Source organism: Cricetulus griseus, chromosome 6, assembly GCF_003668045.3.
Source record: "Cricetulus griseus strain 17A/GY chromosome 6, alternate assembly CriGri-PICRH-1.0, whole genome shotgun sequence".
NCBI lineage: Eukaryota > Metazoa > Chordata > Mammalia > Rodentia > Cricetidae > Cricetulus > Cricetulus griseus.
Window position 1 is genome coordinate 75,970,742 of NC_048599.1, and position 144,179 is coordinate 76,114,920.

General features: G+C 41.1%; 3 protein-coding genes across 3 annotated transcripts; 2 read left to right on the top strand and 1 right to left on the bottom strand.

The window, feature by feature from the left end:
- The first annotated feature begins 29,931 nt into the window (after positions 1 to 29,931).
- On the top strand, positions 29,932 to 33,054 carry Rag1 (recombination activating 1). The gene has a single exon (XM_027421033.2). It carries the CDS (start codon positions 29,932 to 29,934, stop codon positions 33,052 to 33,054), a length of 3,123 nt encoding a protein of 1,040 aa, XP_027276834.1.
- A 9,708-nt stretch (positions 33,055 to 42,762) lies between these two features.
- Positions 42,763 to 44,599, bottom strand: Rag2 (recombination activating 2). The gene has a single exon (XM_027421034.2). The coding sequence runs from the start codon at positions 44,413 to 44,415 to the stop codon at positions 42,763 to 42,765; it is 1,653 nt and encodes a 550-aa protein (XP_027276835.2). The 5' UTR covers positions 44,416 to 44,599.
- Positions 44,600 to 44,844: 245 nt separating this feature from the next.
- On the top strand, positions 44,845 to 116,428 carry Iftap (intraflagellar transport associated protein). The gene is made up of 7 exons (XM_027422403.2): positions 44,845 to 44,975; positions 60,076 to 60,227; positions 88,167 to 88,324; positions 89,275 to 89,346; positions 90,930 to 90,996; positions 104,771 to 104,910; positions 116,159 to 116,428. The coding sequence occupies exons 2-7, from the start codon at positions 60,095 to 60,097 to the stop codon at positions 116,321 to 116,323; spliced, it is 735 nt and encodes a 244-aa protein (XP_027278204.1). The 5' UTR covers positions 44,845 to 44,975; positions 60,076 to 60,094; the 3' UTR covers positions 116,324 to 116,428.
- The last annotated feature ends 27,751 nt before the right edge of the window (positions 116,429 to 144,179 follow it).

Consider the following 144,179-nt stretch of genomic DNA (forward strand, 5'->3'; position numbering starts at 1 on the left):
CCCCATCCACTCCTCAGGGAGGGTGAGGTCTCCCATTGGGAGTCATCAAGTCTGTCATATCATTTGGGGCAGAACCTAGGCTCTCCCCCTATATATAGGCTGACAGAGTATCCCTCTATAGGGAATGGGCTCCCAAAGCCCATTTGTACACTTGGGGTAAATACTGTTTCCACTTCCAGAGGCTGCATAGACTGCCCAAGCCCCCCAACTGACACCCACGTTCAGTGGGCCTGGTTTGGTCCTATGTTGGTTCTCCCATTGTCAGAATGGGGTCCATGAGCTCCCACTTGCTCAGGTCAGCTGTTTCTGTGTGTTTCCCCAGCATGGTCTTGACCCCTTTGTTCATCACTCCTCTCTCTATACAACTGGATTCCAGTTCAGTTCAGCTCAGTGCTTAGCTGTGGATCTCTGCTTCTGCTTCCATCAGCTACTAGATGAAGGCTCTATAATGGCATTTAAGGTAGTCATCAATCTTATTATGGGGGAAGGGCATTTAATGTAGTCTCTCCACTATTGCTTAGATTCTTACTTGGGGCCATTCTTGTGGATCCCTGGAGATTTCTCTAGTGCTAGCTTTCTCGTTAAGCCCATAATGGCTCCCTCTATTAAGGTATCTCTTTCCTTGCTGTCTTTTTCTGTTCTTACCCCAACTTGATCTTCCCGATTCCTCATGTTCTCCTCTCCCCTCCCCTTCTCCCCTATTCTTTCTCCTACCTTCCTCCTCCCCCTGCTGTGCTCCCAATTTACTCAGGAGATCTTGTCCTTTTCCCCTTCTCTGGGGGGAGGAGGGGTCCATGTGTGTCTCTCTTAGGTTCCTTCTTGTTTCCTAGCTTCTCTGGGGTTATAGATTGTAGGCTGTTTATCCTTTGCTCTATGTCTAATATCCACTTATGAGTGAGTACATACCATATTTTTCTTTTTATGTGTGTCTGGGTTACCTCATTCAGGATGGTTTCTTCTAGTTCTATCCATTTACTTGTGGATTTCAAGATTTCATTGCTTTTTTTCTGCTGAGTAGTACTTCTTTGTGTAGATGTACCACATTCTCTTTATCCATGAAGAATAGTTATTGCTAGCATTTCCAGCATCACTCAGTCAGTCCCAGATTCCTACAACAGCGTTTGCATTGTCAGCATTCAGGCAAATACCTAGCCAGTCCCAGGGTCCTGCAGCTGTGCATGTGTTGTTAGTATTCAGGCAAATACTTACTCAGCCCTGGGCCCAGGGCCCATGACTGTACATCACTATGCAATCTGTTGTAGCCCTGTTGCTTGAGCTTCTGTCCTGGTTAAGATAGCTAGTCTGGTCTATACCTGAGAGGGGAAGTGTGGATCGAGGAAAGGAATAAGCAGAAGACAGATAGAGTTGGGAGGGCATCCAGTGAATACTGAATCATCCATGCTTATTGTACACAGTCTTTTTATACCCCCATGAAAAGAGGGGGAGAAGGCAAAAGACTTCCATAACGAGATACAAAGAACAAGCAAGTGTAATTACCTTATCAATACCCAAAACATCAAGTAACTATCTCCTGAGTTAAGTATTCTGTTGTTTAGGCAGGGCATGTAGTGACCACACCAAGTTAAATCCCCTTTAAAAGCTTGCTTCACCAATTCCCAGCTCTCTTCTCCCCACCTCCCTTTCCAAGCCAGGCATCCACGACCCCCTCTGCATACCCTGTCAATAAAACTCCCAAAGTAGGTTTTCTTATCCATTTTGGTCCATTCTCACCCGCTAAACTGCAACAGTTATATACTTACAGTTTTCCTTATTATTAAATTCATAAAAGAAACTTGCATAAGAGATGTTAAGTTTATAAGTTTGAGAAAGATAAAAGCTTAAGTTGTTTTTCTAAGAAAATGTTTTAAGGTCTAAAAAGATAATTTGAGTTGGTAATACAAGTAATGATAGAAAGTGGTTTAGGTATAAAATTTTGGTCTCACCAAGATAGGATAGATAACAGAGCAGTTTCTCCGAATTTGCCAAATACAAATGGACTGGACATTACGATTGTAATCCTTACTCGATAATTGTTCTTATTGTGTGTAGTTTTACTGTGTCAGAGTTAAAACCTTTCCTTTTTATTTAGACAAAAAAAGGAGGAAATATGGGATGTTCGTTCACACTCTGAACCATGAGTTTTCATTTGCACTGATTAAATAAAATCAACCTTGGGTCAGGAGGCCTAGTTAGCAACTAGTTGACAAAAAGTAATCATGGAGAGTCAGTGGGTGTTTAGGATTGGTTTGGCCATCTAGGATTTTTCTGCTTCTATTGAGTTTAGGATTTTTTTTTCATGTTTTCTAGATAGGGTTTCTCTGTGTAGCCCTAGCTGTCCTAGAAGTCGCTCTGTAGATCAGGCTAGCTTCAAACTCAGAGATCCATTTGCCTCTGCATCTGGACTATTGGAATTAAAGGCATACACCACACTCCCCACACCCTGGCTGATTTTTTTCAAGACAGGGTTTCTCTGTGTAGCTTTGGAGCCTGTCCTGGAACTAGCTCTTGTAGACCAGGCTGATCTCGAACTCCTAGAGCTCTGCCTGCCTCTGCCTCCCTAGTGCTGGAGTTAAAGGCATGTGCCACCATTACCCAGCTTTTTGTTTTTGTTTTTTTTCCCCCAAGAAAGCTTTGGAAGCTGTCTTGGAACTTGCTCAGTAGACTGAAGGGACCAGCTTCCCATTTCGGCAGCCATGACAGTGACACGTGCTTGCCATGACCTTGTCCTAGGCACTAGAAAGTCAGATGCCTGCCTCATGGCAAGGAACCAATCAGAAGTTAGCTGGTGGTGCTATGCTTTACGGCTCTGGGTGTGCTTTATGGACAAGTGCACAGCAATGACATGCAGAGCATAGCAACCACCCTGGGAGGGCCTGTGGGCCATAGCAACCAGTTGACCAATCAACACAGGGCAAGCCCTCCAAGCCTGGAGGCACACCAATCCTGAGCCTGTGGGTACCCTAGACACTCCCCTTATACTGCCCTACAAGATCTCTATGCAGCCCCTTTGAGCTAACATGGGGCTGTTAAACAACAATAAAGCCTCATGCTGTTTGCATTAAGCTTTCGAATCCGCCTGGTGATTGGGGTGACCAAGGTCCTAGGCTGAGACCCCGGAGGCCTGAGTTTTCCGAGGGTCTAACATAGCCCAGGCTGGCCTTGAACTCAGAAATCCACCTGTCTCTGCATCCCCCCTCGAGTGCTGGCATAAAATTCATGCCCCACCACCTGCTTGACTGAGTTATTTTTTAATGATTCAAAATTTTTATTTATTCATCTCTTATATTTGAAGTACTCTTTAATGACATATTTGGCCTAAGATCCTGTAACATAGAGTCTTAAGCCACTACACAACTGGAACGAATCACTTTTGTAGCTCCCCCTCTCGACTGATTTTAGAGATCTACCCATTCCCTTAGTTTGTTATTGCCATTAACTTTAATTATGTTGATTTGCTGCTCAGCATAATGTGCCTCCACCAACGTGACATACACAGGATCATCACAATTGGATCCAAGCACACAAAGATAAATTTGGCACTTGTTTAAGGCTTTGGCAGCTTTGCATATGCCACATGCTAGGCATGGTGGATGAGGGAGGTCTTCAGCACCTCTCGCAGAGCAGTGTTGACCTCCATTACATCTTCAGTGGCAATTCCTTCCTCCTCCATTGTGGTGGATGATGGATGAGGCAGAATCTTCAGTGTACCTGAGCCTTCGTCTCTGTGCAACTTGGCAGAGGCAGGGGAAAAGCCAAATTTAAGATTTTGTTTCCTCTTCTTTGTAGGTCATTTTGACTTTGATGTGATTGTATTGAACCTGTGGATTACTTTCAGTGGTACAGCCATTTTCACAATATTAATTCTTTCAATCCATGAGTATGGGAAATCTTTATATCTTTTAAGGTGCTTTTTGACTATTTCTTTAATGTTTTAATGTTCTCATTGAGATTTTTTTCACTTACTTAGTTATATTTATTCCAAGGTATGTTTTTAGAATACGGTGGATGGTGCAAGCTTGTTACATGATTAAAGGGAGAATACTGATTTTTGTATGTTGATTTTGCATCTTGACATCTTCCTGAAGGTGTTTATCAGATCTGATCTCTATTGGAGTCTTAAGGATATTTCATTATATAGGATCATATCACTTGCAAATAAAAATGTTTACTTCTTTTTTTCCTATATGTCTCTTTTAGTTTCTTCTCTTGTCTTTTGCTCTAGTGATGATTGCAAACACTATATTGAATATGAATGAAGACGAACACCCTTGTCTTGGAATTTCTATTTCGGTGACAAAATTTCCTAACCAAAAGCAAGTTGGGGAAGAAAAGGTTCATTTGACTTTCACTTACACATTGCTATTCATCACTGAAGGAATCAGGACAGGAATTCAGCTCAGGCAGGGCAGGAACCTGGAGGCAGGAACTGATGCAGAGGCCTTGGAGGGGTGCTGCTTACTGGCTTGTTTCCCCTGGCTTGCTCAGACTGCTTTTTTTTTTTTATAGAACCTAGGACCACCAGCCTAGGGATGGTACCACCTACAATGGTCTGGGCCTTCTTCCATTGGTCACTAATTGAGAAAATGCCTTATAGTTAGGTCTCATGGAGGCATTTTTTAAAATCAATGTACCTTCCTCTCTGATGACTCTAGATTGTGTCAAGTTGACACACAAAACCAGTCAGTACAACTCTTGTCTTGTTATTGATTTTATAATAGTAGGAATGCTTTGGGAACACTTTGTATAGGTTGGTTATAGGTCTGTCATATGTAGCCTGTCTTGTTACTGGTCTCTTAAGGACTTTTTGTTGCAAAGGAATGTAAGATTTCGTCAAAAGCGTTTCCCACATTGATTGAGGTGATGGTGTGATTTCTGTCCTTGAGTCCACTTAATCAGCTTCATTCCTCAAGTTGCTTTTACTTTGAGTGACTCTGTTCATCAGGGTCACCTCTCTTTCTGTTTGTAAGTTGGATGTTGTGCTTGGGACTGGACTGGACTGTAGTTCATAGATGGCTTCAGTTCTGTCATCAGGACACTTTGTTTTTTCATTCTTTCTTTCCCTTCCCTGTTTTTCTTCTAAGCTGTTTCTCTGGAAAAATTGAAGAGTGGATTTGAGCTGCATTGTGGACTAAGCTGTGTGCTCTGGCGTGGCTGTCTTGGAGATAGGGCCTTTGGGAAGTAATTAAGGAGGTAAAGGCGAAGCCCTTATGTGCCTGCATCTTTAAGAGAAACAAGATGGAAAGATGCCAGAGATGAATAATGATACAGCACTAATACAAGATGCATAACAATACCTACATGCCAAGAGAAGGGAACTCATAAGACCAACCTACTAACTCCTTCCACTGGAACTTTGGCCTTCTTTCGTGTCAGGAGGAGATGTTTGCTGTTTAATCTACAATCTATGCTTAGCCGTGGCAGTCCTAGGTGGTCAAAAGCATACTGTATCTGCCTGTCACTCTGCTAACATAGAGCAGCTTCTTCTGGAGTTTCTAGCATAGGACTAGTTTTTATTCTTAACTTTGAGTACAATAAAAATCTCTTGACTGTTGGATGTCTTCATAGATGGGATTGTTAGACCCCCGGAAAACCAGGCCTCCAGGGTCTCAGCCCAGGACCTCGGTCACCCCAATCACCAGGTGGAGTCGAAAGCTTGATGCAAACTGCATGAGGCTTTATTGTTGTTTAACGAGCTAATCCCATGTTAGCTCGGGTCTTTCACCCACCCGCCATGGCGGATGGCTACCAAAGACAGCTCGAAGGGGCTGCATAGAGATCTTATAGGGCAGTGTAAGGGGAGTGTCTAGGGGTACAAAGAAAGACAAAGAAACACAACTGTAACATATATGCAGAGGGCCTAGTTCAGTCCCTTGCATTTCTTAAGGCTCCTCTCATGTCCTTTAGCATTCATCTCTTCATTGTTAGCAGCAGTTTTCATGCCATTTGTTTAGCTAAGTTCTAGGGTATAAGTAGCACATTGTTGTATTCTGTGATCTCTGTCTAACATAGTGCTGATGCTTTAAAATTCCAGGTGGTTGATTAGTTTAAATCCTCAAGTTGAATCCTAGGCAGGGGCCTTGATTCTTTAAGTTGCCTGGTTTTAGAAGTTCACAATTCATGAGGAGTGAGAGAAGAGCAGGCCAGTGTCTTTCCTCAACAAACAAAGACTTAGGACTCCTTAGTTCTCACATGACATGATCTACTGATCTCTTGTTCTCCTTGGAGACATAGAGGCAGATGTAGACAAATAGCAGGTGAGGAGGAAGAGCCATCGAGCGTGCTGCAGAGTTATAAACAGCAGCTGCAGAGCTGTAAACAACTAGGCTATTAATATACCAGGAAAAGCCTTGTATCTGCTATGACTGCTTCAATCCTGCCACCCACTGGTCATTCTCCTGAATGGGCAGCTAGACAGCTATAGAAACAAAGTGACTGGTGACATGAGTCAGACTGGAAGGATCCTCAGACATCATATTCTTTTGTTTTTCACAACATTGTATTGTAGTACACAGAATGGCTTTCCATTGCTTGCAAGGGGACAGCAAGTGAACACACATTACTATCAGGCAGATGTTAAGAGCTACTTGCGTTGCCAGTGTTCATTCAGTTCTTTTGTTTGGGATGGAGAAGGTATGTGTGGTGCTGGCAGGACTTGGGACACCTTCCCTTTCTAACAGACAGCCTATTCTATTCTATTCTATTCTATTCTATTCTATTCTATTCTATTCTATTCTATCCTATTCATTTCTGTTACTACCATTTGATATTATTAAAATAATTCTAATAATTAAGCAAGTGAATTCAAGTTAAAAACACAAGTCGCTTTAAGTAGAGATGTTACATAATCCTGCAGGTGTTATATGAGTACGAAAAGCTGGGGAGGTGAATAGATTGATATGGATAAACTGGGTCACACCTCTCTATTGCTTCTATGCTGTAAAGCGACTGTTCAAAGAATTGGGATATCTGCTATGGCCAGGATGTCCAGGATGAAGGAAGAGACTGCCCCAGAAAAGGCTGACTTTTCTTTATCTGGAGAGACTGCACATCTCCATGGAGCTTGATGATGGCTGGTACATTGAGAACATCTTTGATGTATCCACTCTTTGATGGTCCCCAGGAGTTCATGGGGAGAAGAACGTGAAGGGAATTGGGAGTATGACTTCTGTGACTTTGAAAGGGGCATGTGAACCAGCAAGGCTGTGTGAAGAAAATGATGCTTGATGTCATCATTGTTGAACTTGGGTTTTGTGTGTCATATTTTAATGAGTTATTGTTACATGTATTTACATCTCCTGTGTAGAAAAATAGGAAAACATCCCATACCATGATTCTTCATGTCTGTGTAAATTAGTTTTATGGCCCTCATCAATACCAAAGTTGGGACACTTAAATCTTTTACATAAGATAATGTAGTACTTGCAGACAACCTATGCACATCCTCTCTATATGTTAAATAATCTCTATTTATGTATAAGATGTACTGCAATGTGTTGTGTGAATAGTTGTTATATAGTAGTGTTTAGGGAATAATGGTGAAAAACAAATGTCTGTATGTGTTTTCCAGACATACTTTTTGTTCCATGATTGTTTGAATACTCAGATGGAGAATTCATGGGACTGGAGGCTGTGTATGAGATTCCCAGGCAAAGCAGATACAGCTTAGTTTTGCAGACAAGTGAGCTGCTACAGTTTTATAAGCCAATAGACTATGTATTAGAAATTCCCTTTGAGGCTGGCTAGATGATTCAGTGGCTTAAGGCATTTGCTGCACAAGCCTGGTGACTTTAGTTTGGTACCCTGAACCTTCATGAAGGTGAATGAGATCATTAACTCCATAAAGGTTTCCTCTGAACATGTGCATCATGTCATGTACCTATTCACCCAACACACACACACACACACACACACACACACACACACACACACACACACACACACACATTTTCTTTGAACATGAAGGCAAAAAAATTACTCCAACCAATGCTTAGTTTTATTTGTCATTTCAGATGAACCAGTCCTCGATTCTCCATCCCGTCCTTCTTCCTTGGTAGCTCCTGCACGTCTACATCATGGCTCAGGGATAGCAGGTAGAGATCTGGTTAATATCCTTTAAGAGGGGGTGAGGAGGATATGAGGGAGCAGGAAGGTTGAGTTGGGGGAAGAATAAAGGAGAGCAAGATAAGAGATACCATAAATAGAGGGAGCCATTATAGGTTCAAAGAGAAACGAGTCACTAGGGAAATGTCTGGAGATCTACAAGGTTGACACCAGCTAACAATCTAAGCAACAGTGGAGAGGCTACCTTAAATGCCCTCCCCTGATAATGAGATTGATGACTACCTTATATGCCATCTTAGAGCCTTCATCCAGCAGCTGATGGAAGTAAAAGCAGACACCCACAGCTAAACACTGAACTGAACTGGAATCCAGCTGCAGAGAAGGAGGAGTGATGAACAAAGGGGTCCAGACCAGGCTGGTGAAACCCACAGAAACAGCTGACCTGAACAAGGGAGAGCTCTTGGTCTCCAGACTGATAGCTGGGAAACCAGCATGGGACTGATCCAGACTCTCTGAATGTGGGTGAGACCTTGGAAATCTATGGGGTCTCTTGTAGTGGATCAGTACTTATTGCTACTGTAGGAATGGACTTTAGGAGCCAATCCCACATGGAGGGATACTCCCTGAGCCTAGACACCCAAAGGATATGACAGACTCTGAAGACCTCCCGCATGGAAGGCCTCACACTCCCTGAGGAGCCAAAAGGGTATGGGATAGGTAGGGTGTTAGTTGCGGGGGCAGGGGAGGAGGGGAGAGAGAGGGAACTGGGATTGACATGTAAAACAATCTTGTTTCTAATTTAAATAAAAAATGGAGAAAAAAAGAGTCTTGGGTATTATCCCAGTTGATTCCAAAACTCTGTGGACATCGCTCTTCATCACTGGTCACCAGTATGACTCCTCCTTCCTCCTTCTCGTAGGTATGAGATCCTTTCTTACCCATGCCATTGCCATTTTTACATTCTAGCTCCAAAAAGCCCATGGTGGGGATGTCTGAGCCCTTTGGTGCCCTTATTCACCAAGAGTGTGGCATTGCTAACTCTTCTATCACCAGGCCTCATGAAGCTTTGCTATAGAGGACTGGGAGAAATTTTCTTTCCAGGGATTCTGGAAGAAGTCAGATCCTTTCTGATCTTGGATCCCAAAATTCAATAGGAAGTGGTTCTATGGTGACTTCCTGATTTGGATTGTTATAGATTTCTTTGTCTAATTTATGCTGTGATTGCAGAATACCATATATTGCCTAACTTATAAAAGAAAACCATCTGTTACAGTTGTGGATCCTGAGAAATCCAAGATTAAGGTCCTGTAACATAAAACATTATGGATGGTATTGCATGAAGGGTATGTAACAGAGGGCTGCACGTGCTTTTATAGCAAACTCACACTTGCAACAATGAAGCCACTTCTAAGATAACATAAAATGATTTATTTGCAAGGTCGAGTCCTCATGACCTCACCAATTCTTAAAGGACCCACCTCCCAACAATGTATTGGGCATTTAGTTTCCAGCATACTAACTTGGAGATGCACACACAAACTCAGCACTGGGGCTTGGGCAAACTGTCCTTTCTTCCCAGCATCTCTGTCTTGCTTAGCCTTAGCCTCTTCATTTCCTCCAACCTGATTTCATCTACATTGATTGTTTATGGTATATATGAAATTCTGAAATGCCAGACTAAGACAAAACCAAAGCATTTCTTTTGGGTTTGTTTTCTGTGTAACAAATTTCAACAGATGACTCAGAAAGTTGCTGTAAATATTAGCAGACAAGTTTTTACAGGAGCATAATTTTATAGTTCTAGGACCAATGCTCAGGTGACACATGGTAGCTGCACATTTAGCATTATATAATTTGATAAACTTTAAAAATTAAGAGTTCAGATTTACAGAGAAATTGAGACATTTGTAGGGAATTCTCATGTATCTTACTATTATTTTCCTCTATTAATAATATCTTACATTTGTGTAAGACAATCACTGCAGTTCATAAACAGTAAACGTCTTTTAGCTATTCTCTTAGGATAGCTATGTAGGCTGAGCAATGACTCCCAGAGATATCCAGTCATAATCTCTGGGACATGACAATGCCATCAACACAACAGAGGGTTTGCAGATAGTGAATAAGCTAAGGATTTTGTGATGGGGGAATTATCTTGGATCAAACCAGAAGGCACTGAATTATAATCCTGGATTACCTCGTAAGAAAGGAGAAGAAATAACATGGCTGGAAAAAGACAATGTGGCCATTGAGATCCAGATTGAAATTTGTGCTCTCTCTGATGGAACATGAAGACTGGAACATGGATCTAATTCTGATCTAAGACTCTCCAAATTTAAAAGATGCTTGGTACAGCCTGGAGCCTCTCTCCTTCCAGTTCTTCCAGAAGGCAGCAAGTGTGTATAAGTTCCCATCAATCTTTCATGGGATGTTCTCTGCATGTACAAACAATGCACACTCATCTATTTCCCTCCTTTCACCTACATAATTTGTACATTTTAATACATTTTATTAATTTTTCTTTGACAACTTCATACATGCATATAATGCATTCTGATTACTCTCACCCCTACTCTTCTCCCTATTAGTCCTTTATTCATACTCTGATGCCTTTCTGTTTTATTTTGTGACACATGGGTTTAGACAAGTCTATCTATGTGATTAGAGTCTGGTTGACTCACCAGTAAAGACAGTGACCTCTAGATTCCTAAAATCTACCAGAAGCCATCAGCAGGGAGGGGTAGAGCTACACAAGACCCTCCCTGATTCATGGTTGACTTGGAGAGGCTCAGTCTTGTGCATGTCTAGTTCAAGCAACATTAGATGCTGTGGAATCTTGATTGCAATGGCTGTGTCATTTCCAGAAGATAGTATTCTGCAACCCCTTTACGAAAGGAAAAGTATTGGATCAGGACCTCCAAGGCCAAGTTCTCGGCACAAAGGAGATGCATTTGCCCTGGAGGTACAGAGGGCAGGGAATAAGAGATGAAGACAGAAGATAGAGGATGAGGGAGAAGAAGAAGAGAAGAAGGGAGAGAGGGAAGAGGTATTTGTACTGGGGGAGGGGGACACAAAGAACTGTCTCTGGATAGAGAGGAGACAGATGTGGCCCATAGGCAAATGTCAGTTCATAAATGTACATGGGGAAACCTCCCGTCAGGATGAGGTATTTCATTTTAATTGGGCATATTAATTAGGTGAGCTGAATGGGGCCTTTGATTGTTGGACTTCAATACTTTGATATCTGGACCTCCTCAAGAGGAGGAAGTGGACAAATAATAGATCTTGGTGGCTAGCTTTAGGAATGTAATGTAATGGTTTTTAGCAAGGCAGAGGGAACGGGAGAGACAGGCAAGTTCTGACAGAGCTATGCTTGCTGCACTCAAGCTGGCCAGAGTCTGGTCACTTCTACCTTCCTGCTCAAACAGAATTCTACCCCTTCTTCCTCACTGTTCACTAAGACTTTGAGGGAGTAGTAGAAATGCCCTGTATGTCTTCTACAGAGCTGAACAGTCAACCATCACGTACCTGCAGCACCATTGATGGTAATGAATCTTTACATTAACTGGGTTTCTGCAAAGAGAAACTTCTGTGATTAAGGCTGATGGCAGCATTTGCCTATGGTTTTAAACACAGACCTGTAAAAGGCAGTGTGGCTCCATGTCCATTTAGCTCCCAATAGTAGTTACATTCCTCACTATGGCCCAAGACCCTCTCAGCTGTGGATTTTTGATTGGGCTTATAGTCCCAGATATGAATTTCTCCCTGTAGCATAGGCCTCAAATCCAATCAGAGTGGTTGATTACCTCTGTACCACAGCACTATTTCACCAGTGTGGACATCTTGCAGGTAGTTCATAGGATTCCCAGCTGGGCAAGACGACTGATACATCTTTTTTCCTAGAACTCTGCACAGCACCTTGCAGCACCACAAAAGTTGGCCAGTTGGAAGGAAGCTTCTAGCCCAGTTCTAGTTTGATTTCTCTAAATCTTGTAATTAAAGTGTATGCCATCTTCAGCAACAGAATCTTATTATCTAGTTCTGGTGGGTAAAACATAAGAATGGCAAGAGCCATGCTGGGAAGTGCTGTCACACACTCCTTTAATCCCCACACTCGGGAGGCAGAGACAGACCGATCTCTGTGAGTTCAAGGCCAGCCTGGTCTACAGATAGAGTTACAGAACAAGCTCCAAAGCTACAGAGAAACCCTGTCTTGGAAAACAAAACAAACAAACAAAAAAGAATGGCAAGAGCCTGTATTTTTTTTTTTTAGGAGGGCATGGGAGTATCCTTGACCAATAATAGTTCATAAGCAAGTATTCAATTCTTGGTACTAGAATTTTTTTTAAAATAACCTACTATTTTACAAGCCAATTAAAAATAAACATTCCAAAAAGAGTTAGAGATTCTTGCATGGCTGGATAGTTGTGCTGTTAAAAGTCATAGATTTGCACATAACTTCTGCACTATGCTTTTTTCCTCCATTAACAATTAAGCCTTGGGGATTGTTCTGTAGAGATAGCCTCTCTCTGCTGCTTTGTAGTTGGAGTACAGACCATTTAAGATGTTGAGTAGAACTGATTTAACAACTAACAACCTAGGTTGTTCTCATTATTTTGTTGTTGCCATGGTGATTCAGTGAATTATCTTGTACATATATAATCTTGCTTACATTTTTGATGAATATGCTTTTTTGAAACAGGATCTTGCTTTGTACCCCAGGCAGATGTTGAACTACCTATGGAGCCAGGTTTGCCTTAAACTCGGTGTCCTCTTGTCTCAGCCCAGGTGCTGGGGGTGTGGGTTCCTGTACCTGGCTTCATCTGAATAGACTTGATAGAAATGAGCAGGTAAGGGACTTTTAGAAGTTCCATGTTGAAGCTAATCTTCAGTGTATCTGTACTTAGAGTCTCTACAAGTACCAAGGCTTGCTTCTTCCTTCCTTCCTTCCTTCCTTCCTTCCTTCCTTCCTTCCTTCCTTCCTTCCTTCCTTCCTTCCTTCTCTCTCTCTCTCTCTCTCTCTCTCTCTCTCTCTTTTTTTTTTGGTTTTTCGAGACAGGGTTTCTCTGTGTACCTTTGGAGCCTATCCTGGCACTCTCTCTGGAGACCAGGCTGGCCTCGAACTCACAGAGATACGCCTGCCTCTGCCTCCTGAGTGCTGGGATTAAAGGTGTGTGCCACCAACGCCCGACCCCAAGGCTTCTTTCATATATGGAAGGTATGAATAAAATAAAGATATAGAGAGGCCATGAAAGGAAAGAGAAGGACTGTGAGAGAAGAAGAGTGGAAGGAAGGGGAAGAGGAACAATAGAAGATGATAGGAAGGAACAAAATATCACAAACTTCCTTTCCTACAAAGAATCCAGATTTAAATACTTGCGTATGTGCATATATGTAGGTACAACATGAAAGTAGAATGGATACTATTTATAGGGAAGAGCAATGAGGTTGGGTGAGGACTGGAATAGGGCAGTGGAGAGGTTGATGCAAGGACATACAATGATGTACAGATATGAAAACATTATAATGAAACCCAGTATTAGAAGACATTTTGAAGGTGGGCTGCTTTTTTCTTTTTGCTATCACCTGCCTGTCCCTGTGATTCTCTCTGTGTGTGTATGTTTCTTTTCACTCTGTGCCTGTTGAATAGTTTTTGCAGTTGTCTAACAGTCATTTTTCACTTTGTGTTTATGGGCATTCTTAGATGGCATGTATAGAACAGGAGGGGGAGGGCTTGAGTGCCCTTCATGTTATGAGCCTGTTCTCAAGGTTTGTACGTGAATAAAACATTAACAATTGAAGAGCTTATGAAAACGAAGCAGGCCATACAATCATGAATGATGACTTTATTAGTCACTTCCTTCATTATAGTGGCAAAAATCCGATGGGGGGGGAAACTTGAAGAAAGAGCAGTTTATTTTGGCTCACAGTTTTAAGGGATACAGTTAATCATGGCAGGAGTGCCAGGGCAGCAGAAGTGGTGGGGGGGGGAGGCTGCTGGTCACAATGAGTTCACAGTCAGGAAGGTGGAGAGATGAATACTGGTTCATAGATAATAAACTCCATGATGGATTTTTATTCAACCACAAAGGAAGACAAAATTATGTCATTTGTTGTAAAATAGATGTCACTGGAGGTTATCGTATCAAGTGAAATAAGCCAGATTCAGAAACAAAACTGCTGCATGCTTTCTCTTATCTGTGAATTCTAGATTCAGATAGGAAAGAAGAAAGAATAGTTGGAGGGGTAAACAGGGAGATGGGAGGAAGGAAAGATATGAGGATGGTAAATGTGGTTAAAGTACATGACGTACTTGAGCAAATTATCTTTAGGAAACACATCACTATGTAAAATGAACTCATATTCATTTTAAAAAATGGGGAAACAAGAAACCCAAATTGATCTTCTTTAAGGGAAAAAACTACCAAAACAGGGACTTCCTTAATAGCAAGGAAAATGTTAAAGTTCCAAACACACGGTGGTTGCAGGGAAGTTTTCCTTGTGATGTTGCTGTAATTTTCCAGGAACTCAAAACTTCTAAGGAAACTCACCAGGACAGAAGAAAAGATCTTTGTTTCTTTGGACTTAGGATGGTTTTGAGGGGCAGAAACATAAATTCAGCCAAGTATAAATGGCATGTATATTCTGCAGTTCCAGTATTGGGAAGCCTGAGGCAAGAGGGTTGTGAAATAGGCCAACTAAGCCTATTTATCAGAATCTTATCAACAAAACAAGTCAAAATTCTAAAATCAACCTTGCTTAAGTAGTGCATGGAATTTCATGACTTTCATCACTTAGAAGCCTATGAGATTGGAGTTTATTTAATCCATAAATGTAAATATTCTCATGTCAGGTCCCCCACACCCCTAGTTGCTTCCCCCTTTCTCTTGTTTGGCTGGACTTCCTCTCACATAGTTCATCATAAGGTCACATGATGGCCTTTTACAGTTTCAGCCTTCTGAGACAGTGAGATATTTTGGGAACACAAAATCTAGAGAGCAGTCTCTCTCTTCCTCGTGTGTATGTGTATGTGTGCATGCATGTAAGTATATATGTATAGCCCCTCACCCTCTGTGGAGCTCCCTGACTAGCACAGTGGTGTCTAAAGTGGTATTTCAGTACGTGAACTGTAAGTGACAGTGTATCTGGGCTTTTTGGGGAGCATAGGGAGTACGGAGCAGCTGCAGTGCAGTGGGAAGAGTAGAAGAGGGAGGAGGTGATCTGCTCTTGGCTGTTGTGAGACATTTGGTGTTAGATTTAATCAAGATGGAGAAGCAGCACAGATGATTTTGACTAGAGAAGTGAAATATCCCTCACAATTACAAGAAGATTAAAAGTTACTGACTGATTGGCTGTGAGGGTTCAGAGAGGAACAGTAAATTCGATTGGGTCATGATCAAGAGCTTTCACTGAGGAGACTGTGCAAGGAGATGTTTTGAGGAAGATTGGGGCGTCTATTTAATGGTGTGCTAAGAATCTCACCCCTATTAACTTGTTTAATTCTTCCAAGGGCATTGCCAGGCACACATTGTTATCCCAATTTTATAAGCTTTGAAAAAAGATTTTGTTTTATTATTCTGATGTGCATGTGTGTTTGTGTGCATTTCTGGGTACCACATGTATCCACATGCCCACAGAAGCTGGAAGGGGACTCTGGACCCCCTGGAACTGGAGTTACACTATGTGGGTGCTGAGGATTGATCTTAGGTCCTCTGTAAGATCAGTAAGTGCTTTTAGCTGCTGAGCCATTTCTCCAGCCCCATTGCTCTAATTTTAAAATTAAAAAAGTGGTATCAGGGAGACTAAGGAATATTCCCAAATTCACACAGGCTAAAAGAGGTAGGGCTAGAATATAATGGGGGACATTATATTGCTTCAAAGCCATTGTAATTTTAAAATTAATTTTTAATTTTTTTGGATTATAGTGTAATTATATCATTTCTCCCTTCCCTTTTCTCCCTCCAAATTCTCCTGCATCTCCATTCTTTCTCTCTCACACATTCATAGCCTCTGCTTTTCATTCAATAGACGTTATTGCATGCACATATGTATATGTATACACATACATATTCCTAAATGCATAAATACAACTTGCTTAGTCTGTATGATGTTACTTGTATTTATGTTTTTAGGGTTTACCATTTAGTACTGAGTAACCAATTGCTCTGCTTTTCCCTGGGGAAGACTATTTATCCTGCTCTCAGTGTTCCTTAGTTGCCTGTAGTTCTTTGTGTATGGTTGGGCCTCATTGGCTCCCCCACACCCAGCTTCTTCAGATGACTATTGCTGTTGTCCTTGTTTAGCTCATGTTTATTCGATCATGCTGGTGAGACTTTATGGATGTAGCTTCTAATATTACTAAGGGACATAATCTTACAGCAAACTGCCTGATCCCCTGGCTCTTGCAATCTTTCTGCCCCATTTTCCACAATGTTCCCTTTCCCTTTTCTTGTTTTTTCCTAAACAATTATTTTTCTTCACATGCATGTGGGTATATCATGTGTGGACAGGTATCATGAAGGCAAGAATAGAGTATCAGATTTCATGCAGATGGAGTTAAGGCAGTTGTAAGCTACCCTATGTGAGTTCTGGGAACTGAACTCCAGTTTCTGAAAGAACAAGTCCTCTTAACTTCTGAGCCATGTCTCCAACCCCAGATTTCCTTTACATATGGCAACAGTGAGACTGATATACTAGAAACCAATCTAATAGTTTCATTTTAGCTGATTGACCACTACAGAGAGTTGTGATAGGTAATTTTATGTGTTAATGTAACTGGGATAGGGATGTTTAGGTAGCTGGTTAAACATGGACTGATTTGTCAGAATTTAGTATTTAAATGAACTGAGTAAAGAAGACACCCTCATCAGCGACATTGGATATCTCCTAATACATTTAGGTTTGCAATGGAAGAAAAAGGCAGAGGGAGGGGAAACTTAGTTGCCTTGAGCTAAGACTTTCACGTTGTTGTTTGTGGATCTCTCCCTCTGCTCCCATTAGTTACTGGATAGAGTATCTCTGATGGCAATTAGGAAGTCAACAATTTGCAGATGGCTAGTTCAGGAACCCTCTCCACCATTGCCAGGAGTCTTGGTCATCCTGTGGGTTCTTGGAGGTTTACCTGGCACCAGGTTTCTCCCTAACCCTGAAATGCCCACCCCAACAAGATATCTTCTTTGTTATTCTCCCCTTCTATTGTGCCTCCATCCCACCTCCCACAACCAGCCCACCCAACCCTCTTCCGCTAGTTCCCAACCCTCCATCCTCCCAAACCTCTGCCCCCAGTTACCCAGGAGATCTTTTCTACTACCCTTTCCAAAGGAAATCCATGCATCCTTCTTTGGGTCTTCCTTGTTATCTAGCTTCTCTGGGGCTGTAGATTAGAGGTTGATTTTCCTATACTTTACTCCTGATAACCACCTATGAGTGAGTACATACCCTGTTTGTCTTTCTGGGTCTGGGTTACCTCACTCAGAATGATTTTTTTTTCTAGTTCCATCCATTTGCCTGAAAATTTCATGAGGATATATATCTATATATCTATATATCTATATATCTATATATCTATATCTATATCTATATCTATATATCTGAGTAGTAGTACCCCCATCGTGTAAATGTACCACCCACATTTTCATTATCCATTCTTAGGTTGAGGGGCATTTAGGTTGTTTCCATGTTCTGGCTATTATGGATAATGCTACTATAAACATAGTTGAGCAAGTGTACTTGTGGTATGATTGTGCATCCTTTGGGTATATGCCTAAAATTGGCATAGCTAGATCATCAGGTAGATTGATTCCCAATTTTTAAATAAACTTCCATGCCAATTTCCATAGACAAGCACTGCCCTGAGCTCTGAGAGTTTTGTGGAATAAAGGGAGAAGGGATTGTACCAGCCAGGGGTTCATGACAGGGGAACCCACAGAGACAGCTGACCTGAGCTCACAAGAGCTCATGGATGCTGGACCAACAGTCAGGGAGCCTGCATGGGACCACCCTAGGCCCTCTGTATGTGTGTGATAATCATGTAGCTTGTTCTTTTAGTAAGGCTTCCAACAGTGAAAGCAGGACCTCTCCCTGGTGTTTAGCTGGCTTTTGTTAACCTGTTCCCAATGGTGGATTACTTGCCCCTGCCATGTAATGGGAGGACCTCTGTCCTGCCTCAACTTAGTGTGCCATGATTTGTGCAAGCCCATGGGAGGCCTGTCCTTTTCTGAATGGAGATAGAGGAGGAGGAGTGGATGGGTGGAGGGTAGATGGGAAGGGGGAGGGGAAAAGAGAAGGGGAAGGAGGAGAAACTAGTTGGTATGTAAAATAAATGAAAAAATATTTAAAATAAAATACTTCCATGTTCTGCTCTTGAAAAATGGAGCTCTTGGTTCTTGAACCTTTTCAGACTCAGACTGATTCACACCATTGGACTTTATGGTTCACAATCTTGTTAGATAGTTGTTTGTGAGACTTTTCCATAGTCATCTTTGGCAAACTTGAATTCTTCTCCTCCCTTGTCCCATCCCCCTCTTTCTGGAGAATACTGACTTACATAAATACCTGCTTTCAGACACAGTCACAACCTGAGAGGTATTGGACATCAAGGCAGCAACACAAAGGCCCTTAAATCAATAATCACAGCCATATTTTATTTATGTGTATGTGTATATGTCTGTGTGACTGTGTATGTCACATGTGTGTGGATACTCATGAAAGCCAGAAGAAGTCATCAGATCTCCTGGTTGTGAACCATCTGCCATGGGTTCTGAGAATTGCTCTCTGGTCTTGTAGCACCCCACTCCTTTTACAATTATTTTCACTGCATTTTATTTATTTCATTCTCTTCCCTCATCTCTCTCTCTCTCTCTCTCTCTCTCTCTCTCTCTCTCTCTCTCTCTCTGTATAAGTACTCAACTGCATCTGTTATGTCAGATGTATAGAGATCAGAAGACAGCTACAGCTTGAGGGAATCTGTGACAACTTTTACCAAGTATGTCCCAGGGATTGAACTCAGGTAGTCAGGCTTGGCACCAGAAGCCTTTATCTACTGAGATATTTCATCAACTTGTGAAACATCTTTATTAGAGAAAGGAGATTATAAATCCAAGTGACCACTTAATCTTGAGTTCATCATCTGTATCTTACATGTAGTCTCTATAACAAAGATAGCCAATGAAATAATTATGAGGCCATGAAGATATTTAGGAGGCCTGGATGCTGCTTATATATGGTTTTGTCATATTGTTATAAGTATTTTTCTGGTATAATTCATGTAATGCTTCTGTATTAATGTTTCACCACTATACTAAATATCAGAGGCAGGCTATTCAATAATAGAAATAAGTTTATTGTGTCTCACAATGCTAGAGGTACAAAAAAGCTTCTTGCTGAAAAAGTTCTGAAGGTACAGAACATCATAATGCAGGGGACCAAGAGCATGTGGGTCAATGTGTGTTTCAATCATGATCTCTGCTATAGTGACCTTACCTGAGTTCACAAAGTCCTTAACTCTTAACGTTCCATAGTGAGTGTTAAATTGAGACCCATGAAACCACAGGGAATATTCAAACAATATCCCAGACCATTGCCACATGTTAACTAGTAACATCCATTGTTAGTCCTGGTTCCTGATTGACTCTGGAGTGAGGATGCACTGTAGTGCTGGAAAAGACTCAGAGATGTCTGAAGAAATGGAAAGTTACCTATTGATAGCAGAATAAAGAGCTGTGAATGACAACTACAGCTATCCTTGTATCCTTCATTCATGACAGGTAGTTTTAATCTAAAATTGGCATAAATAAAAATCACTAGAATTCAGATGGTTCTTTAAACTATCTTGTTATAATGAAATAAAATATTAAGATTGTGTGTATCCACAGATGCGGGCCTAGGCCCTGCTCTAAATGATATGACAGACTTTGTAGATCTCCCATGGAAGGCCTCACTCTCCCTGGGGAGCAGAAAATGGATGGGATAGGGGGTTGGTGGGGGTCAGGGGAGGAGGGGAGGGAGAGGGAACTGGGATTGATATGTAGAACAATCTTGTTTTTAATTTAAAGAAAAAAAGAAAAAAAGATTGTGTGTATCCTCACTTGACACATTTCCAGATTTTGGAAATATCAATATATGCATCATGAGATGCCTGGGAAGCCATTTTAGTCATACCTCATACCTGAAGATGGCTTTGGGTACGACTTAAAATTTTGTGCATGAAACAAAAGAATTCTCCACTGTGGTGTCCTGTCAACACTGCTTCTGTTTTCTGAATTTTAGGATAGGCCTGCTTGGTTCTCAAACATGAATACTAGCTCTGAGAATTTTAGACCAATTCCATCCTACTCTGACCTTTGAACTCATTGTTAAATACTTAATGCTTGGAAGCATTTAACACCTTTACCTGTTTGAGGAAATAGAAAAAGGTGTCCATGGTGTGTGTGTGTGTGTGTATGTGTGTGTGTGTGTGTGTGTGTGTGTGTGTGTGTGTGTGTGTGTGTTGGGGGGAGGGCAACGCGGAGACAGTTGGCAGTAGTGAGACAGTGGTACTTGATTTTCATGTGGGACCCTTGACGTCGATGGAACACTGATGCTAACTAGGTGTGAACTTTTGGGCAAATACTTTGACCTTATAAGCTTTTAGCATTATTTCCTGGTTTGAAGGAACCATGGGGATGGGGTGGGAGGATTCCTAGAGTGGCAAGGCATGGTGAAAAGGATGAATAGTGGGAACAGAGGTTGAGACAAAGGGAGAGAAGAGAATAAAACACACAATTTCTTCTCACCCAGTCCAGAAATTCGATAATTGTTTTGATTTTTCTGATGGCTTGCTCTGGTTCCTCAAGAATCTGCCCATTTTTGCCCACATGGTGGCACTAGTTGTTTAGAAAACAGGCTGGCCGCTCTCAGGAAACCTGCTGCGGCATTCCTGAATGTGCTGAAAATGAGCTGCAGTTGACGTTTAGAGTAATTAATAACGCATTAGAAAATTTACTAACAGGGATAATCCACACTGAGTTAATTAGAAAGCAATTTTAAGGCTGGGGAAGTGGGGGAGAAATGAATGAGGGGGATACTGCCTCTCCATGGCCCATGCATGGTGTAAATTTGCACAATCACCCACTGCTCCAATTTAGCAATAACCTATTAAGGTTCTGATCTATCATCAGCTCAAGTTCCTTGCTGGCCCAAACTAGTCAAAATGGTGTCAGGGTGGGAGGGATAGGGGTCTCACTGTAGTGAAAAGAATCTTGTCCCGGGACCCTGGAGACCACATTTGAAGTGTTCTCTCTGCAGTTCATCCTCTCCTGTGACATTACATGGAGGCACTGTGTCCTTCAAGATGCATCCTCAGGCCCTGATAACCGCGAAGTCCCCCTTTAGTTCTGGCTTTCGATGATATTAGAAGACAAGACTTTTGCTAGTTGGAGATGTATAGATACATGCTGGTGTATGTAATCAATGTTGGCAAACAGCATCTGCTGGATTATGATAAGAGTGGAAAATGTGATGTTCACCTACTCAGACCCTGACTGCAGGAGGAGATTCTGATTGGTATCAGCAACTAGCGTTCATTGCTGTCTGGGAAGAAATTGAATTTGAAAAGGTCTTTTAAAAGGGCCTTTGGGAAGTCATGAGGAATAAGTGCAAGCAGCTTGTTAAGGAGAGTTTGGGACTTGGATGGACAGGCAGGCTGAAAAGAAGGACAGCAGGAAGGCATGCTTGGAGAAGCCCAGAGAGCAAAGGAACTGTGGCCACATCCAAGGTTCTCCATAGATAATCACTCAGCTAGAGGCCCATGCTGCAGGCTGCAATCTGGCATCACCTTGTCCAGACGCTAGTTCCCATTTTCATTTTTGCCTCCTGCAAAATTTGGCCAACACCTGCCAGCATGTTCCATTAATTTGCTTGGAACAACACAGAATCTTATGTAGCTCTGACTTTGCAATTTTATGAAGAAAGTCAAGGATTGCTTGAGGTGGGACTTATTTCATTGAAAATACTTGAAAGAATAGTGAATAGAAGTTTAGTCACTAGGCAAAAGGACCTATGTTTAGCTTGATTTTTCTGTGTGTCATGGAAGTGGTCTTAACTCACAGTAGGAGACAAACATCAATATGATTGCAATGTAGGTGGTAAGGAAGAGGCTGTTGGATAAAGACATTTAAACTTTTTGTAAGACTAAACAATTCTAGGGCTACTTTTGTATTACATAATATTTTTATTAATTCATTAGGGTTAATTTTTATAGTATATCTGAATTTTTCTGTTTATAAAGTGATACAAGACTGATAAAAATAAGCATATATATATCTGAGAAAGAGAGAGAGAGAGAGAGAGAGAGAGAGAGAGAGAGAGAGAGAGATAACACTGCTAATTATTGGGTCTGACCCTCATGTCCTTACTCTAAACACTTTGGTAGATACTTTTTTGTTCAGTCTAAGTTTTCTGAGAAAAGTTGAAAAGGATTGTGCTTATGTACACTTCAGTCCAGAGCATTATTCCATCTCTGGTTTGGAGCCAGATGGTGACACAGATTTTATTTGCCTTAGACTTTTGATACAAAGCCCAGGGGAATCCAGGGCAAGCAAGGATGGCTCAGTCTTCTTGGTATCATTTAATTTCTAATGTGCATAGAGAACTGGTCTAATTTGGGGATGGTTGAGCTTCGCTGGTTTGCTCTAGTTCTGTGACATAATATTGTTTTCTTTTTCCTTCAAGATGAAGTGTGAATACTTGACTTACTCTTTTCCTTTCTGTGATCCCAGTGAGGTTGCAGAATTTTTTTATTTAAATTTTTTTATTATTAGTTCAAGTTAGGGAACAAGCTTGTTTCACATGTAAGTCCCTTCTCCCTCTCCCTCCCCTCACCCCCATCCCTCCTCCCCCGGCCTACCCCCCACCCCATCCACCCTCCACTTCCCAGGCAGGGTAGGGCCCTCAACAGGGGCTCTGCAAAGTCCACCAAATCTTACGGTGCTGGGCCTGGGCCCTTCCCCATGTGTCTAAGGCCAGAGTGTATCCCTTCAAGAGGGATGGGCTCTCAGAGTCCCTTCTTACACCAGGGAAAATTACTAATCCACTACCAGAGGCTCCCTGGAGTGCAGAGGCCTCCTTATTGACATCCATGTTCAGGGGTCTGGATCAGTCTTGTACTGGCCTTCTAGACAGCATCTGGGGTCGATGTGCTCCCCCTTGTTCAGGCCAACTGTTTCTGTGGATTTCTCCACAGAAGGTACAGACCCCTTCAATCTTCATTCCTCCCTCTCTTCAACTAAATTCCAGATTTCAGCTCAATGTATATCTGTGGATGTCTGTCTCTGCTTCCATCAGCTACTGGATGAGGGCTCTTGTTATGTATGGATCAGGTCGGCCGAGGTTGCAGCATTTTGAAGAGTGTGGCATGCATGGAAGGTGCCTGCTTCCATGTAAGTCATCCTATGGCTCTTCTCTCTTGTTCCAAATGCATGAATTGAGGCCCCGAGTTTAATTCTCAGAACTCATGTATAAAAACTCGGTACAGGGATGCATTGTCAATAATCCTAGTACTGGGGAGATAGAGACAGGAGGATCCCTGGGATTTGCTGGGCAGCCCATGCACTGGGATTATTGAGCCTCAGGTTCAACAGAAAATGTTGCTTCAAAAAAACAAAGTAGCGCAGTGAGCAATGAAGCAAGACACCCAATGATGTTGGCATCTGGCCTCCACCTGTACACTGCATACAGGTGCACAGGCACTCGTACATATGGTCATATATGAACATGTATACAACACACACACACACACACACAGACACACACACACACACACACACACACACACACACACACACAGAGAGAGAGAGAGAGAGAGAGAGAGAGAGAGAGAGAGAGAGAGGCAACATAAGAGAGGGTTTCATAATTCTAACCCACCTTCAACATCTAGTGACAGAGTGACCATGTACCAGTTTTTCTATTGCTTAGAACTTTTCTCTTGAGATAATACTATCAAATGCATAGGACTGTTGTGAGAACTAAGTGTGTAGAAAGCACTCAGAGACCTTGCCCATTAATCTAATAACACCAACCCTATGTTGTAAGTGACCAGATTTAAACCTATGCTGCTTAAGTAAGGAATCTAAAGCCTGAGTTTTTTATGTCCAGGTCTCTTGTCCTCAAGTCTACGGTCATGTTTAAACTTAGTTTTCTTTCAAGGGATATCAAGTTTCCTGACAAAGACTTGACCAGATGGAAGTGTTCTGAGGCTGTTTATAATAGATGATAAATAAAAATTCAAAGCTTTGTTAATACTTGGTAGGCGTTTACTAAAAACCGGGTACCATTCCAAACATTTTCCTATAGGAACTCTTACCAGTAGCTCCCATTGAGTTTTGGATGCAGAAATGGAGACATGGAGCTTTAGAAGCCAGGTAGAAACCAGAGCTTAGAGAGGGGAGATCATTTCTACCCCAGGCATTCTCAGGCAGTGAACTGGCAGCCAGCTCTCCAGAACATACCCTGCATGTTTCTACATTTGGGTCCTCCAGCTAAGCTTCCTGAAGAGCCAGGTGCCAGCTGGAGCTGGTGGGGGGTGGCCTGTGATTGGCTACCCTCATTGTGGTTAGCCTTCTGTGTTGGGGGAGGGTGGGAGGGACAGTGGGGACTGATAAATAATGCAGCATTATGTACTAAGGGACAAGAGAGCAAGGAGGGAGTAGACAACACATGTTGCTATCTCTGTAGTATCAAATAATAACAACTAAACTGCAGCCATCCCAACATTCTGTCCAGGAGGCCTGTGGAGCAAGGTAATTCTTGTATTTCTCATGCCTTGAGCCAACATATTTATTATATTTTTTGTGTTTCTAATCAGAACTGTGAGAGATGTTTTCCTTGCAGGCAGTGAAGGGATGGAACGAGGAAAGCTGGCATGATTTTGTTTTTTGTTTGGAATGAATGAAAAACAGAAAAGGCATAAGAGGCCAAGTTGAGAGACATGGCAGGCTTATAGAGCAGATGGAACACATCTAAGTTGAATGCTATTGGCAGAGGAGGGCTTAAAGAGAGCTGCTTGAATGACTGCAAAGGAGAGATGAACTAACGCACTGTTAGCTCAGGCAAGAAAAAATAATCAGTAGCAAAGACTTCCAGGATGGGAAGAAATGTGCCATTTCCCAGTCATTGCCAATGTGGCCTGACATTTTCTGAACTGAGAAATCTAGTGTTTCTGAAAATATGACCTGTATGCTACTCCATCAGGACCATTGCAGTGTCTATTTAAAAATGCAGTCTCTGGACTCCATCTAGACAAATAGTCAGACTCTCTGCAAGCTAGCGACCTGCATGCTCAGGAAAACAATCTCTGTAGGGATTCTGACTCTATTAATTTTAAAATTACAGTGTAAGAGACCTTACTCTGAGGTTATGCTCTCCGGATGTATAACTAAGGGTCATAACTGTAAATTTCATTCTAAAGTAGTTCAATGAGGGGGTCCCCTGGAAGAAGGGCAAGAATTTTCTGGTTATTTTGTAGATGCTAGAAATGTTTTGGTGCTTGTTATGTGGCAGATAGTTGGGAGGAGTACCTGCGTCGAGAACAAAGTAGAACAGGTATGGCAAAGAGGGAATCACATTTGGGCACACAGAAATTGTGTGATTGGGGCTGGGGAGATAGCTCAATTGATAATGTGCTTGCAAGCATGAAGATGCAAGTTGGATCCCCCAAGCTTTTGTAAAACATCTGGGTATGATGTCCCATTCTTATAATCTCAGCACCAGGGAGAAAGAGACAAGTAGGTCTCAGGGGCTCACTGGCCAGTCAGTGTGTTGTAACAGTGATGGTGTTGTAACTGTTACCAAGAGATGGTGAGCCAAGCAGGAGTATGCATGTTTTACTGTCAGGGCTGAGATAGAAATGAGCTACTGCTGTGCTTTCCAGACACCCCAGGTTACTGATGGTTACTCACTACAAGTCACAGCTTTGCCTCATCCACACCACACCAGGCTGTTTTCATAGAGTCAATGACCTGTGGAGGGAGGGACTGTTACAGCTGTGGTGGCAGATGATGGCAATACTGAGGTGAAAGTGCTAACTGGAAGAGAGCTGAGCCAGCATCAGACCCTCAGCCTTTGAGACTCTGAGGTGGCTTCTCTCAGACCTCTTGCTACAGGAGAAGGCAAGGAGCATTGGAAGGATTTCAAATCAAGAGTGCAAAACTACCCTTCCACAGTCCTAACTTGATTTTTGTGCAGGTTGGAGTTTAGTCCCCTTGAGTCATGCTTAACAGAAAACAAACAAACAAGCAAACAAACAAGAATAAAGATGCTGGTCAGATTTAAGACTTAGTCAGGTCTTAAACCTGTTTTGGAGAAAAAATTAAAAAGAAAGAATATAAAGGAGACCATGAATATATCCAAATCTAGTCTTCGAAAAAGTTTATTTGAGCTGAATTGGTCATAAAACTAAAAAAAAAAAAAAAAAAAAAAAAAAAAGTACGTGTGCTATGTGGAAACTTCAAACAAAAAAAATAATGAAATCAAGAGACACTTTTCCTAGCTCTGATTCTACTTGCTAGTGCTTAAGCACTGTTAAGATTTTAGTGTCTAAGGTTCCAGAGTTCCTTTATTTTTAATGTGTATAAAACATGAATCTGTGTGCATAAACAAGATCCTGTTGTACTGTTTTTATTGTTTCTGTCTTCTTGTTTTACACATGGACATTTTTGTTTACTTATGTATTTAGAAATTACACAGTCTGTAATGTATACAAAATGTAGTTTCTATTCTATGTTTAGACCATAATTTATTTAATAATGCACCTTTGGAAATTATCTGTATTATTTTCTGTTTTTCAAAGTAGCTAACAACTTTTCAAATAATCTCCCCCAGGTTTTATATAAATGCCATCATATACTGGTGGAGGTATTTTTATAGAAAAATTATAGAATATCTTCCCCAAAGGAAATTTATTGCACAAAAGACAACACATGGTAACTTTTAAAAGGCATTACGAAAGTATCACTAGACATTTTATGCTAATTTACACTTATACTCCTCTCAAGGGTGTATGAAAGTATCTTAATTTCTCCATGCTTCCATTAAAACTAAGTGATACCAATAGTTTTAGTCTTTGATGGCTGGAGCGATTACAAGGACTCACTAAATCAGATCTTTTAAAAATTCTATCATCTCCCAAACTCATAAGACATGTAGCCTCCACAGAAACTCCCCTTTAGCATCTTTGTGTATATTCTTAAAGCATCATCATTTGAAACATCACCTCTGTTTTGTTTCAGAAGTTTGGATAAACTTTTAAGATTTGTGTTGTAAACAATGTAATAAATACATTTGACTCGACTGGCAGAAGCTAATAACTATATTATTCCATGGGAACACTTCAACAAACGTGTTGGTGGATTTGGTTAGAGTGTTTCAGGCTAGTGGGAGTCAGGGGAAGTTGACTTACTGAACACAAAAGGTCAATATTTAGTGTGGTGAAATGGCATTTGGTTCAAGCCAAAGGCAAGGAACACAGAGATTGCCTTGCATTTGTTACAAGAAAGCATGAGGAAACATAATTGATCAGAAAGCAACACTGAGGCCCTTGTTTGGTTGCCCTTGAAATACCTTTGGGTTTCTTGAGACCTTTGAAATGTTTTTAGAGTTCCACATGAGGGATAGCCAAACTGTGTTTCCCCTTCAACAAGTCTTAGAAATTTGTCTTTAATTTTAATGGAAAAAAGAAAACTCTGATGTGTAATATACATATACATGGAATAAAGTATGTTAGTTTAAAGGGAAGAATTCAAAAGCAATGTTGCTAGCAGGACCCAGGACTAGTCTTTATCTCTATCTCTTCACTTGCCCAAGTCCCACTCCTGGTCAAAATGTATTATTGTCTTCCTTGACTGTGTGGTTATGAAACTCATTGAGATGATTAATCTCTTGAGGGGAAAATGGGTTTCTAGACGTAGGTGGTAGGTCAAAAGATAACTCCCCAGACATATTTGGGGAGCATGCATGGGATGGTATATTACGAACTAAGGAATTGTAGGAAGTTTGGTCTACTTTAGGTCTAGGGAGTACTCAGATGGCATTGTTCATTTTTTTCTACTTTGTGACTGACATTTATGCTATAATTGGCATATAATTTTATTTATTATTGTTTTTACTATTATTATTACTTGAGACAGGGTGGAATTATGTAGCTCAGAGTGTCCCAGAACTCTCTAGGGTCGACAAGGCTGGCTTCAAAACTTGCATTGACTCTTCTGCTTCTACCTCTTTAGTGGTGGTATCACAAACATACACCATCATGCTGGTCTTCCCTTCCTCCCCTCACAGGCCTTTCCCTCAATCTCCCCTCCTACTCTACCCCCATCTACTCCTCCTCATTTCTCTTCAGAAAAGGGTAGGCCTTCTGTGTATATCAGCCATCCATGGCATATCAAGTTGCAGCAAGTCTGGATACCTAGGAAAGTCCCCAAAGCAGGCAATAGAGTCAGAGATAGCCCCTGTTCCCACCTCGAGGAGTCCCACAAGAAGACCAAGCCACACAATTTTAATGTGTGCAGAGGGCCTAGGTTAGTCCCATGCAAGCTCTCTAGTTGGCTGTTCAGTGTCTGAGAGCCCCTGTTGGCCAAAGTTAGTTCATTATGTGGGTTTTCTTGTGGTGTCTTTGACCCCTCTGGCCTACACAATCCCTATTCCCCTTCTTCCACAGGATTCCCTGAGCTCTGCCTAATGTTTGGCTGTAGGTCTCTGCATCTGTTTCCATTAGTTTCTGGGTGAAACCTCTCTGTTGGCAATTGGGCTAGGTACCAATCTGTGACTATAGCAGAATATCACTAGGAATCATTTCATTTTGTCTGTAATTAAAAAAAATATTTTACCTTTTGATATTATAATGCAACCACATCATTTCCCTCATCTGTAATATTTTTAACCAGAAGAATATTCTTCCTCATATCTCTTCTTATTTTTGGTGTGAGCCTAGCCTTCAACGGCTGAGCCATCTCTCCAGCCCCCTCATATTTCTTCTTATTACACACTGTAGTGCTAATGACCTTTGGTCTGCAGTGACTTTCAGGATGACCCGTGTGAGTTTTGTCTGAAACTACTTGAAGTTTTCATCTTCAAAGTTCTTCAGCCTCTTAGTATGCTCATGCTATGGTTTGTTGCAGGTTTAAAGAGCTTGGTGATTTTCTTTCTAATGTAGACTCAGCCTTCTAATTTACAACAGCATTCACTAATTAAAATTGTAAGCATAATTACTATCCATGATACTTATTATTAGTTTGCATCCATAAAGCTCAAAATTCACTTCATCCTTTCAAGTAGTGAATAATTAGTTTCTTTGGGTTTGTAGCTTTATCATTTCCTTATGACCTGTTTGGAAGAAATAAACAACCAATCTCCCAGAAGAACGTTTTAAAAACCTGGAAATATATTGTCCAGTTAGTGTAATGAGGCTAATACAATGTAGAAAATATTACTTTTCTCTGGTTTAGTATTCAGTTTATCATTGCATTTACTTACAAACAACTATTGGTATCCTAATAGGTACTAGGGGCATTGGGAAATGAAATCAATCATTCAATGATGCTATCTTCAAGATAAGGTTTTTGTGGCAAGGGAATTAAAATTTACCCATATACAATATTTAAAATCACGCATGTATATAGTCTAAGCGGCCCCAAATACTGTTAGAAAAAGGATTGACTATTCTTGGCTATACTATCAGTACCCAGCACAGTAGGAGATTTGATAAATATCTTTTGGAAAGAATTAATGAATGAAAATTTGAGTGCATCAATCTCAATTATTGCCAAGATACAGCAACCAGATATTGATATTTTTCTTAACTTGACTTTTTTTTCACTGTTCCCAGGTAGCTTAGCCAACATGGCTGTCTCCTTGCCACCCACCCTGAGACTCAGTCCTGCCCCTGATGAAATTCAGCACCCACAGATCAAATTTTCTGAGTGGAAATTTAAGCTATTTAGGGTGCGATCCTTTGAAAAGGCACCCGAAGAAGCACAAAAGAAGGGTTCCTCAGAGGGGAATCCTTACCTAGAGCAGTCTCCAGTGGTTCCGGATAAGCCTGGTGGTCAGAATTCAACTCTGACTCAACGAGCATTGAAACTCCACCCTAAATTTTCAAAGAAATTCCATGCAGATGGGAAGTCAAGAGAAAAAGCAATTCACCAAGCCAGGCTTAGACACTTCTGCCGCATCTGTGGGAATCCTTTCAAGAGTGATGCTCACAACCGGAGGTACCCAGTCCACGGACCTGTGGACACTAAAACACAAAGCCTTTTCCGAAAGAAGGAAAAGAGAGTCACTTCCTGGCCAGACCTCATTGCCAGGGTTTTCCGGATTGATGTGAAGGCAGATATTGACTCGATCCACCCCACTGAATTCTGCCATAACTGTTGGGGCATTATGTACAGGAAGTTCAGTAGTGCCCCCTGTGAGGTCTACTTCCCAAGGAAAGCGACCATTGAGTGGCATCCCCACACACCATCCTGTGACATCTGCCTCCCTACTCACCAGGGACTCAAGAGGAAGAGGCACCAGCCCAACGTGCAGCTCAGCAAGAAACTAAAAACTGTGCTCAACCAAGCGAGACAGGACCGTCAGCGCAAGAGAGCTCAGGCTAGGGTCAGCAGTAAGGAAGTCATGAAGAAGATCTCTAACTGCAGTAAGATTCATCTCAGTACCAAGCTTCTTGCAGTGGACTTCCCAGCACACTTTGTGAAATCCATCTCCTGCCAGATATGTGAACACATTCTGGCTGACCCCGTGGAGACCAGCTGCAAGCATGTATTTTGCAGGATCTGCATTCTCCGATGCCTCAAAGTCCTGGGCAGCTATTGTCCCTCTTGCCGATATCCATGCTTCCCTACTGACCTGGAGAGTCCAGTGAAGTCCTTTCTGAACGTCTTGAATTCTCTGATGGTGAAGTGTCCTGCACAAGAGTGCAATGAGGAGGTGAGCCTGGAAAAATATAACCACCATGTTTCAAGCCACAAAGAGTCTAAAGAATCTTTGGTGCATATTAATAAAGGAGGGCGGCCTCGTCAACATCTCCTGTCACTGACACGCAGGGCTCAGAAACATAGGCTGAGGGAGCTCAAGATTCAAGTCAAAGAATTTGCTGACAAAGAAGAAGGTGGAGATGTGAAATCTGTGTGCTTGACCTTGTTCCTGCTGGCACTGAGGGCCAGGAATGAACACAGACAAGCTGATGAGCTAGAGGCTATCATGCAGGGGCGGGGCTCTGGTCTGCAACCAGCTGTTTGCTTGGCCATCCGGGTCAATACCTTTCTCAGCTGCAGCCAGTACCATAAGATGTACAGGACTGTGAAAGCCATCACCGGGAGGCAGATTTTTCAGCCTCTGCATGCTCTCCGAAATGCTGAGAAAGTCCTTCTGCCAGGCTACCACCCCTTTGAGTGGCAGCCCCCTCTGAAGAATGTGTCCTCCAGAACTGATGTTGGAATTATTGATGGGCTGTCTGGACTCGCCTCCTCTGTGGATGAATACCCAGTGGATACCATTGCAAAGAGGTTCCGCTATGATTCTGCTTTGGTGTCTGCTTTGATGGACATGGAAGAAGATATCTTGGAAGGCATGAGATCACAAGATCTTGATGACTACCTGAATGGTCCTTTCACGGTAGTGGTGAAGGAGTCTTGCGATGGGATGGGGGATGTGAGTGAGAAGCATGGGAGTGGGCCTGCAGTTCCAGAAAAGGCGGTTCGTTTTTCATTCACAGTCATGAGAATTACGATAGATCATGACTCGAAGAATGTGAAGGTGTTTGAGGAACCCAAACCCAATTCTGAACTGTGTTGCAAGCCATTGTGTCTTATGCTGGCAGATGAGTCCGATCACGAGACCCTGACTGCTATCCTAAGCCCCCTCATTGCTGAAAGGGAAGCCATGAAGAGCAGTGAATTAATGCTTGAGATGGGAGGCATCCTCAGGACTTTCAAGTTCATCTTCAGGGGCACTGGATATGATGAAAAACTTGTCCGGGAAGTAGAAGGCTTGGAAGCCTCTGGCTCAGTCTACATCTGTACACTTTGTGATGCCACTCGTCTGGAAGCCTCTCAAAATCTTGTCTTCCACTCCATAACCAGAAGCCATGCTGAGAACCTGGAGCGCTATGAGGTTTGGCGGTCCAATCCCTATCACGAGTCAGTGGAAGAACTCCGGGATCGGGTGAAAGGGGTCTCTGCCAAACCTTTCATCGAAACAGTCCCTTCCATAGATGCACTCCACTGTGATATTGGCAATGCGGCTGAATTCTATAAGATTTTCCAGCTGGAGATAGGGGAAGTGTATAAAAATCCCAATGCCTCTAAAGAGGAAAGGAAGAGATGGCAGGCCACACTGGATAAACATCTCCGGAAAAGGATGAACCTGAAACCAATCATGAGGATGAATGGCAACTTTGCCCGGAAGCTTATGACCCAAGAGACTGTAGATGCAGTTTGTGAGTTAATTCCTTCTGAGGAGAGGCATGAAGCTCTCAGGGAGCTGATGGACCTTTACTTGAAGATGAAACCAGTGTGGCGCTCATCATGTCCTGCTAAAGAGTGCCCAGAGTCTCTCTGCCAGTACAGTTTCAACTCACAGCGTTTTGCTGAGCTCCTCTCTACCAAGTTCAAATATAGATACGAGGGCAAAATCACTAATTATTTTCACAAAACCTTGGCACATGTCCCTGAAATAATTGAGAGGGATGGTTCTATTGGGGCATGGGCAAGTGAAGGAAATGAATCTGGCAATAAACTGTTTAGACGCTTCAGGAAAATGAATGCCAGGCAGTCCAAGTGCTACGAGATGGAAGATGTCCTGAAACACCACTGGCTGTATACTTCAAAATACCTCCAGAAGTTCATGAATGCTCATAATGCACTGAAAAGCTCTGGGTTTACCATGAACTCAAAGGAGACCTTAGGGGACACTTTGGGCATCGAAGACTCTCTGGAAATCCAAGATTCAATGGAGTTTTAAGCAGGATGACCACACATGAGTTGCCGTTTGCAAATGTGTTTTCCTTTGGGTGGCAGTGAGGTCTTCTCCTAGCACCTGTCACATCATTGTGTGTGGGAGGCTTACCACCCAAGGGGTGGCAGGTTGGAGTGACAGGCCAGAAGTGCTGTCACCTGGTCAGGGATGGATAGTCGATGAGATGATTGCCTGAACCGTTTAGTGAGTACAGAAGAGCAGCAGGAGAAATCAGTTCTTTGAAAGCTCAATAACTGAGAACAGTGGTAATGGCAGGGGACAAGGATGTACAGTGTGTGCATGGCACTGTGGGTTACGACAATCAAAGCCAGGGCTGTCAAAGAACAGCCAAGCATGTTAGGAAAGGAATTTGTCTTGGGCATGTCTTTTTTTCATCTAAATTTATTATATTTTGTATTGAGATATAACACATTTTTTCCACTTCATATTTTGTGGGACTATTTTGTAAATTTCACATGTTGATTTATTTTACAAGATTCAAAGGAATCATTTGGGTTTCCCTAACAACCCTGTGTATTTGTAGGACATGGTGACCTTTACCAAGGGCTTTCAGTTCATGTTCTTGTATGGCATATTTATGCAGAAATAAATTGCACCAAGACGTGTTTCAGAAAAATCAGTCTTTTCTAGGTTTAAATAGCATCACTATTGTCACCTTCAGTGTCTGGGAGGTCATCTGGTGCCATAAACTTTTCAATAATGAAGTTAGAGAATGCTACAGGTACCCATTAAATCTGATAAACTCATGTTTGCTTAGCTATCTATAGCCAACTCTGGTTGTTTATTTTTGCTTTTTAATTAAAAGTAATTTATAGTCTCAATGTTTTCCCATACCATCTCAAGGTCGCAGATTTTTTTTTTAAATACACATTTCCTTACTGCATAAAGGCAGATTAATGCCTTGCTGAAAATGTCAGCGGATTTTCTCTATATGAAGCATTTGTCAATTTGAATAAGTGTAGGCTTCATAGAGGCCTCTCTTCTGAAGTGTGTCATTCTTTAGATTATGATCAGTTGAGTGTCAGTGTGTCCAGAGTTTACTCACAGGACAGTGCTGTACTTTTTCCTTTTGATAAGTTTAGATGGAGTCTACTCATAATAGAGTAGAGGAATGAACACATGTACATTATTTACTTTTTACCACGTTTGGATTTTTTTCTCACATTTGTTTTCCTTGCCACAGCTCTGTAAAGAGGGGAACATTGGATAGAAGTTAAATGATTTTTTTGAAGTTACAGGGATAATTAGTACCTGATTTTGAAGTTGAACCCAAGCCTTTTGTCTCTTAATTCTGTGTTCTTCATACTATATTTATATTGTTTATACAGTAGCATTAGAATTTAGTTAGGATCTACAACTAACCACTACAGTTTATAATCCTAAGGGATGGAATTTAAAGTCATCTGTTTGTCTTGGGCAATTGGATAGAATAAAATTGGGCCAAACCTCTAAGGAACCCATAAACCCTCCAGCGGATGCAGTTATTTGGAAACTATTCATGTCCTTAGGAGTTCAGCATTTGCCAGGCACCAGCAATTTAAGAGCAGGCATGGGATTTTATATGCTAGTGAGTCATAATGATATGTTAGTGTTAATTAGTTTTTTCTTCCTTTGATTTTATTGGTCATAATTGTCAGTCTTCATACACAGTATATCAAAGAGCTTTGTAATTTAGTTGTCAAGTGTGCATCGGTGACATTATCCTAAGTAGCACACATTCAGTGCCTATGCTGGCATTGAATTTAGTGTTTTCCATTGAAAGATGCAGCAGTTTTCTTTGCTCTCTGTATGGAATGTATCAAAGGCATTCATAATGTAGTTGCCAAAAACATATACACATTTAAGTGTTACTTTAAAACCCCTCTTTGTTTTGTAGTTTGGAAACAAATAGGCTTCCAAACCACCAGTTCTTTCATCTTATTTAATCCTTACAGATATCTGTGCACTAATAAACAGCTGAATTCCCACCGTCATCCTGCTCCCCAGAGCATGCTGGCACTGGTTGGTAGATGTTTTTCCCCATTCCCTCTGTTAGTCAATTGGCAGCACTGTAAATACTGTCCAATATTAAATTCCCCTTGCTAGCATTGTAGGACAATTTCAGAAGCATTTGACTCAGGACATGATTTATAGCACAACCTTCTCCCGACTCCCCTAATCAGATCACATTCTTATAAACCTCAAGAACACCTGGTCACAGGATTTCAATATGTAGAGTGCCGCCTATGGCTATTTTTTCCCCTCTCATTGTGGAGATTGCAATATCCTAGACTTTTCTTTAATACTCTACTTTTATTTTTTAACAATGCCCATTGCAAATGCAGGTACATACTCCAGGGAAATTCACCGAAATGAATAGAGGATTTTTTTTTTTTTTTTAAACACAGAGCAGGGCTGGAAAAGTGCAATGTATTTTTCTGCTCTGAAACTTGGTTCTGCAAGTCTACCTGCCAGCCTTCTGTTGTGCACTGTGGGCACCAGTGATGGTAGCTGATGAAAATTGATGAATGGCCAGTGTGAGGTTAAGAAGTGTCTTGGGATTAATAAACATGTGCACAGATGCCAGAGCAGCAGGGAAAAATGTCTTTCTTTCTCTGGTGGACTGGAATTTAATTTTCTATCAATTTGTTTTCACAAAATATGCATGAAAACAAAGATTTTTTTCTGGGGTGTGGGGTTTGAAAGTGTGGGTTTTTATATGATTTCACACAGATTTCAAATTCCACAGTTAGGAGGCAGGATTGTAGGAATAAGGCAGGGTCTTGCACATGCTAGGCAAACATATTACCTCTGAGTTATATGCCCAGCTTTCTTTAACTATTTTTTGAGACAAAGTCTCACTATTTTCTCAGGTTGATCTTGAACTTACAACCCTCCCACCCCAGATTGTGTGTAACTGGAATGTCAGATATATGCTAGCTAGACTAGTTTTGCAAGTGGTGTTTGGTTACATTTGTGTATGCCTTTAGATATTGTATGACATTTATTCTAATTTTCCTATGATAAGATATTTTAAGATAAAATTGATAGTTTGTACCCATTTCTCTTTATTTTTTCTTTAAAAAAGTATCTATGTAAGCATACCTCAAAGTTTTTGGAGATATTTTTTAGGATTGTATTTCAGTTTATTCTCTTACAGGTAATGATATCTTTTGTTTAGTGGCTTCCAAGAGTCTACTTTTCTCCTTTTAGGGGAGGTTTAGACACCAGGATGCAACGTATTATTTGATTTGAGGACCTGTATTTTCATGTTAAATGTTTCAAATGGAAGAAAACAAGTTCCAGGAATTATTTTTATATTTTAATATTTTACTCATTAGTATTATGGTTATTCACAATTTTGTATTAAAGTATTTGGAATAAAGTTTAATATTTGAAAATGACAGGCGTTGCGATTTATATTGTTGCTCTATTGTTCTATATCAATAATGTTGACTGCCCATCCTTAAAATTACCACCCTTTTTTTGAAGGCCATAAAAAATGAATTTGGTGACTGGAGACCTAGAATCACCTGGGAGACAGGCCTCTGGCCATACCTGTGGGAGTGTATTTCCATTGGGCTAACCAATGAGAAGAACTCACTGTAAGTGGTACCATCCCTGGGGATGGTTGGATCCTGGAGTGAATAAAAAGACAGAAAGTGAACTGAGTACAAGCATTCACTTCTTTCTGTTTCCACACCAGCTGCTTCAAGCTCCCAGTGCCTTGATTTCCCTACCATGATGTATACCTTTGGATTAGGAGGTGAAATAAATATTTTTGCCCTTGAGTTGTTGGGGGTGGTTCATCACAGCAATACGAAAAGGAATTAAGACAGTGATATTTGAAGTAAATTAGTGAGAAAGAATATATTTATCAAAATGCAGGGTGAAAGAATTTCCAGATACTCAATGTAAATAGTCAACCTTTTTAATTCTTTTGAGAATCTTCTGGAACCAGAGGTTGCTCTCTAAAAAAGTCTTATAAACTCAAAACCCATGGTGGAAATTTTGATTGTTGAGTTGTTGATAGCTACCTACTTTATCGCAAAACTAGCTAGATCCCAGGCTCTTTGCTCAAGTGCTAGGAATATTAATAATAAAACAGGCATGGTTGGAAGTGTGTAGAGTCCCAACTTTCTGGGAGGCTGAGGCAGAAGAGTTATCAATTCAAGGCTGACTTATTGGGGAATTGTCTCAAAAGACCAATCAAGCCAACTAAATACACACAGACACCAAACCAAATAAAAACCAAATAGCTTTCATTTACCAGACTTCTTTTCTTGTGGTAAGCACTGTACATGTGTTGCCACATTCTATCCTTTTGAACCAGGTACTTCTGTGACCTCCATTTTCACAAGAGGCCAGGGAAGTATATCATAGCCAGAGTCATATCTTTACAATCTACTCTTGTAGCTTTGCATGTTCCATTTCACTGTAGACTGGGATTCAGTCTGGCTCTCTCCATAGCTACATCAGTTCTTAAAAGCCGGTACTTACAGAGAAATAGCTTGTCCCCAAGACCCAGTTGCCTTTCCTTATACTAATTTATCATCTCCACCCCATTCTCCAAGAAACTGGGATCATAAGAACATGGTTAGTAACAAGCTAGCTCCTGGTGATGCTTCTGGACCTAGTTTTTGAATAATCAAATATTAATTCTGCTTTTTTCCGAATGTAGTGTCTCCTTACTTAAAAGTAAGGCCCAATGAAGTTTGCATCCTTCATGATAACATTTCTAACTATGTCAGCCTCTATTTTATTTGAGGTTTCATACATAAATACATTGTATTTGCATAATTTTCAACCCCACTCTCTCCTTTAATGTCTCCTGTATCTTCCAATTGCCTCTATCAAATGTATTTCTTGTGTCTTTATTTTTATTTACATACATATTGTCTTTGTTTTATATGTATAAAAGCTTTTTATATATAACAGCTTTTATACATATAAAACAAAATAAACACACACACACACATATATGTATACATACACACAACTTACTGAGTACAATTAGTGTTTCCCTTGTTTGCATGTGTTTAGGACTGAGCATATAAGATTGGGGCATCATCTCAGAAACAACAGCAAGATCACCACTACTATCACCACCACCACCACCACCACCTTAAAACAAAACAAAACGAAACAAAACAGAAGCGGTTCTCCCTCCCTCAGCAGCCGTTGACTGCCTGTAGCTCATCTTCGGGGAAGGAGAGTTTGAAACTTTCTTCCATTCATGTTAACTTGTTGATTGGTGTGGTCTTTGCAGGACTTGTGCAGGCAGCCATGTTAATTGAGAGTTCACGGGAGTAACATCCCTGTCTGGTCCAGAAGAAGCTACCATATGGCAGTTATTCGTGTCCACAGGCTCTTAGAATATATCCATCTCCTTTTCTGGAGATTTTTCCTGAGATTTAGGTTTCAGGGTTATGTTATAGATGTCCCATTTGAGGGGCTAGGTGCACCAAGGTCACTCATTTTCTGAAATTTGACCTGTTTTGGATATCTCTAACAGTTTCTGTCTGCTGCAAAAAGAAGCTTTTAGTTGAGGGGTGAGAGATGCAGTGATCTGTGTGTGTAAGGATAGACATTTAGAAGGCAATTGAAAACTATATTACTTCAGTAATATGGCAATATAGATCCTCTGTTAGGCTCAATGACACCTCTAAACATGAGCTCCTGGCCAGGTTTACAGTATCAGGCATGAATTTCCACTAATTGAATGGGCTTTAGATCTAATTAGACAACTGTTAGTTTACCACAAGTTCCACCATTGCACAGTTGGGGCATCTTTCTGGTACCATCATTGGGTTGCTCTGAGGCTTTACAGGGATGTAAGACTGTTGGTAACTTCTCTCCTTTGGCAGCTTATCAACCTCTATTTTAAGTATTTATGGGATGCTTCTTCTCTGCAGGCAGTGTATGCTTGATACTGAGATCTAGTGGCAAGATCTAGCATAGTTTTGGTTCACAAGGAGCTAGACATAAAGCCAACAAGAAGACTATTGAGTGCTTGGTATCATACTCTAGTTGGTGTGGCAGAGGGAAAGCACTAGATGCCATCACAATAGATAAGTATAAAGTACAATGTGACAGTAGAATTTAAATTGGGGCATCAGAAAAAAGCTCCTGGGAAGAAAGGATATTTAAGTGGAGACAGATTGAATGAAGTTAGAGGGTTACATACAGATCGAATGAGGGATGAAGTTAGGTCAGTTGCCTAGAGCCGGCAGCTTATGGGGAAACTGTGAGGTAGGAAAGCATCCAGAGTGTTTGGGAATTTAAGAAAGACAAGTGGACAGTAGCAGACTGAGGAAGAGGGACTGAACTACTGGAGAATCAGGCAGAAGCTTTATTGTATGGGCCCCAGTGGACATATCCTGTATGTAAAAGGACACCATAGTAGCGTCTGAGGTGATCACATGATGAAGTCTAAATATGCTGGAGCCAGGCATAAGGGAGATGCTCTTGGAAAGTGTTAAGCTCAAAGGACTCTGTTCAAGTATAAGAAAGGTTATGTGTGTACATTTAAAGCAAGTTTAACTATTCCCCTTTGCTTCAATGGTACATTGTCTACAGATTAATGTCCTACTTTCTCTGACAACTGTGCCCCAGTTTAGGTGGGAAGAGATGAAGCAGGGTTATTAGTACTTAGAAGTCTCATATTTTCATGAAGTTGTTTCTTCCCCTGTTCTCTCTCCTTCTGTCCCATGGAAATTTCCTTTTTCCTTTTATTCCTTTTTGTCCTCTCCTGATGATGACAATGCATTTCCGATTTAAAAACCAGTTCATTCCAGGATGGGGAGATAGCTTGATTGTTATAGTGCTTTGCCAGAGTTTGATCCTCAGAATCCACATAAAAAGCCAGGGTGGTAGAAGTGGAGGCAAGGTAATTTCAGGTGGCCAACTAGTCTAACCTACTTGGCTAGTTCCATGCCAGAGAGAGACCCTGTCATGAAAAGGTGGAGGGCACCTGAAGAATGACACCAATAGTTGTCTTGTGGGCTCCACATGTACAAGTACATACTCACACACACAGTCATACACAGGCATACAACCTCATACTCGTGGACACACACACACACACACACACACACACACACACACACACAGAGGAACAAGTGTGTACACAGGCAGACAGACACAGAAGGCACACAATCACACATGGATGCACACACATATCCTAATTTACCTGGAAGTCAAGATCTGTGTATTTCTATACTGAGGTCAGATCAAAATCTAATGAATTGATCAGTTTCTATAACTATCTTTCCATCTTGTTCTTTAGGAAGTCCATATTTTTTGTTGTCACAAATGGTTTGGTCATCCTGTACAACACAGATCCCCCATTTTTGAATGATCCCTATACATTTTGTATACTATTTCAAATGGTTTAGTTTGCATTTAAAAAATCTTTGCCACAACAATTCTTCAGTAAAGGTTGATATGAGATAGAAAATTTGAGATGTTTTGGCCCTATTTTGTAATTTTGTCAGCATATTCCAGGTTAGAAAAGAGTTAATATTGCACGGAAGCCTTTACTACATAAATGGCTCAAGAATATACAGACGTGGTTTCTTATATTTTTGGTTGTGAGCCTAGCCTTTAATGGCTGAGCCATCTCTCCAGCCCCAGACGTGGTTTCTATACCTTGCCTGTCCTGTCCCTGGCCTCTTTCTATAGTGGGACATTAAGTTCTCTAAAGATGAATTTTGTTGTTTTTTGCAGGCCCCATGTTTAATATGGATCTTGGAATTTAAAAATTTGTGTGTGTTCATATGTATACATGGTTATGTGTGTGCAGAAGTATGCCCACATATGTGCATGTGTCTGTGGAGGTCAGAGGTCAACTTCAAATATCATTTCTCCTCAAGTGTCATCCACTTATTTTTATTTTGGAGAAAGAATGTTGAACAATGATGGGACTCTAACAATAGGGGATTCAGGGAAGGAGGGGATGGAACTAAAAAATCATGTTAAGCCACAATGAGGGATTTGGTGCTTTTCATACAAGAAATTAAGAGTTTTCATTCATGGAATGTGAAAATTTTCTTTTTACTGATTTTTTTTTTACTTGATATCATTCTTGTACTCTTTTTGAAAACCATTCAGGATTTAGTATTAAAGCCTTTCTGAGAGTGAAATCCCCAAATCATGTATAAGCTCATATTTATGTTTCACCTTTCACTTAAAATAGTAATGCAATATTCAGGGTTGCACATTATTGGGCCTTGAATGACATTTGGCTGTTTTCAGAGATAATAACAATCTTCAGTGAAGAAGAGGGACAACAGTTGAGCAGTTTCAAAGGGATGAACCATTGATTTTGAAGGGTTTGAATGCGAGCCCCCAAAGTGATTCAGACAGAGATGTATGGTTGGCATATGTTTTGACCCTTCTGAAGTGCAGTAGATTATTCAAGAAAATGTACCACAGTATTGAATTCAGGACTTTTGGAATGTTAGGTGTCTTAGGATTTCTAGTGCTGCGAAGAAACACCATGACCACTGAAACACTTACAGAGAAAAACCCTTACTGAGGTTATCTTGCAGCTCAGAAATTTAGCTCATTGTCATCACTGTAGGAAGCATGGCAGCATGTAGGCAGACGTGGGGCTGGAGAAGGAGCTGACAGCTCTTCATCTGGATTGGCATGCAGCAGGAAAAGAGAATGACACCAGGACCTGGTTTGAGCCTCTAAAGCCTCAAAGCCCATCCTCAGTGGCACACTCCCTTCAAAAAGGCCACACCCACTCCAATAAGGTCACACTTCCTAATAGTGACATCTCCTATGAGCGTATGGGGTCATTTGCATTCAAACCACCACAGGAGGTGACAATGCTACAACTACTCTGTCTTCTATCAAGGTCAGACTTTGTTTTTTCAGGTACAGCGCAGACTAGGCCAGAATCAAACTCATAATTCACCTGCCTCCACTTCTCATGTCCCAGGATTACACACATGTGTCATCATTCCTGGCTTGATGTAGACTAGTTTTCCCTTTGTGATATATATATATATATATATATATATATATATATATATATATATATGTATATATATACATATGTATATGTATATATTTCTGTTCATGGGTATAATCTAAGGGGCTGCCTTAAAGTTTATAAAGAGCAGCAGTGTGGGATATAGTTGATATTGGTTTTAACTTTTTAAACCAATTATAGGCTATGTGTTATACAAAACAATTTAATTCCTTTGTGCATTAGTTTATTTATTGGTATTTAGTTACTATTCAACATGTAGATTGTTACAAAATAATGCAAGAGTTCTATTTATACTTTATCACTACTATTCTGAATAAAAATTATATAACATTTCTCATTTAAGAAATTTTTGAATAAAATGTTAAAAACACATGCTGAAATAACTATACTTAACATTACATCAAAACTAGCATTAATTTATACAACCAAAACACAGCACAGAGATTTTCAGTAAATAAAAGTCAAAATACCATTTATATCACTATGATTTAAAAAGTAGGTCTAGCCGGGCAGTGATGGTGCATACCTCTAGTCCCAGCACTCAGGAGACAGAGGGAGGTGGATCTCTGTGAGTTCGAGACCAGCCTGGTCTACAAGAGCTAGTTCCAGTACAGCCTCCAAAGCCACAGAGAAACCTTGTCTCAAAAAACCAAAAAAAAAAAAGTAGGTCTAAGAATCAGTGCACTTGAATCTGAGGGGCTTTTGCTAAACTAATCAAACAACCTTCTAAGAAAGGATTTCTTGGCAGGAGTCAAGACTTTCCCAGAGCCTTTTTTGTGGAGTGATTTCATTGGAGGTTTTTGCAAGGGCAGGCCTCTTTTGGGAGTTTGTAATGCTCTTGCTATCTGTATATGCTCATTGCAGTAATATTTGTTGCTTCCTTCTGACAAGTGGATGAGTGTGCGTTCTGCCAGATCCATGCACTGGGCATGTACCCAGTGCCCCTCTCCATGAGAACAGTAGATCATGGCAGGTTTATTGAGCTCAGTTGAATAGAATGGAACCCAAGTATTGATGTCCACATCACAAGTAGGACAGCATGTTATCCAGTAGCCGGTTACAGACTCATCATCCTCATCATCTTCATTGTAGGTGTCAAATTCATCATCACCATCGAAACTGGTTGCTTCTGTGCTGAAACAAAATTCTTCTGAATCTTCAAAGGGAGTGGAGTCCCCAGGATCTTCTGTTGATGTCTGACTGTTTGTGAAGATTTTCTGCTCTTCACTCACATCATCTTCAGAGCATTTCAACATATAGAAATAGAACGCTTCTGACATAGCTTGCTTGTTGTCTCCTGGTATGCCAAGGAAAACAGTCCCATTTCCCATGCTGCTTCCAAACCATATTTTGCTATGCTTTATATCCGGGGTCCAGTCTGGGGTCTCCATTTCACTAATTTCTATTGTGTTGTCTCCTAGAGAGACAATGTTGCAAACCATCCTTTTTTGATTTTCTATCTGATAACCACCAACAATAACAAATTCATTATTATTTGTTTGAGTGAGGATTGCACTGGAGACAGAGATTCCTCCTGGCAAGACTGTACAATTCACTGCTGGGCTACCCAAGGGAAGATCTACCCTTATTCTATACAGGTTGGCAGGGCGGATGTTATTGGCAAGTGAGTGTCCTCCTAAAATGTAAATAGTATCATTTCTGGCAATAGAAACATGAAAAGACAGCCCATCCTGAAGTTCTGGAAGAACATATGATGTAGCACACCCAAATTCAAAATCTACCAAGAAAATATGAGGCAGGCAATCAGCTACACTATTCCATTTTTCTGTGGTTCTCTGGGTAGAAGGCATGTATGATCGTCCTCCGAAGAGAACACCCATACTTTTCCCTCTACTATATACCACATCAATGGAATGACCATATCTGGCTTCGGGGACATCTCCTACTAAATCTTTCTCTGTGCAACGGAAAGTAACTTTTTTGTTGTTCTTGCAAGCAACAGACATGATATAAATCTTATCGGAAAGCTCATTGTTTGGTGTTTTCCCTCCGTGGATGATATATTGATGCTGTTCAGACTCTAAGCTGCTTTTGTATGAGCAGGTAGCTGGGTAGCGAAGCGGCGGGAGGTAGCAGGAATCTTTAGAGAAAACTGCAGGCTTCAGTTTGAGATGATTTTGCTTTATATCAAAATGGAAGACTCCAGTAGGGCAGGATCTCTTGGGCCAGCCTTTTTGGCCAAAGAAGAATACTTGACCATCAAAATTCATCAGTGAGAAGCCTGGTTGAATTAAGGCTATATTATGACCCACAGTTACCATCTGCAGTGACATTTTTTTATTGTGAGTAGGTCTTTTATCTGAAAGAAGTATAAAACGCATTAACTTAGAGTATCTTTTCATTACATCATTATGTTTACATTTTCTCACATACAAAAGGCTTGTTTAGACTCTGAAGACCTTCCCATGGAAGGCCTCACCCTCCCTGGGGAGCTGAAAGGGTATGGGATAGGTAGGGTGTTAGTGGGGGGGGGGGCGGAGAGAAGGAGAGGGAAAGGGAACTGCGATTGACATGTAAAACAATCTTGTTTCTAATTTAAATGAAAATGGGAAAAAAAGGCTTGTTTAAAAGAAAAGTCATTTAACGTGCTTTTCCTAGAACTGTTGAGACCCCAAAGCAGGAAGCGAAGATCCACAGACTTTTCCCACTTAATTCAATTCTAGCTGCTGGGACATATTTTAGTGGCGGACTCGCTTCGCTTTGATTTCTGGGAATTGTAGTCCCTCTTTCCCAGAGAGCCCGTGCATGCGAGTCAACAGAACTACATTTCCCAGGAATCCGTTTTCTATAGTTTGTCTCCTTTTGGCTTCAGGACTGGACCCTTCTAGGCTGACTGGAAAGGACTCCAAAAGTACGAAGTGACTAGATGGGCGCCCAGGTGACGGACAGCTAGGGAACGAAGGTGAGAGTGCGTCCCTCTGCCGACATCGGGGCGCTGGAAGGCAAGAATACCAGGAGGGGCTCCTGCAACCCCGTGCTCAGGATTCGCCGCAGCTTCTTCTGGGACTCTTAGTGGGGTGTCCCTGTAGGAGGCACAGATACTTCTCGCCCTAATGTGGTTGCCTGGAAACCACAGTCTGAAGGGAAGCCATGGTTGAGTCGTCTTTACTGACTCCACTCTGGATCGATTGAAGCCAGACTCAGAATTGCACTCTGAGGACTCGTGGCTTGCTGGGACAGGGAGTTAGCAAAGTTGACTGATTTTCAGAACCAAAAGACGAGACTTAGAATATCTAGCACGCAGAGGGAGAAACAGTTTGAAATGACTACCCCCCTCCCCCCAACTCCTGCTCTTATTAACGGAAGTGTAGTAATTTGGCAGTTGCAAGGGATACTTTAGAAGACCCCCTCCCCCTTTCTGTTCATCAGCTTCCTTCCTTCTTGTTTTGAGGATTCTTCCAGCAAAGCAGAGTCGGTTTCTAAACTACCCGGCCCCGCCCCTGTCCCAACACCTAGGAAAATAGAATTGTCCTGTTTCAGACCACTTTCCAGCCCATAAACTGTGAGATGGTTCTTGAGTAATTTTATATTGAGTGCAAAGAGGGCTCCTTTTCGTATTGTACTGCCATTAAGAAATATTTATTAGATAAAGTATCTTGGGAAGTTTGTACTGTTACCTACCTTAGAGAGAGATGAAGTACTCTTTCTGCTTGCAGATGCAAAACACTCTGTTCTGACACTAAATATTGAAACAAAATAAGTTAGACTTTTTTTTGAGTAAGTTGTTTAAAAAGAAAAAAAAAACAATGACCAAAACTAGGACCCAGTGCCATCAGATTATATTCAAATCCTGGCTGTCACTTCATAACTCATGACTTTGAGCAAGCTGTTTAACTCGCTGTGACTCGATTTCCTCATCTGTAAAATGAGGTAATTTTACCCACATAGGTTGATTTCGGTTATGATTGGTGTTTTAAGACTTGTAAAGGACTTAGAACAGGGCCAGAGCACAGTAAATAGTAGCTACCTTTGTCTTTGAACTAATAGATAACAAGGCTGTTAGATCACAGTTATTTCCTGATAACAGCAGTACACATGAATGATGCTGGAGATGTTTAGAAAGGACTATAGGATGTTGGGATTTGGTCAGCGGATGAAGACAGATAACCTTTTTTTTTTTCCTTAAGTGAATTTGTTCTTTGACAGCTTCATACATGCATATAGTTCATTCTGATTACTCTTGCTACCACCCTCTTTTGTCTCACTCCTGCCCCCGCCATCCTTCTTTCCCACCCCACCCCAAATCTTTTCCTCACATTTCCCATATTCATGTCATTTTTGTTTTGTTTTGTGACCCACTGAGTTTAAACAGAGACATCTGTGTGACCATGGGTTTGGAACTGTCTATAGAAGCTTGGAATGCTCACAAATGGGTGCATATCTGAAGGCAGGGACTTCTCTCCCCAAGTCTATCAGTAGTCAGTAGTGCTGTGGAGTGGAGTAGGGCCTCTTGAGCTCCTGTCCAATCCATGATTGGCTGTTGTTAGGGCCAGTCTTGTTCAGGCCCAGTCTTAGGAAACCACAGCTAGTGTGAGTTCATGATTGCAGTGTCTGGGTCATGCCTTAAAGATAGCATTTCACAGAGCCTCTTTTCTTCTGGCTCTTAACACTCTTTTGTTTCCCTCCCTCCCTTCAAGATATTTTCTGAGCAGTAGAGGGGGGTGGTGTAAATGATAAACTTTTGAACTAATGATAATAGGATACATTTATAAGCCAAAGGTATTGGTGGTGACTCAGTTTAAATAAGTGTTATTTTGTTCTTTTCACTACTTCTCTAACCCATCATTGTGTATGCAAGATTCAAAGTTGGATTTTATGAGTCTAAATCTGAAACTCTAGCACTTAGTTTCTTTGTAACCATCTTTGTTTGAAAATTGGGATAATATTAATACCTTTTCATTGGATTGCTTTGTGAAGTAAATTAGCAGGTGCTGAATATAAGGCATAGTGCCTGGTGCACAGAAATTGCCAGCAAATGTTACTGGACACTATATTTTTGTTCCCCTTGCCAATGTTCCTTGGGGCATGTAGTATCTGTGGTTACTCTATGATATATATGGTTTTTTTTTGCCCTGAAGCACTTCCTTAGTTTATATATCATTAATTGCTAAGCATTCTCTTACAGCTATGACTTACAGTTTACTTGAGAGAGTCCTCAAGACCTGATCTTTTAATATTCTCCATGGGATAAGTCAAGGGAGGAAATGGTGCCTGAGACAGGTTATTTCTGGAGCTATGAAAGCAAGCCCCCCACTTCCTCAGGTTGTGGTGATTTGCAGATCCAGTAGCTTTTTCTGATTGTTAAATAACCTGGGGAAATGATTAATTTATTCCTGGGCTGTTCAAGTATGCATAAGAGAGGCTCTTCCATCAATTGAGAAATTCTGTCCATAGGAATTTAAAGAAAGGGTTGACCCCCAATCCAGGAGAGGGAGGGAGAGAAGGAGGGGAGAGAGGGAGGAGAGAGACAGACAGACAGAGAGAGAGAGAGAGAGAGAGAGAGAGAGAGAGAGAGAGAGAGAGACTGAAAGTCGTTTTCACTGTAGCCCACTGTGCCATGTGAAGGTCAGAAGGTCACCATAGGGATTTGGAGCATTATCGATTAAATAGAAGCAGTATCTTGAGCAGTGCACAGGGAAGAGTGTCCATTTTTTAGAAACTTGAACCCTAAAAACAGTAAAGGGATCTACACTGTCTCCTCTTGGAACATAGGCAAATGTTTTCTCATTGAAGTCTTAGATGCTCTGTCTTAGTCAGGCCATTCATTTATTTAGATAATAGAAACATTGGAAGTGTTTTAGTATTTTTAACACACTGAGTTGTTGAAATTTTAGTTCTTGGGCAGGAATATATTTTTACTGGAATTGACGATTGTATTTTTTTTCATGGCTTTAATTTAACCATATTAGTTACATTTAGGGTTTTAAAAATTGTTTAAAAATTATGCTACATCTAAAATATCCCACCGAAGGTTCCTCTTTAAATAGATAAAAATATCAAGCAGATTAAAAAAAAGAGACTGCTTTTCAACTAAGGGAAATTTCAAAGTCAACACATTAAAGATTCTTTTTAAAAGGAAGAAATATGGGGCCAATACCCTTAACACAGTTTCCTCAGCCCTGTGCTAGCATTCCCCAGCAGGGCAATTTTCACTTATTCACTTTGAAGCCAGGGCATAGTTGAGTATCAGAAGAGAAGTAATGGCGTGAGGTCTGGGTTTGTAGTTTCCTGTGTCGGAACTGACTTTCTCTCCAAAGACAGATAGTGTACTCTGAAGTGCTAAATCTTACAGATCAGCATTGCCCATGTATCCTCATGCCAAGCTGCCAAGTACAGCATGCACTGCAGCTACTTAGTGTGTGAGTAACATGGCTTGCACAGTTAATCAGGTTTGAGGCGTATGCCTCAAACATTAGTTGATTTCTCCCGGCATTGAAACCAGGCTTAGGCCTGTCTTCCCATGCTGATGCCAGAGGATCATTTATGTCCCAAGATTAATGATAATACCCTGAAGGAATCATAATTAATCCTTGCAGTAGCTTGAAACCAGGTGACCCCATATTTCCCAATTCTACAGCACTTCTTCCCTACCCAGATGCCCTGTTCATCCATAGCCAGCATACTGCTTTAGTGTGGCATCAACAGTCCCTTAAGTTTATAAACATTGGTTCCCATCTTTTAGCTTTGCTAGAAAGGAAGGTATTAGACCTACCTGAAGGCCAGAGGGGCTGCTTATCCCTCTCTGAATCCTTGCGGCTAAACCAGGAATTAAACTCCTTGGGGAAGAGTCACTGACTGTTTGGTATGACTGTGGCAAGCTGAAAACTGAAGGGTAGAGTGTTTGTGTGCCTACAGATGTTCCTGTGAACACTGGTGTAACAGGAGTAACTGACTGTGACCCCTCCCCACCCTTTGATGGTTGAGGGAGAGCATATCCACTAGGGTGTTACCCTCAAGTTTAACCATTTCATGACTGACAGATTGAAAATGTAAGTCCTGAGTCACCAGTTATCTGTAAAGACAAAGTCTAGTTGAAACTTGATTTATTAAAATTAAGAACATTTTAGAAAAGCACAAAATGAATATGGATAGCTTGGTTTAAATGAACACTATTATGAATCAAATGGTAAATGATCTATTCTGAGGCAGAGATCAGAATGTCTCTTCTATGACCCAATTTTCTTCAGTGCAGACTAAGAGGGGAGAGCTCTAATTATTGGAGGGCCTCTGTTCACTTTGAGTTAGGCAGTTGTCGTGTAATGTCCAGTGTGATGCTTGTGAAAACAGGGGTTGTTTTCCTGAGTGGAGTCATCTTAACCCACAAGTCTCCTAGAGAAATGTTTATATCATGTGATTGATGGAGAAAGGTGAAAGGAGGTAGGTAATTTATGAGTGGTCCTCAGTCAGAGACGCCATTGTGACTTCATATGGCCTTGTTAGCACTACCGTCTTGGCAGTTGTAATAGTCGCATAGGATTTCACTAAGTAGAAACATTTACCGATGCACCTGCTCTACGTAGTCATTTAATCCGCTTCCATGAAGCTTAGATGACTACAGTGAGTGACTAGGGATGGACAGGTCTGGTAGGGTTTTTCCTTCCATCACCCACAGTAGAGTGACCTTTATGCACCCCAATTTTCTTGTAAAACAAGGATCTGAGTGTTGTTGGACAGGACATGTGTGGAAAAGAGGGTTTGCACAATAAATCTTGATTTTGAGGGTAAGTGATGTAATGTGTTCATTTGTATGAATGGCTACTTAATTTTATTTGGAAAACGTTAAGATCTGTTTTAGGGTTGACTTTTTTTTTTTAATGCATGTGTAGCTCAATTCCTTGATTGATTCTTCTCATGTGGAAATGTTGGTCTGTTCTTTAAATATCATTATCTAGTTATTTCCATACTGATTTCTGTTTGTCTGAAAAAGGACAGTTGGCTGTTTCCCTATTAATGTCATTGTGTGATGGTCATGATATCTGAAATCACAGCAGTGGGGGCAGCACTCATAAAGCTGATGTTCTAGGTGGTGCTACAGTTCTTACAAAACAGAAGTAACTCTTGCTTTGTTTAACTGTGGCCCCAAAGCCCAAGGGTGGTGCAACTGGAAGTTTGGATATGACAAAGACAAACTGTAAAGTACTCTCTTTAGATATCCTCTCATGTCATCACAAGAGGAAGGGTAAGCATTGTATGAGGAGGTGAATAATACAGAATAGAAATAGCTTTACTTTATGGCAGAGATAAATGACTTAGTAATAGGATAGACTGACATTGTAATTGGACAATAAAGGAAGCATAATTGGAAAAAAAATGATGAAAGACAGCTTCAAGTCCAGTGCCTTTGTTTTTGTATTCAAACTCCTCAAGGACAGAATGATCACACTTATGTAGAGTTTGAACAGTACACAGCTAGTTCTATTTTATTGTGTATTTTAAAGCACTCTCACTTTACCTAATTTATATGTTGAACTATATATAAGTATAGATAGGAAAACATAGTCAATGTAGGGTCTGATACACCTGCAGTTTCAGGCATCCACTGGAGGTTTTTAAGCATATCCTTTGGATTAAGGGGCACTATTGACTTAAATCCATGTTCAGTCATGTAGGAGATTAGGAAAACAAACAAACAAACAAACAAACAAACAAGCAAAAACCAAAAACCAAACTCCTTGCAAACCCAGGCCTGCACTTAAGCAGCTTGTATTATAGTAGAATGAAGTGGCAATGTTTTTACGTGTGTGTGTGTGTGTGTGTGTGTGTGTGTGTGTGTGTGTGTGTGTGTGTGTGTGTGATGGCATGTGTGTGAGGTCAGGATAATCTGGAAAATTGGTTCTCTCCTTCTACCATATGGGTTCCAAGGATTGAACTCAGGTTGTCAGGCTTGTCAACAAGTGCCCTTCCCTGCTATACCATCTTGCCAGTCCAATTTTTGACTGCCAGTGAACACACCTTGTATTCTACTCACATCCAACTTTTCTTCAAAGTTCTTAGATGCTCATCAGGAAACCACAATCATAGGTTACTTAGCCCATTTTAAAACCTTGAGGCAGAAACAGATTCCAGCTCTTACTGGAATATATTGATTTATTCCCTTTTTAAATCAAAAAAGAGTGGAGAACTAAAGAATATCAGGCAACTTAATTACAGAATAAAAATAGCTTTATTTCATGGGAGAGATAAAAGACTTAGTAATAGGATAGACTGACATTGTAATTGGACAATAAAGGAAGCATAATTGGAAAAATGATGAAAGACAGACAGAAAGTTAACTAACTTTCCAAGGGTCTGTGTGCTGCAGGGTCTGTGTGCTGGTGAGTGGGGGAAGGCAGAGGAGGAGCACCGGTTTGTGGACTCTCAACTTTGCCCCCTTTAAGCTGGTCCACCTCTGTTCTCTAAGTGGAGGATCAGCTTCATGATGGCATGGGAACAAGGCCAGTGGCATCTTCTCATAGTACTGAGATAGGCATGAATGTTAGGCCTCAAGTAAGCACCAATGCTTATGGAAGCAATAGGAATAGAAGAGTTTGACTTGTCCTGTGAATTGCAAATTGGAGCCATGGCTGAAACTGACAAAAGAGAAAAGAGGAAGGAAACGGAAGTAGAAAAGGATGTGATCTACAGTTAGGGTTTGGGCTGTCAAGAGCAGGGCATGTCTAATGATTTGTCACTTTTTATTTAAATAAAGCAGTTAAGTAAGCCCCCCCCCCCCCGCCCCGAGCAGGGGTCCTGGTATTTTCCTCCAAAAGTTCCCTACCTCTGATTCAATGTGAGATCACTGCTTTAAAATAAAGTGGCAAAAAAGTCAGAGTTTTTTGTAATGTGCTAGAAAAAAATAATAAAAAACTTCCTTTTAGAGGAAGAAGTGTTTGTGATTTTTTTCTAGATAGAGAACGTGTTGGCAAAGGCAGTTTGTGTGTATGCACCAGTGTGCTCAGTTGTGTACATGGATGCAAAACTGCAAATGGAAGCATTGCATTCTTTCTTAAAGCCCATTTGTTATTCCAGTCATAGGAGTCTGAATTAAAAATAGCTGAGATGCACGTCTCAAAAATCTTATTTCTTTTAAGAGAATGCCAAGTGAAAAGGTCAATTTTATTTGCAAGATCTGGCATTTTGAAACACTTAGAAATGTATTCCTGCAGGTCGTGTTGACTTAGTTCCCTGGTCTACACCTGCTCCTGACCAGTTGTGTGAGTTTTGCTTAAAGCTGATGTTCTGGTATTATAAAAGTGCTGTGCATTGTGCAGGTGGCTAATGGGCTCAGGAAAGCCTAGAGAGGGGACAGCTAAGCAGGGTGCCTCTCTGTCAGAGTTGTCATACAATACAGAGGCCATAATCATCAACTGGACATTGGATACCAGTGAAATGGGATTATATTTGAGCTGATGCATCTCTTCCTATTGAAACATTGTGCAGTTTCAGAGCTGTGAAGCCAACTCCCATACCAATGCTTCCCCTGGATTAGAAGCTTTACCAGGGGCAGTGATAAAAAGGTCCACAGAGGCACACTATTGTCTTCTGTTAAGTCATGATTTCGGTCAATGACATTTTTGAGGCTAGGGCGCTGGCTCTGAACATGACTGAGATGTGTGCAGACTTTTCTTGGTAAATGGGCTGTCTAGAAGTCACTAGTGTACTTGCAGTAATAACCAAAGGTAAGGGTAGGGTGTTTATTTGTGATTCCACATAGCTGTATATGAAATACGAATTGAGAAAGGTATGGTAGTGAGAAGGCGACCTTTCTGATTTCAAGAACAATTCCCTTTGGTGTCTCTTGCAGTTAATCAGCTTCTTAGAAGTAGGGAGTAAGTGGGGAGAGGAAATTTAAATGCTTAGCTGTGTGCATTTTCTTTGTTTGCGTTAATTAATAACTATAATTAAAAATACTTTATATTTAGTTGGACAGCTTCAGTTCCTTAACACCAAGGTTTCCAGACTGACTTCAATTGCTGGGAGGAAGAGCTTATTTTGGGGCGATAAATTGATTTTATGCAATCTGCTGATGAGCAGAAAGGCTTAATGAATGGTCTCCTCAAGAAGCATTATGCCAGTGGCTTGGGTGGATGAGCAGGAAAAGAAAGCAAGCTTTCCAAGCAGAGTGTTTCTGCTTAGGCGTGCACTTTCACACATAAGTGTTATTCCTACCCCCCCCCCCAAGTGCTCCCACAGGGAGAAAGCAGTCAGCACACCAGTCCCCAGGTCCTCGGTAGAAGTCTTGCATCTACTTTTCCGTCCCCAAGTCTCTTTGGCTTTAATTGCCTTACCCTTCTCCTCTCCTCTGTCGGCACTTCTAAACTTTTAATTTTGAAATAATCATAGGATAGATTCATAGGTGGCTGCAAAGAAATGAGCAGAGAAGCCCCATGCATCCTTGGGCTAGCCTTCTGCAAAGGTAACATCTTGCATAACTAATATAAAATTTGGGAAATGGATATTGGTGTGAGCCACAAAATATATTTGAATTTCATCAGTTATGTGTGCACCCTTTTGTGTTTGTGTGTCTCAATTATATCACGTGTAATTTTGCATAATCACTGCCACACAATGATATTCAGCTATATAATACAAGACTTAATATTCATCCTTGTTCCCTCTACTCCCCTAACCCAGGTTAAGAAGTACGTATGTTTCCTATGGTTCCATTTATATGACATTCGTAAAATATATAATTCTAGAAATGGAAAACACACACACACATATATGTAATTATATATTTTATAAATGTCATATAAATGGAACTATAGAATGCATGCATAACTTTTAACCTTAATTTCACTCAGTATATTTCCTTTGAAATCTAAGTTGCATGAATCAACAATTTGTTTCCATATTATTGCTTAGTAGTATTTGTTGGTGTGGCTGCACCATGATTTGTTTAACCATCACCAGTTAAAGTGTATTTGGATAGTTTCCAGTGTGTGGTTGCTATAAATAAAGCTGCAGTGAACATTAGTGTACAAGTTTGTGTATGAAAATCCATTGTATTTTTCCAGTCATCTTTTCATAGTTTTAATTCTCCATTTGTATATTTTCTTTGGTCAAGTGTCCTTGCATATCTCTTGTCCTTCGAAGTTGATATGATGTTGGATTTCAAGAGAAATTTGCACATTCCAGATCTGCTCTTTTGTTGAATATGTGATTTGTTAATATTTTCTCCCACTTTTTCTTTGCATCTTAAGAGGTCCTTGCAGAAGGCACTTTTTGCTTTTAATGAAGCTAGTCAGATTTTTTCTTGTGAATCATGCTTTTGGGTTCAAGCCTAAGAATTACTCTTTGCCTAGTTGTGGGACCTGAAGACTTTCTGTTTTTCCTGTTTTCTTTATAACATATACTATTTTGCCTTGATCTGTTTTTCTTATTTCTAGTCCTTCCTTCATTTTTAGCATTCTTTCACTCAATTTCATGATATTGTAAGTTTAAGGTCATCATTGAATGCTTCTTCATAGACGTTCCTGTTAGGAAAGTGGGTCTTGTAAAGAAGGAAGTTTTAAGTCTCTTTAGGAAGGAACCAGATGTGTGTTTGGTGAAGCAGTCATTGTGATATCTACAGACATGTTAAGCACTTACTAAGCCTGCACTATTTTTTTATTTAAAAAAACTATTTTTCATACCAACCCCAGTTGCCCCTCCCTCCCCTTCTCCCATCTCCCCCCCTTGCCTCCCACCCCTCCCACTCTTCCAACCCCCATCCATTCCTCAGAGGGGGCAAGACCCTCCTTGGGGAGTCAACAAAATCCATTTTTTAAAAACATTTATTTATTATGTATACAGTGTTCTGCCTGCATGTTCACCTGCATGCCAGAAAAGGGTACTAGATCTCATTATAGATGGTTGTGAGCCATCATTTGGTTGCTGGGAATTGAACTCAGGACCTCTGGAAGAACAGCCAGTGCTCTTAACCTCTGAGTTATCTCTCCAGTCCCGCCCTAAGCCCACACTTTTTAACTGTGTATAGTATTTAGTATGGGTGGGTGTGCTCTCTTACTCGTTTTTCGTAAGATGATAAGTTTGTCAGGGAAAGTGGATAGTGATTAATATATACCTGCTTCTAAGACCTGGACCTGGAAGACAGTACATCTCTTTTGAAACTGTGAGGTCAACAGTAATCCCAAAGCCTTTCTTACTTTCCCTCAGATGCTTCCTTTAACATTCACTGCAGAGGATTATGCCTGGGAGATCTAGGCCCAGATGCCTGCCTGTACTCTCAGCCTTTGGGTGTTAATAAAGCATTCTCTTGCTTTCATGTGTTGCAAAGGCATGTCACTAGAAGTTTGCAACTTGAAGTGGGGGTATGGCCTTTGATGCTGGAGTTGTCTACTTTTATCCTGATGAACGGCAGAGGACTGCAGGTTCTTTTCTATAAGCTATGTTTTGTTTTATATTTCTGCTACCCTCTGATCTCTTTCTTTATTTTCCTGAGTGTATTTATAAGTATCTAGATATATAGATCTATAGATTTATTGGTCTCTAGAGTGTATGTATATACTCATCTTCTAGGTGTATTGGATTTAAATCAGCTGGGTTGTAGTTGGAGGCATGAGTTCATTCATCCAACATTAGTTCTGTTCTTATTTTGTTTTATTCCTCCTGGAAACAATCACGTATCAGAGTCAAGAAGGATTCCAAGTGGAAGGAGGGTTTCAGCTGTACTTTACAGTTTGAAGGGGACCACTTTCAGCTGTACTTTACAGTTAGAAGGGGACCACTTTCAGCTGTACTCTACAGTTAGACGGGGACCAATCACTTCCAGTCTTATTTAGTTTTCTGACCTGAACACATTATCATGTTTTGTTTTCCTTTTCATATGGAAGTTGGCAACCACTCGTTTTCTTTCTCTTGTAGACTATAATTTAATGACATTTCTTCTTTCCCTTTCCTCCCTCTAAACCCACTGATATGCCCCTGTCCTCTCTCCCTCAAATTCCAAGTCTCTTTTTTCACTAGTTCCATTCTTTTTTATTGTGTCCATGGTAGTTTCTTTGTGTTTGTGATCATAAGCATCTCCTCATGGTTTATAACACAAGAACCATACATGACAGCTCATCAGTGGCATCTGTTGACAAAACCTCAGATGAAGTTGCTTTCCCCTATTTGTCCACATTCATCCATTTGTACTAGATAAACGCCAGGTAGCAGTCATCTTTGAGAATCTAAAATTCTTAAAAAAAACTTTAAAAAATGAATATGTATGACTGTCCTTGTGTGGGTATGTCTATGTGATTCCAGTGCCCAGAGAAAGGTTTCAGATCTCCTGGGATTAGTTACAGGTTGTTGGGAGTTGCCTAATATGTGGGAAATGAACTCAGGTCCTCTGGAAGAGCAGTAAGTGCTATTAATCATTGAGCCACCTCTGCAGCCCAGAGAATCTTCCTCTTTTCTTGATATGGTATAAAAAGACATTGGAAACTTAGGGGGCAAGGGCAGGATAGTTGCAGTTCTGTCAAGGAGTCCACCTCTTCATATCTGCTCTTTTCTACCTTATGGACCAGTCACAATAATGTGGTTACAGTACAGTTCAGTCTTTTGGAGACTACACTGTTTATACTAATATAAATGGACATTCACCATTGTGACTCACCAAGGTTGATGGCTCTGTTTCCTTAGGTAAAGTCAATTACATTGTGGTGTGTCCTCCCCTTCATCTCCTCCAGTGGAGTTTTACTTCCCAGAACAGTAACACACAGAAGGAGGCTCTGAGAAACCCAGAACAGCTCCTTAGAAGTTTGGTATTGTTTTCAAGATGCAATGGGGGCACATCACATTTTTTTTTTTTGCATTTTTGTAGACATACAACCCCGTGTTAAGAAATTAGGTAGTGCACCATGAGAGAATAGTTCATAGGGGCCTGTATTTAAAACTTAGCACTCTCGTCTCAGACAGTTGCATTTTGTTGGGTGAGTTCATTACACAAAGATCAGAAGACAGACACTGAAGATGTGCAGTTGCTGGTGCTGACCTCATATTCCACATTTCATTGTAGTATACATTTTAGTGCACTCGACAGTCTGCTTATATGATTGTTGGCTTCATTATTTGATGATACACCACAGGACCTCTGGCAGGTGACGGAGTTTTCCTCTCCTGTCTCTCAGTCAGAAGGAGAGACGCCAGTTCCTAACTACTTGGTGTCCAAGTGACATTAGTAGTCAGAGCAGAGCAGTAAATGTTCTCTATTTCCTCTCCAAGGCTCTGATGGTGAGAGTATTTTTATGATTTACCGGGAGCTATTTATATGCCTTTACTTACCATTATGTTCTACGCCTTTCATGTGATGTTCAAAGCATAAAACAAAACCAACACCCCCCCTCAATGAATCTTGTTGTCTAGGCAAGCCTCTATTTCTCTTTTTTCTTTTAGAAAAATATTTCATGATAAAAACACAATATCATGTGGGTGGTAAATGAAAGGCATGCTTCCTTCTAGAAAACCACTGGCATTTACATAAACCACCAGACTGTCTGGTAGGGTGATCTGCTTCGTCAGTCTCTGGAGACCTTTAACGTTAGGTTCCTAATGCTCTTCTAGGGAATGAAAGATCTAAATTCGATGATGGTACTGGTAAAGTTCTTCAACTGTTGACAGTTGTGAAAGTCTTAAAAAAGCTAACAAACACCTGGATTGTTCCAAACACAGAAGTGACATGAGAAGCCTTGGAGGATTTTTCCCTCGGTGCTGTGCTCTATGTAGCCTGTTCAACATTTGCCTTTGGTAGTACTGAGATATGTTTAGGGTAAATATTCAAAATATACCAATTGGAGCTTTGGAAAGGAGCCCTAAAGGAGTTTCTGTGACTGTTTTTTTCTAAACATAATTGTGAGAAGACATTTGCAGCAGTAGAAACCATCTTCTTCCTTATTGTCATCGGAAGGCTGCATTTCCTGAGGTAGACACATATTTCATCCTCAGAGCAGTCTGTGAGTCTCATAGAGCTTCATGATTCTGCAAAACCCATAGGTTCACATGTGTTTCAGAATATCTAGAAGTTTAGTAAGGTAGGTGGTACATAGGACATGCATTGTACAAATCTCCAGGTGGGCTGGAAAGGTACCTCATATGCAAGCCAATTAGATTTTTTATTTTGAAACATGATTAGTCACACTGGGTAGAAGAAATAAGAACCACAAAGACTCTCATGTTAATTCACGTCACGTCTTGTCAGTAAATGAGATAAATGAATTTCAAAATCATCTTCAGAAAACAGTTTTTTCCTCCTTAGTATTTAATATTCCTAATCTGTGGTTTAGGAAACCAGGCTGAGCCATTACAATGCCCCTTCCTAGATAAGAGGAAACAGGTCCAGAGATATCAAGTAACTTTCCCAAATGTTATATACAAGGAGCAGATCTGGGCTGTGACTGTGTGGCTGTTTGAAAGAACAGGCTAGATTTCTACTTCCTAATGTGGTGGGATGCCATGGATCTTATGTTTAAAAACCTATTCTTTAGCATCCCTGCACAAAAATCTATTTGTAGAGAATATCTTATATTTCCCTGTTTTTGTAAAAATGTCTATAATCATAAACATTACATGGAAAGATTTAGAAATATACTTACTACACTTCTCACCAAGTTTACAGGTGGGATTGGTGGGATCAGGGGAGAGTTAAGAATGTCGTCAATGCTTTTTACCTTACACATTCCTTGGTTGTTTGTATACTAAAGGATGATGACATCTATAGTAGAAGTATATCTAAAAAGGAAGTGGGTGTAAAAAGTTAGTAACAAGTAACAGATTTTTATCCCTTTTTAAATGAAAGATGATCATTTTTTAAAGATTGATTTTTATTATTTTTAATTGTGTGTGTATGTGTGTGCACATGTGTATTGTGTATTTGTGTGTGAAGATGGAGGTTTCTGTCCCGCCTGGTCCCGAAGCTGATTTGCCCCAAATAAACACACAGACGCTATATTAATTATGAGACTGTTGGCTGATGGCACAGGCTTTCTTATTGGCTAGCTCTGTCATAATTATTACCCCATTTCTGTTAATCTATGTATTGCCATGAGGCTTCTTTAGCAGCATAGCATCTGTTCCCAGCCTCTATCTGACTCTCTTCCCAGCATTCTCCTCGTCTCCTACTCCCGCCTATCTTCCTGCCTCTATTGGCCAATCAATGTTTTATTCATCAACCAATAAGAGAAGCATAGATATATGAACATCCCCTATCATGTGTGTGTGTGTGTGCGTGTGTGTGTACACCTGCAGAGACCAGAGGTATCAGATCCTTCTGGAGCTGGAGTTACAGGCAGTTGTGTGCCTCCAGTTGTAGTGTTGGGAACTGAACTCTGGTACTCTGTAAGAGCAGCACTATGGAGCTCTCTGCTCAGCTCCAGATTCTTATTCTTGTTTCAGAAAAATATAAAGAAGCTTGGTGCTGTCTTTTCTTACTATATTGTGTAGCGATCCTTTGTCCCCTTTTTATTATTCTGCATATAATACCTTGGCAGTGTTTATTCTTCTTAGTGTAGCCATTTTCCCCAAAGTTTTATCAAATAACATGTTATACAGGATGCAGGAAATTCAACCAGATACGATATCACGCCTAAGTTCAAACTTGAAGACTAAGTTCAAACTGTAAAGACTGAGACAGCAGCATGAAAGATGAGTTATGTGTGAAGGGGCCAGTGGCATTATGAATGTGATGTTCAGTTGAGTAGAATGAGCACAGTCTTTAGAATGTGAGAATTAGTCTATACCCAGGCCATGTCGGAGTCTCAGCTCCAGTTTTCCATGTTGTAAACACATACAGGTGATGTGGTTTCAAATCTTACCCAGTGACACTATTCTTGTGACTTAAGCATATAATGAGAAAGCTGAAATCCAAACCCAAATAGGTACAGTTAGCAGTTCAAATTGCCCAAGCTTCCAGCTCTTATGATATAATTCACTGCTCAGCAGCGATTCACCTGTCTGCTGGGGCCCTGAGTTCCTCTACCACCTCTCCATAATGTTGCTGAGGCTGCCTTACTCTCTAGCTTCTGTTTTTCTTTGTCTTGTAGAGTGGTCGTGTGAATAGGAATGCCTGCCCAAATCCTGAGACCAGAGATAATGGATGAAGATCAGTTAATGAAAGAAGTCTTGGATAAGTTTATTAATTGTCATGAGCAAACATATGAAGAATTTCTGAGCACTTTTACTCACCTTTCAAAAGGTAAAATATTGAAGTAAACTCTTTTCATATTTTCAGTGATTATTTGGGAATTGCACATCATGAACCCTGAGCAAACTCACTTCCTAGTTCTCCTAGGTCTGCCCATCCCCTCACCCTTGTGATGTCCCCACCCTACCTCCTACACCTCCCCCCAAAAAAAGAAGAAAAAGGAAAGAAAAAAATCTAATCTGTGTTGCCTATACACTCACTGGAGCATGGTCAAACTCCCAGTGGCCAGCCCCTTAAAGAAAGCTGAGTACTTCCCCTCCTGCAACCCCTGCAAGCCATCAGTTGTGGAGAGCTACATGAAGTCAACTTGTTACAGCAACAGATAAATGACTTTAAGTCTATAGCCTTGGTTTCTTTTCAGAAGACCCATGAACATTCATTCAACTCCTTAGAGCACATGATTCTTCCCAGAGACTTTGTGACTCATGGGTATAAACACCCATGTCTTTCTTAATTCAAGAGTGTGTTACAGAGTCAGAGACATTTGGTAATGACAGATGAGCCAAGAAAATATTAGCTATTCCCTTCATTTAATTTTTTTAAGTTGCTAAAAGCACATTTAAAACTAAGACACTCCCCACATCTGAATTTTGGTGTGATCATTTACCGGCTACTTGACTTTGGTAGGGGTAGTTACCAGAAAGTGGGACTAATCATGGCCCCTCCCTCAAAGGATGCTAAAGACTAAGGATACCCTATGCAGAACTCACCATAATGGTTAACACACTGGGTGTGATTATCATTGCTGTGATGATGGTGATACTGATGATGAGGATGGTGCTGAGGTTTCTGTGGACAGGAAACATCCCTTTGACCTGGGGTGGTATAGCTTGGGGGAGCCTCAAGTCTAAACTCAAAGTATGTGTTTCATTATTTGCCACCTCATTCTATGTAGTGTTGGTTTTTAATTGAGCCAGTACTTTAAAGGCTTAGTAATTTTATGAAAAATTTGATTCTAGTTTTTTTAGGTCACATGAAAGGATCTGGTATCTGTGATTTCTCTTGTAACAGTGTTAATTGGAGCTCAGAACCCCTGTTTTGGAGTGCCTTAGTTCTATCTGAAAGTGTGTGCATATACACAACTTGTTGACTCATGTGCCTGCCTTAGAGTGCCTTAGTTCCACCTGAAAGTGTGTAAACATCTTGTTCACTCATGTGCATTAGAGTTGTGTCCATTTTAGGTTCTGCTTCCAGTTGTCACTTGCAATGTTGGGCCTTTCTGGGCCATCAATACACATTTGAGATCTATGTAAGGTCATCATCCCTCCATGAAATTACACATTAGAGTCATCTGAGGGGTTTTTGGACTTTGTTGTTAAGAGCCCACTCTGCGGATCATCTGGTGCCAAGGAGCTGGCATTTTATAAAAGCTCCTCTGCTGACTTTAATGTGTATTCATGATTGAGACTAGGGAGTTTTCTATCTGGAAGACCATGACCTTCATAATAAACCCCATCTTCTGATTTGAAATCATGACTCATGATCTAAACAGTTGCAAAATCAAGGAAATTCTAATGCAGAAAAGGAAAAGGGAGTCTGACATTTTTGTTTGATCAAGGTACAGGTTGAACACTTCTAATTTGAAAATCTGAAACCTGAAATTCTTCAAAATTCATGGTTCCACAATTACAAAATCCACATCTGAGTTAAGTGTGTTAACTTAAGCTAAGTTATGGTAAAAATACTCAAGCATTAAAAATGCTGTATGAAATTACCTTTAGATTAAAGTATATAAATCATAAATGAATATCAGGTTTCAATGTGGGTCCTTTTCCACTCCCAATATCGTTTTATATATATTAAAATATTCTCAAATCTGAAAAAAAACCCAAAATTTGAAGCCCTTTCAGATGAGGGTTTCCCACACCCTGTTTCCTCCTTCCTTCCTTCCTTCCTTCATTCCCCCCCTCTCTCTTTCTTAAATACTGTCAATTCTGACAGTATTGGACTCTCAGTGTAGTATTGAGTCATATTAATCTGATAGCCAAAGAATAATCTACTTTGTTTACACTTACACAAAATATGTAGGCTGTGAGCTTTATTGATACTTGAGGGGAGTGGATAATTTAGGACTGTTGATAAATTTGAGAACTGTGTGAATGAAATGTTTTGACATGGTATGCAGATCATGTCAGAATGACCATTAGTCTGTGAACTTGGGCTTATAGCATCTTTTTGTTAATGAACTGGGGTTTAGGAAGTTGCTTGCTTTCTCTGAGTCTAGTGTTTTAGTTCTTGTTTACTGGCCCTAACCCTGGCAGTAGGAATGGCTGGCATGAGATGGTCCAAGTAAAGATAAAACTGGAAGAATTAATGAAGTCTGAATCTATATTACTTTAGATATTATTTGTGTAGCTGATTTTATTTCTGCCCCATGGAATTGTAAAACCTTAGCATTAGCAGGCCCTTTATGTAGTCTGTCTTCAGATTCTGATTTGGTCATTGCATGCCGAGAAAGAAACTGCTTCAAATGTGGTGACTTCCTTTTGAGTTCAGCATGGGGCCCCAAATTGAGCTGAAATAAATGATGATGTGAGCCACATAAACTGCAGCTCCAAGCATACTAGCTGCTTTTTCCTTTCAAAATATCCCTAGGCGCCCGTTCACATTATAAGCTAATGACCTGAAAAAATTCCTCTAAAGCACAAAGAGTTGTATGTACAAAAATATGTCTTAAATCAGTAATTGTCCTTTTCCCCCCTTGAAACATTTAAATACCTCCTAAAAGACCAAACAGTACTTAGGGACAGGGCTCAGAATTGAGTGATAGCCTGCATAGTTGATCCAGGCTAATATGCTAAGAAACTGGGTTGTTTTCTTAGAGTTTCCATCTCCCTACCTTTTTTCTAGTCCCTTCCTTTGTCTCAGTATGTTTGGTTCTTTTGCATGAATCTTTCTGCTCACATGCATGGTCATCAGGCTGACTTAGGCACGTTTCCTCAGTAGGTTCAAATTCTCAAGTTCATTACTATGTCCGCTGATTGACTGTTCTATTTATGTTTATAATAATTATATGCCACAATGCTTATGGGATTCGTTTTCTTTAGAGGAGTGTTAAGAGGGTCAGTAATCCCATTAAACTTTTTTCTCTGGAAAAATTAAACTATGGGCTTTTTGAGAGAAATTCACATTATTGCTTCAGACCCCTGGAACGAAGCTGGAGACTCTTAATATCACACATAATTCTCACTACATTACACTGAAGTTGATTATATTTTGGAGGTTTCTTTTTTTTTGCAACTCTAAATTTTAAACCATGATACATATTTGATTATAAATACAATGTTTTATCAAAATGTTTAGAGATATTAATTACTAGTTTTAAACAGACAAGTTATAATTAAATTCTCAATAGTGTCAATGTAAGAGGATAAATTAAGTTGGAAGATATGTGTTAGAAAATCAGCATGTGGTGTTTTGCTTTTCCCATTGTAGAGACAGTATATGTTGTTGACATTGTGGATAAAGATAAGTACTAAGTTTCAGTCCTCTGTATCTCTTAAGTTTCTAGAATATTTAGGTGGAAGAGGCTTTTTTTTTTCTATTTGTTAAATTGTATCATTGTAAAGGTTTTGAAAATGTGAATTTTTTTTAAAAACAAATACTCATTCACTGATTTATTAAGTTGTTCTTTGTCTCCTTTGAGTCTAGGTATTGTTTTAGGTACTAATGCTTAAAAAATAGATAAGATTGTAGGGAGAGACCCTGATTAAAGGTACTGTGACCAAACGGGCATGGTGACAGGTGTTGGCTCAGCCTAGTGAGAGGGGCCACATGCTGGCCTCCCTGGCTCTTGTAAACCCTGCTGCATACTTGTGACCACACACCAAATTGCTGCTCTCACACAGATTGTATAGTTAAGAAGGCAGTGGCTTAGAAATTGGCAGAGTCTTCCCAGATTCATCTTGTTAGGTATGGTAACCCTGGAGCAGTATGGTTGGGATGTGGTATATTCTCCCCAGGTTCATATGATACAGGCTTGGTCCTGGTTTGGAGGTATTGAGTTGGTGGAACTTTTAAGGAATGGGGCCTAGTGTAAGGTAATTAGGCTGATGGGAATGCTGACTTCAGAAGGGATTGTAGATTTTCTTTGGAGTGAGTGATTTCTAATTAATATAGGTGATTATAAGAAGAGCAACACTGGTCTCTCCCTGGTTCTTGGCTTCCTATCTTGACTTGGGTTTTCTCCCCCATCATGTTTTTACATGGTGTACATGGTGACATCTGCCATGAAGCCCTTACCAACTCATTGGCATTACCCTCAACAGATCCTGGTATTGTGTGCTTGAATTTTCAAAACGATGAGCTAAACAAACTGATTTTTATTAAAACATACAGTCCCAGGCATTTAAAAATAGCAACAGAACTTGGACTAACATAGAGCATTATACAGTAATCACACTAATCCTCAGTTTCCAGTGTTTACACTCATCTGTGTGTGCACTCATGTACAACCTACAGTCTTTGTTCTGATTTTGTACTTTAGGTAAAAGTATTATAGTTTCCTGTATTTCCTGCCATTCATCTCAAAGTAGTTTGGAAACTAAAATGGAAGGTTTTTCTAGACAGGATCTCATGTAGCCTGGGCTGGCCTCAAACTCACTGTGTAGCCAACTGTGACTTTGAACTTATGATCTTCTTGCCTTCTCCCCTGAGTGCTGGGATTTGTGGTTAGTGCTACCAGGAGACTGAAGAAAATCTACTGTCATTTTATGATTAACAACTCTTAAATTAATCTGTTCCCTAACTTTATTATTTCTTAAAATACCCAGGGCAGCTCCCCAAGGGGGTCTTTTTGCTCTACCTCTTTTAACCTGTTTTACTTTTATTAAGTAGAAACCAAAGATTTTTTTCTTTTGAGATCCTGATGGAAACTTTCATTTCTCATTTCTCTGTGTTTTTCTCATTTCATTTGCTTTGTTTTCTTCTTAGCATTTTATTTTTCTTGTAGTATATCTTCAGGAAAAAACATTGCACACTAGATAGAACATTCCATCTTTGTCCAGGACAGATGGTGGTGTTCCAGTCTTAGAGTTTCAAAACCTCAGTAGATTTCCACTTTGCTTAGAGTTTAATATCTCATACCATCACAGAGACTAAATCTGTATCTTTCACTCAGATGTGCTTACTTGAGGAGCTATGCTAGTTTCCTGCCTGATCATACATTTCAGGGATGTGTTGGGGTTATGTAGTTTGAGCTCACACAGGCCTGTCGTGTCCAGCACAGTTCCTACTGGCCAGAGGTGACTGTTGAGTACTTGAACTGTGGCTGGTGTCACTGAGAATCTGGGTCTTAATATTTATTTACTTTTAATTATTTTAAACATAAATATGATAACTCATACTCAGTTAATTTATTAGGATAAAAGTTTTGAATGTGTTTGGGACAAATTGGTTATGTGGGTCATTTTTAATTAATTAATTAATTAATTAATTAATTAATTTTGAGACATGGTTTCTCTGTAGCTTTGGAGCCTGTCCTGTAACTCACTCTGTAGACCAGGCTGGCTTCAAAGTCACAGAGATCCACCAGTCTGTGTCTCCCAAGTACCGGGATGAACTACCATTGCCCTGTGTGTCATTTTTTAAAGGCACATTTTTGGAAATCAAAGTAAAATAAGTATTTCTAATAAAAATTTGGCTTCTGCTGTGCAGTATGCTATAACTGTAAAATATATATTGGATTTTGAAGACTCATTATAAAAATAGAATATATTTCTGCTTGTGGTGGTGCACAGCTTTAATCCCAGCACTCCAGAGGCAGGTGCAGGTAGATCTCTGTGAATTTGAAGTCAGCCTGGTCTGCAAGGTGAGTTTCAGGACAGCTAGGGCTGTGTTACACTAAGAAACCCTATCTTAAACAAACAAACAAACAAACAAAAAACCAAACAAACCCCAAAAGAATATTTTATTGCCTTTTTCATATAGTTAGTAATATTAAGATACTATATTGAAATGGATTTAAATAAAAACATGAATGTCAGCTTCACTTTTTACTTTTTTTTTTCTTTTTCTTTTTTTTTTGGTTTTTCAAGACAGGGTTTCTCTGTGTAGCTTTGGAGCATATCCTGGCACTCACTCTGGAGACCAGGCTGGCTTCGAACTCACAGAGATCCACCCTGCCTCTGCCTCCCGAGTGCTGGGATAAAAGGCGTGCGCCACCAACGCCCGACATTTTGTCTTTTTTTTTCAAACATGACTATTTGAAAATTTAAAGTCACATGCTACATTGCACTTCTGTTGAGCAGAGGTTTTTAGACTTGACTGGCTCTCAGAACTAACCTTTGTGAAAGGGTTATGACAAGTGTTTATGGAAATATAGACTTCTTATTCTGGGCTTATGAAGAGAGGAGTTGTAAGACAAGATTCCCTATCGTGAGGAGCTGAGGGACTTTTCTCTGGAGGAATTCTGTATGTGATACTGAGGCAGTGCTGACTCTGTGAGGACCACTGCTCTAGATTGCATTCCAAAGGCTCTTATTGCAGTTACAGGACTGTGCACATTCTTTAAGCTCAAGATTACTTCTGTTTAAATTGTAGAGTTGGAAGAGACAGCCTAGTGTTCTCTGTTTTGGATTCTTTTATTGATGTGTTCACTCATCATTTATCTTGAGAATCTTATTGTCACAATAATATGAAGGCATAGCTCTTACCATTCCTTTTTATGCCACAGGGACCAGAAAGTCATTGTACATTGGAAATCTGCTTGGTGTCAGGTCAAAGATTCAAATTCCAGATTGCTGCCCATCACACTTCCTCCTTAGAGACACCCAACAGTGTGAATCTGAGAAATCCAGGCTCACTTACTGGCTGCAGCTGACATTTAGTGGTTACTAGGTGTTAAACTCTACATGTTACATGGGTCATCCTAATTAGTCTTATATAGCCTAGTGAAGTTTTTAAAAATGACTTTAATTTTTATAATTACCAGTTTACAGATGAACAAGTTATAAGGTCTAAGTTGGTAAGTAACTGGCCATTATGGACTGGACTGCATAACCCTAAAAATTGTTATGTTGAAGCTCTAACCATATGTGGAGTAGATGGTGAGATGGGGGCCTTTCAAAAGTAATTGGGTTTAGTGAGTCCAGAGTAGTTCTTCAGTCTACTATGACTTTGGGGAATGGGGGAGAGAGAAGAGCTATGTACACTGAAATGAAATAGTGAGGGGGTGGCCTTGTGATGGTTGAGGAGATAGTCTTCACAAGAAACCAAACCTTGACTTAGGGATCTGGCCTCCAAGATTGTGAGCAATTTAAGCTGTTTAAACCATCCAGCCTAGGGTTATTTTGTTGTAGCTGCCCAGGTCAGCTTTCTACAGGTCATGTAACAAGTTGGCTATGACTTCACACTGTGAAGGAGATGTCCCTCCCTTTCTGACAGCACTGGGCAGTTTTTCTTGAAGAGGCACTGATGTGGATATGAGCTATTGGAACAGATATCAGAACATACATGTTTTGCCTTTTCTTCATTACAAGCACCATGGGAGTTGGCTTCTGGTTGATTTTGCTCACTATTGCTTCTCTCACTCTAGTAGCAGAAATGATATCTTGTAAGATGGAATGAGTGTATGCTTAGTGAATATTGAATGGATGGGATAAAGAGAAAACAAGAGACAACTGAGTGGCAGATAGGTGTGGTCAGACCTGACCCTGAGCAATAACTACATTTGAGTCGTGTGGTTAGATTGATACACACAGTCACTGGAAGCCACAGTACTGCTTACAAGGAAGCAAGCAGATGGAGAGATGTATAAAAATTACCAAGGGTCACTGCTGGTGACTCTGAAAGGAAGGCAAAGAAGGAGGGATCCCTTGAGTTAGGAGACTGGCCTGGAGGCTGAGCAGAGGTGCTGAGGTGGAGCTGTGAGTTTGGGTGTGGAAGAACTAGAGAGCAAAAGGACACTTGAGACATGCAAGGCATGACAGACAGCACCAGGAGCCCGGGACTGACAGGCCTGGAAGACAAAGGAGTTAAGGGCAAGTCACAGGCTCTTTGCCTAGGAGGTGCTAGGCCTGCAGAGGCCAAGTTACTTGTTCAAAGTCACATGCTTCTCATCTGAGGAGTCTTTCATTATTTGCTTCTGTATTGAGCGTCTGTTCTGTCAGGAGCTTAGCATCTTGGGCTGGGATTTGGTTTACACTTCTGGACTGATAAATTTTGACTTGTCAGTTGAGCCAAAGGAATATCACTACTCATACTTGACAACTTCTAAAAACTGTAATTAAAAATGAAACTGGAGACAGCACATAAAACAACCCGTTTCTGAAGATGACATATTTCGGTCCCCAAAGCTATTTTGAATTTGAACGTTAGAAATGAATCTTTAAACTTTCACGGGTGGGGTTGGGTACAAAGAGAGGCTTTTCCCAGTCTGAAGGATGAATTTTAAAATCTGCTGTAGAAAAATACCATGGAGAAAAATATAGCAAGCAGCTGGCCCTCTTACCCATTTCTAAGCAGGAGAGGAATTTCAGTAGAGCAGAAAAACAGCTTTCTTTCATAAAAGAAAACACAACAAGAAAAATAATCCTTGCTGTGTAGCCTTTCGCAGTTATTTTCTGTCTAGTATTAGATGGAAACCGGAGGGCTTAACATTGTTTTGATACTCTTGCAACTGGCAGATTGCCTGCTGGAGGAAGTTGGAAACGGACAGACCAGCTTCAAGCTTCCAGGTGGCTGTGGCACCACATATTCTGTGCTGTTGTTATCAGTCATTTAATTCCCTACTGAATATTGAGTGGTGTTTTTAGTTCATAGCCCATTTGGAGTGTCTTTCTGTTTCCTTTTTCTTTTTTTCTTTCCTTTTTCTGTTAGCCACATTAAGAAGAAAGGGGGGCGGGGGAGGTCAGGCCACCGGGGAAGCTCTTTTGCAAAATGTGAGTTTAACAGCAAATAGAAGGAAACTGACAAGGCATCACACAAGGACTTCCCAATCACACTAACCAGACAATTAAGGAGAAAACCTTACTAGTTTAGCATTCTAAGGGAGAGAATAAGGAAGCAGTATTATTTTAAGGCTTTTCTGTAATTTTCTTTAGATTTATTTTATGTGTGTGAATGTTTAGTTTGCATTTGTGTCTGTGCACCATGTACATGTCTTGGGGTCTTGAAGGTTAGAAGAAGGCATCATGTCTGCTGGAGCTGGAGTTGTGGCTGGTTGTGAGCAGCCATGTGTGTGTGCTGGGAATTGAACCCGGGTCTTCGGCAAGAACAAGTGTTCTTAACCACTGAGCCGTTTCTCCAGCCCCTTAAGGCTTTCTTTGATGTGCTTTTAAGAATCCTGGAGGACAAGGACAAAATGCTGTAAGTTTTCTAGTGATTGTGAGTCGCCCTCTGTATGTGACCTCTTCATCATAGCATCATATGTCACACAGAATACCAAGAAGGAAAAAGGCCCGAGGAGACAGGGAACCACCTTACATTAAGCTCTGTAGAAGAGTCTTACAGCTTTCACAGCATTAGTCTGATTTTCTCTTTGGGGGGAACATCTGCGAACTGTAATTAAGCAGTTTTCATTTGTTTCTCAGTTTCTTTCATCGTCACTAAATCTCTACACTTAGGGAACAAATTGACAAATTATGAAACACAGAAAACTGCTGGTTCAGTTGTAAAAGGAAATTTCCCTCCTCAAATTATGACAGATTTCAAGCTGATGGAGCCATTTTGTTTTTGGTATATTAGCATAAATCTTCAGCAGAGGTCTTTACAATTCATACTCACTTCAAATGGGAATATTTGGTCCATAGATAATCATTAGTTTTTTTTTGTGTGTATGTGTCTTCAGCAATTTAGATGTAATTGGGTACCGAAGGAAAATATTTAAATGTGTATAGCACTTTGGATTATGATCATTAAATTTATTTTTGACAGTGTTCTTAATGCACAGTGTTTTGTTACAGTGCTACCTTTTCTTGGTATTCTTCTTAGAGAAGAGGAATTTTTTAAAAAAAGAACTTCAGTTTGATCATAATTAAAAGAATCATTTTTTCAATTCTATGTATTTTCAATTTACATATCATATGTAGCATATTTCTTGTGCATGTGTAAATTAAAGAACTGAACAAACAGATGGGATTTTAAACTTTTACAAAATATAAAAAGTTACTAATAGTGAGATAAGTTAATTCCAATGACACCTTTAACCTTCAGCTGATTTAAACAATATTACATAGGTGAAGAATTGTTTGGTATTTATTTTTCTTGAGGTGAGGTATTATTTTTACTCATTGTTGGCAAGTGTATTGTTACCTGGAGGGAAAAGATAAATTGTTCATGTGAAGTGAGGCCGTCATAACACTGTATGTGTTGATTCAGTTGAATAAGCATCATTCAGATCAGAATCATTTTGGCAAAGTGTTCATTCAGCCATGAAACAATAATATTTTCTTTGAAATGCTTGGCTAAGCCCAAAGGGATACAAACAGGAAACTGTGCTTTAACCATCCTTGTGTCTTCCTTATATGAAAACCACAGCTCTCTAGTATGGGACGTTTGTGTCCTATTTTTTTTCCTCCCTAGTTTGATTTGTTCCAGTGAGACAGATGTAAAGTGATGGCAGCCAGCTTGCTCTTCTTGCAGCCCATTGCTTCCTTGGTGTAGGGGAATAGGGAGAATCACCATGTTGTTTTCATGTGCTTTTTTTGGACTTAGTCTGACTTTCATATTAGGTTTTGTGGTCTTACGAGCCACTGATTAGACAAAAAGGATTGTAAGCAGGCATCTAATCCTGGTCACCGGGTTTAGTCTCTAAATAGAGTGTCAGTCCAGTTCTTGGTAATGCTGGCATCATTTCAGAATCATGGGCTATACTTGGTAGTATGGCATGTGAAAACATTCTTCTAGTAGTTTTGCTATAAGGACTGAACTAATATCTGGGAATGCAGAGATGGAAGAAAAAGACTGTGCATTGGAGAATTCATCAGTTGCCATGTTCCTTTTATTGATGCCTGCTTATGAAAGATGGTCTGGGTCTAAATGGTTTAGATGTATGAAGACAGATTCATGTTTGTTGTGTATAGACTGTACAGTTAGTGCTCACTAGTGAGGCCATATTAACTTCTATTTGCCCTGTACTGACAAATCATATTGCGAATATTGCTTTTGATTCTGGGGTCTCTGATTTTGACTGAGTGAATGCTTTATGAGTTAAGAAAAAAAAAAAAAACAAGCCAGGCACAGCAGTGCACACCTTTAATCCCAGCACTCAGGAGGCAGAGGAAGGTGGATCTCTGTGAGTTCAAGGCTAGCCTGGTCTACAGAGTGAGTTTCAGGATAGCAGAGCTATGTAGTGAGACCCCGTCTCAAACTTCCCTCCCCACAAAAGAAAAACAAAACAAAAAACAACAGTGAGTATAATTAGACCAGTACAGACATTTCTTTCTTTACCTCAAGCCTTTTCTTGTAAATGAAGGGTATTCTAGCACACCCCGTAAAAATGAAAGCATTTTCAACACTCACATAATTTAAAAGCTGGAGATCCCTAATGCCACATTTGAGTGTTAGATTATTATAAATGCATGCAGAGACTTATTTGTAAAGAACAGGAGAAAGTTAATCTCTGCAATATCCTCTAACTTGGATGAGTTGAACAAAATGTACTTCCATGCAGGTGGGTAGACAAGCATGATCAGGGTTCGAGGATGTTTGGTGAAGAACTCACAGCTCTGACCTTCTGGTTCTTTTTGTTGTAGGCAAAGCCAGTGTAATGGGAAGGGTGCTATTTTATTTTCTCATCAGAGGACCCAGGAACTAGCTCAGGCATTTCATTCCCCAAGACCACAACCCTGGTATTTACTCTTTAAACTCACAAAACAGGAGTAGTTTTACTGTTTAGTATGGCTCCTACACTTGGGATGAGAATTGGATGAAATATTCATGAAGGTCCTCCATAAGTCTTAAAGGCTGTGTGGTTAGGGGAACTGATTTTGATGTTTAAAGAGCAATATCAAAGTTAAATATTAAAACCTTGTACAATATCAGTCAGTTTCTATGCTATTTCTTGAGGTAGTTAAAATCAACTATGTACAGTAGATATTGTATATAGTGCATACCATAGTGTACAGCTATAAATGTCAGGGAATAGTCCTGTGCTGGCCTCTGGTAGCTGGACTCAATACTATATGTTCACATAACCTTAAAATCCTACCTCAGAAAACCTTGGTATGGGAATTCTATCTTAAGTTTCAACAAAAATCACACGGGAGGCTCTTATTAAAATGCATATTTCAGGACTCTTTCCTTAAATTCTGATTGACTAGTTTCATTGTGCAACCTAGGAAACAACTTTCTGAATAGCTTTAAACACATGCCTTAAATGAGATGGAGTGCATATGTGTTACGTGTATTTATGTATGTTTGTGTGTATGTGTGTGTGTGTAAGGGGGATGGTTAAAGGGAAATGTATAGATTTTTCAAAAATTTGTGCTTATTTTGGTACAAATTGCATTTTAAGAGTAAATTATATAGCTTTCAAACAATTTTGATGTACTGCAAAAAGAGAAACAGTAATTTATTTTGTTTTATATATGTCTTTTTGTTTAATGTTACCATTTTATATAAAGACATTCTGACAGGAAGGATGTAGTGAATGATAGGAATAATTTTACTGTAATCTTGCTGATCTCTGTTACATGGCCTGCAGAGTTTTAGAGTGCTCTCTGGTTAGACACAATTCTGTCTCAAGTCTCAGGGCTATCACTGCCAGTGTCCATGGCCCAAATCACCCCACCACAGGAAAATGTCCTTGCCGCACAATCTGGTATAGCCAGGAGAACTGTGTTCTTTTTGGGCATTTTGCTGTTAGGAAGAAAATGAAAAACTTGGACTGTGGAGCATCTTGTTGCCTGAGTTTCCAGGAAACCACTCCCCAATAATTCCGCTGTTACTGGTGGGCTTTCTGCTGTTCTGCAGTGTGTTTTATACTTGGAGGTGTTTAGTACATTTTAAAGACTTGCCTAAGAGTAGTTTTATGACTAGATTAAGCTGTTATTTAAAAGTGGAACATCAAAGTTAAAAATGAGTATTTGTCCTAAACCTTTTTTGTCATGGTAAGAAAATTAGAAAATAATGTAAGGCACACCCCCCATGGGGTGGGGTGCTACTCTGTAGCAGAACTTAGCTTCTCTCTCATTATACTTCTCACTCTTCCCTACAGCTAAGTACTCCCGACTTATATCCTTAAGACAGGTTCTTTTTTTAGTTAATTAATTAAAAAATTTACTTTCCACCAAAGTTTCCCCTCCTTCCCCTCCTTCCAATCCCTCCTCCCCCTTCTCCTCTACCTTTCCCCCTCATTCACTCCTCCTCCACTGTTTCACTTCAGATATAGACGGGCCTCCTATGGATATCAGCCAGGCAAGGTATGTCTAGTTGCAGTGAGACTAGGCACCTACCTCCTCTTCTATTAAGGCTGGATGAGGCAATCCAGTAGGAGGAATGGGTCCCAAAAGCAGGCATCAGAGTAAGAGACAGCCCCTGCTCCCACTGTTAGGAGTCCTACAAGAGACCAAGCTACACAACTGTAGCGTATGTGCATAGGGCCTAGGTCAGTCCCATGCAGGCTCCCTGGTTGTTGTTTCAGTCTCTGGGAGTCCCTATGAGCCCAGTTGGTTCTGTGGGTTTTCTTGTGATGTCCTTGTCCCCTCTGGCCTTTATATTCCTTCCTCCCTCCCCTTCCATAGGATTATCTAAGCTCTGCCTAATGTTTGGCTGTGGGTCTCTACATCTGTTTCTATCAGTTGCTGAGTGAAGCCTCTCTGATGATAATTGGGCTAGGCACCAATCTATGAGAATAACAGGCTGTCATTTGGGATAATCTTATTGACTTTTTTTCTTCCCCATTCGTGTTTGGTTCTATCCGAGATCTCTGGTCTATCCCACCCTTGTGTCCTGACTCTCAAGGTTGAGCTCCCTCTCAGGATATGGGTCTCCAGCTAGGCCCATCACTAGTTGGTCACTCCCACAATTTCTGTGCCATCTGTCTTGAAGGCAGGACAAATTGTAGGTCAAACGGTTTGTGGTTGGGTTGATGTCCCAGTCTCTCCACTGGAAGTCTTGCCTGGTTACAGGAGATGACCAGTTCAGGTTCCGTATCCTCCATTTCGAGGAGTCTTATTTAGGGTCACCCTCGTAGATTCTTGGGAGGTTCCACTGAAGGCAGGTTCTTTTTATTCCTTTACTCCTAGTTGGGAAGTGAAATTACTAGAATCATTCTCTTAGACCTGGAATTGGGAGCCATATCCTCAGGATGTCATAGCAGTCTTCCAAACCTGATTTGTGGACTACTTCATGGAGAAAAGCCCACATACCACCCTGCACTGGGTGGATCCCTGTTGGGGCCGTTTAATTTTGGTCTTCCTTGACATTTCACTTTAAAAAAAAGATGTATTTATTTTTGTATTTTTTTGAGACAGGTTCTTACTACATAGTCCTGGCTGGCCTGAAACTCACTATGTAGACTAGGTCGGCCTCAAGTTCACAGAGATCTGCTTGTCTCTGCCTCCAGAGTGCTGGGATTAAAGATGTGTGCCCTCATGCTTTAACCAGTAAAAGGAAGTGTTAAGTATAACTTCACCTTCTCCTTCATCCTCCCTTGTCCTTTGCACAGAGATGTGGTGGTGTGTTATGGTGGACCATGTGGAGAGGGTGGTGCTCTAGTGGTAACTGAGTAGGAAGATGGAAGCAGTTCTTAGGAAGAACTACCTAAGTGAGATGGAAGTTTATTTCCTGCTCCCGTACTATACTAATGTATACAGTCAGGGCCTAATATGGATGCTGTGCTACATGAAGTTATCCTAGAACCCATCTTTTCTGAATTTTCTATATTTATTAATGTGTACTTATATATCCAATCATTATTTAAGAACAGGTGAGTTGCAGATAATCAAGATGTTTGAATACAAGCTTTGTTATTATCTAATTGGGTATCCTTGGGAAAGTGGCTTAATATCTCTGATCTTCACTCCCCCCTTTTATTTAAATAGATTTTTCCTTATATTTCATGATTACAGTTTCCCCTCCTTCTACTCCCCTCAGTTCTTCCCTACATTCCCTCCTATCTGGATCCACTCCCTTTCTGTATTTCATTAGAAAACAAACAGGCTTGTGGATATTAACTGTTAAGAAAAGGAAAATCATGCAACAATTCACAGACCCAGAGAGGCTAAGTAACAAGGAGGGCTCAGTGGGGTGGGGGCGTGCATGGGTCTCCCTAGGAAGGGGAAACAGAAGAGATTTTGTGGGTGAACTATGGTGGGAGGAGATGGAAACAGGAAGATCAGGCAGGGTGTGGGAAGAATGGAGGGAGAGAGAATTGGGAGGGTGAGGTAGAAACCCAGTACAGTAGAAACTCTGGAATCTGAGAGTGATCCTAACAAAGTCTCCTAGTAATGGGGGATATGGAGCCCAGACTGGCCATCTTCTATAATGAAGCAAGGCTCCTAGCAGTAAGACTGGGACATCTACCCAGCTATAAAACTTTTGACTTATAATCTGTCCTGCTTTCAAGGTGTGCTGAGGAAATGGTGGCACAGAACTTGTGGAAGTGGCCTACCAATGACTGTTCCTATTTGAGGCTCATGTCATGAGAGGGAGCCCAGTCTTGACACTGCCTGGATGGCCAGGAACCAGAGGCTGACAGCCCAGTGACCTGGGATAGAACTAAATATAACTGGGGAAAATAAAGGAAAAAAATCAATGAAACAATTCTTAATATTCTGCTATACTCATGATTGGTACCTAGCCCAATTTTCATCAGAGGGTCATCATCCAGCAACTGACGGGAGCAGATGCAGAGACTGACAGCCACATACTAGGTGAAGCCAGAGGAACCATGCAGAAGAGGGGGAGGAAGAATTGTAAGAACCAGAAGGGTTGAGGCCACCATGGGCACATGGCCCACAGAATAAACTAAGCAGGGCTTATAGGAGCTTAACTAAGCAGGGCTTAGAGGGGCTCATAGAAACTGAAACAGCAAACATAGACCCTGTATGGGCCTGAGATAGGTCCTCTGCATATATCTTATGGTTGTGTAGCTTCATGTTCTTGTGGGACTCCCAAAATGGGAGTCAAGGGTTGTCTCTGACTCTTGGGACTCTTTTCCTCATACTGGGTTGCTTCATTCATACTTGATATGAGGAGGGTTTGTGCCTAGTCTTAATGTATCTTGTTAGACCATATTTGGTGGATATCCCTGGGAGGCCTGCTTTGTTTTTTGGGGTGGGTAATGGAGGAGGAGTGGATATCTGGGACAGAGGAGGAAGTGGGTGAGGGACTGGGATTATTGTACATAATCTCATTGAAACTTGATTTTTTAAAAATAACATTATCTTATGAATATCTTCCTGTGCTAATAAATATTATTGGTAACAGTGTTGGATAGTTGCACAGAATTCAGTTATATGAGTATGCCATATTTTGTTTGATCATCATCATTTTGCTAAGTGCTGCTCATGTAAGTGAACAAAAGTGATAAAAAATATTGCCTTCAGAGAATTTGCATTCTAGAAAGGAGAAATAGCTATTAAACAATTAATATAGTACCATCTTTTATAAGATGTTAACTTTTGGGGGGTGGGATCACGGGTAGTGGCTCATGAAGGTGCAGGTTGAAGTTCTTTATTAATAAGGGTTGGCAGCCATGGAAGATAAAATCTGAAAGAGATCAGAAAGAGAGAGTGTTAAACCTGAAGTTGTTTAAAGTCCAGGGGAGCCAGTGAATAGGTCTAGTAAAGCAGTGCCACTGGCCTGCCTTAGACACCTTGAAAATGCCAGAATGTCTTGTGTGATATGAACAAAAGTCAGAGGAGAGGAGGTTAAGGTCAGAAGGCATGTAAGTATGGGCAGGCTGTCAGAGATGGACTTGAAGGTCCTCATCAAGATTTCGCCTCCCCTGTCCTCCTCTTCTCTCCCCTCCCTCATCTCCTCCCTTCTCCTCCCTTTCCAGCTCACCCCCCCTTTTTTTCTTCACAGCCTTCTTACTACTGGTCCTTGGAAATATTTTATGCATGGAAATGCTAGTTCATAAATAAGCAAAATTTACAGCATTAATCAAGTGAAAATTTCAAGGAAATAGAAGAGATGTTATTGGATTTTTAGTGAAATCTTTGCTCACATATTTAGTCATTATTTTTGGAAAAAACTTAGATGATAGGCTAGCTTAGAGAGAAAATGTTATGCCCTTGAAGTGCCTTATAACTTTCCTAACCTTCCATTCATCCCTCCAGCCCAGAAGCCAGCCCAGAAGCTGCTGGTTGAAGAGTTGACTATCAGTCTACTTCCCAGGCTTGCTTCATATTCTTTGGAGAGAGGATTTTATCTTCCAGGAACCATGCATGAATTCCTGAAAGTGAGCTCCTTGCTCTGCTTAGGCTTACATATGAGTAGGGAGACATAAACAATTAACAAATTATAGAGGAAATTTCTGAGAATTCTCTATAAACTCAAAGAAAGCAGGGCCATGTGCTGGGATGTCGAGTCCCAGTTCTACATCTGTGGTGATAGAATGAAGTGACTGGAGAGTCATAGCCTCCGGAAACACACACATTTCTTCCCTAACCTGATGTGGAAGGCAGCTGAGGCTGTAGTTATCCACTGGTTTGATTTCATTATGTTTCACACCGCATGGATCTCCACTAGTGATGCTGGTCCAGGGAACAAATGCAGTATCATAATCAAGGGAGTACAAGATGTAGAAACACTCCCAATGTCCACTATTAGGTGAAGAGAGAAACAAGACTGTTGTTGTTTGCTGCAGCTACGGGCGATGAAACACAATCCACAAAACTCAACAAAACCCATTTGGAGTTTATTGGGAAAGGGAGCAAAGGGAGGGGTAAGTATTGGCCAACCGGGAACAGAAATGGAAGGGGTGAACAGGTTGGAGGCACTTGCTTAAAGGGGAAAGCTTGCACATGCGTACAGAGTCCTTACTCAGCCACGTAACACATAATGTAGACACACAACACAGGGCCCTTTGAACTGTCTAAGCATCCGCCTGAATGCCGATGTGCATACCTGGCCAGTTGTCAGGGGGCTGGGTCAGCATAATGCCAGGATATCAACAAAAACAGTGGAAAATATACTAATGTATACCATGACATGGCTGCATCTCATTGTTGTACTAAATACAAGAAATATGTGTATATGACTTTAATGGAATGTCTGGTAAACATGAACCACCAGCAGCAAAAAATTACATGAACTGCTGCCTGTTGTTGGGGTTGGCAATGGGGGAGGAGTCTGCAGATTGACACTAGGCACCTTTTTGGGGTGATAGAAACTAAAAATTAAATGGCAGTGATTGTTACATGTCTATATAAGAAATCATTGGATACTGTGCTAAAGTGAGTGGATTTGATGGTACATAAGTTATACCTGGATAAGGCTGTGGAGAAACTCAGATGTTTCTCATGAACACCTGGAGTCCTTCTCTGAGTTCTTCACCATATGACATCATGGGTTTGGCTCCGTTTGTATCCATTTGCATGGTGGGTGGAGCTATTCTGTGGTCCTGACTAAATCAGTTAGGAAGAACAGCACAGCTCAGCTTGTCAGGTGGGTATATGTGGCCTCTGCACCAAATTCTGGTTCACCTGACAGGTTACAAGCACACTGTATTATCTACATCTTCCACCACCAAGACTAAGAGAATGTGCCGAGGATGTGCCAATTTGAATGTAAAAGACTAGTGCGGATGACACTGGGAGATAAAGAGCATGGTCTGTGATATCTAGAGAGGGGAACATAATCATGGGAGATAGTGTCTTCATTCTGTTTGAGAAACACAAAGAACTCACTATGCAGGCTTGTTTTTTCCTTTTAATTCTCTGCCTCCTCTGTAGCTGCGACTTCTTTTACTTCTCACCTGTGTTATACAGCAGCCGATACAGTGTGTGCCTCACCTGTCATGTGACTCTCCTGCCTCCATGACCTAGCCTGTCTGCTCTACTGTGTCTCTCTGTGGAGCACAGCTGGACTGTGACCAACCCCCTTGGTCAAGTGCAGAGTTTTATTTGAGCTCTCCAAATATACTCTGCTCACATGTCACAGAATGTGTATGCCAGTCTTCCTGGAAGATTCACAGTTCCACCTCAGGCCCTGGCCTTCTGGCCCTGGAAGCTTCTCTTATGAGCTTACCACCTCCCAACCCCCACATGGAATAAACAAGCCTACTGAACTTGACAACTTCTTCCAAACCCCACCTCACATGACTGATTTCTAGGGAAACTTTTCATGATTTCAAAAGCCAGTTACCATTTTGCCATGTTCTGACTTTGTACTTCTCCTGTGTGGTTTGTCACCGATGCCTTCTCTCTGGGTGCTTCACATACGTAACTAAACCTCCTAGCTTGGCTACTCTGTAAGAGCAGGGCTGTGCCTTAGTTGTCTTTCTTATCTTGTACATACTTGATGCCCAGAATACCACTTTTGGACTTAAGCTTTAGGACCCTACTAATCAGATTTCCTTCTTGACAATAAATAATAACATTTTAGCAACCTTACACTCTCTCCACATTTTCCTCTCTCTAAGCGCATAACATTGGACTTTCAAAAATTCCATCTTAGTGCTGTGGTGTCCCTCATCTGGTGCTTTCAACATATATATGTATTTTTTTCCCCAGGCCAGGCTTGCACATTTGTGCCTTGGCAGGTTGATAGCTATGACGGTGACTAATGAGTCAATTATCACTCAGCCTCAGGGAAAATACAATTATTCCTGACTGGCCAGGCTGTGGCAATCCTCCCCTCCTTGTGCCCTTTCAGACGGAGAACATAAAACAGTTGGAATTCAGAGCACTGCAAAGGGAATTTAAACAAAACACTGGTGTGCTGAAGTGTGCTTCTTTGGATTTATTCTGATTTAATGATTGATTGGTTTTTGAATTGCTTATTTAATACTAACGACTATGGCTCCAGGGGAGGCCAGATATGAGGAAGAGCGTGCGAGCAAGAAGCAGTGGTGTGGAGGAGTTTGCCCGGACAGATCAAGAGACGATGTTATCATCCAGAGGAACATTGCCTTGGACTCAAATGTAATGTGAAAAATCACCATACACTTTCAGAGTACCCAACCTTGTTACAAGCTTGATTGCTTATCCCCTATTCTCTTTGGAGAAGGTTGTTTGTAGCTGCCTAGTGTTGCACAGAACATTCCCTACTTGGGTTTTTCTTTCCTGCCAGCAATGTATTCAGTATCTTGTGACTGAGAACATGCACTTGATTTATATTGCTGGTGGCCACATTACAGAAGAATGGATACTTCAAGGTGGCTGGCAGGACTTGATCTTCGATTCTGACACTGATTGTGCTGATTTGTGGAAATGCTTTTCCATACACAGACACTGCTCTGGCTTTTGTATAGAAGAATTTTACTTTTTTGTAGGAGTTCCCCTTAAAAATGAGCTCTCCCCAAATAATCACTTTTACCTGGAAGGTGTAATCAACATGCACTTTACCTTGTAAAGAATAATTTACCTTGGCATCCAAACTTTCCACCTTTTCAAGGAGTGCGGCATTTCTCTCTGGTCTGAAATTAGACATTGAAGATGTAGATGGGCTTGTAAGTCTGACCTGTTGGAGGCTTGTCTGTTTGGTATCAAAGGGAAATTGAAATCCCATCACTTCAGAATAATGAAACCTCTGAAAACCTTTAGGAAAAAAACCTTTTTCTCATCTTTATTGAAGTTTGACTCAGAAATACCCAAAGAAATGCTCTTTCGGGTCTCTGTAACCTGTGTATTCTCGGAGACACTGCTGTTAGATTTCCTCATTGTATTATGCCTCGCATGCATTTCAAAGCAAGGAGCATTAGGGATAAGATGAAAGGGTAGAAAAGGATTCTGATGAAAACAGAAGCAGACTCGATGAACAGTTGGGTGGCACGTGTGCATTGCCACCAGGCTCACTCTGGGAAGCAGCATCTGGTCTAATCAGGCTGCTGGCCACTTCTGAGTCTGGGCTGTGCCAACATCTGCCATCTTGACATTATCATATTGAAAAGGAACTTTGTTCTCATTTCATTCTGCCAAGAGATTTATTATTTACTAGGTTTAAAAACCAATAAAAAGCCTGTATGCAAAAACAGTTTTTGGGTCTTTGTAGGGGCATGGTACATAGGCTCGTGAAACTAATTTCAAGGTTTAGGATGGCACTTTTAGCTCTACTTTTAATAATGGAGAGGGCAAGCACTTTTCTGAGTCCTTGGTATTTTAAAGATAAAAAACTTCACATTTACAAGAGGGTAGTCTTTAAAAGAGTGGAGTTTTTGTTGGATCTGGGACTAACTATTATTAGTAATTCAATTAATAGCATCAGGAGCTTGGACTTGGATTTATTTCAAAGGAGTTTCACCGGTGACCTATCAGGTACCCTGGGCATTTTATTGGGAATTGAGAGAGGAATACACCAAGTGACCTGTGAACACATATAACCTGTCATTGCAGAATGTCTATTTTCAGATACCACCGTGCTTTTCAAGTATTTTTGTCAGTTGACTAGTTCAGGAGTGTTGGGTTGGGTTTTCTTGGTAAATACCAAATTTAGGTTTGTTTGACTTAAAAGATATCTAGGAGGACTGAAACGGTTCCTTTTAATGCCAGCAGTGTACTGAGGAATGGTGGGAGCCACAGGAAGCCTTCCATTTTGTCTGGTGAAGCTTGAGGTATCTGTTCATCCCTCAGTAGCTTATCCTGTTTCTAAGCATCACCATGTCACTCTAATGCTACTCAGTTACCTTGAGAACCATGGTAACTCTTAAATGGAAGAGGTCTAGGAGACAAAACTGATTTCACCCTCACTTGTCTGACTATATTGTTTCCTATCCCAGCAGTGGTTTTTAGCAACTCTCCTAGAACATTAGCCACATCTTGAGCTCTCCTACCTCTGGCATCCAAGGCTTATACTTCACAGCAGAGATGTTACTCAGCGTTTGTTGCCACCAAAGGCAGAGAGGTTGTCTTTCCAATAGTGTCTAGTTAGGAGTTACTGGTCCTGGGGCAGTAGGCACTAATGGAGAAATGGTTTCAGAGTGTATGGGAATGCCTTTTATTCTTTTTTTAAAGAGAAAATTATTCATTAGATGTGAATTATTATCAAAGGTTTTATTGCCTTATTTTGTTCTGTAACAGTATTTCAGTGTTTGATTAAAAAAAAAAAAGGAGCCAGAGAGATGGTTCAATGATTAAGAACACTGGCTTCTCTTGTTCAAAAGGACCCATGTTCAATTATCAGCACCCACATGGTGTCTCTAAACCACCAGTAACTCAAGTCCCAGGGCATCTGATGCCTTTTCTCATCTTCTCAGGCTCCAAGCATGCAAATATCCATAGTCATATACATATACATAGTCAAAACACTCACACACACACACACACACACACACACACACACACACACACACACTCACACACACACACCCACACACACAAACAAACAAAATTTTGTTAATTCTTGACAAATCTTACTTTTAATGGGATATTCATAATCAAACAATGGAGGAATGGAGCATAGTGGAAATATTGGACCAAGCAAGACTGAAAACCATCAGGGAAAATTCCAAATTCTGCAATTCCATGTCTAATATTAAAGGATTTATTAGATGGCTCTTCCCTTCCAGCTTTGGTGACTGCAACACACAAATGTCTCTTGGGCTGGTTCCACCTTCTGTGAGCAGTTGTTCTTGGCAGTATCTCATGGCTTTGACATCTTCAACATCTTGGGGTCTCCAGGGTATTCCAGGCTTTACCTTTGCTGCTTCATGCAGCCTCTTCTCTGGGCCTCCATGCAGGGAGTGCCCTGCCACATGCCTGGCTTCAGTGACTTTTCTTTACATTGGAGGAAGATTCTACAAGCCAGTTCCTATATCCTTCTTGACTCTAAATCCAAAATCGATGCTCCACACGATCCCCCCAACCTACCCCCCACCCCCCTCCCCAAGGATAGTGAAGCCCTCCACAGGGGACCATCAAAGTCTGCCACATCATTTGGGGGAGGGCCTAGGTCCTCTTTCTTGTATCTGGACTGCAATAGTATCCCTCCATAGAGAATGGGCTCCCAAAGTCCATTTGTACTATAAGAATAAATACTGGCTTCACTGTTAGAGCTCCCATAGACTGCCCTGGCCTCCTAGCTGGTACACACATTCAAAGGGCTTGTTTCGGTCCAATGCTGGTTCCCCAGCTTTATGACTAGGGGTCTCTGTGCTCTCAGTAGGTCAAGTCAACTGTTTCTGCGGGTTTCTCCAGCATAATCTTGGCTCCTTTGCTCATCCCTTCTCCCTTTCTGGATTCCAGAGTTATGGCTCAGTTTAGCTGTGGGTGCTTGTTTGTGCTTCAATCAGCTACTGGATGAAAGCTCTCGGAATGGCAACCAAGGGAGTCATCAATCTCATTATAGAGGAAGGGCATCAAAGGCAGCCTCTCTACCACTGCCTAGATTCTTAGTTGGGGTCATTCCTGTGGATTCCCTAACTTTTCCCCTGTGCCCCGACCCCTCTCTAAACCTATACTGGCTCCCTCTATCAAGGCATCTCCTTTCTTGCCCTCTTCTGTTCCTCCCCAGTGTTCTCTCCTGTTTTCCTCCCCCCTCCTTTTCTCCCCCTCTCCCCTTCCTTCCTCCTTCCTGTGTCCCCCAGTGCTTCCAATTTGCTCAGGGATTCTTGTCCCCCTCTCCTACTTTGGGGGAAGCATGTGTTCTTCTCTTGGGGTCCTTCTTGTTTCCTAGTTTCTCTGGTGGTGTGGATTGTAGGCTGGTAGTCCTTTGCTCTGTGTCTAATATCCATATATGAGTGAGTACATACCCTGCTTGTCTTTCTGTGATTGGGTTATCTCACTCAGGATGTTTTCTTCTAGTTCCATCCATTTGCCTGAGAATTTCAAGATTTTATTTTATTTTTTTACGCTGAGTAATACTCCATTGTGTAAATGTACCACATTTTTCTCCATCCACTCTTCCGTTGAGGGGCATCTAGGTTGTTTCCAGGTTCTGGCTATTACAAACAGTGCTTGAAAGAACAATACTCAACTTTATATGGAAAAACAAAAAACCCAGGGTAGCCAAAACAACCCTGTATAATAAAGCAACTTCTGGCGGCATCACCACCCCTGACTTCAAGCTCTATTACAGAGTCATAGTCCTGAAAACAGCTTTGTATTGGCACAAAAGTAGACAGGTAGACCAATGGAATCAAATTGAAAACCCTCATATTAACCCACCCACCTACAAACACCCGATTTTTGACAAAGAAGCTAAAGTTATACAATGGAAAAAGGAAAGCATCTTCAACAAATGGTGCTGGCATAACTGGATGTGGACATGTAGAAGATTGCAGATAGATCCATTTCTATCACCATGCACAAAACTTAAGTCCAAATGAATCAAAGACCTCAACATAAATCCAGCCACACTGAACCTCTTAGAAGAAAAAGTGGGAAATACCCTTGAACAAATTGGTACAGGAGACTGCTTCCTAAACATAACACCAGTGGCACAGACATTGAGATCGACAATTAATAAATGGGACCTCCTGAAACTGAGAAGCTTCTGTAAGGCAAAGGACACAGTCAACAAGACAAGCCCACAGAATGGGAAAAGATCTTCACCAACCCCACATCTGACAGAGGGCTGATTTCAAAAATATACAATGAGCTCAAGAAGCTAGCCACCAAAACACCAAACAATCTGTGGGTACAGAACTAAATAGAGAATTCGCAATAGAGGAATCTAAAATGGCTGAAAGGCACTTAAGAAAGTGCTCAACATCCTTAGCCATCAGGGGAATGCAACTCAAAACAACTCTGAGATACCATCTTACACCTGTCAGAATGGCTAAAATCAACAACACCAATGACAGTCTATGCTGGAGAAGATGTGGAGAAATAGGAACACTCCTCCATTGCTGGAGGGAGTGCAAACTTTATGATCACTTTGGAAATCAGTATGGTGGTTTCTCAGGAAAATGGGAATCAGTCTACCTCAAGATCCAGAAATTCCTCTCTTGGGCATATACCCAAAGAATGTACATTCATACAACAAGGACATATGTTCAACTGTGTTTATAGCAGCCTTGTTTATAATAGATTTATTATTTCTAATCCAACTTATTTCACTTTGCTCCTCCATATTTCTGCGGATGGTGTCAAAATAGAATTTTCATAGTCTCTTAATAATGGGTGCATGGATTTAATACAGAGAGAGGTATTGCTTATAATTATACATATGTATATATACAAATATACATATACGTATACATACATACATTCACACACACAAATATATGTATACATACATACATTCACACTCACACTTGCACATATATAATTTGGTTTTTCGAGACAGGGTTTCTCTGTGTAGCCCTGGCTCTCCTGGAACTTGCTTTATAGACCAGGCTGGCCTCAAACTCAGAGATTTGCCTGCTATTGACTCTTGAGTGCTGGGATTAAGGGTGTTTACCACCACCACCCAGCAAGAGGTATTGCTAATAATTATAAATAGTTAAGACTAGATATTGAGAGATCTCCCTGGTTCCAGATCTCCAGAGACCTACAAGGATGACACGATCTGACAATCCAGGCAAGGGTGGAGAGGATAACCTAAAAGCCCTTCCCCTAAGATGAGATTGATGACTTCTCTTTATGCCATCCTAGAGCCCTCATCCAGTGGCTGATGGAAGCAGAGACAGACATCCACAGATATACACTGAGCTGAAATAGGGAATTTAGTTGAAGAGAGGGAGGAATGAAGATCGAAGGGGTCTGTACCAGGTTGGAGAAACCCACAGGAACAATTGGCCTGAACAAGGGAGAGCACATCAACCCCAGATGCTGTCGGGGAGCATCTGTCGGGGAGTACAAGACTGATCCAGATCCCTGAACATGGATGTCAATAAGGAGGCCTCTGCACTCCAGGGAGCCTCTGGTGGTGGATTAGTATTTTTCCCTGGTGTGAGAAGGGACTTTGAGAGCCCATCCCACGGGTGGGATGAACGGTTACACTCTGGCCCTGGACACATGGGGAAGGGCCCAGGACCAGCACAGGAAGATTCGGTGGACTTTGCAGAGCCCCTGTTGAGGGCCCTATCCTGCCTGGGGAGTGGTGGGTGGAGGGGGTGGGGATAGGCTGGGGGTGGGGGAGGAGGAAGGGGTGAGGGGAGGGAGAGGGAGAAGGGACTTACATGTGAAACAAGCTTGTTCCCTAACTAGAACTAATAAAAAAGAGAGAGAGAGATAGAGAGAAAAAGCCTAAAAAAAAAAAAAAAAAGACTAGATATTGAGACTGGTCTAGCTTGAGACCCATACCATGAGTGGGAGTCCATCTAGTCCTGCCTGGTGGGCTAGATCCAGAGATCTCAGATAGACCCATTTATGACTTGCAAAAAAAAAAAAAAAGTCAATGAAATGATTCTGCTGTACTCATAGATTGGTGTGTAGCTCAGTTGTCACCAGAGAGGCTTCACCTAGCAACTGGTAGAAACAGATGCAGAGACCCACAACTAAACATTAGGCAGAGCTCAGGGAATCCTGTAGAAAAGAATGAAGGATTATAGGTGCCAGAGGGGCCAAGGATACTAAGAAAACCCATAGAATCAACTAACCCAGGCTCATGGGGGCTCACAGAAAATCAGCCCTGCCTGGAACTGGCCTAGGCCCTCTGCACATATATTACAGTTGTTACTTGGTCTTTATGTAGGACTACTATCAATGGGAGCAGGGGCTGTCTCTGACTCTGTTGCCTGCTTTTAAAACCCTTTCCTCCTACTGGGTTGCCTTGCCAGCCTTAATAGGAGAGGAGGTGCCTAGACTTATTGCAATTTGATATCCATGTTTGATTGATATCATGGACAGCCTGCCCTTTTCTGAAGATAAAGGAGGAGGAGTAGGTGGTGCAGAGTGGGGTGGGGAAAAGTGGGCTTGGGGAGAGAGTCTGGGAGGAGAGAAGGGAGAGAGGGGAAACTGTGATTGGGCAAGAAAAAAAAGTAATAAAAGGAGAATGGACATTGATTAGGTGAACTACTTACATTTAGATAATGGAGTTTTCTATAACTTAAAATTACATAGAATAATATTCAATAGCATAAAATAATACTGGCAAACTAAATTATAGTATTTATGTGTTCTATTTTGAGTTTTAGAAGTATGTGGGTATGGGCTAGAGAGATGGCTCAACCATTAAAGGCTAGGCCCACAACCAAAAATATAAGAAGTACATAGATACATAAGAGATGAACAGATAAGCACTCAAAACATTTTATTATGGTTATTGTGTTGCATGGGATTAAAGGGATGATTTTCATATTTTGCTCTCTTCCTAGTTTTTTTTTTTTTTTAAGTAGACATACATTGCTTCCAGATGAGGAAAAAAGTTCCAAACCTAAGGGAAAATGAGATAAACAGCATCTCCTGTAGGCATCTGCTCTGTTGACCTGTAACAGTGGCCACACCCCTTTGGCTGTAGTTTCAGGCAGATGGAAGCGGAAAGATAGGAGCTTGAGGTGTGGCTTTGCTTCGAGTATTCTTTCTGGAGGGTCAGCAGATCCTGTAGGAAGAGCAAGGGAAACACTCCAGTGGTTCTTTGTATTTTCCTGTGTAATTGTCCCCAATAAACACCCATTTATCATTTATCTTGGGTCTAGTGATATAATTACATTCTTGCCTTCAGTCTCCCATTCTTGAGGGAGCTGTACTTTCTTGAACTTTTTAGCAATGGTAAAAAATAGTGTTGGGTATATAGTGGACAATATTCATCACTTGTTGAAGTAGTGTTATCTATATTTAAGAGTAGTTAAAGCTTCCAGGAACTTCTACTTACATAGTTCTTGGAGAAGTATTCTTTTTTGGGGCAGAGGGAGAAGAAACATTTTCAGTAAGAAACACAAATGAAACGACCTGACCACAGTGGGTGTTGCTTTTAATAATTCATCGCTTGCCATTTCAGAGGATATTGTGGCCAAAGGGGGATCACATGGAAGTGATTCATCAGAAAATATATTTACCGCTGAAAAATTGATCCGTAAAAATGAATCCAATGGTCATCATTTTAGGAATACGGCCATCTTTCCTCATACTTCGTCGGAATGCTCAGAAGAGGACCAGGTAATTCTGTCTTATGTTTATAGAAACTGCTTGAAGAAGAAAGCATTGTGCCCAGGAAAAGAGACCATTCTCTGCTGAGAATTGAGTTGTTACATGCCAGTGTGTGATAATCCTTAGTTTTTGGTAAAAACTTCTTAGGGATCTGCCATGTAGATGCTTCATGGAATTATATATTTTGTTTTTAACAAGAGAGTTCCCTTTTCTACATCTTTGTATAAACTGGTCTTACTTTTTCCTGCCCTAAACTTACCACATTTAGACTTAAAGTAGAAGCCAGTATTTTTCTTTTTCTAAGATTTGGTTTGTAGATATTAGATGCTATTCTGTAATCATTAAGACCTCATCAACAGTATTCATTGCCTCTTTGGCTATCATGTTTAATTATCAAGGAATGAGAATTCAGAGTGTTTCCTTTAAAAGCCATATGAGTCTTGATTAATTTTAGAAAAAAGGCATTTGAGTTTCTCTTTATGGTTTGCAATGTTTTCCATGTGATATCATGGACAGAATTAAATGAGCCTTTGTTTTTTATAAGGGTCAGAAGTGTCTGTAATAGAAATGTGTTAGTATAGATGCTTTTTTTAGAGCTTGCATCTAGTGATGGCTGTGAGATATGAGCTGTTTTTCTGTAAAAGATTCACACTCTACTGGTGAAGATTGAGATCGTACTAAATATAGGGAGGCCTAGAATTGTTATATTGTAGCCGAAGTCTCTGATTTGTGTATCAGAGGTTCACTGGGGGGCAGAGGAAGAGGTAGAACAGCTGTCTGTTTTATACACAAGCAAGCTGGAGTTAAGTTACTTGCTATATGCTGGGTGAGACTAGGGTACCAGAATTGGGGTTGGACTTGCTGTAACCATTGCTATAGCTTAGAGACTCTGGTCTTTCATATATTGCTAGGAACAGAAACTATTATTTCGTGACTGTGTGTCCTTACCTTGTTTTCAGATAGTGATTGATGAAGGCCAACAAGTTGGCAGCTTTCTTCAAGGTGATATGACACGGGCTGGAAAGGTGAAGGTAAGGCCGGATTCAGTTAGATGCATTGGGAAGAACACACAGCAAACAAATGAACTGTATTAGCAACTTTTCTGTTACTGTGATGATTCACCATGACCGAGGCAACTTCGAAAGGAAGAGTATATATAGATAAAAGACAGTCATGGTGGGGAGGCATAATAACAAGCAGCAGGCAGCAGGGAGCCGAGAACTCACATCCTCAACCACAAGCAGGAAGCACAGAGAATGAACTAGAAGTAGGTAAGGATTTTTACTCACAAAGCCCACCCCTGGTGATAGACTTCTTCCAGCAAGGCTTTGCCTCCCAAACCTCTCCAGGCAGCATCAACAACTGGCACCAAGTATTCAATTACTGGAGCTTATGGGAGATAGTTCTTATTCAAACTACCATACAAACCAATAGACAAACATGAGACTCTTGCTTTTCTTTGTACCTACCAAACTGAAGTTACACCAGATTTTATCCTTGAAAGGTTTTCATTTTTTAAGTCGGAATTGGAACATCTGAAACTGTTTGTGCTTGACTGGATTCTGGATCTTTTGTCCTTAAGGTTTAACAAATGGGAAGCCTAATTGTTAAGAAGAAAGGTGCTATAATATAACTGATTCTCAATTGTTAATATTGAAACTGTCATATGAAAGCTGAATTTTGCTTTTGAGTTTGCATGCTAAGGACTAGTTGCTCTTACCAGGTTAGAAGCATGGAAGGCACCATTTTCACTTTCTGTGGGGTTGGCATTGTCTGCCTACTACACATTCCATATTCAGCTCAGGTTGTCTTGAATTACAGTTAATGGATCTCAATTTGTAACTTTAAGGGCTTTTTTTTTTTAAAGTATATGTTTAAGTTGTGAGCCTCAAATGGATGGCAACCTTGTGTCTTTTCTCCATGCCAAGTGCCAGCATTTTCTTATTTACCCTTTTTGATAGTCTCCTAAGATGCTCAATGTCAGTGGCAGTGGGAAGTGGTAGTTCATGAGGAATAAATAGTTCTTCACTGAAATGCTGCTGTTGGGTCTGGGAAAGTCATTTGCTGTGCTTTTTACCTTTGAAGTAATTCTCTGTTTTATTTGCCTGAAAGAGAGAACACTTGCTATTTTGTCCTGTTCATCCCTCATCCCTGGGCAGGATGATTTTGTTTTGAATGAGCTTTTCTTTTCTGTTCTCTTTAACTTCCTCTCTGGCTCTCCAGAGTGCTGTAAGAAAGTGTGCTATGAGAAAGGGTGGTGGCCCACCACCTCCACCATCCTGGTTGCTTGAGAAGCAGGAAAACCCAAACACAGAACCTGCTGTCCCCTCTGATAGTGGTGTTAAAAATTCTGGGAAGAAAATTTGGAACAGAGTCCCTTACCAGAAACCTCAGCCTGTTTTTCTTTTGCTATAGGGAGCAGGCTGTGTGTGGTGTGTAAAATGCTGGACTTGCCAGTGTCATGTTCCTGCGGATGGGAAAGCATATGCCTATAGCGGTGTTTACCTGGAGGTCACAGGAAAGCAGGTCCAGCTTTCAGCTGTGTGCATGGGTCCCTGACTACATTGCCTTTCTTTTGTCTAATATATGAAATATAATCTCAATCTTTTTGTAGGTAGACAACTTCTTAGACTTAGAAGATTTGGACATGGAGGAAGATAGTAAGCCCCAGATGAACAAGGGTATGTGCTCTCTGTCTTTTTCATACCGTGTGACCTCTTTCTAAAAACTACAAGTGATTTATATTGCTTTGTTATTTTTGGCAATTCTTACCTTACTGCCCTTGAAAAACTGCCCAGAAAAACTGAAGTTGTAAAATGCCTTTTTGAAAAGCAAAAGATTTTACGCAATCAGTTAGAGCCTTCTGAAACTTGCAAAACCTATGGTCTAAGTGAAATAGAGCTGTCACTTTCCTTCCCCCAAAATTCAGAATAAATTAAACTATTAAATAATTGTGTCACATACAGCTCTTATAAAGTCATTGCCTTGTTTCCCAGTCTTGTAAACTGATATTTTTAAAGTAAATGTAAAACAGTAATTGATCATAAAAATCATAAAAATATGAAAATTGGTCACAAAATAAACAATAATATGTAGTATTTTGTCTTGAAAATTTATGAAATATGTAACACATATAGTAAATGCTTTTTCTGAGTCCTTTTCCCACACTCTACTGAAAAAGGCTTTATCTATGCTAATCCATTGACTTTTCCTATGGAGGATTACTTTCTCCTTTCTTTTTATTTATTTATTTTTATATATTTGAATTACAAACAAGATTGAATTACATGACGATCCCAGTTCCCTTCTCCCTCCCTTCCTCCTCTACCACCCCCATCTAAAATCCTACCTGTCATATGTCCCTGACTCAAAATTTCTGCTTCCTCATGACCTCTGCATCCTTCCTTTTCTTCCCTTCTCACTCTCGTAGCTTCCTCCCCCCTCTTCCCGTGTTCTCAATTTGCTCAGGGGATGGTGCCCCTTTCCCCTTCTCCAGGGGACAAAGTTTGTCTTTTTAGGGTCTTCTTTGTTTACTGGTATCTTTGGCAGTGTGGATTGTAGGATGGTAATCCCTTACTCTATGTCTAAAATCCACATATGAGTGAGTACATATCATGTTTGTCTTTTTGTGATTGGGTTACCTCACTCAGAATGGTTTCTTTGTGACTTTCTCCTTTCTTGGTTAGCATTTTTTGTATAAGCACAGGGACCTTTGAAGTTTTGGCTTGGAATATAGCTCAACTGAAGAGTGCTTGCCTAGAACACATGAAGTCCTGGTGTTTATCCTCAGCCCACCATTAAAACTGGGTGTGGTGGCACATGGGCTAATTATCAGCACATGAGGATCAAAAATTCAGGTCATCTTTGACTACATAGCCAGTCCGAGGTTAGGCTGTGCCTCATGAGAACCTATCTTTAAAAAAAAAAAAAAGCAAGCAAATATTAACAATAGGAAACAGCAAAAATCCCTGGCTCTATTCAATGTGAGAGGACATCTTGAAGTTAAAGTTTAGGCACAGGAATTTTCCTATATGGGTTTGGTTGACCTTTTCCTGTTGTCACATTGTTTAGTCATAACCACAAATTATTGCTATTGTTGGGAGAAGAGTTTTCCTTGCAACTAGATATGCATTAAAGTGACTGTGGATAGCTAATTTGGTGTGGCAACTGTTTGTCACTTGATAGTGTAGGCCCCTGCCCTAGCTTGTTGGGCTTTGGGAATTTGAAGTAATGAAAATTTTTATTCTGCTTCCAAACGTCATCCTGCTTCATTGGAGGGTTGTTTCTCAAGTACCTCATCAGCCAGAAGACTGGGAGACTCTGACGTTGCTCATTTCATCAAGACCAGAGATTGAGAGAAATCACATCCCTCAGGGAGGGGTGGCTGACTAAACCCCAGTGACTTTGAGTTTTTGTAAGACCTGATTAAGAGAGAGCCAAGAAGGGCAAACACCTGTTTTGGTTGATTTGGGGAATAAATCTTTTTTTTTTTTTTTTTTTTTTTTTTTTTTTTTTCTGAGACAGGGTTTCTCTGTGTAGCTTTGGAGCCTATCCTGGCACTCACGCTGGAGACCAGGCTGGCCTCAAACTCACAGAGATCTGCCTGCCTCTGCCTCCCAAGTGCTGGGATTAAAGGCGTGTGCCACCAACTCCCAGCTGGGGAGTAAATCTTGCTTTCTTTAAAAAATGCAGATTCCTATATCCTTCACCCATAAGAAAACCTAATTCCCTAGTTCTTTGTTGACATCCCACAAACTGCACTTTTTAGCCATTCAGGTATTGTTTGAGTTTGACACTTTGAGACTACTGGTTCCTGCCTATATACAAAACATTTGGAAGATAAAATCAGTTTTATAGGTGTGCAGGAGAATGCCTGCACTGGGCATTATTGTGGTGTAGTTTCTCACTTCCTGCTAGCTTTGAGAAGGTCTGTACTTGTCACCAGTCATAGGGCTTGGTGTTCTTTTGCTCTTCCCAATAGAAATTGTGGATAGCTGAGGAGAATCCCTGTGAGTGTTGGTATTTGGAACTTTTTTTAAATGTCCCTTAGCATTTGATGGTAGTGAGCAGCAGCCACAGATGGGAGGGAGCAGCAACATGTAGCACCCTCTAGAGTTGCAACTTTCCTGCTGGCTCTGATGAGTGAGGCCCTTTGCTCCACTTGTTGGTTCATCTATTCTTATATAGGCCTACGGTACCAGGATCCTTAGTTTTATAAGTTGTAGGTCCTGGCATGCTCCAGCCATCGGCAGGACCAGTTTTGTATCTCTAGGGCCAAGGTTATCTGAGAGCCTTGGCCCTCTAGGCTTGAAAGGTCTCTAGAGCTCTCAGATAACCTTGGCCCTCTAGGCTTGAAAGGTCTCTAGAGCTCTTGCAGTGACACTGGCAGTGTGTTGCTGGAGAGTGAATGTACTTCAGGCACGGCAGTAGTCACCTGGGTTCATTGTATGGCTGTTGTGGATTTTCTAAAGATGTCTGTAGAAGGTTGAGAACAGCTAGTAGAAGCATCAGTGCAATCCACCTGGTTGTTTACCAGTCAGATGCTGAAGGCTGCCAGGGCAACATGGGACAACAGCTGTTAATTAGGGAGTCACACTAACCCATCCCAGACATCTTGCTTATTTACAGGGAAATGATCAGGATTGCTTACAACCAGAACCTACAGAGTGTTATGTTCACCAAAGCAAATAGTGATTGGTGAGATTGTAGCACTGTTTAACAGTGCTGAACACAGGCACTCGTATCAGGGAGGAATGGTTCCCCTTCATCGACCCACCATAAGTCAATGTGGCTAGCAAACAATATTTTTTACATAAACCTTTCCTATTATTTGTGAAATTGCTTCTTAAAAACATTTTTTCAAGGATGCTATTCAATTACCAGACTTATTTCTTTCTTTTAAAAAGTTGAATAGAAAGATCTCACTAGCATCATGTTTTCAGAAAGTAGATAGTAGGAGTTCTTGCATTTGTGTATAAACAGTAACTGAGGCTGATCCAAGTCTCAGTGGACTTGAATGAAATAGTCAAGACTGTCTTTTGTGTGAAATGATGTGTGAATTGATGGTCAACAGTGGATCCAGTCTGCAGTGATCTATTCCAATTACTAAAAGGCCACCAGGGTTTCCCAACTTTCATAATGTACAATTTGGGTCACTTGAAAGGAAGGAAGAAATTAAATGCCTTGTGCCAAAGTGAATTTCAGTGTGTGTCCTAATTTGTATTGCACTTCAGGAATGTAAGCAGAAGGCAAATATTTATATCAGATGGGAAATGTGACATTTTTAAATAGGCAAGTTGCTCGTATAATTTTGGCAGCTGGGAAGCTTACTGATTAGATTGTGTTGTTATTGTTTAAGCAACAGATTTGCCTGGGGCAACAAGGAAGCATGTTTTGTATTGTTTTTTCTACCATTATTTTATTTGCTCACTGTATTCGCCTTCATAAATATTCTTCAAGATTCAAAAGCACAGTTCCTTTCCAGTGTTTGCCTTATTATTTTGACAGTCAAGGAGTAGAGTGTAGAGTCAAGTTTTTGGCAGAATCAACACAATGCACTAGTAGTCTGAGTGTAATATCTTCTACGAGGTTTGGTACCCTCTGTTCATTTGACATCAAGTTAGTGTTGTGATGTTCATTCAAATCCACTTGGGGAAATCAGAGGCTTAAACTCAATTCAAATTTAGATTAAATAAATTTATTCTTTCTTTTAAAAACCCTTTTTACTGATTCTTTGTGGATTTCACATCATGCATCCTGATCCCATTCATCTCCGTGTCCCTTTGTATCTGCCCTCTGCCCTTGCAGCGCTCCCAATAAAATAAAAATATCACTGTGGAAGCTGTAGTGTGACACAGTGAGTCACACAGTATACCCCTTCGTCCATACATCTTTACTTATAAGTGTTCATTGCAATTAGTCATTGGTCTGCTTTGAGGCCTCTGGGTTCTGCTACACTATCAATACTGGGCCCTCTTTGATATCCTGTTGTTGCCCTGTGTCATGGAGATCCTGCAGCTTTGAATCTGCAGAACTAGCCCTTTCATGAGCTGCAGCAGTTCATAGATGAGGCGGATGTTGTGGTGGGCTAACTCACAGCCCTGGTTCTGGGCCTGGCTGGTAACTGGGTTGGTCAGCCTGCCAGTTCTCTCTCATACTCACTACCAGGGCAAGCTATCCAGCACTGCCCCCCTCCCCCCAGCTCACCCAATGGAGCAGGCAGCAGGGGGCAGGGCCAGTTCTGCTCTCATGCCCTTGGGGTGGCTCACCCACTCCCACACCACCAGGGTCAGCTCTACTCTGTTGCCCAAATGAGGTGCAGGGCCCAGTCTCCCTAGTTCTGCAGCTGGTGAGGAGCAGAACCCTCACCAAGGCCAGCTTTCCTGCCTGCCACAGGAGAGGGGGGCGTCTTTCCCTTGCCCATGCCACCACATGGTAGATGGGGGGAGCACGGCTAGCTCTCCCACTCTCATTCTTTTAGGGCCAGCTTACCTGTGCCTCTGGCAACAGGGTCAGCTCTAATGGCCTGCTCTCCCATGTGCTGCAGGGCTAGCTCTCCTTCACTTGTGACCCTGGGACCTGCTCCCCTGCCTGCTGTGACAAGGGATGGGGGTGGGGTGGGGAGGACATCTTTCCCTCAACCATGCCACCACATAGCAGATGAGTGGGGTTGGGGTGAGCCCCCCTGCACTCACACTCACAGGGCTGGCTTACCTGTATCCGTGGCAACCGGGTCAGTTCTACTGTGCTGCCTGGGCCAGGTGCAAGGCCTGTTCTCCTGAGTGCTGCAGCTAGCGATGGGTAGGATCAGCTCTCCCACTCTCATGACCCCAGGGCCAGCTCTCCCACCTGCAGTAGGTGGTGAGGGGTAAAGGTTGAGAGATGAGAGGGGCATCACTCCCTCATTCTTACCACCATGTGACAGATAGTTGGGCTAGCTCTCCCACTCTCAAGCCTTCAGGGCCGGTTCACTGGCACCCTGCCAATGGGGTCAGCTCTACTGAGCTGCCCAGGTGAGGTGCAGGGCCTGCTCTTCTGAGTGCTGCAGCTGGTGACAGGCAGGGCCAGCTCTCCTACTCTCATGACCCTGGGGCCAGATCTCCTGCCTGGCAGAAGGACTGTAGCCTTATTCTGTGCTAGAGGTGGAGGCTAAGAGGGTGTGGCTAAGGGCAGACATCAGAAAGATATGCGTTACGCATATCCATGGAATTCACAGATGGGCACGAAAATTGTTTTACTTCCCCCAGTTGTCTTTTTCTTCCCTCTATATGGTAATAAAAGACCATTTCATCGCTTTGCCATAGCAATAGCAGGTTTTACCGAAGCAAAGGCAGCTGTTAATGCCTCACAGCCCATTATCCTGTTCTTATCTCACCTGCAGCCACTAGGTTCTCCTAGGCATTCCAGAGCAAAGGGTCAATGGCCCTTAAGGGGTGTCTGGTTCCCATTAAGTTTCTTTAGTAATCACAGGGGACCTATGTAAATTATTACTAAGGTCTGATCACTCTAATAACTGGAATAAAGTAGTTCATTTCTGGGCAGGAAAAAACACAATGTGCCATCAGGTTAGGGCTGGCTGTCATGTCCTTACAGTTAGCACCTTTACCTCTTTTGAATTTAAGATAGGGTAGTTAACCTGGTGACTGCCCAGCCTCAGACAAGATGGCTCAAATTGCTGTACAACAAAATTACAGTTTGGGATAGCTGCAGTCATTACATTGAGGTCATTAGAGTAGGAATACTGTTCATTTTTCTTCTGCTCTCTCTGTTTCTGTGCAGCTGGCTTGAGAGACTGGGTTTCGGAGGTCCAGTCCACTTGCGTAGACAGGTCTCTTACAGTGGGTGTATTTACACTGTGGTGCATTGTGTTTAGTGAGAATGGGCACTGATTTCTGCTCAACAGTTGCAGCCCTATTTGATTTTTAAAAATTAAAAATTATTTCTTTTATTTTTGAGATTCCAGTATAATTACACCATTTTCCATTTCCATTCCTCCCTACAAACCCTCCTGTATACTCTTTCGTGCTTTCTTTCAAATTCATGTCCTTCTTTTTCATTACTTATTGTTACATACAGATATATATGCATATATATTTCTCGATACATTAAGTACAGCCTGCTCAGTCTGTTATACAACTTGCATGTGTATTTTAAGGGCTGACCGTTTGGAACTGGATAACCAATTGGTGTGATCTTCCCTCGGAAAGATTATTTATCCTGCTCTCAACACCTCTTTAATTGCACGTAATTATTTGTGTAGGTAGGTCAAAGCCTCATGGTCTCCCCCCCCCCCATCTACTTTGGCATGTCTACTGTTGTCCTTGCTCAGTTCATATTTAGGAAGTTATGTTGCTGAGACTCTATGGCTGTACCTTCTGACATTACTAGGAGACACAATCTCACAGCAAAAACTCTGGTCCTCTGCCTCTTACAGTCTTTCTGTATTCTCTACTGCAGTATTCCCCTAGCCTTAGGTGTGTGAATGGTTTGTAAAAGTGGCACTGGGCTCCACAACTGTAGTTTGATTGCGTGTGGTTTTCTGTAATGGTCTCTATCTGTTGCAGAGCTTCCCTGTCAGGGGTGAGGACTACATTTACCTTTCTAGATACTGGAGAAGGATGTGTGGGGACTGGCAGGGTTTCTAGGTTGGATCCCTATTTGCTTTTTATTTCCACGTTCAGCATTTGTAGTTACTGTTGACTATTTTGTGTGTGTGCATACAACTGAGGACATTGGTCACTTAAAAAAAAATCATTATCTACAACATTAAACAGCTTAGGGAGCCTGTAAATGACCAGTGCTTTTTTTTTTTTTAAATGATGATGGTGGTGATGATGATGATGATGATGATGATGATGATGATGATTTTATTATTATTTTCTTACATCCCGACCTCAGTTTCCCGCCCTCCTCTCCTCCAAGTCTCTTCCCCCACATGCCTTTGCTCCCCTCCATCCACTCCTCCTCCATTTCTACTCCATTTCTATTCAGAAAAGGGCAGTTCTTCCATGGATATCAAACAAACATGGCATATCAAGTTACAGTAAGACTAGGCACCTCCCTCTTATAAATGCTGGCAAGGCAACCATGGTTGCTGGAAGAAGCCATAGATTGGTGAGGTCACTACATTGACATTTCCCCTCCCCCCCCATCATGTTTGGTTCTGTTCTAGGTTCTGGCCTATTTGGCCTCTGGGTCCTGGCACTCCAAGCAGTGTCAGGTGGGCTTCCTCTCATGGCATGGGTCTCAGGCTGGACCAGTCATTGGTTGACCATTCCCACAATTTTTGTATCACCTTTACCCCAGCACATCTTGAAGGCAGGACAAATTGTAGGTTGAGGATTATGCGGCTGGGTCGGTGTCCCAGTCCCTCCACTAGAAGTATTTCCTGGTCACAGTAGTTGTCCAGTTCAGGCTATGAATTCCCTTTTGCAAGGAGACTTAGCTAGGGTTATCTGTGTAGATTCCTGGGAGTTTCCATTGCACTAAGTTTCTACCTCACCCTGAAACGTGTCACCCCCCCATTTCCGGTCATCTCCTCCAGTACAACCCCCCTCCACCCCAACCTGATCGCTCCTCTTCCCATTCTCATCCATCCCCAGTCCACCCACAAAACCTATTCTATATGCCTTTCCCAGGGAAATCCAAGTGTGTGCCCCTGCCAGCGCTCCTTGTTGCATAACTTCTCTGGGCCTGTGTGTTGTTGCATGGCTCTCCTTTATTTTATGACTAATATCCACTTATGAGTGAGTACATACTGTGTTTGTCTTTTGGGGTCTGGTTACCTCACTCAGAATGATTTTTTTTTCTGGTTCCATCCATTTGCCTGCAATGTCATTGTTTTTAACAATTGAGTAGTACTCCATTGTGCAAATGTACCACATTTTCTTTATCCATTTATCAGTTGAGGGGCATCTAGGTTGTTTCCAGACTGGATATTATGAGTAAAGTCACTGTGAACACAGTTGATCAAGTGGTAGGATTGAGCATCCTTGGGTATATGCCCAATAGTGGTATAGCTGGTTCTTGAGGTAGATCTATTTCCAGTTTTTAAGAAAAAGCCATATTGATTTCCAAAATGGCTGTTCAAGTTTGCACTCCTACCCAAAACAAAGAGTATTCACCTTGCTCACTTTTATTTTTAATTTTAGTCATTCTGACAGGTGTAAGATGGAATCTCAGAGTCATTTTGATTTGCATTTCCTTGATAGATAAGGATGTTGAACATTTCTTCAAGTGCTTCTTGGCCATTTGAGATTCCTCTGATGAGAATTCTCTGTTTATATCTGTACCCCATTCTTAAATTGGATTATTTGGTTTTTTGATGTTTAGTTTCTTGAGTATTTTTTCTTTTTACTTATATATTTTGGAAATCAGCCCTCTGTCAGATGTGGGGTTGATGAAGATCTTTTCCCATACTATAGGCTGATGCTTTCTCCTATTGAAGGTGTCCTTTCTCTTACAGAAGCCTTTCAGTTTCATGAAGTCCTGTTTATTAATTTTTGATCTTAGTGTCTGTGCTATTAGTTTTCTGTTCAGGAAGTTGTCTCCTACACTGATGTATTCAAGGATATTCCCCATTTTCTCTTCTGTCAGGTTCAGTGTAACTGGACTTACGTTGAGGTTTTTGATTTACTCGGACTTGAGTTTGAGTTTTGTGCAAGGTGATAGATGTGGATCTATGTGCATTCTATATGTCGACATCCAGTTAGACCAGCACATTTGTTGAATATGCTTTCTTTTTTCCATTGTATAATTTTGGCTTCTTTGTCCAGAGGTGTGTGGATTTATACCTGGGTCATTGATTCCATTCTGTTGATCCACCTATTTTTTTTTCTCCTCTCCTCTCCTTTTTTTTTTTTTTTTAAGTTTAAATTAGAAGCAATCTTGTTTTACATGTCAATCTCAGTTCCCGCTCCCCTCCTCCCCTGCCTCCCCACTAACTGCCTATCCCATCCCCTTTTTGCTCCCCAGGGAGGGTGAGGCCTTCCATGGGGGAATCTTCAAAGTCTGTCACATCATTTGGAGCAGGGCCTAGATCTCCCCCACCCCTTGGAATTTGACTTAATTTCTGGTCATTGTGTCTTAAGAAACCCTTTCTCTTACCAAACTTTTCACAACTACTACACTTGGTTATATGACTCCATATAGGTTGCAACCCACAGTTTAATATGCTATGGCATAAGGAACTGTACACAGGAGAGTCATAGGCTAGGAGAAGATGGCATGTTCCAACCAATTTAAAGCATCATCCTTTGATAGTTTCACTGCTTGCTAAAAGCATAAGAAAGGAGATTTTTTTTCTTTTTTTTCTTTTTTTGGCTTTACAATGGTGCTCTATTCCCACTACTCTAGTTTTTATATTGGCTAACTTACCCATCTATGACGGTGTATTTGGGAAGCCTTCTTAACCAGATTAAAAAGCTACTCCCCCATACTTATTATTGCATGAAGAAAGAACAGGGAAGACGATTCTAGTTGTTGTTGTTGTTTTTCATCAGAATCCATCCAAGGAAATGAAGAGTTTTCCTAATCAGATAGATTAGGGAAAGAAACTAGATGTATGTGGGTCAGCTGTGGCTTTCATGCTGTTGGGAATTGTGTGCCTTGTTTTCTCTGTGTGTGCAGCTTTCTTATAACTACTTTGTATGAGCTCTGAGCTTCCCTATTTAGCATTCCTCAATGTAAGGACACATCACAGCACTGAGGACATTTCAGCTTTACCTTCATAGCCCTGTTGCATCTCTGTTATGCTTTTTACTTTAAGAAATTAAAAAGATGTATTAAAAACTGTGTGTGGGTATATTTGTGTGTTTATAGCCTGTGTGTTTATTTGTGTACCACATGTGTGCATTGCCCATGAGGCTGGCAGAGAGCATCGGATCCCATAGCACTGGACTCACAGCTGATTGTGAGTCTCCATGTGGGTGCTGGGAAATGAATTCCAGCCCTCTGGAAGAGCAACCAGTGCTCTTAACCACTCTACCATCTCTTCGGTCCTGATGTTTAGAGCCTTTTAGCTTTCTGACTTTATAGCCTCTGTTTGCAAACCAATAAAAATGCCTGGAGTTGAAAAAGCCACTGTAACCCTTAGACTTATTTCTCAACTCTTTCCTTTTGGGGGGATAAATTTTTAAGATATAAGCTGCCCTAGTACCCCTCCAATGCTTTCAATAGTTGAGTTTTAGAATTTATCTGGCCTTTCAAGTTTTTCTCAGAGAGATGGTTGGATTGATACTAGCTAGAACAGTGGATCCTAGAGGATGTAGTCTGAGAATCCTTGGGAAACCCTGAGGACTCCACATCATGTTTATTCATATTATCACTGAAGTTATAAAAGCAATGATTGGAAGGGTACCGTAGTGTGAGCCAGAGGTGTGGCACCAAACTATAGTACAGCTATAATCTTCACTGTCATATATTGTCAAAACGAATTTCAGTTTTAATAGAAAAATGCCCTTAATATAGGATTGAAAACCATTACTTTTATTAAGTCTCTAAAATCATTTATTTTTATGTGTATGGTGTTTTACCTGCATGTATGTTTGGGTGTCACATGCCTGCAGTGCCCATGGAGGCCTGAAGGGGACATCAGATTCCCTCAAGACTGGAGCCAGAGATGGTTGCAAATGGCCATGTGGGTGCTAGGAATCAAACACAGGTTCTCTGGAAGAGCAGCCAATGTTCTTAACTGCTTAGTCATCGCCAAGGTCCCAGGCCTAGATCATTCACTTTTAAGTGTTATTTATTAGCTTCCATGGTTGTAGCCTTTGAGTTGCCCATCGTGACTAAACACTGATAGATAATGGCATGCATTGTTTCTAAATATTAGAAATCCTTAACATGTTCTTGACAAAGGAGAATTAAACAGCCTCAACCGGCTTTATCAGTCAGCCACAAGATTTACTTTGGGAAATTGCCCCATCTCTACAGTGCATCCAGCTACCAAGGACATTCAAAATATAAGAAGCCTTTTGGTTGTTTTTGAGACAATAAATAAGATCTGATAGACTGTTAAAAGGCCACTTCAGATAATTCATTCCTCATCATCAGTGAATATTATGCCCCCCACCTCTGGGAGATATGAATATATATACAAATAACTGTGAGATGGCTGTAAGATGGGAGCAATTCTCTTTCCTAATAGATGTCCTACCAGGCTCTTTCTGTCAGTATTGTTTTACCTTTTATAGCTCTGTAATGCTTAGAGTCAGAACAATTCAATTTTGCTTTTGGTTTTTCTCATTTTGTTTTTTTATGTGGAAAATGTATCCTATAACACCCTTCAGTGTTTGAGGGGATGGACTGTGCTTGCCTTACATTACACACGGTGTCTAACTGGTAGTTGGTATACAGGCTCTTGATAGTTACTGCTCAGTTTAACTTTGTAAAACAGAAAATTAATGTCCTGCTTCTAAGTCCTGGTTGAGCATTCACCATGTATAAAGGCACTGTGTTAGCTTCTGACAGTATGCATTCCTGAATTTTATCTTAGCCCAGAGAAAAGGTGACAGCAATTTCAGATGGTGAGGACGTGGAATCTTTTTGCTTTGAAATAATTGTTCCCATGGCAGTAGAATTGTTATAAAGGAAGTCACTTTTGTTATAGTTGAAAGTCTTGCTTTTGATGACAACAGATTAAGGCTGTAAGTTTCAGTAAAGGACTTGGACACTTGTTCTGCTTGCCATACCTTTTGTTAGACAGAACCATGGTCTTAAACACAAGCCTGGAGAGCAGGATTGATTCTGATTTCACATTGGACCTAGTGTTTGCACCAGCAGCCAACTGATCGGATAGATGTTGGTCCTCACATTGAGAGGCCTAAGCCTTTTTTTTTAGTGCTTGTTGGCAGGTTCTCACCAACCTTGGACATACCCAAGGCTCTTGCATGAGGGAGCTCAGTGCAGGAGTTTGGCTTTGAACTCATAACGAGGTACATTAAGAGGCCAGTTTCTCGCCCATGTCTTTCTGGGCATCAGATGTTTACAAAATGCACTTAGTGCTGCCTGTTATGCTCAGGAGCGACAGGTAACACTTTTTGGCCTGAAGCAAAATTAAACATGTAATTAAAATGCTTGTTTAAAAATGCATAATGTGACATTGGCTGAGGTCCTGGCTCTGGAGGCAGACTGCCCAATTTTGCCTTTCTAGCTGTGGAATCCTGAGGGAGGTCTCTCTCAGTGTGGAGAGCTCATTGCTTACAACAGAGAACAGTAAGAGCTGCTGGGAGGATTAGCTGTTCTGGTCCTTGTGAAATACTGGACTTATCAGTGTCGGTTGTTTTAATTGCTTTTATTTACGCCAGTTATGAGGTGATTTTCTAAAATTCCAGTCATCAAGCTCCATAAACTACCTTCTTCACTGTCTCCCTACCAGTCCTCAATTTCCAGACCACCTGACTATGTTCTGTTTCTTAACAATGAAATACAACAGTTATTCCTTCTTTTGAGTGTGATGTCTATGGGGATGAAAGGTGCCTTTCAGAACAGTCTCAGTTTTTGAATATCAGACCTGCACAGTTATCTTCCTATGTATGCCACCATTGCCATTAGCCTAGATATGCCTGTTGCTAATTAATCACTTCCACTGAGAACTTAATGAGTGGCTTAATGAGGATCATCTTAGAGTAGCAGGCAGTAGCATGCAGTGCCACTTCTAAGTTTTTGGCTAGCTCTCACTAGTTCTTCTAGTATTCTGGAAGTTTAGACCAAGGAGGGAAGTCTTATGCTTCTGTGTATCTGTTTTCTCACCTAAGGAAGGTTGCAGAAGTTCAGTGGCATCTGTGATACCACTGTGATACATGAAGTGTCACACATGTGAAAACAAGCCAACATAACCACTTCAAATCAATCCATGGGGAAACTAAGATTGGTTGTTGAATTCTTGTGATTGTGCTAAGCAAGCAGGAAACATGTTGTTTGCAAGTGTTGAAAATGAGCTTGTGCATTCTTCATGTGACAGAGTATTTCATTTTTCTGCTGGAAGTTGAAGTATTTTCCTTCTGGCATCCTGATTTTATATATATATATATATATATATATATATATATATATATATATATTTGCTTTGTTACAGATTGAAATCTGCACTCCATTTTCTTTCTTTTCATCCCCTCAGGATAATATGGGAAAATGAGGCTAAAAGAGCCTTCCTGCTTTCTTTTCCTGTAGTAGTAGAAAGGGAGAATGGGAGTGCCATCACGTTACTCCCTACGCCTTCCTCCCACTTTCCAGATGGACTATAACCCCCACACATGATAAAAACTGACACCCATGCAGCTTCTGTTTTATATAGAGGGGAGTCCTTTGACTAGCTTCACAGATGAGGCCCAGGACAGTGCAGAGTGTCAGCTTTCCCAGAGCACATCTGCCTGTTTTGATCGTCACAGGCTCTTAGGTGAATTGGGGACATGGTGAACTTCCCAAGGATCAGCTGAGATATTTTGTACCCAACAGATTGGATGCTACTTCCAGGTGAAGTGGAACAGGGTATAATCACCAGCGTTCCTGCTTATGTTCCTTCTGTGGACCTGCCTCTCTCTTCTGAGGTGAAGCCAAAGCCTGCTGAGGGAAGAACTCTGAAGCCAACAGAAGAGGTACTCCCCAGGGAATTCCATCGTGACAGTACTTGGATTTTGTCCTTTCAGGGAACTCCTGTACCGGCACACCTTTGCGTTTTTCCTTGGTTTGGGCTAAGTTAGAGTTAAAATTATTTAGTTGGTCTCTCTTACTTCTGTCTATACCTGATATACACAGAACGACAATGTTTGTATGTAGAAACATGTTGACCTCTGTAGCTTTGTGTAGGATCTGCTCAGTACATGAAAGGGCAGTTTCCTTCTGTCCTCCTGTCTGACCTGGCCATGATTTTTCTATCATTTCTGAGTTCCTGTGAACCTTTGTATTAGGTAAGGGAAGGACAGGATATAGACAGAATCTCAATCTGAAATCCATTCCTGAAAGGAAGTTAAAGTTCATTTCTTGAATTCAAAAATTTGTTGAGAGTTCCTGCAGGGAAGGGGTCAATTCCTTAGAGCGATCAGAGGTCAAACGTTCTGACTTTACTCACTCCACTGACAATTGCTGAGCAATTGTTCATACCTAGGCATATGGAAGGCTGGAAAATGTCATCTAAGCACAGTTTTCACAAGCTGGGAGAACGGAATCTCTGCTATAGCTTGTTCTCCTTAAATTCTTATTTGAGAGCCATTTTTGCTATCATATTACAGCTCTTCTACCAACATTAACAAACACGGCAGGTGGTGCTGGGAAGTAACCTCTTACATGTCTAACATAGAGGGGGAAACACGGGAGTCACCAAGGGCTCTTTATTAGTGCTTTCTAGCAAAGTCTAGAGTCCCTCTTTGGTTTCCTTAATCATTCAGGTGCTCTTGAAACTGTATATTCTGTTATGAAATCAGTCATTCAATCAGAGATGACATAAGCATTTCCATCTTAAATGGTCCTTTTCCTTATGGTACTTTCTCTACTATACTGAAAAGTACACCCAGGATGCTTGCCGGCTTGTATTGAACTCCCAAATTGGTTACTAGACAAATACGTGAGGACAGCTACTTTCCAATATGCTTTTGAATTATAGATTATATTCTCTGAGCTGTAAGAAGCTAAAATTACAGGGCTTCTCTATGCAGGAATCCATTTCATTTTAAGGCTTGTTTATATTCTTGGCTAGTTGTGACCATACAGGTGACTGGGCATGGCACCTAAGAAATGCAATTACTTTTAAGTGAGTTATAGAGTGTATATATTTTGGGACAGTAATCGAAATTATTATAAATTAGTTTCAGTTACTGATTAAAGAAGCCTATGCTGGGATCTATCCCATAGCCAATGAAACTCAAATTACAACTACGAGTATTAGACCTAGGGCTTTGCACATAATAGGCAAGCATTCATTTCCTCCATTAATTTTGAGACTCTCAGGAAATGCATTTTCATTATATTTACCCCCAATTCCTGGCTTCTCCTAGTTACACTCCTACCTCCTAACTGTCTCCCCCCCCCCAGTGTCACATACGTTCTTTGACTGAGCAGTGTCTCTACTGTGTAACTTGTGCTGCGCCTGAACTTGTTATGTCACTCAGGCTGACAGTTCTCTTGCCTCAACCTCCTAAGTACTAGGATAATAGGTGAGTACCACTAAGGCCAACTTGTGGCTGATTTTTTTTTTTAAGGGATTGTAAATGTCCTAATAGAAAATGTGACCGTTTAAAAAGGTTAGAATCAAGTTAATATGAAAAAAAACGTTTGTGTTGTCAAACTCAAGAGCTATCTGGGTCTGATTTTTGCTGTCTTTGGGCTCCCCAGGCTGATATTTTTGCGTGTAAGCTCCATTATGTTTTGTTTGCTTTGTTTGTAATCAGATCTCACTAGGCAGCACAGGTCAGCCTCCATTGTTCATTTTCCTGCTAGTAAGAGTGAAGATTACAGGTGCCTGCCACCACACCCAGTTGGGATTTTTAGGTGTAATCAGTTGGAGAATCGTTTTAGATCCGACTGAAATCACAACACTGAACCAACTCTGCCTTGGCTTAAGAGCACAAATCTTATTTTTTACCATCTAAATCATTAAGAATATGTAATTTCCAGTTTCCCGAGAGTGTCCTGTGAGGAACCAACCATCAAGGAGCCTTTGGGGCTAGATTGGTGGCTGCTTTCAGTGACTTCAGTCTGAAAGCGGAAACGTGTTGTGTGAGTCCTGCTTCCTCATAATTGTCCTTTCAGAGCCCACACTTCTCTGATATGGATTGGGCCTGTTTTATTTATTTATTTATTTATTTATTTATTTATTTATTTATTTATTTATTGGTTTTTTGAGACAGGGTTTCTCTGTGGCTTTGGAGGCTGTCCTGGAACTAGCTTTTCTAGACCAGGCTGGTCTCGAATTCACAGAGATCCACCTGCTGCTGTCTCCAGAGTGCTGACCAGTTTGATTTTTTTCCCCTAATTTTATTACTAATTTATATATGTGTATCTTCCCTTTAGAGACATTGTTTTCACACCTGCTACTTGCTATTTGCCAATAAATTCTTGCCTTGATGCCTCTGTTTTGATGAGTTTTGGAGGTTTTGAACTGCTTCTTAGAGCAAGATGAGTTCATAGTAGTGAGAGGGAAATTGTGGTTCCCCAAAGAGACAACCATAGAAGAGATCAGTAGAGAAACCTGAGGTCCCGTCTTCCATTTCACAATGGGATTCCAAACAATTCCCCACCAAGCTAGTTTATTTACCACATCACTTGGTGTTCTAGCCTGTAGCTAAATGCTGCCATTATTGATTTGAGCATTAGTTTTGTGTTCCTTAATTTGCCCATGTGGTATTATGAATGAAAATGCCTCCTCCTTTAGCAGCATCTCTGTAAGAATCAGTCACATGCGCAATTTTAAGGAAACTCAAAGTTTCCTAATAGTACACAAATTCTATTCCCATGGTGGTCACAAAAATTTTTCAATTAGACTTGGAATTAGATACCTGAAATCCATACATTTCTCTCAGCTCCTTAGGCAAAAATAACAAGTTAATAACTTAATTCACACTTGTTTTTTTTTTCTTTTTGTTGTTGTTTAACAGCAGGGGATTTGGTGTTGTATAGCAACGATTCTTCTCTAAAATAAACCAGAATTTCAATTTGTATGTGAAACCTTGGAGCCGTAGAGCTTAAGATGCTGAAATAAACCTAACTTGAAAGAAGAAAGCTTCCAGGCTGCTGTAGCAGTCAACAGCTGGATCTTAGAGCAGGCATGCAGTCTCACTGTGTTTGAAGGGGCACGGTGAAGCTTTCTGAATGGTGTGGCACATCCCATTTCACTAGGAATTACATATCTGTGCCTTGTCACTCCTGCATGTCCCTATAAGCTTATGTTATTGCAGCATAAAATGTCAGAATGAGCTCAGAACCAAGCATAGACATGCAACAGATATTTACTCACTAAACAAACAAACAGTGACATAGTTAAGGTCTGTCATGATCTGGATATGATCTGTCCCCCATAGGCTCATGCCTTTGTCTATGTGGCCCCCAGCTGCTGGTGCTATTTGTGGGGGAATTGTGGAACTTTTGGAGGTCATGCTCTAGCTGGAGGAAGTGAGTTACTGGAGGCTGTATAGCCCGGCCTCTCTGTCTATCCTCTGTCTGCTTCCTGCTCAGTGTAGATGGGAAGACACAGCTGCAGCATGTCCTCACATGATCCTACAAAGAGCTGGGGCTGACCTTCCCTTGCTGTGTTTCCCATCTTCCCTTTGGAATGGACATATTTACTCTGACAGTGCTGGATGTGTGTAACGTCTTGATTTTACAGGGGCTCATGGTTTAGAGATGCTGTGAGTCTCAGTAGAGACTCAGCACTTGCATGTTTGAATGGTTGCAGAACTGCTAAAGACTATAGGACTTTTGAAGTTGGACTGGATTTATCTTACATCATGAAACAATCATGAGCCTATGGGGCCAAGAAGAAAATGTCCAGGTGTGAATGTGATATGCACTGTGTTGATTAATGTCTGAACATTTTTTCTCCAGCTAGTGACACTGTTTTGGGATGTTATGGAAACTTTAGGAGGCGAGAGGTAGTGTGGTCACTGGAGATGGGTCTCAAGGTTTTCTAGCCTGGCCTGGATCCTGTTCTTGCTATGTTTCCTGGTCCACATAGATGTGAGGCAGTGGCTGTCACATGCTCCCATCACTATGGAGCTATCTGCTGCCAATGCCTTCTCCACCATGATGGGCTGTGCCCCTCAAAGTTTGAGCCAAATAAAAGTCTTTCCCCTTTTGTTGTTGTTTTTTATGTGTGTGAGGGATATTTCCTCACAATGACCCGAAATATAACTGATATAGTGTCCTTGTTCTTTCCTCCTCTCTTGGCTCCTTTCCCACAACATGTCATGATGATCAAATCCCCCTTCTCATCCTTGAGAAAAAGGAAACAAAAGAAGGAAAACAACCTTTGCTTCCCTTGGCTCTTTCTTTGGCTATTGTCTGTTCCTCTTTTTCCATGCAAATTCATTGGTACTTTTAGTTGAATTTCTTTCCCCTCTAGTTTCCACCCAACTCTATTAGTGCCTCTGCTTCCTCTCTTCTCATTCCTCTATCAGTGAATTGCAAAACACCTTGGCCTTGGTTGCCTACCTGAAAGTGTTCAAAACAAGGGTACCAGGGATAGTTCAATGGCCCAGCCCAGTCTGGTGTTTCCTTTTCTATATTTATGGAGTATGGAGATGCGTGCCTATACTGCCATGTCTGTCTTCCCTTGAACTTTTGCTTTAAGGACTGCATTAATTCTGTAGTCTTTGTGTGTGTCTGTAATTGTTCTTCTCATCCTCCTTTGGAGGTTTTTGTCTACCCACTCCTAACAAGTTTCTGTCCTGCCCCATTCTGCAGCGGTTCAGTCCTAAATAAACACACAGAGGCTTATATTAATTATAAACTGTTTGGCCAATGGCTCAGGCTTCTTATTAGCCAACTCTCTTAATTATTAACACAATAATTAATAATAGATAATTATTAATTATTAATCTGTGTATATCCATGTGGTCTTGGCTTACTGTTGAAGCCCAGGCTTCTTGCTTCCTTGGTAGCTACATGGAGTCTCCTTCCAGACTCTTCCCAGAATTCTCCTAGTTAAGTAGCTCCACTTATACTTCCTGCCTGGCTACATCCTGCCTTTCCATTGGCCAAAACAGTGTTATTCATCAACCAATAAGAGGAATATATATTCACAACATACAGAAGGACATCACCCATCACAGTGGTCCCCAGTGGTCCATTATATAAATTGTGATTCATAGTACACTCATGAAAATTCTCTTGTCTGCAAAGCTGTTCATCCCTCTGCCTGTTAAGTGATTCTACTTATGTATCTAACCATCTTTGATTCCTTCCTAACCTACTCCAGTCTAGTCTGTGTTATATGTTCCTATAACCCTCCAAACTCTACCATTCCACAGTTCACCATCATGGTATGTTTGTGTTCATATAATCTGTTAGTGACTTTATGCAGGTCTGTGCTCTGAGACCTTACACAATGGCTAGGAATGTAGGAACATTAACATTTTTGGAAGAGTGAAAAATGCCTGAATGACTGCAGGGGACTGTTCTCACTCCTTGACTCAACTGATCCACACTGAAAAACATCCCCCAAATGCCTTAAAATATTCTGAGGATCACATTTTGGCTTTGTAAACGTGAAATTATGACTATTCTTAGTTTCCTCTGTTGTTCAGTTTCAGCATTTAAGTCATATTCTAAGAAAATTATCTGCCAATTCCAGTAGTATGGTTCAGTGCTTAGCTGTGGGTGTCTGTTTCTGCTTCGAACAGCAACTGGATGAGGACTGTCCTTCCTCTCCCTGCCCCCGGGCTTCAATTTGATCAGGGGTTCTTGTCCCCATCCCCTTCTTTGAGGGAATTCAGTTGTGGAAAGGGAGGAGGGTTGAGCAAAGGAGCCAAGACGGGAATGGAGAGACCTGCAGAAACAGTGGACCTGATTTACTGATAGAATAGAGACCCTAGTCATAAAGCTGGGGAAACAACATTGGACCAAACCAACCCCTCTGAATGTGGGTACCAGCTAGGAGTCCAAGACAGTCTATGGGTTCTCTAACAGCGGAGCCAGTCTTTATCCCTAGAGCACAAATGGACTTTGGGAACCTACTCCCTATGGAGGGATACTATTACAGCCCAGACACAGCAAGGAGGGCCTAGGCCCTCCCCCAGACAATATGACAGACTTTGAAGGTCCTTGGTGGAGGGCCTCACTATCCTTGGGGAGAAGTTGGGGGGGAGGAGGTGGGTTGGGGTGGTTTGGGTAGGGAACATGGGAGGATGGGAAGGTGAGGGAATAGGGGAGATGGATATGTAAATATGAGTGATTAAAAACAAAAAAAGGAAAAAAAAGAACCAAAAATAGACTATGAAGGAGATCTAAGGCAAGGATAGAAGCTGTAAATTCATGATTTGAGAGGCCCATTTCCCCAAATCAGGAATCAGTTAACACTAATTGAATGAAGGAAATATACCGTATATGAGCCACAGAGAAATGTATATATTTGCTTTACACACACACACACACACACACACACACACACACACACACACACACACACACAATTTGTTCACCCAAGACTAGGACCTGATTCATCCAGGATCCAGTGACTCAGTTTGCCCCAGTGATCCTATCAGTGTTAATCACAAATGTGAGCCATGCCATCCAAGAGAGCTACCTACTAGATCAGATCTGAGATGAGTGGACACCCGTAAAGGTTATAGGTGTCAAGCATATGTCCCCAAACTTGATCTCAGTCTCCAGTGCTTTGCTGAAGACTTGGCAAAAGTTGATCATAGTCCAGCTAAGATGACCAACCTGATCCAGCTTGGTTGACCCCCATGTTTTCATCTGTGCTGTCAGGAGTGAGTACCACTTTCATTTTGGAGCTCTTAGCTTTGCTTCGAAATATCCTCAAAACAGTGCGATGGGATTCTGTGTTCTTCTAGTACATTCTATTGCAGTATTAAAGCTTAGATTCCCCTGTCTCTCTCCCTCACAAAAAAGAAAATTATCTGCCAATAGCTGCTAGTAATAACTCTTAGTTTCTAAGTGACAAATATTATATCTTTTAGTATTTTTTTATTTTTAAGAGTTCATTGTAAGTGATTAATCCTTGTGTTAGCAAGTTTATTAGCTTTCAGAAAACTATTCTTTGCTGTTGATTTTGTTAATTCAAAATGTCTCTAGAAAATTATACAGCACAATGAAAATTCAACTATATGGGAAAAAAACCTTGAGGAAAAACACTTTTTTCCACTAAGGAGAGAATTTGATCACCTATAGTGCCATAGTGTTACATATTCCAGCCACAATGTGGATTGGAATATCAGGGAAATGGAGGTAAAGAAGGCATTGGAGGGGGCCATCTCTGAAGAACTAACTTGGCCGTAGGAATCAGAGCAGAAGCCTTGAGAACTCCAAACTATGAGCCTTACTTTATTTGGGTCACTAAAACAAGACAGTGGATAATTAGGAGAGGTGACATGGAGTCCGGGTTATGTTCCGCACAGTGACAATCCTTGATGTGGGGGAAAGTGAAACTCCTGAGCATCATGCTCTGCCTTTTGCAGTTATCCTTGTGAAGAACATGCCTGATGCCATTTGTTTACTGTCTTCTCCTGGGCCAGGATATCCTGTAGACCCAGGTTTTGCTGTACTCATGGTCTGTACTAATGCTTAATAAATGTTTACTGAGTGAATAAGTAAAGCCTGGGGGAGATGGAAACATGTTATGTACCAGGGAGTAGGAAGGGCATGGTATGCATCGAAGGGATTTTCATAGCCGAGAGACTTGTTCAATTTGAGGTAATAACCCAGCCTCTCTGGGAGGTGCATGGAGGCCAAGTGTTTGCTTATGGTGAGAATGGGTGAGGTCAGAGGATGAGTGTGGGATTCTGAATCCTAGTGTGGGGCATAAGTGAGATACCTGCAGCTCTCTTGCTTTTAGACAAGGGCATAAAGAGCTTCAGAAATCCTCCCAGACCGAAAACATTCATAGAGACAGTTTCCTCCACATCTTGGCCAGGATCGGTAAGAATCAGATGTCTACATAGTTAGGTAGGATGGACTTGGCCTGGCCTGCAGGTTTCAGTACTTGTACACAGACTTGGAGGTGGCTTGGACACTTGCATTCTGAACATGACCATCAAATGTCATTACACTTGTGTGTGTGTGTTTTCTTCATTGGAGCTAGTCTTATCAATAGTACTCTTCTGTTACTTTGTGGTGAAGATAAATTTCATTATAGAAAGTGATCATGGCACATCAGTCACTTTTTTTCCACAGGCCAATTTGCTCTGTGTATGCAGCTACTCTTTGGAAAACAGTCATGACCTTGCCCATGGCCTTGAGTCAATTTTAGTGGTAGCTTTGGGAACTGAGCAGCTTATTCAGTAAAGGGCTCTTTGGGCACTTCTCCCAAAGAACTAGTGTTTTTGAACAAATGTGGCTTTATTTGAAGCATATTGTCCTGGGTTCAAATGTGGCGTCTCTTCTTTACTAGTCTTGGGCAAGGTCTGAAGCCTTTCAAAGCTTCATGACTTGGAGACAATAGCAAGGGGATTTAGCCAGCCTGAGCTTGATGAGCATGGCTCTAACAAGCCGTCCCCTTCTCCCCCATTCCCTCTGCCTTACTCTAAACTATTAGATTGTATTCCTAAAGTTAGCAAGCAAGGTGTATTCCTTTTTTTTTGTACACTTCCTCCTCTTGAGGTTGACAACCAAGGTATAGCTATCAAAATAGTGAAGTCCAGCATCAAAAGCCTCCTTTAGCTCACCTAATTAACATGCTCAATTAAAATTAAATACCTTATCCTAACATGGGGTTTCTTCTTTTGCCCCCCCACCCGCCCAGTTTCTTTTTTTTTCTATTTTTTTAAAATTTAAATTAAAAATAAACTTGTTTTACATGTCAATCCCAGTTCCCTCTTCCTCCCCTCCTCCCCTGCCCCTCACTAACCTCCTATCCCCTTCTCTTTCTGCTTCCAGAGAGGGTAAGGCCTTCCATGGGGGAATCTTCAAAGTCTGTCATATCATTTGGAGCAGGGCCTAGGCCCTCCCCCATGAAAACAGTCATGACCTTGCCCATGGCCTTGAGTCATTTTTAGTCATTTGTGTCTAGGCTGAGAGAGTATCCCTCTATGTGGAATGGGCTCCCAAAATCCATTTGTATGCTAGGGATAAATACTGATCTACTACCAGAGGCCCCATAGATTGCCGAAGTCTCCTCACTGACACCCACATTCAGGGGTTCTGGAACAGTCCTATGCTGGTTTCCCAGCTATCAGCTGCAGTCCATGAGCTTCCCCTTGTTCAAGTCAGATGTTTCTGTGGGTTTCCCCAGCCTGGTCTTGACCTCTTTGCTCATCACTCCTCCCTCTCTGCAACTGGATTCCAGGAGTTCAGTTCAGTGTTTAGCTGTGGGTGTCTGCTTCTGCTTCCATCAGCTATTGGATGCAGGCTCTAGGATGGCATATACAGTAGTCATCAATCTCATTATTGGAGAAGAACATTTAAGGTAGCCTCAAGACTATTGCTTAGATTGTTAGTTGGAGTCAAACTTGTAGATCTCTGGACATTTCCCTAGTGCCAGATTTCTCTTTAAACCTATAATGGTTCCCTCTATGATGGTATCTCTTATTTTGCTCTCCTCTATTCTTCCCCCTACTCAAACTTCCTGCTCCCTAGTGTCCTCCTCCCCCCTCCTCTTCTCCCCTTCTCTTTCTCCTAGTTCCCTCCCCCCTCCCTCCATGCTCCCAATTTGATCAGGAGATCTATGTGCCATGTCTGTCTCCTCTCTGTATACAGAGGCAGTCATTGTTTTCCTTCAGGACAAATACCTCTTCCCCTCTTCCTTGTTCCCTTCCCCTTCTACCTCATCCTCTATAATCCCCTCTTTGTCTCTTATTTCCAGTACTTTGTCCCTCTGGGGCAAATACATCTTCTTTATGCTGAGAACTTGATCCTGGGGTATCCTGAGCTGATACTGATCCCTTTCAGTAGGTACTGGCAGGGTTGATGATACCTGTGGTTCCTGATTCTAGGGCAGGTCCATGATGGGAGATCATTCGGTGGCAGCTCTGGACTTTTCTCCCCAGGAAAACACAGAGGAGAGGACCAGGCCTCTGGAAATTGTTGGATCACAGCAGCTGATTTTATTGCCACAGGGCAATGAGTAGCTGGGAGTCTGCTATTAGCACGGCACACCTATCTGACTCCCTAATAGGACTCTCCAAATAGCTAGGCAGGAAAGCAGAGCTTTCCCCATAGTCTTTTTTTTTCACTGTAGTAGCAGCGCAGAGCCTCCAAGCAGTGTGTTCCATTTTCATGCACTTCGGAAGTTACTGGGGGAGATCATCTTCCATGTAAGAACATTTGAAGCTGACACTAGCTAGCTTCAGGGCATTTCTTCATTTTTTGCATAAACCATAGTTTTTAATTATTTCCGCACCACCATACATGTAGAATTGACGAGGTGCTGCGTCTTTGAGTGGCATTTTTCAGGAGGTGAATTAATAAGACTTAACATATTCTTTTCTGTTTACTGGAACGTGTACTCTTTTACAAACAAACCAACAAACACTTTCCCCAGTGTGGGGACCAAGCCTAGGCTTTCCTGCCTGCCAGGCAAGCACTCTATCAACTGAGCTTCACCCCCAGTCCTGGAAAATGTGCTTTGAATGGCTCATCCTTTAGAAGGTCTTTAAAATTCATGCATTTGTATAAACATGTACAAAACTATTACCTTTCCTTGCAGGTAATATGATGTACAGGTAAACTGTAATGGGTAAAAAGGAAGAAAGGGGATGCTGGACTTTTAATTTGGACATATGTGTTTTAGATAGGGTGTTCTTAATTTCATTTTTAGATATTACTTCATTATTAGATATTTTTTTAGCAAATGGTGAAAGGGTTTGTCAAGACCTTAAGGTGTGTTTCTTGTTTAATGGAGCTTCTAGCTTTTCCATAGGCCTCCATCTCTGACATTGCAGTGTGGCAAAGAACAGAATGAATGTGTGCAAAGCAAACCTGGTTCTTGCCTTGGGGGCAGAATTAGTTAATGATACTCATTCAGATACAGCATGATACAAATGGGGCATATTAAGAGGCTTAAATTAGGTCAAATTGAATAATTGAATTTATTTCATTACTTAAAAACAGCTTAATCAGCCGAGAGTGCCAAAAGTCTAAAAAAAGTTTCATTAAATATTAACAGGCTGCTTATGTTTTCAACTTCATCTTCACTTCAGTGACTGTGTTTCTTCCTTCCTTTGGTACCTTTTATAGATATTTGGAGATGAAGTGCAGCCCTTCTTTCTCGATGAAGAATTTGATTACGACAATGTGACTCTCACTCCCAAGTTCACTGCTGGAGAGATAGCGACTATCCAAGAACTGGCCAAGCAAAAGAGAATGGATACCAATAGAGACTTTTTTGAAGCCCACAACTGAGTTAGTAGATGTCTTTGTGTTTAGTTTTATTTTGTCCATATTCAACCAACATTAGAATAAAGCATCCACCAGCTGATTCCCGCTGTGGAAATTTACACATCTACACCATTTGTCACTGTTGTTTATCACCAGGACACAGAGTAACCAAGACTGAAGATACCACTTCCAGTGCTGAATTCTCTTCTGTCCCGTTGCTGTGTCCTGTGGTTGGTTGAGAAGATGGGAGAGGGAAATGGGGGCAGAAAATAAGGACTGCTGAATCTGCATTTGATGTGGGCACTGAACCAGGGCATGTGGATGTTGTACTGAATACTGGGAATATGAACCCATCTTCATGGAATTCTGGGATTAAAAATGGTACCATTAATCCATGTGTGATGGCCACAGAGTGGAGTGAGCGATCTCTGTCTCCAGAAGTTTAGGCGAGGAAAAGCAGAACAACTAGAGTATGAAATGATGTTATGGGGGCTGGTGAGAGGGCTCTGTAAAGGTGCTTGCTGGCAAGCCTGATGACTTTAGTTCATGGGAAGGTCACCATGGGAAGGTGGAGGGAGAGAAATGACCCCATAAAGCTGTCCCCTGACTTCCACGTGGGTACCATGGAATGCACACCCATAATACCCTTCCCCACTAATAAGAAATGAAAATTTAAAAAGGTATTATGGAATAGTAGTTATGCAGACTACTCATAAGGTCCTGAAGGCAAGGAGTAGAGAGGGATGAAGAGGAGGGGATGAGGTGGGTAATATGTGTGGAATATTGTTTGCTATTGCAGAAAGCAGTAACAGATGGACTTGGCATTCTTTTCTCTTTTGAGTAGACTTTACATTTTAGCATAGTCTTGGGAAGTGTAGAGTTGCCATACGTTCCCTTTCTCTGCTCCCCCATGGTTAACACCACACACCACAGAGTATCGAGTACGTTTGTTGCTGCTTTGGTTTGGTTCTTTGCTGTTGTGCTTTTTCTTCTCCTGTGGTTAGAACACTTCACATGAGAGCCAGCATCTTAAATGCGTGGCCACATAGTTCAGTGTTACAGACCGTAGACAATACGGTTTGTGGCAGATCTGAAACCACACTTACTTCTCTCCCTGGCTTCTGACAGTGGCTGCTTTCTGCTTCTGAATTTGACTGTTAGAGACACCCCGTGGAAGTGGAGATGCAGTGTTTGCCCTTTAGTGACTTTCTTATTTCACATTAATTATAATATTCTCTAGGTTCATTCACATGGTCACATATGGCAGGATTTGTTCTTTTAAAAGACTTGATAGTATTGTGTTGTGTACATATACCACTCTATCCATCAGTCTGAACATTTAGATTGTTACTATACCCTGCTTCTTGTGAGTCATGCTGCAGTTGTGCTTGTATATGTATGAGGAGTTGTGTGTGTATATATTCATAAAAATGCTGTTTACAGTCTGTACAAAAGATTTCTCTCAATTTCATCTTTCAGAAGATTCAAATGATTTGCATATTTATTTTTATTGACTCAACAAACTTTCACCATTTATGACTCAAACCTTATTTACACTAGGCAGTGAGGAAGATCTAAGCAACTCAGACAGGCCTTTTAGTGAGGAAGAGATATAAATGCATGAACAATTTTGGCAGAGCTGCAGTGCCCAGTATAACAGTCACTAGCTGCATCCCAGTGTGTGGAAAAGAGATGCAGCTACTGTGACCAAGGAACCGAGTTATATTACTTGATTTTTATTTCAGTATAAAACCAAGAAATATTTAGCTCACGTAGCAGAAAGCTTTCAAGTAAATTTAGAACAACTTTGGAATGTGACTCTACTTTTTCAACTGTACATTTTGTAAATCTAAATGTTGGATCAGTGATTATGTAGCTGCATGTATGTACTAGTAATTATTTTTGATGGCAATATAGTGTCTTAATTTAAAATATGCTCTGCATTGGAGTTTGATGGAGTTAATGGGGAAAATATATTACATCATTTTTGTATCATGTGTTTGAGTGACAGGTCACCTGGCTAAATGAAATATATTATTAAAATTTATCATATCAGAAAGCCTAAAATTTTACACATCACATGCATGTTTTTATTCAGTGGCACCACAGCATATGGTGACCTGTGTATTATGTTGTACCAAAGGGTACTGCAGAAAAGCAAGTTGAAGGTATTTATAAAGGTGTAATTGAAGGTATTAATTAACTAACTAACTAATTTTGCTGTAATCAATACCTAACAATAACTTAAGGCTTATTTTGGTTCACAGTTTAGAGAAATGCATCCTGTCATAGTGTGGAAGGCATGACAGCAGGGGTGGCCTATTCCATGATGCCACCCAGGAAACAGAAAAGGGGATGGATATCAATATTCGGCTGGCTTTCCTGTTTTTACTCAGTCTGCCACTGGGAACCTGCTCACCCTGAGGGTTTGCACTCCATGAGTCTTAATGCAATCAGGCTGGCAATTGAAACTGCCCACCGTAGGAAGCTAGGGAATTGTCACAGAGGAGACAACAGTTGAGTTTGGTCATGAATCAGTAGGAGTGTTAGAGTCAATCAAGCAGGAGGCCGTTAGAGGTGGAAATAGCATACTTACTGTTTGTGATTCCTAGAGTGACCTATGATAGTCATATCTTCAGGTTTGAATGAGTGGGTTTATTAAGTGTATACCAATCCAAAGTCAAAGAACAAATAGCTAGTAGTATAGTGATAATGAAACACATCAAAAAGATGCTCACAATTTCCAGTCAAAGCTGCCATAAAGGCAGTCACCTAGAGTTCCAGATGGAGATAGTCCTGGGCAGAGCAGAGTGTCACCTCTGGTGAGCCTTCCGAGTAAGACAACAAAAGGTAACATCATCAAATTGGGCACTCAGCCTCCGGCAGAGACTGGAAGAGGGCGAAAGATTCCAAGAGTAAAAGCATCATGTCCCTGAAAACAGCGGAAAGGTAAATCCTTTCCAACAGAAGTTATTATTGTTCATCCTGCAATATAAAATGCCTGCTGTGGGAAAAAGAGAGTGGGGTGCAGCCATGAGACGCTGAGCCATGGAGAGAAATCTTAGTTGGAAACTCCAGCTGCCTCACCTTCCCCAGTCTCTGCCAGAGGCTGTGAGTGGGTTTATTTCAGGGTCTTCCATTGGTATCCCATTGGTCTATTTCTTTCTGTGCCAATATCATGCTGTCTGTCACTATGGCCCTGCCTGTAGTTTGAGGTTAGATATTGTGTTTCCTCTGGCCATGTTCCTTACGATTTATTGACTTCTCTGTGTTCTCATACAGAATTTAAAGGGTTTTGAGTTTCTGTTGCTATTCTATGAAGAATGCTGTTGGAGTTTTGACATCAAACCCCAAACCTTTAATCCACAAAATGGGCTAATGAACTAAACAGTTTTTTAAAGAAGAAATATGAATGGCCATTACATACTTTTACTATTTTTTCCACATTCTTAGGCATCACAGGAATGCAAATTAAAATTACCCTGAGATTCTATCTCATTCTAGGTAAAATGGCTGCCTTTGAGAAACTGAACACAACAAAGACTGGTGTGTATTTGGGGAAAGAAATCTATTCCTTGTTGATGGGTCTAAACTAGTATAATCACTACGCAAATCAGTGTGGAGGTGTCTAGCTACACTATTCTTGAGCAAAATATCCAAAGGATATCTTACCATGGAGATATTTGTATAACCATGTTTATTGGTCATGAGTCAGTAGGAGGTTTTAAGTCAGTGAAGGGGGAGGATGTAAGTTTGAGAGCGAGCAAAAGACATATTGGTGAGTGACAAACAGTTGCTGAGAGCAGAGAAAGGGAAGCTGGTGCTCGGCTGGCTTTCTTCTTTTGCTCCTTCATCCACTCTGGGATGCTAGCTTATGAGGTGTTTACTATAGAAAACAGATGGAATCAGCCTAGCTGCCCACCAACAGATACTGAAATATGACATATAGACCCAGTGGACTTTTACTCAGCAATAAAGGAAAATGAAATTAAAGAATTTGCAGGAAAATGAACTCAACTGGAAGATATTGTGTTGAGTGTGATAACCCAGATTCAGACAAAGATCGTGTTTCCTCTCATGTGTGGATCATAGCTTTTAATTTTATATATTTATGTATTTTACATATGTTTTCATATATTCATATGGGAATGAGTGTGAGCTGAGACCAGGAAACTAGAAAAGGGCCCATTAAAGTAGAAAAAGATGTTCTAAGGGAGAAGTGCGCAGGGGCGTGGGGGGGTGGGGTGGGGGAGAGATAATAGACTTGTGACGTGAAAGTGGAAGGGGGATACTTGGGATCCCAGGGTACAAATGGGGATGGGCAATAGGGATATGGGAGAGAAGAGTATGAGGGACAGGATCAACCACAACTATCTACTAAAACATCTAAAGGAAACCGTTACTTTGTATTTTTTTTTTTTTTTTTTTTTTAGATTTTATTTACTTATTATGTATACAGTCGTCTGCCTGCATGCCAGCAGAGGGCACTAGATCTCATTCAAGGTGGTTGTGAGGCACCATGTGGTTGCTGGGAATTGAACTCAGGACCTCTGGGAGAACAGTCAATGCTCTTAACCGCTGAGCCATCTCTCCAGCCCTCGTTACTTTGTATGTTAACTTTAAAGAGAACTTCACTAGAAGAAGTTAGAAATATAGGTCGGGTCTATATTGAAGGCTGTGTGCTGTAGGTTCTGCTCGCTAGTTGATGGGGAGCTAGTTAAGATATTTAATCAGAGGGGAGATAAGATTCAAAGTGTATTTCAGAAAGACCCAGATATATGGAAGGTAAAATGAACAGCATTCCATCAAATGTGGGAGACAAGTTTGGCAACTGTGAGCAGCTGGTATGGGGTAGGGCTTGGAGTGCGGTGGTGTGGGGCAGTGCAGGGCATAGATTGGGCTAGAGATGTTGGGGAAGAAGTGTGAGGGTGTGGACTGCAGCACTGTGGGAACAAGGGAGATTCCTGGAGGCCCTAGGAGGTAGGCAGTTGATGTACACGCTGACAAGACAACCCCCCAATGTAATTCTTTACAGGGTTAGAGACTCTGGACTCCATATACTATCTTGGTGTTTAAAATAAAGCGAAAATGGCACCATCTTAAAGATAGTCCCATTTTGTTTTGTAATAGAAGAAGCACAGTCTTTAAACACAGTATTTAAAATACGTTTCAGTGGCCCATTTCCTTGTTTACCCAGGCAGGGAAGGTGGCAGGTGGATGTAATCGGTGGAACAACCTGAAGATAGGCCAGGGTATATCACGTTTTGGTGATTTTGATCCCTGAACTATTTGGGGGAAGCTGTGCAGCATGGCTAAGGGGACATCAGAAAATGAGTTCCCTCAGTCCTTTGGATCGAATTGTTTTGTCTCTGCTGTACCATTTCTCTCTCCCTAACAAGCAGCTGCTTCTCTGTGATTGCCTTATAGTAATCCCTTGATGTGCTAGAAAGGCTGTTTTACATGGGCTTGTGGGCCTTAACCAGTGAAGCTGTGTTTACATTACCTGGATGAGGTAGTAGTAACAGAACTGTGATGAGTAAAGGACAGAACCAAGGAGAAGCATGAGGAGGAAGGCATCGAAATGAGAAGGAAGAAGATGAAAGATTTCTAAGTACCCTGAAAGAACTGGATAGTCGCAACACAAACTAAGTTGAAATGAACTAAGAGGCAGCATGCCAGTCCAGGCTTTTAAGTGTGATGACACACAGTGATTACTCTGGACTTTCAGTGTCCAGCTTGGGTGGCAATACACAGGATGGAAAGTGAATCATCTCTGATACAGAAGTTCTTGGATTCCCTTGGCAAGGATGCTCTCCCCCCCCCCCAAATGAAATATAGCAGAATCTTACATTGAAAAGGGACATTTTCCTGTGTGCAAACTATTTGATTGAATGCAAATGTGAAAACTACAGTTAAAGAAAAAAAATGATTTCACGTCATTACTTCTTAGAAATTGATGGTGAATACAGTGGCATGGGAAATGACACGAAAGGCAGACTTAGAGTCTAATTTCATTATTAATAATTGTTATTACTAGTATAATAAAAGTATGTGCCTGGTGTGTGTGTGTGTGTGTGTGTGTGTGTGTGTGTGTGTGTGTGTGTGTGTGTACATGCATGTAAAGGTCAGAGGATGACTTGTGGAAATTGGTTGTTTTCTTCCATGCTTCATTTTATGTATTCCAGCTTCTGAGTCAAATGCCTTTGCTCACTGAGACATCTTGGTATTTTATTTTCCTCATACTTTGAGTGCAGTGTAAACCATAAGAGGTCTCTGTTTTTTAAAAATATCTTTTTGTTCTTTGAGATTATAACATCACATCATTTAACCCTTCCCATTCCTCTCTCCAAACCTTTTCAGGTATCCCGGTTTGCTCCTTATCACATTCATGGCCTCTTTTTGCTTAATTGTTGTTGTGTGCATATGTGTGTATATATAAAGAGAGATGATTTGGCTTCTAGTTGAGGGGTGGTACTACCTTAGGGTGAGGTGAGATGGAAGGGGTATGCAGTGCTGGATGGTGAAAGCCCAGATTCTTAAACATGATGAGATGTTTCACCATTGGCCTCTTTCCATGCTCCCGATTGGACACTCAGTAGAGTTGTTGGGCTGGGAACCTGTATCTTTCAGTTTGGGAGATTTTCCCCTTCACATTCCATGGACCTGCTTTGGATGTTGACTTCTTAGACCGATGCTCTATGCTGTGCACTTACTCTTCTAGTCTTTGTATTTCTGTTTGCTGTGTGTGTTTTGGGAAATTGTCTCAACTTTCTACTCTACATTTAAAATTTTTTTGTTTTTTCAAGATTGGTTCTCTTGTAGACCAGGCTAGCCTTGAACTCACAGAGATCCACTTGCCTCTGACTCCTGAGTGCTGGGATTAAAGGTGTGTGACTCCAACACCCTGCATTCTATTCTACATTTTTAAATTGCAATTTGTCTGCTATTTTATGATTTTGAATTTTACACTATTTTTCTTTTGCTTTTCTTTTTTTCTGTTTTGTTTTTTGTTTTCTCAAGACAGGGTTTCTCTGTGGCTTTGGAGGCTGTCCTAGAACTAGCTCTTGTAGACCAGGCTGGTCTCGAACTCACAGAGATCCACCTGCTTCTGCCTCCCGAGTGCTGAAGGGACTAAAGGGGTATGCCAACACTGCCTGGCTTGAATTTTACACTATTTGTCAATTCACTTTTTTTTTTAAAGAAAAAGGAAAGTACAAAGAAAATAACCCATTTCTGCCAGTGCTGCACCAGGACTAGACTAGTAGAAGTCAATTTAAGGTCCACCTTTCATAATGTTGAGCTCATGTGTCTTGAAGTTTGGGACTTGTGCTTACTATGCTAAAAATGTACAGTAGAAAATGGCATGGAATTAGGAGAGGGCCTTGGAGAGTCTTGCCCTGGTATAGGATAGGTGAACTTTATAGTATGCAACAGTGAGAGAAGACAGAGAGAGGTTCTAGGTTGGTGATTGTCTGGACAGGCCTGATTTGCAAGGCTCTCCCTGTTTGCTACTACTCTATGTTACTACCCTAGCCTAATACAATTCCTTTTTGTTTTTCTGACATTTCTCCTGTTTACCTGCCATATTGGCTTGCCAAATCTGTTCATTTTGCCTCTCCATGTGTGTGTGTGTGTGTGTGTGTGTGTGTGTGTGTGTGTGTGTGTGTGTGTGTGTGTGATACAGGCATACAAGCCAAATCTTACTTATTTTCCATCTTGAGTGAAGTTTGTCTCTTGAGCATTATGTTTCTGATCATTGACTTCATTAGCTTATAGCAGTCAGGTGGAATGCCACAAAAATGAAGCAATGAACGTTTCATCCAACTCATATGTACCTAGTGTCTGGTTCCTTGGTTATATTTTATGTTAGAAACAAATAATGCCATGATTTATTAATCTATTGGATTTATGACAAAGAAACTAATGAAAAATGTGTTCACAAGCTTCACCAACATGTTGATATACTGAGATAACAATCAGAAAAAGTTATTCTCTCCAGCACAAAAGAGGGAAGAATAAAAGGCCCAGCACTGTAATTCTAATGTAAGTAAATTTTGCATGAAGGAATATGAGATGGCATTTTAGTACCAAAATAATGGCAAGCCAGTAATAAAAGTTATGGTACATGATATATAATTATAGTACTTTTATGTCTAGAAAAGTGTGTAGTCATTCTAAAGAGTTTCTGGTTGGTTCCACTTTGGATGTGGCAGATTATCTCCATTGTGTGCCGTTATAATATTGACATCCCTGTTAAGATTTAAAAAGTAAATCCAATGACTCTCCAAATTGTGTTAATACTGGCTATACTCTTGGAAAGAAATTAGCATCAATTTTTGTTGAGATTGAAAAGTGTTTTCAAAGGATAGCGTATGTGAAAGTGGTGGTAATGGTGCTTGAAGTAATTAGGGTGTTTAACAACCAGACAGGAAAAAAATCCACTAATTATTCTCATCTTCCCCGTCTTCTCTCTAAGGATGGAAGCCTGCAAAGGATTTGAAGCACACACAGATTAGGACTTTGTAAAAATCACAGCGTCAGATGTCTTTGCAAACATGTTTTCCTAAGTCTTTTGAGAGTGTTTCGGAAATGACCAGCAACTGGTTCCTGAAGAGGCTTTAGTTCTTTTCTTAAAGAACTTCTTCTGTGCCTATCTTTAAATATTTTGATTTTGCGATCATCTGTTTTGATGTACCGGCTGCTAATGGTTTCTGATCATTCATCATCTCCCACACACATATATACAAATTATACATATATGCAGTGTGGGGATGTTTAGATTTTTGTAGTGAATCCTACGAGTTTTCAAATGTCGGTAAGTTGTGTTGCCTTTTTGTTTTTCTGAAATTGGATTTGTTGACCTTTCTCAGGGAAAAACATGCAGCATTTGTTTTCATTCCATGTTATTTACTCTCTCTTGTTCTGGCTGGGGGCTTTGCCTGTACAGTCAGCTTCTGCTTCCCTCAATCTACCAAGTGTGTCCCACATAGAAATGTGTGTTGGTTGTTGTTTTGCATCAAGCAGCTGAACACCTGGTGGCTCTTATGCAGGTGCACAGAACTCAGGAGCAGGGCTCTAAATGAGGGCAAAACAAAGAACACAAAGTTGAGGATGAGGGCTTGAGTGTTGGACTTAAGATGCTCTGGGTTCATGAACAAGTAGGGCATGTGGGGGCCCTTACATGTCAGGGATAGCATGGAGTGCTGTTCGTGACATTTGCTTTTCAAAATGTTTTCACTGACATAATGGCTTCTTTGTCAGTCTAAATGAGTCTACTACATCTTATTTAGTTGTCCTCAATTTGCAAGAATCACAAGGAGTTTCACACAGATGGCACCCAAAGTGATCACTTTGCATTCTTCTGTAATTAAGCTCTAATATGCTGTACATCAAATAAACTGTTCAGTGGCATCACAAGGGAAGAAGAGATGCAGTAAGGTTTTCAAAAATTGTGCTCACGTGCTCATCTTCTCCACATAGGTAGCAAAGCCACTACATTTAAAAACAATAATTGATGAAAGCAGAAAGTATTAAGAAAACAGTGTGACTGAGTATTTACCACATCTCCAAAATTGCCTTTAAATGAGATCCGGGAAGAAAAAAATAAATGAAAAAATGATTACATCACAGATAGTCACAATTTGGCCTAGATCCAAGTGGTCAGTGCAATACCTTGGATACCCAGTAGTGACTTGGTACTATATTAGTTTGGTTCATTGGCTCAAAATATGTACTTTTTATAGCTGAGAGAACAGGTAAATAAACCAACATTCTTTGTATTTTCTAGAACTTGAACTTAATATTCTTTTGGAGCAAGCTGAATGGTTTTGAGCACATGCTTCACTGACGATGTCTGTACATACACTCTGCCTTGTCCTGCTCTCTGCTCAGGTGCCTTTCTGCTCCTCAGATGGCACATGCTCATCGTGTGGTGGTGAAGTGTTGTCACCCGAAGCAAAGCCACCCTAGAAACCCATCTTTGCAGCCCACCAAAGCAGTATCTCTCTACCACAGAGATGAAAGCCACAGATAGCAGGGGCATTCCCACCACTGTACTCCTTTGTGGGTAGCTGACGGTTAACACAGGTGGGCGTAAGGCACTACCCACCCTTTGAAGGCTGTCTGTTGAAGGGGGATGCCTCCTCTCTGGGATTAGTCCTGTGCCCTGGGCCACAGAACTGCTTCTGAGAAGTAACCAGGTGGTGATTACCTGCCTGGCTTTTCAGAAATTCACAGGTGGCTGTCAAATTCCCACTACTGTTCAAAGGCTGCCAGGCAAGGTGGCTGGCGTTTGTGATATATGGTCATTTGAGGGGCCACCTTGATTCCTGTTTTGCTCAGAGGCCAAATTAGCTTGCTGAGCAGCTGGCTTGTCTTACCTCCACCCAGGATCCAGAAAGGAGGGAGGGCTGGAGAGTGCACAGCTAAAGTGCACACGAGAGAAGCAAGTGTTAAATGAGTCTGCCATTCACCAAGCAAACATCATTTTGTTTAAATTACACTGTGCTATTTTATCTTGACCTGCAACCAAATGGAACTCATTGTAATACATTATCGCATACGAGATGGTTGCCTCATTAATAAAACCCTAGGAAGGAGACAGGGTAAACAATAAAAACTCACACATTAACTCCATTATGCACTACAATATTTTTCCTTCTTTTTATCAAGATTCTTCACATAATTAAATCTCAAATAAGTCAGCAAAGAAATCTCAGCATTTTTTATTTGGACTCTTTTCTTTTGAGAAAATTAATTTCTTTTCTCTCTCTCTCTCTCTCTTTTTTTTTTTTTTGTATCGTTAAGAAGCAACCAAATACAGACTCCTGCAGAAAGTTTCCCTTACAGAGAGTAAATGTTTGTCAAATGCTAATGGCATGTCAGTGTTTGGCTTTCGGCAGAAAGTCAAGTGATGACAGAAATCTCGGTGAAGTGAAATAAAGTTTTGGGGTGGAAAGGGAAAGCCCCATTAAGTATGTTACATTTACATTGGGGCCTACAATGCTTCTGGCTAAGCCAACAGTTATTAGATAACCTAAAATTAGAACAGGCTTGATGACCAAAAGGGGCTTGAGAAAGACCTGTATGATTATAGGAAGAATAGTTTAAAATGAGATTGGCCATGGCCAGGTGTTGTATTCTCAGCAGTGTGGGTAGCCATTCAGGTAGACACTTGAAGAACTTTGTGTTTTAAGAGATTAACCCTGCTTGATAGGGTTGAGATGGAGCTTGGGAGGAGGCTGGGAGAGATTCAGAGGCTGTCATTGCAGCAATCCCGGTGTGAGGTCATGGAGGAGTAACTGGGGTATTATAGTCGAGATAGGGAGAAATGGATGATCTAGGACTTGTTCTGGGGAAACAGCTGATGAAGAAATAGTGATTGGATATGATGAGGGAAAGTAGATATGGGAGTTGAGGATGAGTTAGAGCTAGGTTTTGTGTATAGTAGGCTTTTCTCCTAATCTCCAAGGTTAAACGAGGTACAGAAAAACATTTAAACCAGTTGTCTCTGAATAGTATCAGGGCCTCAGTACCTGGTGTAGACAGAGAGTTTGCCCAGTAGGTGTCTGGAATCGAATTGGATGTACTATTGATTTGCAAATAGCCCTCATTGGAGTGTGAAGTCCTCTATGGTTGGATCTGTGATCTGTTTATAATGAATGTCTCATTGCTGAAAATCACAAGAGAAGTTCATAAATTCTGAGTAAGCATTTGGGAATCACTGTAACAACTTGAAACGGCTGACGTGCAAATAGTATTTTGTTTTCCTGATCACTTTCTTTTTTACCCAGTGTCAATCTGAGATGGATTGCATGCTGGCTAGTTTTTATATCAACTGATAGGAGCTAGGGGGTTATCTAAAAAGAATGGATCTTAACTGAGAAAAATACTTCCATAGGATTAGCCTGTAGGCAAGTCTGTGGGGCATTTTCTTGTTTGATGACTGATGTGGGAAGGCCAGGCTCACTGTGGGTGGTGCTATGGGTGTCCTGGATGGTATAACAAAGCAGTCAGAGCAAGCCAGTAAGCGGCACTCCTCCATGGCCTCTGCTTCAGTTCCTGCCTCCAGGTTCCTATTCTGACTACTCTCAAGGATGGCATGTAACCTGAGAATTGTAAACTGATATAAACCCTTTCTTGCTCAAGTTGCTTTTGGTCATGGTGTTTTATCACAGTCATAGAAAACCTAACTTGAGAATTAAAAAAGGAAGACAGATAAACACCTAATTTTTTGCTCTAGGTAGTTTGAGGAGCACAGCTGAGGAAAATATACCATGGCACTGTCTTTCTATGTGGAAAGGTTACCCGTGGTGACATCCTATGACAGGTTGAGGGCATTTGGAGAAGCAGCAGTTGTTTCCTGCTATTTTTCTTCTTTGGCTTGTTCCAGCACAAGTGGGTGACAGGGAGAGGGAGAAGGTGAGGGAGAGGAATTCCAGGTCTACATTGTGAGAAAGGATACCACTGATCTTTAACAGACCATGGAAACCTTGCATGTAAACGTGTTTCTTTCCAAGGACATTTTATGAGCTGCTTCTAATGTATGATTTGAGATTTTGCTATTACTATTTCGATCCATGATTTCATTTTACAAAGTAACTGGTATCCTAAAGGAATATTTAGAGATACAATGCTCTGTAGTTCAGAAGCCCAGGCTTACATACTTGCTGATAATCTTTTCCAGTGCAAACCAGCTGGGAAGTGGGTGGTCTTCTAATGTTCATTTGCCATTGCTGCAATGTGATAACGGTCTTCACAAGCCCACATCTCTTTGAAACTGGAGCACTGTGATTTAACATAAACCAAAATCTTGTTTGGCTGAAAATTTGGGCAGGAAACACAATTGCATGCTTCAGCAGCTTGCCTGAGTTTAAACATCTGCCATATTCATGTGGAATATTCACCAAGAAAGGTTCACGTGGTGCTTTTCATGAGGGAACCAAGAAACATGCATTGCCAATCTCCATCTCCTCCTTGATCCATGTTCAATAAGACTTTGTGGGAATTTGCTTTGTTGAGGATTACTGAGGGTATAAAGGATGCGCTTGCAGGTCAAGGAAGGTTAGTTGGATTTCGTTGCATATGAATGTTATTGGATGTGCAATATAATCTCTACAAACCCCATTACTCACAGCAGAGTGGAGGGTTGCTTCTTAGTGCTGTGAGAGTTACAGAATGAGAGATGGAAACACTTAGCATGATGTATGTCATAAAACAAATACTTAATAGTAGACTGATATAGACAGAAGACCTCTATAACAGTGGGTACCAGGTAACAAACGCAAGGGTTCCAGTGAGAAGGGCGACTACCTATTTAACTCTACTATAAGAATCACCTCTCATTCTGGTAAACAGAGGCATAGAGTTAGATATGAACTGAATAAAGGGGCACTCTCTCCTCTGGTGAGAGCTGCTGGCTCCCCAATGCCCTAAACTTGATGGGTGTCTTAGTTAGGGTTTCTATTGCTGTGAAAAGGCATTATGACCATGGCATCTCCTATAAAGGAAGACATTTAACTAGGGCTGGCTTACAATTCAGAGGTTTAGTTCATTGTCATCATGGCAGGAAGCATGGTGACATGCTGGCAGGCATGGTGCTGAAGAGAGAGCCAAGAGCTCTACATCTGGAACATCAAGCAGCAGCAAGAGAGACTGACATTGGGTCTAGCCTGAGCTTCTAAAACCTCGAAGCCAGGCCCTCAGTGACACTTTCTCCAGCAAGACCACATCTACTCCGGGGCCACACCTCCTTATAGTACTATTCCCTATGAGCATATGGGGGCTATTTTCATTCAAATTACCACAATGGGCTTTATTCTACATGGGTAATTGGAAATGATGAGATATCCATTCAGGCAATGATTGTGAAGCCTAAGCCACAAGAATTGGGGGTCTCTTTGGCCTTAATAGGCTGTCGAGAGATGAGCTATGTGAGGGAAGAAGGCGGTCAACTCAACATGACTCAGCAGCTGGTGTTGGTTCAAACTTTGGGAGTCTGACTCTGGTTTGTTTTAGACATGGCTAAGTATAGAACAATTTGATGAAAACTATTGGTGGGGAATGGTCTTCTGTATATGTTTATCTTACTGGTTGATGAAAAAAGCACTGTGGCCAATGAGGCAGGATGATAGGTGGGACTAGGACATGAGGAGGATTCTGGGAAACATAGGCAGAGGCAGTTACCATGTAGGATTTGAGAGGAGTAACAGGTCTGGACTCTCTCTCTGGTAAGATAAGACCACATGGAAATATTTAAATTAATAGAGATGGGTTAATAATTAAGACAGAGATATCCAATAAGAAGCCCAAGCCAACGGCCAACAGTATTATAATTAATACAGCATTTGAGTGTTCGTTTGGGACTGATGTGACAGTGGGCCCAGGCTGCGGGGAAGAACGCTCACAACAAACTATTCTGGTGATAACTAACTCAATCCTGTGTACATAGCAAGACATAAATAAATCTCCCTGATGAACAAAGTAAGCTAAATACAAATCAGAAGTGACTGCATTGAAATTCAAGTTCATAAAAATAGGTTCTATAGATTGACTGAGAAAAAAAGATTATGGTATAGATCTGGAGGACAGTCCTGTGCCAGAAATAATCTCTGGCCACACAAATAGAGCAAAAATCACAAGGCTAGAAAACACATCTGCTTTAGTCTTCTTGGTGGATAACAGATATTACATTCTTTTTTTTTGAAGAAAAAACTCTGCGTGCTTAACATTTCAGGTTCCACTAATGCTTATCTGTGGGCACAAAGACCTCTATGTCTCATATAACAAGACAGTAGGTATCTGTCCTGAGAGTTCATTCATGGTAAAGGAGATTTATGCCATCATGAAAGTGAGCTGCAGCCAAGGACATGGAAAACAGAAGACAGAGATGTAAGCTAGCAGTTGAGATAGACAGAGGCCAGGCCACTTACTGTAAAGAAGTCCCATTGCTGGGAGAGCAGACATAGACAGTCAGGATTTGGATCTGGTCTCTGGTTCTCAGTTTCTTATCTGTAAGCCTCAGAAGGCTCCATTCAAAGACTCAGGGTGAGGCTTGGAACCAGATTCTCTCTTGCTGCATTAGTTTTCTAAGATGTGAATTGAGCTGACTTCTACCTTGCTGGACTCATGGACAATAAATGTCCTGATATGTGCTAAATGATAACAAGGTTATTTGCTAGTTTGTTTATTAATTCCTCTTCAGGTTCCTAGAGGACACAGAATCAGTTGAGGATAGGTAGTTCCGGGAGATGTTATGGGACAGAGTCCCACAGCTCCAGTAAATAGAATGGTGAGGTAGAGTTGCATTGCCAAATGGAAATCCCTTAGACCAGTAGTTTTCAACCTTCCTAATGCTGTGACCCTTTAATACCGTTCCTTATGTTGTAGTGATCCCCAACCATATAATTCTTTTCCTTGTTACTTCATAACTAATTTAGCTACTGTTGTAAATCATAATGTAAACATCTGATATGCAGGGTATCTAATATGTGACCCCTATGAGGTCAAATGAGAACCTCTGACTTAGATTGGTAAAGCCCTGAGATATACTACAAACTTCTGTAGTGAAATATTGCAAATAGCTCTTTTTGAAATTTCAAAATACACATTAAAACATTAAAGTTCCTGAGGAGTCCTGTGCTGATGATCTTAATGATTAAACCAGCTTAAAACATTTTCCAAATTCACTCCATTTCCATTCCCTTCTTCTCTCTTCCCCTTTCTCCTCTCTTCCCCTTCTTCAGTCCTCTGCTCTCCACATCTTCTCTTTCCATCCTTTCTTCCATTTTGCAGAATATACTGTGATTTTTTTGGGTTTGACTAAAGGATATTAAGACATGTTTTGGATGTGAAGTAATCCAACCCAGAGATGTACTGGTGAACACCTCTGGGTCCCTAGCATGAGCAGAACACAGCTTAAAGAATGAAGGCCAATATTAATCTTTGTCTAATTCTGTTGTGGAACTTAGTTTTCTCTTGTGTGGATTAACTAAAGTCTACTTGGCTTTTTGAGAGTGGCAACAGTGGGGTTTTGATATAATAGAAATTCTGAACCAGCAGTTCTCAGGTAGGGCATGAAATTGTTCTAACCAGCTTTTCAACGATGTAGGTTACAAAAGCCAACTTGTAGGTCTTACCCTTGGTCAGCAGAGACACAATATATACTTTGACAAGCGCTGCCAGGCAAGTCCTGTGCACACAGATGTGAGAAGTGGTTTGTTTATCAGGCTTTCTCAACATCAGCTCTAAGGATCTTTGGAACCTGGTGATTCTTTATCGGGAGCTTTCATGTGTAATGTGGGACATTGATAATCCTCTTTGATTTATACCCCCAGGTGCTTGTAGCACCCCTTTCCTACTGTCACAATCAGAATTCTCCAGAAATTGACATTCATTCTTGGGGGACAAAACTGACTTGGATTGAGACTTACTGGTCTCGACTCCTCAAGCTCCTCTTTCTGCTCCTGGGATCATCTGGATAAATGTTAACTGAAATGGTCAAATGAAATCTGACTATTGGAGTTTCATCAACTTCTGTATGTAGAATTATCTACAGAGACATGGGGGTTCTGTTACACTATGTTTCAGGAGAAGCTGAGGCACCTGTACTTTTTTGGTCAATGAGTTTTTCTTCTTTTACTGGAATGTGAGCAAATGACCATACAATCCTAGTCTAAACCCATGATTTAGTTTTCTTGTGATTGGAAATAAAGGTAATAGTAAGCCTTACTCATGCTGGGCCCTGTTCTATGGGCACCACATATTCAATTCTCATAACATCATATAAGGTTATTATTATTTCTGTTTTAAAGATCAAGATATACATTCTGATTATTATAGAGCTAGTATTAGAACTTGGCAGTGAAGGGGATGTGTCTGTCCTTGGAGTCAGCCTGAGAAACATTGTCACAGTACCTGGGAGCTGGTAAAGAAGCCCAAATAGCCCAACTCTGTCATCTTTTCCAGAGTTATGAGGGTACTCATGAATAGGAAAGATGAGGGTCCTGCCATATTCAGACTTTTGTCCTCACTGTTGGATTATGGATGTTTTTGGTAACTTTTCTCTTCACTGCCACTAAAATATCTGACAGAAAGAACAAGTGAGGAAAGTTCAGTTTCAGAGTACAGTTTCAGTCCATCACAGCGGGAAAGGCATGGCCATTGGCATGGGTCCATCGGTAGCACCAAGAATGTGAGGTGACAGCTTCTCACACAGTGGAGCAGGAAGTAAAGGAGCTAGACGATTTGGAGGTGGATAGAAATGACTCCCTTCCTGTAGGTAGGTCCATGTCTTAAAGCTTCCATTATTCCCAAACAGTGCCACCAGCTGGGGAGTACATCCTCAAACTCTCAGAGACCTAATGGAATCAATTGACTTCCCCTGCCATTCCATTACCTCCTTCTCCAAAGTGCTTGGCTTCTATCAAATCAAATATGTTGAGTTTCCAAATAAAATGAAGTACACAGAAACAATACATGTCGACTTGTGATACTTGATGAGTGAAAAAGCCACTTAAAGATTGAGAGTTTAAATAACCAGCATCATTGATACTGACCTATTTAGTCAAACATGAATAATGATCATTTACTTCCAACTTACTGTGTTCAGAAAGATAGTACTTAACAACAGTGGTGAGGAATGAATCCTGGGAAACATAACAAGTAAGATGAACCAGGGAACTTCTCTTTGCAACAGATGGAGGTCCTTATAGAAAATTGCATCCAATCAAAATGCAGAGGTGTGGAACCCAGTCCCAATGGATACATCTCCAAAACATTTCTTATCCCAAGGCTCAGGCAGCATTGCTGAAGAAGGGATGAAAAGATAATAAGAGTCAGAGGACCAAGGTGTTTGCTGTGAGACTGTGTCTCCTAGTAAGTTCAGGAGCTTGACCCATAAAGTCTCATCAACATGATGGACTAAACATAAACTGAGCAATGATGACACTAATGGACAGACCAAAGTGGATGAGGAAAAGCCCACAAGGCCTCAGACCTACACAAAGAATTATAGGCAACCAGGGAAAGCTGGGGGCAGGAGAGGTGGTCCTCCCCAGGGAAGAGCACACTGATTGGTTATCCAGAGCCAAATAATCAGCCCTGAAAAAACACACACACAGGTAACAGTATATGAACTGAGCAGGTAATATTTAGGAATATGTATGTAGATACATATATACATGCAATAACAATTAGTGGAAAAAAGGTTATTAATTTGAAGAAGAGTGGGGGAGTATATGTGAGGGTTTGGAGGGAGGAAAGGGAAGGGAGAAATGTGTAATTATAAGCTTGAAATAAAAAATGCTTAAAAATAAGGTGAAATAAAAGGCAACAAAGCCAAGTCCTTCCCTTAGACCAAAATATCCAGGGACACTATTTCCTTGAAGTATTTTCTGGAATTATTTCCAGAGTTAGTTATTAAAAATCAGAGCTAATATAAGTTAACATTTACTATGGCTGCTATAAATTCTTCCAATAGATCTACTCATTTAGCTAATCCAACTCTATAGGGAAAGTTCCTTTATCACTCCTATTTGACAGAAGAGAGGGAAGAGTGCATAACTTGCTTGAAGTCACACAACTGGAAAGTGGCAAAGCTGGGATGCCAACCCAAGGACTCTGGTTCCCAAGTCTCCTTTTACTGGTGTTCAGTTGAGATTATACAAAATTAATGTAGTCTTGTTAGTGGTCTTGTGCTGACCGTGGTTCAATTAAATATTTTACATTGATTTTTATAGAGAAAAGAGTATTAATAAGCATCAGTTGTTTACTGAGGTCCTGATATTGTTATTTCTTTTATCATTTTATTAAAATATGACTTGAAAAATAAATATTAGGGAATAAACCCAAGAGACCCAGGAAAAAAATGCAGAGATTATCACCCTCCCCTCTCCACTTCCGGATTGAAAGGGTTGTGCTACTCCCCAGATCCCTCTCTTCCTTCTCTGTGTGCCCTTCTCTCTCCTCTGAGTCAGTCAGGGAACTCTATGGTCCACTCTGGCGCCAGCTGAATATGGACTTCACCCTCCGAACCCAGCCTGGACTCTATTCGTAAGGAGCAATCAACACAAGCAAATCTCCCCCAACAGTTGTTTGATTGGTAAGATATTTTACAGTATAGAAACTACAGTGGTACTAGAGAAATTTCAACCATATAATTATTGGGTAAAGGTGGGGGGCACTGCTCATGGAACCCCAAGTTGCTTTCAATGTTCCTATGTAAGAATGGGTGTTCCTGTGATGATTTGGAAAGAGACTTAAGGGGTCATGGAGGTGCTAGAGGAGAGATCTGGGGCCACAGATATCTTTTCAGTATCGCTATATACAGCAAAGTTTGTTGTCTACAGGAGACTCTGTGCATCTCAGCAGAGGGCACCAATTTTCCTTAAGAAGGTAACTATTGAAAGCAAGCATTTTCTTTTCTGTAAAGCAGAACTGGAGGTGAACAAGCATGGACCCTTACTTTTCTTCCCATGTTCAGAATGGTGCATAATCTTGGCTTCCCCTGGTCTGTTAAAGCACATAGCTCTAAGCCTTATAGAAGGAAAGACTGTGTCATCATACCACTCCCTAACCCCCACCCTCCACCCTGACATGATTTCCAATCATCAGGAGCTCTGGCCAAGGGTTCTGGGAAATCTGAATCCAGCTGCTGGCATCCTCACAGCTAATTTCTTCCCTAAGCATCCTAGAGCCCCAGAGGCTGGGAGCTCTCACAGAGGAAAACATGATCTCCTTTAAGGACAGATTCTGAAATGCTGCTGAGTTGAGATATTTTGGAAAACTCAGTCTTTTAGAATCCTCATTTAAACCTGAAAAAAAAAGTTAGGAAAATCAATTAACTTCACTCATGAAAAATTCTTCATATGGTTAATCTTCCTTTACATAATTTCTTGATTATGTTTGTAAGTAAATTGCCTAGATTATACCTTGGATGGAAAGGAATGTCTTTTAATTAATTTGAAACATGCTGTAGTGATGTTGATTTGAACCATGGAATGATAAATTGAGTTTAAAGCACGATGTGAATGAGCTGCAGTTGGGATTTTTATTCTAGTTTTGACTGAGTGGTGGATTCAGAGCATGGCATTTTAAAAGAGAAAAATGGATGAGTCTAGGTGTCAGGCTAGGCTTTGTTGGCTTTTGGTTGCCTGACAATTTGTGAAATTATTTCCCTTCAATTTGCTTCTCTCTCTTCATTTCTTCCAACTGAAAGCCTGGCATTTGCAACACTAACATGTCTGCTGTATGGGAAGCACAAAACTAGGTAGACCCAAGTAGCACCAAGTAGCTACTTTTTATTGAAGAATTAGCTTGTTTATTTTTAGCCCAGTTTTCAGCTTTTTAGGAAAGAAATTCAGGTAGACAAAGTATCCAGACCAAGTTCACATTTTCACTTCATGGTGAACCTGGTTTCAAAAGCAAATCTCTTTGATTCAAAGATCAATGTTCCTAGCTGTTTGTGTCTGGTGCATTCTCCTTCCACAGCACAGAGGAATTTGGAGGTTTCTGTACTGTAAGTGGCAAACTCTGTATAGTGAGCTTTAGTCCAGAAGAGTCTTAACCTTGGGGGTTTAACTCAGTGGTAGAGCATTTGAATGCAGAACTGTTGGACCTGTGAGATCTACCCCACATTTTCATATATATGTATATAAGTTTGTTGTGTGTGTGCATGTGTGTGTGCTCCTATGTGTGAGCAAGGGCTCATGGTGGATGTGGGGCCTCCTCAATAGCAGGATTTCTCAACCAAACTTAAACTTATGGATATGGCTTGTCTCCTTAGCCAGTTTGTTCTGAGTATCCCCTTTCTCTGCCTAATGAGGCTAAATTACAGGCAGGCTGCCTTGCCTACTCAGCACTTACATGGGATCTTGGGATTTGAACTCCAGTCTTCACACTTATGTGGCAAGTGCTTTAACCACTAATCAATTTTCTCAGCCCACCTGTGAATTTTAATGTCAAGCTTTAGATTCCCATACCCTCTTCTGTCTTTTATTCCTGGGTTTTCTCAGCATGACCTCGTTTAAATTCAGGACTGATGGAAGACTTAATGCAAAAAAAAAAATATTGATCTTCGCCATTGACAGTGTGCAAGAGGTTCACATTGCTTGGTGTGTGTGGGAGAGAAACAGTTGAAAGTCCAGATGGTGGGTCAGAAAGATCTCCGTTAGGATAAGCTGGAAGATCAGAAGAGGGTGGTGTAAGTGCAAGAATGGCTCATCTAAGATATGGGTGACCTCAGACTGCTGTGCACCTTTTCACAGGTGGAGACGTGTGGCCAAATGACAGCACATCTGATCTTCATCTCCTGGGGTGGTAGTTCGCAGTTCTGCAGATCTCAAGAAGAAGGCCATTCTCTCCTCAGCCTATTGTTGCTGATTCATCTGCTCATGTACATGCAGTTCCAGACATATCAGACAGGGGGCAGGCGAGAGCAGGCATGCGTGTCGGGTCCCTGGGCTGAGAGGCAAACTCATCCTGATGAGGATAAGAATTTCACCTGCTCATTGTGAATGACAAGGTGATCTGAAGTTCTACAGGGATTTGGTACTGGAGTTACAGACAGGTGTGAGCTGCCATGTGGGTGTTGGGAATATAACCCAGGTCCTCTGGAAGAGCAGCCACTGCTCTTAACCACTGAGCCATCTCTCCAGCCCTCTAGAGAGATTTGGTCAAGCAGTCTGGGCTCAGAGCTCAGCTTTCTGATGAGATGATTGCTTTGGCATTCTCCAAATTTGTGTAGAAGCGTAAGAAGTACTTCCTGGGGGGTCAGAACAGTGTATTTCTACCACTTAAAACACATTGTATAATTGGAAAAAAAAAATCAAACTTTACCTTGGTGTGGTAGCACACAACTCTAATCCCAGCACTTGAGACAGGAGGATCATGAGATCTATGCTAGCTGGGTTACGCTGTGAAGCTCTGTCACAAACAAAACATAACTTACCACCCATTGGTCAAAACTCTGCATATTTTTATGGGTATGCAGGAAATAAAGTCTAATGGCTCAGTTTGAAAAGAGCCTTATGATAACCAGAGCACCTGGAAACAGAGGTGTGATGATTAATTGTGTTAAAGATCACACAGACTTCTTCAGATTATCTCCTCAACTCAGGTACTTGATTTCTATTGGATTTTATTTTAATCTGAGACAACTAAATAACATTCAGATAGATGGACTTAATTCTCATTTTAATTCCATAGCATTTTAAAAGCACACATTGAGATGGACAGGGTGCTTCATGCCTTTAATCCCAGCACGAAGAAAGCAGAGGCAGGCATATCTGTGTAAGTCCTAGGCCAGCTTGGTCTACAAAGTGAGTTTCAGGGCAGCCAGAGCTACACAGAGAAACCTTATCTCAAAAAAAAAAGACACAAAAAACCCCCCAAAAATTACACATAAGGTATCCAAACAAAGCGTATTTGGGACACACACACACAAACACCCAGCCCCACACAGACACAGACACACAGATAGAGACATAAACATACACAGACACACATGTATATACACACACATTTGGAGAAACACATGCACACACACACAGTACAAAGGAACAAGAATCCTGCCAAGCAAAAATGCTCATATAATGGAAGTAGAAGAAAATAAGATAGTTTTATTATTGAAAAGCAGTAACCAGAATGTGATATGGCAAAGACAGAAAACAAAACAAAACTAAAACAACAAAAAAAACTCTTACCCTTTTCTAAAGCCAAGCAAATGTAACACATGATACATGTGTGTTTAGGGGAAATGGTAACTAGTCCTCACGTAATAGGACTTAACAACACATTGTGTTCTATACAGTTCATCCCAAGTATGCTTGGGAATCGGGGTGGCCATCTGTGCCTGACAATTGCCTCTATCTGAAGGAAAGACGTGGTTCTCACATCTTTATGGCAGATGGTAAGTTTGCAGTTTGGCTCCAGGTGTGTACTGAAGTTAGGCTCCCATCCTCCCTGCAAAGTGGGCCATGGTGCTCTGTCTGCTCCTTGGTGACTACATTACAAAGAGATAATTCCCTGGTCCCCAGGAAACATCTTGGTTGTAAAATTGGCAAAGAGGCTTGCTTCTCTTTCAAAAGGGCTTACAGACATTTCAAAGAGGCAAAGAAAGTATGCACAGTTATTAGTTCTGTAAGGAATATGCTCAAAGAAAAGGGAGGATGGTCCTTCTCCCTCCCAGCTATCTTGCCCCAGGATGGCCCAGAACCTCTACACCAGTGGTTCTCAACCGGTGGGTCATGACACCTTTGGGTTGCATATCAGATATTCTGCACATAAGATGTTTACATTAAGAATCAAAACAGTAGCAAAATTACAGTTATAAAGTAGCAATGAAATAATTTTATGTTTGGGGGTCACCACAAAATGAGGAACTGTATTAAAAGGTCGAAGTGTTAGGGAGGTTGGGAACCGCTGCTCTACACCAACAGTATCAGCATCGCCTGAGAAGATTAGATAGAGAGGCAAGTTCTCAGGTGCTAGCCCAGAACCATTAAAGCAGACATTCTGAAAAAGGTCTGGATAAGGCTGAAAACATTTGCTTTACTGGAATTAATATATCCCAGAAGTTTTGTATTGGGTAGATAGTCACAGACTCAACTAGCTCACAAGAAATAAAGGCTTATAAGTTCAATTTAGCCAGTTAGTATACCATAATGACATATAATAGGGAACAAAAGTAAAAGCATTGTGCACATACATGTGTGCATATATAATACACATGCAATACACAATACACATATATAGATGCTGCACACATATGTATTTATGCATATGTGCACACATGTACATATTTATTCATATATGTACATAAGCATACACATATACACATACATAGGCAGCATTTATCTTCATTTGTCTGTAGAGTATGTTTTACAGTTTAAAATATGAGGAGGAGCTGGATAATTTTTTTGCTAAATCATAAGACACCCAAATTAAGTAAAGCTATAAAAGACCAACTCAAGAAAAATGAGGTGATTGCTTTGTTTTCTCCTAGGGACTGTTAATTAATCTGCCCTCCACTGGGGACTGCCTCTGTCTTTTATCAGTACTTCCCACTTTTGGATGCAATCGAAATTCCTGAGTAAATATATTAAGGGTAAAATCATAGCAGAGACCAAAAGCAGCAGGTAAGGAGAAAGCAGTGAGCTCACTAGGTGAGTCCACATGTTCTAAGGTCTCCTCTCCCCCAGGGGGTGGGGGGACCTTCTAAGGATGTCAAAGAGGAGCCCCTAGGCCAGATCCTGGGCAGCAGGGATGGGGCAAGTTATTTGGAGCCTTCCGGATTTCTCACTGGGGAATAGTGTTAGGAGCTCTGATTTGATCTGTTCCTGAAGTACCCATAAGAAGCTGGCTCTCCAGGGCTGCTGAGATGAATGCCATTTGTAACACAATTGAATCTGCCCTGGAAGTCTGCCTGAAGTGTAGCTGCTGAAGCTTGATTTCTCTGGAGTTCTAATTGTTGCCAGAGTTGACACTTTGTAAAGTGTTCTGGGACTGACTGTGAGTCCTCCTCTGCCATGCCATCACAAGGTCTTGGAGTTGTGATTGGAGTCTTGCTCTGGGACTGTGAGTCCTCCATTGCCAAACCATCACAAGATACCAGAGTTGTGATTAGAGTCTTGCCAAGAAGCACCAGACTAGGGCAGGAAGCATGATCCACAGGAAGTGTGATTCTTGCCAATAGTGAGAAGACTCCTGGGTGTGTGGGTGAGCCTGAGGGTTCAGGGGACAGGAGGAGGCTCAGAAACAAAAACCTCGACAAATACTGTATTAACACCAGCTGGGGCGACTTCTAAAACAGAAGGCTGCATTCTACAGACCTGGAGTCCTTGGGAAAACCTGTCTTTCCCTTTTAAGCAATTTGAGAAACAGGTGACTGAAGCATGTGGAATGAAGAATTGCTGAGGCAGTGTGTTGAGGGACTTCTTAGATTTGAAAAGTTTGCCCAGGGATATCAAGAAAGATCTCATAATGGACAACCACCCTAAGCTAGCATATGAGAGAGTTGTGCAGGTCCAGAGGAGGCCACAGCCTTCTAGACCAGCTGCAGAAGGAGGAGCAGTGGACCCACTTGGTTCCAGAGGTGGAATGTCACCGAACCAGGGCCTGCTCTTCTGATCCATATCTTCAAGCCTATATTTGCCTAATCTCCTAAATCCAGTAGAAATTTAAGTGATCATTTAGTAGAGAGAGACAGAGATGTAGAAGATATTTCTAAGTGTTATTTCATTCTCCATTAGGTTTACTAAATGTTGATGCTAGTTTTGAAAAGGAAGGAGAAAAATACACCCAGTCTAGAATAACATTTAGTTCTATGCCCATTTAGTTCTATGCCCATCAAATCTCTGGATGTCAGTTGACTTTTTTAAAATTACCACCTGCCACTCTCAAAGGGTCTTACTGAAATGAAAGCAAACCTGTGAAAACCATTAGAAGATTTCCTCCCCTCCCAGCAGAATCGATTTCACATATAGAAGACTGCACTGGAACAAGACATTTTTGCATAATATTTAATTAGTGGATGTTTGCTTGGTAAAGCCTGATGTGACCCGTGAAGTAATCAAAAATAATTATGGGCACAAATTGCATATGCAAAATTGGGACCCAGGAGGCATCCTCATCCACTCTGCTTATACCCCAGGGGATTGCTGGTTCCTGACAATGGGGCTGTCTGCAGCAGCCTCCACTGTGTGGCAGTTGCTGGCTTTCTCTTTGCTTCAGTGCCTTCCTTCTAAACATCAGAGAGATTTTTAAAAAAAAATAACTTCACAGCAGCAGAGGAGAAAGGGAATTCAGAGCTGGTAGAGTGCCTTTTGAGCTACTCAAGATAGAGCATTTCATTGTCTTCACTAATTTGTGCGAATTAGATCTTGCTTCTTGTCTGCGAGATAGCAGGGTCTTTCTTTCCACTAGACTGAAGGTTCCTCGAGGCTGCCAGCCTTGTCTTATCTGAAGGTGCTTCCAAAATTGAGAATGAGATGTGCTCTAAGGATCTGGAGAATGTAGCTGAAGAGCTCCGATGATATCATAGGGTGACATATATAATCTTGAAATATAATTTTGCTTTGCATTTACATATACATAGTCCTGCCTTATTGTTTACTTCTGGGGCCTTCCTATGAATTAGGAGGATGATAAGAGGGACACAAAGATAGAGTTACCATTCTAATTTGCATATTTAAAGTGTGACGTTTTTCTTTTTGGATCTGTGTTAGGTCAAAAAGATCTTTATCAAGAGAGGAAATAGTTCCTCCAAACTCTTTAGCTTCTGATTTCTTAACAGTGTCAGGAGGCTGACAAAGCATGCCGGGCTTTTCCCCATATTTGGTGGGTGGGTCATAAGACTTGTGACCAGGAAAGGACTATTTACAGAGGAAGCAAACAGTCAGACTGCTCCTTTTGCTGTTGAGGGTCAGGGAGTGGCTATCTCAGAAGCCAGGGGACAAGGAAGTGAAGAGGACTGGTTTTAGTCTCCTTTATTTTCCCAGCATGCACCCTGTAGATGGGAAATGTGTATGCACATGTGTGTGAAACACGGGGTACATGTTTAGGATTCTGCTGAGGATTTAGTACACAGGTTGGCCTCCATCATGGTCAGTCCTAGGAGGTCTTGGGTTAGCCTTCCCAAATCTCCCTTAACTCTCAAGTGGTCAAGAAAGTTCAAAGAAATCTTCAAGTCTCTAGGGGCCAACCAACTATTAAGCTTTGCAAAGCCTGGCTAGGGAGGTTGGCAGACAAGGCTTGTTTCAGTGGACAAAGCACAGTTTGACACATGGACAGTTTATGACTTAGTCCAAGCGGAAGTGTGATATCAAAAAGACTGAGTAACCGGGTTAAACAAACATTTCTTTCTTTCTTTCTTTCTTTCTTTCTTTCTTTCTTTCTTTCTTTCTTTCTTTCTTTCACTTCTTTTTTCTTTCAATTAGGTAAAAGCCTTCTAGAAAAACCAGATCAATTACAAAAGAATAAAAAGGCTATTTGCTTTTGTACATCTGAGGACAGTGTAAGTGAATATTGATCCTGCTTCAGTGTGTGGTGTTTGTTTCCTAAACTTCTTTAGGAATGAATATTTCCTAAGGCTTCTCAGGAAGCTTCCACGTCTGTCTTTACAAAGGTTAATAGAGGCTTGCTCCACCACGGTGAAGGGGAAATGGGAAAGGAACTCCTTCCTGAATGATCACAAAGAGCTGACACAGAGATGGAGGGAGAGAGAGAGAGAGAGAAAGAGAGAGAGAGAGAGAGAGAGAGAGAGAGAGAGAGAGAGAGAGAGAGCTCTTCTTGGTTGGATCAGACTAGTGAGCAGATTTGCACAAATATTATCTTGTCTCCTAGAAAATCCCCTCTGCTTCCCAGTGGTCAACCTAAATGTTTCAAGGTGTCTCCAGAGATGAGGGGAAAAGCCATCCTGAACTTAACTTTACAAGTGAGAAACACCAAAGCTGTCCTCAACAACTATGGAAATGAAAGAAAAGTCTCTACCCCTAGCAAATAGTGAACTTTCCAAGATACTATGTGTGTTATTCAGCTTTTATTAATACTTAAAAATGTTAATAACTTTTGTTGCATTTGTGTCTTGACAATTTCTTACATGTATAAAGTCAATCCTGATTACTGCAAATCCCACCCACTCTATTCTCCTCCCCAGTGCTATTTAACCCCCTCTATAATTCCCTTTCTATATTCCTGTCTCCTGTGTTTCTTTGTTTTGTTTTTTTTTGAGACCCCCCAGAGTTTAACCAGGGTCATCTGCCCCACTTCAGGTTTGGATCTGTCCACTGGAGCCTGTTAGGCAACTAAATGGGCACTCAACTAAAGACAATGACTGCCGCTTACTCAGAGCTCATCTAATATTTCAGCAGGGCGGGTGAAGTAT

Coding starts and splice junctions, on each gene's coding strand:
- Rag1 (XM_027421033.2), top strand. CDS start 29,932: ATGGCTGTCTCCTTGCCACCCACCCTGAGACTCAGTCCTGCCCCTGAT.
- Rag2 (XM_027421034.2), bottom strand. CDS start 44,415: ATGAAAAGATACTCTAAGTTAATGCGTTTTATACTTCTTTCAGATAAA.
- Iftap (XM_027422403.2), top strand. CDS start 60,095: ATGCCTGCCCAAATCCTGAGACCAGAGATAATGGATGAAGATCAGTTA. Junction 88,325..89,274: donor AATGCTCAGAAGAGGACCAG/GTAATTCTGTCT, acceptor CCTTGTTTTCAG/ATAGTGATTGATGAAGGCCA. Junction 89,347..90,929: donor CACGGGCTGGAAAGGTGAAG/GTAAGGCCGGAT, acceptor ATCTTTTTGTAG/GTAGACAACTTCTTAGACTT.